This window comes from Melanaphis sacchari, unplaced genomic scaffold (assembly GCF_002803265.2).
Source record: "Melanaphis sacchari strain LSU unplaced genomic scaffold, SCAv2.0 Contig20_pilon_pilon, whole genome shotgun sequence".
In the NCBI taxonomy this organism is placed as follows: domain Eukaryota; kingdom Metazoa; phylum Arthropoda; class Insecta; order Hemiptera; family Aphididae; genus Melanaphis; species Melanaphis sacchari.
In genome coordinates this window covers 5,385,177-5,517,541 of record NW_020271042.1, presented here as the reverse complement: position 1 = coordinate 5,517,541, position 132,365 = coordinate 5,385,177, and the positions used below count along the sequence as shown (strand labels likewise).

At 26.7% G+C, this 132,365-nt stretch overlaps 1 protein-coding gene across 2 annotated transcripts; it reads left to right on the top strand.

Moving 5' to 3' along the window:
* The first annotated feature begins 42,143 nt into the window (after window positions 1-42,143).
* On the top strand, window positions 42,144-128,898 carry LOC112593617 (motor neuron and pancreas homeobox protein 1-like). Of its 2 annotated transcripts, none has more exons than XM_025338102.1 (6): window positions 42,144-43,162; window positions 63,646-63,699; window positions 89,516-89,612; window positions 89,823-89,946; window positions 124,313-124,487; window positions 125,592-128,898. In XM_025338102.1, exons 1-6 carry the CDS (start codon window positions 42,691-42,693, stop codon window positions 126,356-126,358), a joined length of 1,689 nt encoding a protein of 562 aa, XP_025193887.1. In that variant the 5' UTR covers window positions 42,144-42,690; the 3' UTR covers window positions 126,359-128,898. The 2 variants fall into 2 exon arrangements, with proteins under 2 accessions (XP_025193887.1, XP_025193886.1); XM_025338101.1 differs by having other exon boundaries at window positions 89,516-89,618.
* Window positions 128,899-132,365: the final 3,467 nt, after the last annotated feature.

Here is a 132,365-nt window from a genome sequence, read left to right as displayed (position 1 = left end):
TATATTAAAATAAACTATATTATTTAGTACATTAAATATGATATATATTCTTTAGTAAAATATAAACAAGACATTATGTAATTTTTAGGCATATTATATTCATGTCATGATCAAATGGCTCAAATACCAATCAGAGATTAATTTATAGTTTTTTTTTTCTAATGTACACGAGAGGGTGTAATAGAATTTGATTTCCAATCTCTTAAACACCCTCGGGACCCTAGGACGAAAAAAACTAATACACAGTTATGGGTTTTGAAATTCAGATTTGGATTGGCAAAAAATCTCCCCTTACAAACCATGTTTTAATATTCAGATGCAAATTAAGGGACCCCAAAACCCGTTTATTCCCACTGATATTTTAAAATGTAATCTCTTCATTGGTTATACAGTTTTGTTGAAGTTTATGTCTGAATTATTTTTCAAATACATTTATTTATAAATGATGATGTCATTGGTATATATGTGTACGTATAATACATTTAAATATATTTTCGTAGTAACTATCATTTTTGATTAGAATTTTACGACTAACAAATGATCATATTGTTACGACTTAAATCTTATGTAAAATAGGTTATAAATTTAAAGTGATAATTTTTGGATTAAAGTTCCATAATTATATCTGATAAGCATATAGATTACCTTATAAATTGAAGTAAATTAATTTATCTGGTTATTAATTATTTAAGTTATAATTAAATATTTTAGTCCACTAACAAATATTATAAACTATATTTATTTTATCTGTTATGATAGATTTACCACTATAGTGGTACACTGGGACTCTTATTTTCATATTGTATCATTATTGTAAAATGTATTGATAAGATAGAGACATACAGTGACGTGTTAAAAGGGGAAGTCAAGAGGTTTGGAAATTTTCTATTTATATAATCTATTAATTGCTATTTTCTAATATCAGTATCTATATAAATATTATAAAAGAAATAAAAATTTTTTTTAGAAATGTCATGATTTAATAAATACAGCTGTATTTACAAATAAAATACTGGTTTTATTACATATTTTATGTATTTATTTGACTCACAAAACTTTTTAATAAATTTGACCTGTTATGACAGTTTAAAAAGGTTGGAAACCCTTGATATAGTTATTTTATTAATTTTCATACAAAAACAAATTGGATTTATATAACGTCATGATTTATAAGTAATTATTGTATATTATATTATTGTTGCTAATAATAGATGATAGTTCAAAGTTCTAAAATATAGTTATTTATATAAATCTTTATGAATATTGTCTTATTAAATTTAATGTACCAAAACTAAAGGTAAAAAAACTTTATTGTTTATGAAAAAATATTATATATAATGTTAAAATTAAAAACCTAATCCTCAAAAGATAACACTCTTTATGAACCTCAATATAAAAAAGGTAGGCAGGTGAGTATTTTACTACTATATATTAGGTGTCAATTGGGTCACTACTATGAGTACGTACAATTTGAATTCAATGATAACTACATATATCATTTTACATGAAAAATGATATTAAGTGAAAATAGTAAGTACATTTCATGATATATATATTTTTTTTTATATAATTGTTTTTAAAGTTACGTATTTTACTTTAATATTAAGGGAGGTTAATAAAAATTTTTCCAAAAATACTGTATTTATAATATTATTAGTATTTCATTATTATAATATTATAAATTTATACCATATTATATTAACTTAAAATGTAATAATATATATATAAATAGCTACATAGTCAAAATAAATAATATTTAAAATATCATTTTGTAAAATAATATAACAATATAATATAAATAAAATATGTAAGTTTCCAAGAATAATCTTTAATGTTAGTACAAAAAAATAATTATCTATATGTATATTTTGGATTTTATGATTCCAGAATGAACTGCTTATGAAACATCTTGAATTCAATTTTTAAAACTTTTAGTTATAAAATTTGTAACTAAAAAATTCGTAATTTTTTGTGGTTTTAACAAATTCTTAATTCAAATGTGTATAGAAATGTAAAAAAAACTTATGTGGAATTTTGTATCAAACTTTCAAAAATTTTAATACGGGGAATAATTTGTTATCAACATTTATAAAAAAAAAAATTTGAAAATTTGACCTAATTTTTTAAAAATATTATCATATATTTAAATAATATATAATAATATGAACATTTTGTAAAAATTTAGTATGTATAAAGTTATTTGTTTTTGAATTAAAACAAAAACAACAATCATTTGGGAAGAAATAGTTATTTTTTGGGTGAATATTCGTTGTAAAAATTGTAATTAAATTACCATAACAATTTTTTTACAGATAGAAACTTTTTTTTTATATTAGTTAAAAAAGTTTTTACGAACCTTGTATTAAATTTTCAAATTTTAGATCTAACAAGAAAATTTTTCAAAAATTTCTAACAACAAAATAATTTGTAATTTTTAAGATTTTGATAAATTTTATCAAATTCTAAATTTAAATGTCAATTTAAAATATTGTAATGACATTTTTTTAATATTTTTCAATTGAGAAATGAACCACTTATTATTAATTTTTTAGCTTTTTTACCAATTCACAATTTTTTTTATCGACATTAATAAAAATACAAATAAATTTTTTTTACTGTTTATAAACAGCTTAAATTAAGTTAAAATATTTTAAATTTTTTACCACGCAGAGAAAATAATGACATAAATACTTAGTGAAAATTTTAAATTTCTGACGTTGTTAATTTTTTCTGATTATAAAGCAATAAAAATGTATAATTTTGATCTTTTTAAAGTACAAACTAAATCCAATTCACTATCAACAAATTATCTTGTACTCATACACAAATAAAATTACACCATTGTAAAATCAATAGATTTGTTGTTTCACTCAGAATCTAAAATGATTATTTAACAAAATTTTCAAATCAATTATTTACGCGTGTTTAAAATAAAAATAAATGATATTTGAGTTTTTGATTCTTTTTTTTCTTATTTTTGACATTTTCAATAAAATGTAAGGATAATTTTAAAGTTTATTATTTTTTGGGTATGATTTATAGAAAATATCAACTTATTAAATTAATTTATATGGCTTTTAAATTATTTGAAATAATAATATATTTACTTAATTCTCAATTTTGTATTTTCAGTTTATTCAGACCTAATTCAAAAATGAATAGAAAAATACCGCTTTAAATTATTTTCATAACGATAATTAATAACTAAAAATTTTAAAAAAATTTAGAAATATTTATCATTTTTAATTAAAATATACCTGTTAATTATAATATCACATTGACTTTTGTTCTTTTTTATGAAAAAGTGGTGATATTTTGTACGCCAAACTTGAGAAAAAGATTTAACTTTTATATTTTTCTAAATATTTTGTGTTTTTCTTCTTATGACATATTTTACCATATAAAGTTATTTAAAAATATTTTAATTAAATAATTAAAAACTTATAAATTATAACTATTAACATTATTAAAATTGTTGTAACTTTATACTAAAATAATAAAATACGAACAAATATTTAAATAAATAATTGAAATTCTAATGTAAAAATCAAAGGTTAAAACTTAAAATAGATGAATTTTTGAAAGCTAATTGATTTTATTATTCAATACATGTTTTGTTATTTATTTTTTATTTATTGCTACATATAATATTTAGATACAAATTGTTTTAATATAATTATATACTATTATATACTATATTATATACTATTTAGTTAATGTTGAGTAGTATTTAATATTAGGTTTAGTAACTATACTTAATTACTGGGCCTTTCAGATTTCAATATACTTGTATTTATTTTTTCGAATGTCGTAGACGATACATTTTCAAGCTACTAACGTATTTCAAGTACACTGTGTTCTAACCACAAGATTTTTTTGAGCCATTTTTTCACCCTTTAAATGCATTTTTTAAGTTTTTAGGATACTGTTGACCTATTTCTCAAATTATGACTAAAAAGTTGAATTTATTGAAACTTAAGTACTATACATAGTGCTACGCAATATAAATTATTTTCAAATTGAAATTACATAAGGTAATCCCGTTTTAAATTAGACAAGGCATTTTCAATTTATAAACATTTTTTGGCAGACCACTGTTGATCATTTAAGTTTCAAGATATTAAAGAAACTCTTGTTGTACAGTCCAGTGCGAATGTAGTTTATTTTTTACTCATTTAAAATTTTTTTTTCATAATAGTTTGAATTTATATATTAAAATAAATAACATATTTTTTAAAAGAACATATTATTGGTATTTTTAGGACATATTTTAAAGTTTTAGGTCATAAATACATTTTTTTTTATGAAATTTATATCAAAGCACTATTAATTACCATATTAGTTTTATTATCAATAATAAATAAATGTTAGAATAATCAAATTGTTTCTAAACTTTATTTTTAGATATTGTGTCAGTGAAATAAATGTTCTTATAAATAAATATCTTTATTTTTAATTATCTACAAATAATTATTTCCACGAGCATTATGAAAATACATATTATTGACTTTAAAATAACGATTGCTCATAATAATATTGATGATTAGACGTTGTTATTAAAATAACTTAGTTTTAACATTGACTTATTATTGTTATAATAGACTATGTATATTTTTTAAATTTTTGAAGCAAACGGCTTTATAAATAATTTTATAGTATGTGAAATATTCAATTTAAGTTTATGATTAAAAATTCTATCATTTACTTCTGACAATTTGTAATTACTAGGCAGTAGCCGTCTATAAGTTTACAATGTCTAATTAAAATTTCCCTAGTTAATGTAATTCAGTAAACTTTGAATTCCCAAGTTCTGAACTCGTTAAGAACACTGAGCAATAAATTAATGCATAAACGACGGGATCTCGGAGCGACTCATATTTTCTGCACAATTACTCATCCACTTGGTCCATGAATACCGACACAATCCAATTATGACCACATTATAAAATACCCTTACTGGATTTTTACAGCATGTTTAAACCTTAGAGTTTAAGTTTTTTTGCCCATCCCACATTTTGTGAATATAAAACGTCGTCAAGATTCGCTTATAATATTATTATAAAAAGAGGGCCCTACACCAATGGTAGCTCGTCGTCATTATGTATTCTACCTTTTTTTCAATGCAGCTTCAGTTAGACTATAGAGGAAGCAAAAACGATTATAATATATTCATTATTCGTATTTAAAGGGTTTTTTTATTCTGTCAGCCCAGAAATAGGGTGGGGAAACCGCTTTGTTGTGTAAAATAATAATAAACAAGCTGAGGAGGAAATGGAGGCGTTTTTCCATTTTTTTTTTTTTTTTTGTTTTTTTGCATGCTTAGGCAAATGGCGGTACGGGAATAAATAATTATATATACCTACGTATATTTTATAATAGTGTATTGCGGGTTTTTATGTAAAGTATATACTGTTCCGAGTGCTTTTGTACATAGCCGACGGTCTAGAAATTATATGAAAAAAAAAAAAATTATACTAAACATATAATAATAAATAAACGGAGCCACGGAAGAATCATTAAAAAAAAAGGAAAGCAGATGAATGATGATTATTGTACTCTACCTTCACAGGATGGATTGTACTATGCAAATGTGAAAATATGTCCTTTCATATTTGCCTCGGATTAAATGAGAACCAGCACACTGGATATTTCATTAATAAATAAAGAATACATCAAATAATTAAAAAGAATCTCGTATAAACCATTAAAATAAGTATTATTTTGTACTGCGTATGAAAAAAGAGCTATTTCATATTTTTACAAAATATTTATGAAAAGCAAAATTATTTTTTTTCGTATTAATATTTATATAAGATACAGTTTGAAATAATTTGTTAAATGCATATATTTTTTGTTATAATATATTATACAATTAATTAAATAGATTAATTATATTATCATAAAAGCTGTAAAAAATGTTAATAATTATTTTTAGTTTACATTAAATAAAATGTATTGTAACAATTTTCGGTGATTATTTATATAATTATTCTTTTTTTTAAAATTAGTTATAGTTAGTTATGTATGTTTAATTAACTTTGTAAATGCAAATTTAATTTAAGTTTATTATGCATATTTTTGATAAAATTCCTGGTATTATTTGAAATATTTAACAAAACTAAGTATTATATTTATATTTTTAAATGCTTATATTTTTTTTTTTATAGTAAAACAATGACCAAGCTAGTCCTGAAATATAAAAAAAAAGATTTTTAACTGTTAACATGTTATTATCTCAAAAAATATAAATTATTTACAATATATAAAGTCAGAATGAAGTAAAATATTTAAAAATATTTATATTCCATGAATTATATTGATATTATTTTTTAACTTTTAACTTTTTTTTAATGACTTAATACATTTTCAATGTACCTACTAATCCAAAACTGAATATTTTCCTAGTAACTTCTACGGATAATTTAATTTTGAACAAATAATTAGTTAAGAATTATTTGAAAATTGAATGAACAAAATAGTGAATCAATGTTTCAAACCACTGACTTATTCTTATTTATTTTTAATTTTAGGACATAAGTACAATTCAGTTATATACGAGTAGTTTAATATACAATAATTTAGATATCGCACTATGCACATGATTAGATTTTTAAGTATTACATAAAGACAGAAGAATTAATAGTATTTGAAATTTCCAATACAAAATAGCTCTTAATTGAGTTTAAAGAGTAAAATATTTACTGAAATATGATACGTATTAAATAATATTTTAAATTTATCTTTTACTAAAACTATTATAGATTGTTTATATAATAACATATTTCCATAATAGAACTCAATAAATAATAATCATGACAGATTTAAATTATTGACTGGACAACATAGTATGAATTATTATTGCATATTAGTATGCATATTTTATACCAATGCTATAGTGGATAAATAATACTTTAGGTTCTTAGAATTTGGTAATGCAACCTATTGAAATAAAGTATAAAATATACCTGTGACATATTACAAGTTACTTAAAATTTAAAATAAATAATTAAAATAATGTGAATTAATTATTTTTCAGTTGAAAACTTATTAGTATTATTTCTGTATAATTTTTATTAATAATAAAACATAAATATTTCACCTTAATACATTTAAAAAATTATTTTCTTGGTATTTATTTTCCGAAATTATAAGAACTTTTATATTCTAAAAATATTAGTTTAATTATAATGTGTTTTTTTTTGCGTGTTTGACTTCAATTATAATATACGAGTATATCAACAACTATCAGTAAAAAGTATCAATCCTTAAATTTGATGGTAGTTTCTAATATAAAATTAGATGCAGTTGAACTTTAAAGATAAAAATAAGAAATTTAATTTGAGAAAGTACTTAAAGGAAAAACTGGAAATAAATGGATAATATGCAGAAAAGCAGAAAATAAATTTTTGAAATAATTATTTTGTTTTATTTCAAAAATTAATAACCATAGATACTTGACTTCTTTTAATTTTTAACTATTGCGTATATAATTATAAATGTTTATACTAACATTTTATAAACATCAATATATAATTATCAAAAATATTTAAATATTTTATACTATTTATAAGCAGTTTTTTTTTTTTTTTTTTAATTTCTACTAAAAATATTTACAAACGTACTATACAAACATTTTCTTTGTTTTTTTCAAGTGTTTTGAGTTTTAAAAATTGTTAAAATTAAAAAAATTTCAAAAGTATTTTGTAGTTGAAAATTTATAAAAATTTAAATTTTTATACCTAATATTATATTTAACTCGAGATTACTCATCATTTTTTTTTTTTTTTTTTTACTAGGCTTAAAAAAATTAACTTTAAGTCATTTACATTTTTTATGAGCATTTTAATTTGATGTTTTGATATAATTCACATAAAATAACGATATCTTCTTATCCTTAACAATTTTCAATTAAACAATTCTAGTTATTTTATTGCAATTCAAAACACATTTATCGTAGAAACTCAAAATCCACTTCTTAATTGAATTACTTTAAATTATCATTTTTTATACTAAATAAGATATTTCAAATGTTTCTACTATTTTTAAGCTATTTAATAATAATATGCAATTTTCCTATTTATTGTTATTTTTATCTTTAATTTATGTATATAAATTTCTTGAAAATGTTTAAATTGTGTCAAAAATCTAAAAATTTATTGCAAGATTTCTTTTAAATTAAACCTTAGATTAATCCATACATTTATTTCATTATTTGTATCAGAACGTTTTAAGTTCATATTCATATAATTTTTAATTTTAATATCTTAAACTTTTAAATTTTAGTAAATGGTTTTTCATAAATTGATATACAGCATTGTATAATATCAATAATTAACAGGTCCAATTTGATATAATTCAAAGTTCTAATATTAATAAAATCAGATAATCGAACGAAAAATAACAATTTCTATTGTATTATGTAGTTTACTATAAGGTTTTATTTAACAAAATATGATGAAACTTGAAACTTTTCACATTTTAAAAATATTGAACTAATTGTAATCTATTTTATACAACAAACCTATTTACACCATTTTATGGAAATTTTGTAAATTTATTAGTTGATAATAAAACTAATTTATTTTTATAATAAGTATTAATAAAATATATCTATGTGATGTTTTTGGTAAAATATTTAGTTCAATACAAATCGTGTCAATAATATAAAATTCAGTCACTAATAGAATTGGGTATACATTTTACAAAAAATACTCAATGATAATACATATTAGTAGTATACCTACTTGACTAACTATTCAATTAAAATGCATCACAACCATCACATTCACTTACTCAATGATGAGGTACACTCAAAACGAAATGTGCTGTACAGCAGAACAACTTCCCCAAGTTTTTTCTTATTTGAATAATGTTTTCTTCAATTTTATTATATTTTTGTAGGCAGATTTGTTGTACACACTGCCGATTGATTAAAACATTAAACTCTCGTTTCATTCTCATGGCAGAGGATGTTGTTGTGTACCAAAAGTATTCATGAACGTAGAAAATGACACGGTAGATGTATTTTAGTTTGTTTTGACAGGTCGTACACGGTGTGAACATGGGATTTGGGATATCCTATCGTTCTTTGAACGGGGCCCATACAACGAAAATAATTCATTTTATTTATTATACAACCCCCTGCACGACAAAACACACTCGCACAAAACCGCGTAGATATATATTATTTCAAGTGACTGCCTAAAAACACCTTTGTTCGTTTTCTTAACATAAAAATAACACACGCTAACGATAACATAAATTCGCCCTGCCCCTGGCAATGTGTATTGAATCACCTCAATATCTGCTACACGTATCAGTCGGCATTTATATTTATGAGGGTGACAGAAATCATCGTATCTGAGAAAATATGTTCATAGGTATTGTCAAACTTACTTATTTGAAAAATAAATTATCATCGATCAATTTATGCTGTTGTGTTTTGTACGCACACAGATTCGTGTAACATCTTATCCTACAAAGGAATGAAAATAAATAGTGTAACTCAATATTATGACAATATTCCGATGTATATATAATAAATAGGAACGTCTTGTTTATCGGCATAATTGGTTTGATACCTAAAATCTAAATGTACGTTATTTAACATGATATAATTATTTACGAGTATACATACAATAAAATATAATTAAATCAATAACCCTTTAAAAAAATTGAATATATAAAATAAAATTTTCAGTAAGTACGTTATTAAATTATTTTAATCATTTAATAATAATACCTAGTAAGAATTTTCCAAAAAAAAGTTTTAATAAAAACCGTCATTAAGTACAAACTTCTACTTAAATTCACTTTTCAATATATTTAAAATTTAATGAAGCTTCTATAAATTTAAATATTTAAATTAAGAAATGTTCCTGTGAATTGATAATCAATTTAAATCAATTTAGTTCATATTTGAATGCATTGTAGTGTTTATATATTTTACATAGGTTCGTATGTAAATCTTAATTATTGCTCTTATTTAAGTTATTTTCATAAATTAATAATATTGCTTTATTGAAAGTACAGAATTATCGATGTTCTTATATTTTATACATTCGTTACTCAATCAGTGGCCCTTTAATTAGACAGTTCATTTAAACTTTCACGAATATCCAGTTGTTGTAACTATTCAAAATAATTATGTCAGACGTATAATTATTTAGTTATGGAAATTACACCTAGTTTTTCAGCGATCTTTAAACAACATATATACTGTGTTAGATGTATACGACTACACATATTTTCAAACTAATAGTATGTAACTTATTGTATTATTAAATTATACATACGTCATACACAGTGGTGTAACACTCATCTATGACGATAATATGAGTGGTAGACCGCAGTAGTGTGGCTATGCAAGCGAAGAATAGACATATATTATACTTCCATGCTGTATAAATCTTTTTAGTGAAATAATTGTACCATTATAGAATAATTATAACCACGCACAGTTATTATAAAACATTATTTAATGACGATACGTCGTACATACAATTACATATGTAAAACATAATTTGAAATCATCATAAATTAAAAACAAATTTGGAATTAATATAATTCAATTGTTATTTATAAATATATACAGTTCCAGTATGATAATAGTCTCAATCCTAGTCCTTATTATACACTCATTATTGAACATTTTCCACCTAAATGTATTTATATGAAGTCCAAAAACGCGTATTATACAATCAATGTTGTTTATTAGTACGTTATTATTTACAGTTCATAAATTATGCACATTGTAATGACTTACACATCAAGAAATTAACCTATAAAATACCAGAACCATCATTCTAAATAGGTATATCATGAGTGCCATAGTTATTGAAACATTGTTATTGAATTCTGTACGTTATGCTATTCAAAGAACAATTATCGAGGCCCTCAAATTATATTTTATAAAGAAATACGTCAAGATTATGAAAATAATGGCTGGTTTCTTAGAATAAATAACTTAGTTTATTGTTATATACAAGAATAATCTTTTTTTTTTATCTATAGTTATTATAACTTTTAACATTTGAATTATATATTTTATTTATACAAAATTCAGAAGTCATCTTAAGTTCACCTCAAGCATTTAGTATTTTATTTTAAAACTCATAGGAGATTTATAAATTCCAATAATCAATAAGTATAAAAAGAAATTCTGATAATTGTATTACCCAATAGTGAGTGGTTAATTAAACTGTATTCTATTTAATTTGTATTTTTTTAAATTAACACAATTGTTCTTTTTGCTTACACGTTTTAACTTAAAGCTAAAATATAGATACACAGTAAAAAATTACAATTTTTTTATTATTTAGTTATTATATTATTATAAAGATTCTCTCGCTAAATGTATTAAAATAATAACTATTAACTGATAATTAAATTATTAAATTATTAGTTTAGTGTAAATTAAAATCAAATATTATACAGCTGTTGAATCGTATAAACTAAATTTATTTTAGTTTTCAAAAGCTTTTTTACATAAAAATACGATTCATTTTTATTAATAATAAATATACATCATTATTGAAAAATTGTATTAGATACTAGATAAAAAATATTATTTAAAATTATTATCAATAAGTACCTATTAACATGGTTAAATTATTATTATAAATAATGTTCCACTTAAGACGACAATTAAAATTATTATAAACGGATACACAAACAAAAAACGTATTAATTCATTCATGTTTGAAATCAAAAATATTAGAATAGATTAAGTCTTATTTATAAATTTAAATATTGTATATTATATATTCATATTTATGAATTTTTATTGTATAGTTGAATTTTTTTTACTGAATATTTATTATTTAGGTGGATATTTTAATGTTCTTAGAAGTATAGTTGTAAACATATACAAGCGTTTTATAATGTATAATCTTACAAGTTTTAAAAATGAGTTATAATAATTATAGCTTAATGGACAATATTTAAAATTTAAATAATAAATGCTGAATTCTTAATTTTTCAAGTTATTAATTTTTAAAGAATATTCTATTAGCATTATAAGTATTATATATTTTTATATATTCTATTCAATTTAAAATTATTACCTTCAGCTAATTTGTTTACAATTTATTCACCATGTTAGGTAGGTACATTTTAAATAGCTATTTAATTAATAATCTTAATATAGTTACTAGTCTTAATATTTAATCATAATTTACAGTAAAGTCTCGGTAATTTCTGGGATATGATATTCCTAAACTCCAGTAACCCGACTATATCTCATACTTATTTTTACTTTTAATATTTTTGGTTAAGTAACCACAAGGAAAAGTTTTAAAAGCATAATTTAAAAATAAAAAAAAATGTTTTTAGGCCAATTCCATCCAAAAGTTAATTTAACGAAATAATAAATTAATGTGTATGTACTCATATTAATTATATATTTTAATAAGATTTATTTAGTCGTATCAATAAGTAGTAATATGTTTTTATATGAACTTCCATTAACCTGCTGTTTTCGTTAACCCGGCAGATCTCTAGTCTGATATCGGTCGCATTACCGAGTCTACTGTACTAAAAGTTATACCTACAAGTTGATTCGTATAAATTTTGAGAATAATAATTGACCTTATTAATGAATTATTCTATTAACCAATTATAATTGTTTTTCACAAAAACAAATATTGACATGACAAATGATTATACCATGGTTAAAGTCTGAAGAGGTTAGATCTAAGAAATTCCACCAGATTTTATTTTTTATGATGATCCACGTAAAATTAGTAACTAAGTTACTTTACATGTATATTATGTAAGATATTATACCAAAATGTGTTTCAATACATTGTCATAATACATATAATATTTAGTAGTAACCTATGGGTGAGTAAACTATCGTACACAATATCTATGTACCCATTTATATTGTATACTGTATAAGTGGACATGACAATAATGTCAGTGTTTAATTATTATAATTTATTAAATAAGTGTCCCTGCAATGAACTCACTCATTGTACATCAAACAGGCTGTCATTAGCAAAACGTTTTGTTAGGGTGCTACTATATAAATTGCCAATGTTGCTATTGTCGGACCTGTCTTTCCAATTACTTTTCAACAACGTTCAATTATATAGTTTTTGAAAAGGGTTGCAACACAATTTCTCATCCTTCGCTCATCACAAAAGTATTTACCACTTATCCATTAAGTTTTATAACATCAGTTTTTAACATTTCCAATGTAATTATAATTTAACAATGTACTATAACTGTCACTCACGATTATTTTTAAGTAAAAACAACACAATTTTTTATTTTATTTTTTTATTATTAGTTTTATTTCTAAATTATAAATTTGTTTGATTTCATAAATTAATTATTATTTAAATGCAAATTTTAGTAAATCATAAATCTTATTATACGAATACAGTAAGTATAAGTACTCGTTTAGTTGAAAACATAAACATATAATTTGATTATATTAGATATTTAGATTTGAGTTTTATTGAAAATAATACAGATACAATAACCACATGATACTAATGAGCTAGGATTTTTCAAATGATGAATAATTAACTGCATAACTGCACACCTTAAGATTAAATTTATTCGTTAACTTTCATCATTTACTTTCTATATAAAACTATTTTAATTCATAATTTTTTCAATATTATGTTTATTTATTTTATAATTAGGCCTGACTTGCTTATAAATCTAGATTATGTTTTACACAAATGAATGTTTAAGTAATAAAGTATATAGTTTTATTTTTAACTAGGTAGAGACTTAAAATCTTTGTTATTCAACTACAGTCAAAGACAATTATGTAAATTGAATAATATAAGTTGTAGATACCAAAATTTAACAATAATATTTAATGTGTAAAAAATGTTTGATTGTTTTTTATAAATTATTAAAATTTGAATTGCTTTTAATATTTCTTAATAATAATAAAAAAAAAATACTGCAAATTTTAGGTGATAAAGGAGGCAAATCATATGCTGCACTTATGATTGACTGCGGGAAATCACATATTTTACAAAAATGCAGTGATGAGTGTATAACTTGCGACATCGCGCTTAATAATATTGCAATAATATAATAATAATTAATAACATTGTACGTAATAATATGAACGCCCGTCGTGTGTATAGGAAAACGGTGGCATGACCGATAATTGGATTGGAAAATGGCCCCGTCCGCGTCAGTTCGTGACAAAACCCGTATAACCCTGTCCCGGTTATAATAATAATAATTGGTGTCCTGCCCCCTAAGCGTGCCGCGTCGCCACCAGCAAATCCTCCTACTCTTCCTTCCCGCCAACGAACACGGCGGTTCGCCAGACATCCAGCCGCCGAACATAAGTCTTCCTACAGCACACACACACGGAAGGCGCTGAGCTGTGTATAAATGCTTCGGGCGCCGTAATTTCGAGTGCAGTTTAACGAGCCAACTGAAACCGTGTTGCCGCCGTTGTACTATACATAATGTACGATTCAATAATAATGACAATAATACGATAATTAATTTTATTTATAGTATATTATTCCTTGTATCCAGTTTTCATGCGTATGTCCCAAAATGTCACGATATCATTATCATCTGCACTGTTAAGTACAGTGTCCAAATTAAACATCGCCGCTAACTTGTACATAATATAACTAGCATCTACATCTCAATTTCCTTACCAAGAAACTTGAATTGGAAATGCCGTGAAATAATTTTAACTATAAAGTAATATTACACATTTTTTACAGCTTAAAAAAAAAAAAAACAATATGTGTATTGTTTGTTTGTTTGTTTACAACTTACTAATGAAAACTAAAATTCTAAAATAGGAATATAATATACCAACATGATATTATGCTACTATAAAATGCCTATGGGTTTTTAGAAATTTCCTTGGGGTGTCATAGGTCAAACAAGGTTGGAAACTTCTGATCTAAGATGTAGTAAATAACTGGCATACGCGTAATATTTAAGTTTCAATGACCAAGTAGACGAGAGCTGTGTAATGTGTATACGTATTAAAATAATGTACCGTTTGCTTATCTACGCAAAAATTGACTCAAGTGACTTAAGTAAAAAAAAATCAACCATACCATTCCCATTCATGGATTTTTTTTTTGTTATTCATCTTCAGTCCCTGATCAAAATCGAACAGCAAAAATAATATGTTGAAAGTTACAAATTTAATTTCCTACAATGACCAGATGGTTTGAGACCCAAAATAGTTAGTAAAATATAAAACAATAAGATATATACATAAATACATCTGGTGAATAACTGTTGGATAAACTAAGGCACAAAATGGGTATTATAATTTATTATATTTTACTCGTATTTATTATTTTAAACAATTATTTTTCAACTAAACCACGAGAGAAAGATATATAATATAGGATATAACAACATTAAATTTATGACCTCGTTATTCTGTGTGAATTTTGACAGCTACCCTACTGTAATGCGTACACTCGTTAATCTTTACCGTGTACGACAATATATATAATAATACGATTATTCCGGTGATATTGAATTGAGTCCGCAAGCTACTTTTATGTGTTTGAATTGAGTCCAGCTTATTATCTTAATATCTTTAGAGAGTTAGTATAGATAAAATAGCATAACTACCTATATAGCCGATGACACACAATTAGTTAATACTTACTTAGTTATTAAATTATTACAAGTGAAAAATGGAGTGTATGTTTAGATATTTATCCGTATAACAATTATTTCTCTTCAAACAATATTTAATATCTTGCTATATTTCCAAAAATAATAAGATAAATATGTACTTGAAATTTCCAAATTATTATTTTCAATACTTTTATCATGACAAATTTTCAATTTTTTTTAGTAATTTTCTATAACTGTCAATAAAAAATTATCCTCTAGGTAAATATTACCATTATTGGCATTATTTATTATTATTTTTAATATTTTTTAACTAATTGGCTCTTTATATTTATTATTATAATTAAAGAAAGGGACTTAACTCAAATCACCTAAGAATAATAGTCGGACTCAACTCCGATAACCCAAAAGTATTTACGAGACTCAAATCAATGTTATACGATTATTCTATTTACACTTGAAATAGTAATATTCTGGTTATCTATAAGCTTTAACTAGATTTGATTACCAAGCATGTTCATTAAATTATTACAATATTACAATGAGGTATTCCTTTATTTTAAATAATTTCATTGTTACTTTTTGGAATTATTCTTAAACATATAGACACAATAAATGTATGATTCTCATTTATCCTTATTTATTACTAACTTACGATAACCGATTAAATAAAAGAATTAAGAAAACAATTTAATATTTCGGGAAATAACTAAGCAAAAGTCCAAAACAGGTAAAAATCTGTGTCCCGATAAGTTATTGTCCAGGACGCCGAGACATTGGTTCCTAAATCTTTAACTTTTCGGGAAATCCGAGATGATTGACCAACCTATACTAACCTAAATCATAGATTAAATATACTATAGTATATTTAATCTATGCTTAAATTAACTTTATCAGAGACTATTCATACACAAATAAAAAATAAATACCTTCTACAATAAAAGATAATCTATCATTCTACTAAACTTAACAAAATATCAAATTGGACGTCACATTTTTAAATACCATCTTTAAAATAGAATGAATATTTGAGACTATTCTCATTCATTTTAGATCAGGCACATAAAACCCTCTTACAGTTATTTAAAGGCTAGAAAAAAACTCGGGGATATGTGCCATAAAAGGAGTGTGTACACCATCAAACATATTTTAATCGAATACTAAAACTAAATTAAAATATTAGAACTAATTTAAATCATCTAGACTCATCTGCTGAAATACTGAACCACCATTTTAATTAAATTTCAATATTTTTAGAAAATTCATAATCACCGACCAACTGCAAAACCAAATTTAAAAACTGTTTTGTTTTCAACGGGTCCTTTTTTTTTTTGTTTTTAATTAAATATACAAAAAATAATTGTAGTATGATAATAACTAATAGGTATTAACCTTACCCATTGGCCCATACAACCGATAGTTATAAACAATAAAATAAATATTAATAAATGTGTATACATGTCAAACTATATTTCTTATTTATTATATTATACTATACCAATATCATACACTATAATAATAGATAAATTGATTTGTTATTTTTTATTTATTCATACTAATGCACAACCAACAAAATAATACGTCATAATAGTGTTTATATTATATCACCCGTTAAATCACAGTTGAACGCGATCTACCGGTCCATTGCAAATTGCTTAAAAGTCGATATACATAATTGTTACTATATAATTTATTTTTTTAATATAATAAATTGTAAGAATATATTTTTTAACCTATATTAGATAACATTAATTTTTACTTCAATACCATGCTAATTTATTTTAAAATTGTGTAGAAAATATATCTTTAATACAGGTACCTCCTACATTATGAGGAGCTCATTCTCAAATGTCTATAATTATCAATTTTATCAATACTAAATATTACTCAAGTTAAATTTTTTTTATTTTTGTAGATCTTGCAAAGCAAACGAATTCTCAGACAATATTTATTCTTTACCAAATATTTTTTTTTATTATTGATGTTAATTATATTATTACATATTATCTACATGTACCATCGAATAATAAAACATATTCAAGAAAATTGATATTATTCAGGCATTTATATTACATATTATACATCGTTGGTTTCTCTATATTACATCGTCTAATGGCGTATATCTATCATCTAATTAACTACGTGGTTTCATTATTGTCTGTTTTACAAGTAATATTTAAAAATAATTAGATTATAATGATATAATGTGAAAAATATATTTCATAAATTTAAAAATGAATTAATATAATAATAAATTTCGTTTATACAAATAAATTACCTCCACACGTAAGATGTATTAATAAAATTATGTAATGTTTTATATTGAAATACAACGTCTACAATATATATAATTATATAAATATATGTATTTATGGTGTGTTGTTTTTGAGCAGTCATAGATGGCGCTAATGAATATGCAAGTTACTAAATAATAAGGAAACTGATCGTGGTTAAGCCGCCCTTTCTTTGCTTCTCTAACATGCACAGTGCGATAATACGTAAGACTGCTTTATTATTATTGTATAATTAAGTAAAATTAAATTGAAATTAATAATAAGTCATTTAATTTAAAAATCGTTTTGATTTGACCCCGGTTATTCACTATAGTTGAAATAATGTAGTTATAATAGCAATCTAGATATTTGATTTTCATCCTTTTGAGATAATTAGGTACTAGTTAATAATTATATTATATTGTTATTAAATAAAATGCGTTAAATCAACATCAAAAATTTAAAGCCTAAAAAGTAAAGATAAAGTAAGTAAATTTAACAACTTAATAGTTATGGTGTTTAAATTGTAATATACTTAATATCATGCAATTATAATAGGTACGTCCTATATTATTTTTAAAATGTTGATTTTCATGAAAAGTAAAAAAAAAAAGTATTCAAATAGGTTAATGCAATTGAGAATATTAGTAATATTGTTTATTAAAATTGTAATCTTATTTTTTTATAATTTTAAGACATATAATTTATAAAATGTTATATTATTTAAAACTAGTAAATTAGCTAAAAGAATATTTACATTAAATACATGACATATACAATACATAAAAAAAAGTTATTCAGCGATTAATATTTTATCTTTTAATAGTTATTTTATTTTGTACTAAGATAAAATGTATTTATACAATCTCAATTAACATATTTATTAATTAATCAAAGTTATATTGAAAGTATAAAAAAATAATAGAGTTAAATAACGTAATTACATAAAGTGTGAACAATGAACATGCCATATTAATAAATTCGCCAACAATAATTTTCGAAAAAAATTTAGTTTTCTACCAATATAAATTTTTGTATTATGCATTCATTATTTATTTATTTAGAACAGTAACAAAGAACAAATAGATACAATTACAAACAAGTACCCGATTGAAAATTCAAGCCATTTGGGTAAACAAAACTTTTTTTTTTTATCTAAATAGTCAAACGCGATATAGAGTGTACAAGTCCTACATTAATTATTATACATCTAAATAGCAATAGCGTAAATTTATAATTGTGTAATAACTATATATTTATTTTATGATGAATTATAACTGTGTACACAATTATAACATTAGGTTATATTTTTTATAACTGTTATAAAAATTACGTCAAATTGACTCTTGTAAGTCTTAAAATATACAGACATTAATTCCAATTCAAAACGTTAATTATTTTAATATTTTTGAATATTACAGCAAAAAGTTTAAAATTTTCTGAAAGGAAAAATTATTATTTTAACAAGAAAATGTTTTTGACTGGAATTCAACAAATAAAATGCAACACATTGATTAAATAGGTAACTAGATAACTGTTTCTATAGCACCAATAATAATAATAAACAATCTAATAATAGAAAATAGTATGTACAAATGTAATACATTTTACAAATTAAAAAACGTATTAAACATTTAGTATTTTGCTAAGCAATTTATATTATAAAGTATATTTTTTATTTAGTAAATATCGTTGTAATTTTTTAAAGTTGTAAAAATTACTAAAAAGTTTTGTAACTTTCACCTTGATAGTATATCATCATCTAAATTAAGTCTAATAGCTCCCATTTCTAGTTATTTTATTTGTTATTTCCACTTTTAACAGCACTACGTTTTTCTTCCCAAATTACGTCTCGACACTAAATTAGCTAATAAAGAATAAAATTAAAACAAGGTTTAATGAATTTTAAACTTAAATCAATAACTAGGCAATTAAAATGCGTTATACTTGTAATTCACTTCTAAAGAAATAAAGCTTAAAAACATTATGATTTACTACATTACTTACTTAAACACTACATTATAACATTTTTTACTTGAATATTAAACTTTGTCAAAATTTAAACGCTTATAAAACGATTGTGATATTATGTGCTTATGTTATATACATATAAGTAAATGTTATTGCTACTTATAAAATAAATTTACAGAAAAATTATACCATATTTTTAAACTCATTATTTCGTTTAAAATAATACTTGTGATTTTTAAAAATGTATAATCAATACATTTTATCTAAAATGATTTAAACGTACTATTATGACTGTATATTTTTGGTATTTATTAATTGCTTTAAAATAAAAAAATAAAATAAAATAAAATAGAAAAGTCAAAAAAAAATAGTAAATATACCATAAAAGTATGTTACTTTTAATATTATAATATCGATGTATAACGTTATTTACTAATTATTTTTATTACAAATATGGAGATTATTTGGTTTTTTTAGTGAGTCATATTAATAATCGTATGAAATATTGATAATAAATAGACACGAACTATTTATGGATATTATGATCTTACCGTTTGTCTAAAACTGAAAAGGTACTTGAACCTAAGGTACTTAAGCCTATTAATTAAAATATATTACGAATAAACAACTAAAAAGTTATGATGATAAAGTATGTATAATTGACAGTCCATTAAATTAAAAATCATTTGTACATCGACTAATTGGACTTAATTTTCGTTGATATAACTTTTATAATTATGAACTTTACTTCAACGTTACAACTTTTTGGTAGCAAAATTTTTCTTGAGTAAAATTTTTTATCTCGATTATTATTTGACATTATTAAAACAATATCCAGTCTTGTTGGACAGTTGGACTTCATTTTTCTCAGTAGAGTTTTTTTACACGTTTGTACATCATTTCCACAATGCAACATAACTTTTAAATAAAATGATCTTTGAAAGGACTATTGGTCAAAATAAACGAATTTCTAGTTTTTATTGTTTTTAATAATAATTATTTTAATTAGCCATTTATTTGGACAACGACATTATTATATGTTTACAACGTAATTTACCACAATACGTACATGATAATAAATACACACACAAATTATTATTATTTAACCTAATATAAATCCATACATTTTTCACTTTATTATATTTCCAGATATTACAGATGTAAAATTATGATTTAAATAATAGATCATAAATTTTCATCTAAAATATTAAATTATGTGAATACAATTCTTATAATTCATAGTTCTATTTCGTCTTAAAGAATATTGTTCATAGTATAAAATATAGTATAATACGTCAAATTATTTTAAACGTCTTATTTTCGTTAATTCTATAATCAAGTACATTGAAGAAGACTAGTAAAACACGTTAATTCAATTATTCGTGTATTCGTCGCCATCTGATACGAGTGATATAATAATTTTACAATGAATTATAAAAAACTATAGTTGTATGCGATTTCATGTAAAATTCTATAGGTAACTACAATAGAATGGCAATTCGATGACTGCCAAAATTTTAAATCGAAGTTGAAAAAAGGGGAATTGTATTGAACTGATGAAAAAAAAACAATGAACGAAAACAATAGAGAAACCTTAGCTTGTGTTATGGCAACGCCCAAAAGGGATCGAAGTTGCCGATATATTGGTTTGCGATAATAAAGGGACAAACAGTAAAATAAACGGATATTGACTGTCTGGCGAATGAATTACCAGCAGTATTTCGGAGGCTGCCTTTTCGTAAAGGTAATATAACACCGTCTTAGTATTTTTTCCTCCTACATACCTACTTCAGTGTATTTTTACGATTTGTCAAGTATATTGTTGTTATTCAAATCACAAAGTGAGTTTTCGATTCATGTTTAATGTTTTCCATTCAAAGATAAAATCTCGATGTACAATGTTAACGAATAAAAGTGGGTACTTTTGCATTTACAAAAAAATCATCTACACATTTAATGTCATTCAAATTCACTTCAACCGAATGTCCGAATATCATTATTTGATGGAATAATAACAGCAAGTATAATTATATTTTATTAATATAATAATTTATTAATCATAGTTTTTCGTACAAAAACTTATAATCAATTAAAATACTACCATGATTGATAGGTATTTTAAAATCTATTAGAAAACCCCTTTAGTATTTATGATAAGATTATAATGTTATTAAAATATTAATTAATCAACAAAACTTAAATTAACAATTAATGTTAATTATATTTTATCATGCTATAAAAGATAAACGACTAAATTATAATTAACAATCATAGAAACGGAAAGTATAATTTATTCGGTCATAATATAGTATGCATTACAATTATTTTTTTATTTTTTTAAATTTGTCTATTTATTTTTATTCTTCCAACTACAACAACTTTATTGCAAATTAATAATTATAGTAATAATTCGAAAAATAAATCATTAACTCACAAGCATTTACTAAATTAATAAATTAGTAATTATTTAGTTAATTAGAATTTACTTACTTACAAGTACTTAATCATTAGTAAATAATAGCATTTATATAGTGTGTATTACAGTAGATAAACCTTTTAATATTTAATAGTGTGAAACAGTAACGCACCTAAGAGGGAGACCTTTGGGGTTTAAACACAAAAAAATAAATATTTTTTATATTAGATTATACATAAACATAATTAAAACATTGTTATCACGAATAAATTACAATAATGAATGATAGACCTCTTCCTTGGAAAAAAATATTTTATGTGTATCTGGTATAAATCATAAACTATTACAAGATGTATTGTAAATTTTGATATCTGGGGTGAGAAATAACCACAAGTTTTTAATAACATTTTTTAGCATAATTTATAAAAATAAATGGAATAAAATATTTTAGATTTTTTTTTTTTATTATTATACAGTACTGGACAATATTATTTATTACTTTTAAAATTACAACAAATATTAATATATATTACCTATAGTTGAAAATTTTAGAATAAACATTATGATATAATATTTAAGCTATTTTAATAAATAAAACAATTCCAATACTATTATGTAGTCATTGTAAACGTGATATATATGTATTTTATATAACTATTATATATTATATTAATAAGATAACAAAGATATTAAACTAAGCATTTAGTAAATTTTTTCTATTTATCACTTATTATATTAACTACATTATAAACATAAACTATGGTTTAAAGCAGTCAACATTTAAGTTTAATAGATGTGTATATTTTTTATATGACTAAATAATATGTATACAAACAAAAATATTATGAGTATTGCCTTAGTGTATTACTTCATTTGCATTTATTACTCAATTAAAAACATTCTTAATTTAAAATCAATCATGTATGGAGCACTTTTTTGTAATATTATATTCTTACAATGGCTGTTTATTATTGTCTATTGATTTTTTTAAAAGTAATTAATTGATACAATATTAGTAGTGTGGCTTATTTTAATTAATTTCCTCTTTATACTTTAGTGGTAGGTATCGAGATATCGTAGTTTTAGATGTATTAATATTGAAAAACCAATTAAAAACATTCAGCACTTGTATTGTAGTATTCCTGAAAATTATTTTACCATTTTAATTGGAATAGTACACCAGAGCGGCATACCTACTATATATTTGATTTGAAAATTGTAAAATATAAAGAGAAACGGAGAGCGTGAGTGTAGTCGTAGAGGAATAAATTTGTGAAGACATCGATTTGCGTACGGGGAGGTGCTAAAGAACCAGTAACAACACTCTCCATCCAATCATGAATATATATTATAACATGCATTAACATGCATATCAATATACATAAATACATACATAATATAAACATACTTAAAATAATATATATGTATATTTCTATATAGTATAAAATATAAATTGTATTTGTATAATCATAGCCAAGTAAAGACGAGAGAGTGTACGCTGAGAGTTTGCATGCAAATTATAATACTACTCAGAATACGTGCTTGCCACCCGATATTCTACGAGACCATGTAAAAAATAATAATAAACTACCCCACATATTTATTTCTCTCTCGTTTACTCTCGCTCACTCTATCTGTACCTTTCTGTCTCTGTTGCTGTCATATAGATGTATTACATTCTTATTATAATAATAATTCCGCTTTGACGCACTTCATCCAGACCTAAATAAACCGTCAAAAGAAAGAAATCCTTATTCCCTTTGACGTGAAATGAGACGATATCGCGAAAAAAAAATTAATATAATTCCGTGAACCGCTTATTCTAACTTCACTCAGCCCAACAATTGCGAAAGAAGTTGTATCTCAGTTTCTGACATGTATACAAGCAGAGGAGGGGGTGAGAGAGCGAGATAGAGAGAATCGGAAAACTTTGGGACCCTTTGATCAGATTAAATAATAATCTACGGGCGCGCTGACTAGTGCGTTTTGCCCGAACTTTCAAATTGCTCACTTTCAAGTCAAAAGGACGCGCTCCGCGAGTATACTTAACGTAATCTCGGCTACCGTCCAAGAAATCCAAAATTATTATGCAGTCCCGAGTATTAATATTCAAATTTAATACAAGTTATCCACAAGTTTCTTTTGAAGTCTCCACCAAGAAAATAAATTATGCTCATAATTACATTTCGTGCGATAGGGCGTAAACAGGATTTTAATAATGTAATCTCAGGAATAACTATTACGATTGCTTTAGTATGACCACACGGACATATGATAATTTAATCACGAACTGATGGTATTTAAACCATTTTAAATTCGTATTTCAATTCTTATTATACTCTTTTCTTAATCCAGTCTTGGTACATGAGCCGATTAAAAGAAGTACTAAAAAATAGAACCACGACGTCCGAATTTAATATTGCTGAATTGAAATGAAACAAGTCATTATTATTTAATAGATTATTTATATACTATATATTTTTTTTATTAATTAATTATACAAAAATATTCTTTAACATTATATTTTTGGATTTAAATAAAGCTATACATAAATTAAGAATAAGTATTTAAAACTTATCACTATACATTAACGTATTCAACTGACAAAATTAAAATTAATTTAAAATTTTTAGGTATAAATTGAAATAAATGTATACTTTATATAATGAATTCTTATAAATAATAATAAATTATAAATTAAGGTAACTTTCGAATATACAGTTAGATGAGTTTATTTCTAATAATTTGGTTCTCTACAAATTTTTCTCAATATTACATTATTCAAACAATAGTATATACCAGTAAATCAAAATATAATTTCATCATTTTATTTTTTTTCAAACAAATTGATAAATAAAAATAGTATTTATCAATAAATGCTTCGGGTTCTGATTTTTTTAGATAAAAGTTAGGTTAGGTTTCTACTAGCTTAAGATAATTTTAAGACTTGCGACTTTAATTAGTTGTAATCACAAAATACCTTGCTAACATCGGTTTAAATGTATTACAAGAAAGTAAATCAATACAATCTTATCTTTTTTAATGTGTAAGTTGTAAGTACAATTATAATGATAATGAAAATTATAATGCCTTATGTTTTGTAATTATACATTTCTTAAACTTGATAATAAATTACTTGACGATTAAGCTAATTTAAAAAACTTCAATTTATTTTTAACTATTTATTATATTAATATGATAATCAAAATAATTAATTTATATTTATGAAATACAAATTAATATTTTCTTTTATTGTTTTGTATTTTTATATTTTCATACATACATTCAAAATATATTTAATAAGAGCTTAATAATCTAAGCATAGCTATTATTTAAGCAATTATTTTATTTTAATCTTATGATCTTAATATGTAAAATCAATAAATAAAAAAAAAAAATTCATCAACTTACAAAAATGAAGAAGAATTTAAAAGACTAATCTCATAATAAATATTTTAAGGGTTTTTAATCTTGTTTTAATGTACATTTTTAATCAAATACTAACATAAGATTCAAATTGTTATAATTTTACTGTAACAGAATTGATTATGCATTTATACAAGAAATATTTTGTACTTGTATTCGTTACACCGATACACATAGATTTTTTAAGTCAAAAAATTGTAATATTAGTTGACTATAAAAATAAATCAAATTAGTTGATCTGGTTTTTAAGTTATTAGTATTTTTTTTAAATTGCATATGTATTTAACGAATATTAAAGTAAAAGTTCCTTAAAATTACCAGTTCTTCAAAATGTTTAATATTTTCAACAAATTATGAAAAAAATAATAATACAAAATGATTTTCTCTCTGATTAGAATGGTACCGCGATAATCCTCCACGTTTTAAAATAAAATTGGTTGTATTTATCTAATTTTCAAAAAAAAAAAATTCTCTTTTTAAATTTTAAAACTATTAACAGAGCAATATTTAAGTTTTGTAAAAATTTTCAGCAGAATAATAATGTTTATTCTAATTATATTATTTTTATTATTAAAAACACGATGAACTTAAATGTAACTATTAACATTAAATTAGTTTGTATTCATATAATCAGAAGTAATTTAATAAAATATGGTATTTAAGCTTACTAAGATATAATTTTAGTTATAAAATATTAAAATTATAGGTATATACTTATTGGCAGCTATTATAATATAGCTGTTCTTGAAAAAATTAGTACTAATAAACTATTATATCTCAAGCATTTCATCTGATGCATTAATTTGTATGCATTTGCATATTTTTTCTATTATATTACATTTTATGCTAGGTTAGCACAAAATCTATTTGATCCTATGGATAGGAAATCTTAAAACGAAAATCAATTTGCATAATTTTGTATATATTTCATAATTTTAAAAGTAATTTTCCAATCTAATTAAATCTTTTAAACCACAATTTTAAGTCATTTTTATGTTATTAAAAACGAAGGTGTTATTTTTTTCAAAATTTTAATAGGTATTTCAGAAAAAAAAATGTTATCGAAATGTTGACACCTTATCAAAATAATTGTTTTAATGGTGAAATCATTGTCTGGAATATTCAATTTGATGACTACTATTGCCCAACTTGTTAAAAACTTCCTACCAATTATTTATTTGTAAATCGCTATAATTCTAGTAAATAAAACCCCCATTAAAGTTTTGTCCCTAGCAACAATTTATTGTTTTTGTTTTTAATTCAAAACCATGGAATTATAATATAATGTTTTGTAAATATAGAACTAGAAATATTATTTCTTATTTCTATGATTGACAATATACCTACATCATTTCAAATGTTAATTTTTAATTAAATTATTCTGTTCAATATTATGTCCACGCATAATATGATTAAATTATTACATATTATTCAATGATATTAAAATATAATCAAATTAACCTATTTCATTAAAAACATTTAAAATTAAAAATTTATTAAAAAATGTTATGAGTGTTATGACACATGTTAAAAATGTTATTTTAAAGAAAAAATCTGCATCTACATCAATATTAGAACAATATTCAATGACTATTACACGACTAATAACTACTGCATTACTATAGGTCGGTAAAGTAAAAAACACATATATATGAAAAAAAATTTGGAAGTTATTTAGTTGACAAATTGATAACCCAAAATTATAGACGTTTTTAGTATTTAAGTATTATATTATATTATATTATGATATATTATATTATATTATATTATATTATATTATATTATTTATTTTATATTATATTGTATTCATACTATTCCATACTACATAGTATGAAACTATGTAAATACGTAGTTTGTATGATCGCATGTCAGTGTATGTAGTGGTACCTATCAATATTAATATTATACATATTATTATTTTTATTGCTATTGTCAATATATAGTGTAAAGAAGATATATTTTAATATCGATGTACAGACGGGATATACATGCAGGTGTATAAGTATGCATCTCTGTAGTCTGTATTATGTAGATATAAAGACAGACTATATCACTTAAATTAGTTCTAAACATGGTAACAATGACGGCTGATATTTATTGTTATATCACATTATTTCGAATCAATTATGTTATTATTGTTATTATTATTATCATTATATTGAAAAAAAAATAGATAAATATCTATAGTCGTTGTGATACGTAAATATTGCAGTAATACGACTAAATTACGCTGGGCAGTGTGATAAAACCACTGGCGATTTGCATTAGAAATTTTTTAGCGGACAAGTGTCTTCTTAACTTATAAAGTTACACCTCCGCTGGAATACTGAACAATGCAATGAAGTCAAAGAGAACTTCCGGTTTCTGAGAGAAAGGGACCCCTCTGATATTATATTCTGTATGTATATTGAATGTTAATTATTTCCAACATTCCAAGATGTACGATAGATAGATACACTGTAACTGTATTTAATATACGAGTAGATAACATCACAATTCGGCGTATTATATTATTGTCCGCATTGCACACGTACCTACATAATAATAATATTCCTATACAATTTGGATTGTTGATTATGATTATGATTAGGATTTATGAAAAAATAAAAACTTTTGAAGTATTTCTGACCTTATTACCTAATTATCCTCGGTACCTATAAAACATATAATTTGAAGTCTATTATTATAATAATAAAAGTATAATATCTATATGGACTTAGCTGTGTGCTTTTTTCGTCAATTAAAACCGGTGATTTTTCGTAAACAATAACAATACAATGTTATTACGAACGTTAGCGTAAACCACCAGTCTCACCACCCCAACAGAGTCTATCTACTGCACCATCCCAAAAGTGTCTACTACACCACCCGCGTTGAAAAACGAGTGCGGTCTGTCCCGCCAGGAATCCTAAGACCTTCAGTGGATGTCCATTGCGTCCGATGAACATCCCGCGCGTATTGTTCAGTGTGTGAGTATGTATATATTTGTTTAATATTGTATATATCATTATGTACTCCAAAGTACGATTATGACGATGGGTTCGAGTGGGCGACGGCAAACAGTTACTCGCGATTTGGCAGTTGACGTCGATGTGTTTTCGACAATAGGAAAAAACGACCCATGTTAACTACACCGATCTGAGTGCGGTAGGTACCTATATATATATTATATATAATGTGTATGTGTGTGTGTAGATTATTACATTACTATAATAAAAATATTATATTCATTTTTAACAGCAGCGCGTGTGGTGCCAAAGACACTGTGAGAATCGCTGACAGACCAGCGATCGTCGTGACTCGTCAAATTTAAATTGTGTGCATGTGACTGCACTACATTGTTCCTTGGCGTTATGTTTCTACGTATATATAAATGGCGTCAAAATTCCTCTAACAATGTTTGAACAAGAAGTAGAATAATAATAATAAGATGGTAAAAACTAAGGTCCCAGACGGACTGGCACTGAACGGCGGCGATTTAGGGAGCGTCGCCGACACTGATGTAATATATAGACATGTCGTGTGAAAAATTACAATATAATAATATGTGTATAGATAACCGAAGATTTTTGGAATAATATCACGTACATTTACATTTAACTAATAAATTCTTGTTTGATAAACCGATGATTGCGCAGCGTACATTTAGTACCATACATGTAATATTATACGATGTATGTAAAGCGGATACCTATAAAATATTAGTTATAAAAAAATTTATAATATTAATAAATTGTTGAAGGAATGCTGCAAAACGTGTGCCTACAATTAAATACCTTGTATAATATAACACATATTATTTAAATATCGGTGTAAAGATCATTTTTTTTCTCACTCGATCGTACAATGTCTCATTATAAATTGTAATAATAATTATAGAACAGTTATAAATTAATCTTAGAGCAATATTATATTACTATACTATATTAGACAAATTAATTAATTAATTTTTTTTTTTTTTTAATTAATACGATTTAATTTATTCAAAAGGTTAATGATTCATTTTTATTTTTAAAACACTTTATCATAGATAACGGCCAACGTTTTTAACGTTGAAAATTAGCGACTAAATTACTTTTACACAATCCATTTACTTCTACTTCAACGGAATTTATATTAATTGCAATTGTATATTTTGCATTTTAGTACGCATTAAGTTATCACGTTGATCGAAAATTTTGATATGTAAATTAAACTAGAATAATTGTCTAAATCATTTGTTTTATGGTTCACAATCTAATTTCCTTTTACTGTCAAATAACATGTTGAATTAATGTTCATGTTAGATTACGGAAAGTTATAAAAAGCTATAGGTACGTAATGAAATTATCTCACAGCTAGCAAACAGGACTTCACAGTATATATTTTAATCGAATCAATCGGCATTAAAATTGAGGTATGGTAATGAGAATGAGATTTCCAAGTCTAAAATATAATTATCAGTGTTGTATATATTATATATTTCAACTATTTAATATGCCATCGCTATGATATGTATACAGAGTACACCATCATGAATATGTAACAACTAACAGGGCAAACAAATTATGTAATTTAATTGTTTTATATGCGTGAATATATTAATTCGATTATGGGTGTCAAATAAAAATCCCGAGGGTAGATAATTATAATAAATGCACAATAAACGTAAAATGCAAAAAGGGTTATTAAAAATAATTACGCGGGCAATAGAATGGCTGGCACGTATATTACAATATAAAGATAAAAAAGGTATTATAATTTGTAGGTGGTATAAAATATAATATTATGCAGCATATATCAATACACTACGCACAGCATTTATTAATGCTCAAATTCTAATTTTATTTAACTGCTGCAGCCTACGAACAAAATTTATAATATACATACCATATGCACGTCCAACAATATAAAGTATACCTATACCTATATAATATACCTGCTGTGAAATCACAAATCAGAGTTTTAGCTTAACTTCAAACACACATCTTATATACCTATACATATATTAACAAATATAATATACAATACATAATCTATAATCTATATAATTATATTTATAAATATACATAATATTTATAGTATAATGTGTAAGAATTTAATTTTCATAGCTGCAGTTTACCGCCTATACATTAATTTTATGAATACGCGTCTTGGCTAATGGCCTTTAAACGAATGCAATATTTTCAAGTGTATGTTGCCAAGGAATAGGGTATGTATATACATGTTCTGAGTGCTCCACGGGACGCGCGTATTCGCTGCATTCAAACCATTGGTTTGCAGAACATGAGGGAGGGGCATTAAGACTTAGAATTTTTTTCTTTTTCACTGATATCAAAATGTCCATTACATTATTTCTATCCCCCACCGAGCCTATTCCATTGTTCTATAATTCACTAGCTGTTATGCTAATTTCCACGAAACGTTCCCCCTACTTCGTAGACACGCACAACAACAATCACATTGTCGCCATTGCATTTTACGTGTGTTTCCCGAACAATACAAATCGGTCTGAATGCGTTTGTATTTTTAGATTTTATTATTCAAATAAAAGGTAATCCGATATTATTTTATTATGTGCATACACCTACGTATTCACATTAGAAGTGGCCTAAAATATTGGACGAAATAATATTCCATTAGAAACAGCGGGGGGAATGTTTGATTGTGATAAATATTCATCGTATTCCAAATAAAGTTAAAATTTTATTTAGATTTTGAAAAATATAATATATGACATTAGGAAATTTAAATTTCCAATTGAGTATTAATAATTTATTTAGTTTAAAAACTAACATGATTATTTTATCCCTGTAGTGATTTGAGATATCATAATATACTGATAGAATTTCGGCATTTTTACTGTATTTTAAATTAAAATGAAGGTATAACAATTTAAACGTATAATAATATCGTCAAACATTTATATTTGTTAATTATTTTATACATTATGTAGGTATATCAAAATTTGTAACAATTATCCATGTGTATTTAGGTATTTAAATGTATATATTCGGATATATGCATATAGGCACTCATTAAACAATATAATTAATGTCATCATAATATTTAGTTATATTTTTATATATTTTACGTTTTAAAAATCATATCACCATGCTAATTGTAGATTTCATAATTTTTATTTTTATTTTAGTGTTATAATTTAATAATTATTATTTCATAAGTTATAATTAATTGTTAAAAATTATTAGAATTAAAATGGCTAATATATAATTGTATATTTGTTTTGGAATTTATTAAGTTTTAAAAATATAAATGATATAAATGCATTTAACTTAGTTTAGATTTAAAATAAATAAACTTAATTTTGTTCAATTGTGTTATGTTACTACCTTACATGTTCATTTTAATAATGGTCAATATACTAATTAATTGTTAAAAAAAAAACATGATTTAAATGTTAAACTGATTAAAACACATTTTTAACGAGATGTTATATTATTATTGAAATTAGTTATATTGTATAGTGTAAATATTTTAATATACCTATTAAAAATCTTCTAGAAGAATTTTGATGTTATAGAAGGTAAAACATTGAATAATAGGTGTTTTTTAAAGTGCTTATTAATTTTCATATTATACAAATAAATAAAAAAATACAATTTTGAATAGAAATGTTTGAATTATTATCAACAAATTTATTAGTACGCATCTCTAATGTATCTATGCTATTTTTAAAGTTCAAATTAATAATTAATAATTATTATTGTGTTGGACAATATAATATGTTGTATAGATGTGATGATAATAATAAAAAGGTATTGACAAATTATAAATTTTTACTTTTTATGAAAACTTGGCTAATTAATAAGAAAAAAATAGGCAAAGCTCTTTTTGATCATTTATAAAAATCAGTCTACAAAATTGAAACCCGTTTGGACAAACTATTTCCATTATATTACTATAGGTAATTGAAAATTTTTATAAAATTGTTAACTTCTAACGAAGTAATGTATTTACTATCTTAGTTTATATTGTTATCGATAATTATTATTGAACAGTTTGTTTATTTGAAATTAAACATACTAATATAGTAATACAGAATTATATAGGTGAGATATATACGCACCGTAATCTAAAGAATAAATAATCTTATTTTCTGGGTGATTTAACCTTTCATCTAGTTGAAATTCACCCCTATACCCATTTATATTATTTTTGGCTACAGTAATAATGCTTTAAATCTACAAACAATACAAAGCAACGATATAAAATATAATAATTATGAAAATATATATAATGTAAGACTATAATTTACCAACATTTTACATGGGTTTTCAAAAAAATAAATAATAATAACAATAATAATAATAAATAAAACAAATACGTTAAAAGTAATTATAAATGTCATAGTGACATATGACTTTATCGCAATTTCTTTTTAAAAAGCATGTGAATAATACATATATATGTATAAAATATTTATGAGTAACTCATAAATGTTCATTTTATTTTTACAAGTCACCCAATCCGTAATCCAGAAGAAAGAGGTAATGCGTAGGGCTAGGGTTAGATCTATATGAAAACTAAGTATATCGTTTTGGATAAGTTGTTTTACACATAACCAGAGTTTTGTAGCATTGCACAACACTACACTGTAATACCTTATACGTACTCGTACGATGAAATAAGCGAGAAGAAAACGAATAGCGTGGTCCGTTAAAATTTTTAAAAGACACGATGACTGACTTATTAAAAAAGTTGAGTGTATTGTACGTTTGTATACGACAGAGGTTTTCAAATTTTTTTCATCAAGCGGTTTTCATTTTTATACGAATTTTGGTGACTCCTAATTTGTTTAAAACATAAAAATATAATGTTTCAATATGTTTATTTCTTTATAATATCTTTATTATATCATAAAATATATCTACTTCAATGTCTTCAATTAATAGAAAATAAATGTAATAATTATGTGTAAAAATCAAATTGAATTATGTTCTACGCATTAAGAATAAAATATATATATATTAGTATATTTATTATTTTTTCTTTTTTTTGCGCAGTGGCCCCCCTTTGACCAACACTTGTAAATTACAATGACGTCTCTTGAAGTCATCACGCAAATTTTGCATATTATATACTATATCATGATATGGACGTCTTCCGAACTTAGCCTACGGTCACCAGTGTACAGAAAACTATGGATTTAAAGAAAGTCATTATGCAATTTATAGACAGACGTTGACACTGAAACATTTTTTTATAAATTCCACTGAGGTTTTAAATTCACGCTGCCTGACTACAATATAATATCGACCACTAGTCAACTGAACTCGCAGTGAGTGACTAATAGAGATAGAAATAGAGATTTTCAGTTTTATTAAGAAACAGTAATAATGATTTATGGTTATTATTGGGCAAAAATAACCATCGTATAGGCAGATCGCCTCAAATAATAAACAACTTCACATAACGCACTGCGTAAAATAGACGATTTGTCAAAAATTGATAAAAAATACATTTTTATTTTACTAAATTATTCGTGTGTATAAATATACAACAAACTGTAGCTATAGCTACATAATAATAAAGTATATTGAATCATAATATTATACATACATAACTAGTAATTAATTATTTTTTGTTATTGTTTTATGTAAAATATAAAACATGATTTACAAGATATAATATAGTATATGATTTATACATAATATAATAAGAAAAAAAATAAGTCGTTATGAAATAATATTTTTGTGCTCATGAATTCGATCTCAATAATAGACACCATACAGTATATACCCATTATTTAAGGGATTTAAAATAGGCAATTTTAGTAAATGTTGAGAAGAACTAAAATGTTGAATTTTAAATATATTTAAATATTAATTTAACATGTCAGTAAAAACAATGTAATAGTGAGAGTATAATATAAAAAGATAGTTTAGTATGCGACAAACATAATATAAGAAAAAATAATTCACGGAAATATCAAATGTTTACACTATACATAGAAAAAGAGTTATTTATGTCATAATTAGGATTATATTTTATTTTTATTCATTTATTTATCTATTTGACATTTATACTCAATATTTTTTTATAAACCAAGAATAAATAAAAAAAAATTGAATTATTTGTATTATTTTTAAAATAAATAAATTAAAACGCTACGACTTACCGACATACGTAAATTTTCTACTACATAAAGTTTGGAAAAAAATTCTATAAGATTGCTATGAATATTGTCTCCGTTAATTTTTTGTACACGAAAGCATTTTCATGAATAAATTACAGATAGTGTAGTGTCCTCATAACGAGAAAAAATTGTGGTTATATTATTTTGTAACATAAAAAATGATAGGAAAGAATCATATGACCCAACCAGTTATTGAATAACAGAAAGATATTATATTAAATGGTGAATACTTTCAAAACTCTAAATAAAAATAACTCTATATGAAAAATAAATAAGTTTATTAAGTTTCATTAGAGACGGTAAACATTTAATAGTGATCATTTCTTATATATAAAAAAATCTAATACCAAAATGGACAAATGATTTCTAAAATTTACTTTTAAAAGAATGTACGAGTGTCTAAAATCTACACGAACATATAATATTTGTAATAAATATACATCATGAATTGTAAGTACACGCACGGATGTCCTACAAAAAAGTTTAACCCCATTAGCTATCTTTATATTTACGAACAGGAACAAATGGACGCGGACGTTTAGACACGGCCGTTTGGACGCTGCCGTTTGGACGCTAATATAATATTTGGACGCGAGGATCAATGACAATAAAATATAAATATACGTATATTATAGTAGAATTATCATAAAACATAGTTTATAAACATACATTTTATTTAAATATTTATAATAATAAAACAAATTAATCAATACTGGTCTAAACGATAACGTCGATATCGATAACGTAGGATAAATCCTAACATCGTAATAAAACTATAATATTAATGATAATTATTAATTTTGTCCTCGTGTCCAAATGTATTGGCGCTCAAACGGCTGCGTCTAAATGACTTCGCGTTTAAACTGCCGCGTCCATTTGTCCTAAATCGTTTATTACTTTAATAGTATTCAAATTATTATTTTTCTATCAAAATATCAACTACAAAGATTGCTATTATTTAGTAAAATGTGAATACTTATGACGAAATTGTTATTATCATAGAATAATATAATAATAGTTTACAAATTATACAAACATATTATTTATACACTGATAATGGATCCAGGTAAAGTAAAACGGATATGCGTGTGTATGTGTATGTGTGTAGGGTGAGTATGGTGTCGAAAGTTTGTAGCTGGCCAATAAATTATAATAATAATAATAAAATCCACTATACACCAACGGCTGCCGTATGTAAAACCGAATAATAATTGACAGGACGCCTCTCCATTGTCGCAGTGCCACGTCAACGCGCTATATAGCATCAATTTTTGTCGTTATTTGATTTACCGTTCGCACACTAATGATTGATAAATGACTGGGCAAACATTCAGTTGTTTACACTCGCCCGTAAACTGTAATGAAATATTATTATGTCGTTACGGTGTGTTTCGACCAATATGCCAAGTATTTTTTTTTTTTTTTTAAATAAATAACAAATGAACGTAATAGGTTTGTATTAGGTTTATGAAGCGTGTCATCTGTGTTTATACTTACCACCCTGTCCAAAGTCTTTGAGGCCATGGGCTCGCAAGTGGTTTTTTTAAACGTTATACCTAAATACGTATTACGTATATTATTTTTGTTTTACATTTTTGTTTCTCAGACAACAATATTTATTGCGAGTAGCAATAATTAAAATATTATTCAAATACACTATTACAAGTATACTTATAGATAACATTATAATATATAACAGATATTTATATTATAATTTGTAGAAGTATTTTAATATTATTTAAAAATCTACAACTATTGGGACCCACGTGGTATCTAGGTACATAACATATTTAATATTATATTAGGTATATCTGATATGGTGATATGTCTAACTACCACAGACTTAGCATTCTTTGTAATGATTTGTTTGTGAGGGCTTTATATTCACCGTGTATATAATATATATACAAGAATAAACGTATTACATCAAATCTAAAAAAAAAAAAATGTCTACTTGCTTGTTTATTGCTATTATTCTTAGTGGTTTTACAAAAAAAATTAATAAATGGATTGTAAATTACGATGGTTTCTTATTCCGAGATGCATTTGTTTTAAATGCATACGAGTACAAAACGTATTATGTATATAAATTTTCTTAATTCATACAAACACATTGTATAGTATACATATTGTACATATTATATGTGTATGTAATATTCTTTTATTCTATTATAAACTGTATATAATAAATGTATCAAAATAAAAAAAATTATAAATTCATTCACTAAATTTATAAAAGCTACCGTATAATGAAAAGAGTATGATAAAAAATGATATTATACTATATCTAAAATAAATTATAATATGTCATATTATTTTATCTATATGACCATATAAAATACATCATAATATTAATAATGCACTTATGTGCATTATATTAAAAACTATATTATGCGATACGAAACTTGAATACTATAAAGCGTTGGAGCTCTTTTGGAACTTAGTAATTATATTATTATATAGCGTAGTGATTATATCATACGAGTATGAATAAATAAGTATATTAAACTTTAAAATATACCACATTTGCAAAATAACAATAAAAACATTATTTATTTATTTATTTAGTTATTTATTTGCATAATAATTTATTACTTCATTACTGCGAACTATTTCTTCTAGATATTATTACAATTTATTATAAATAAACTGTATGGAATAAATATATCATATTATAGCGTTCATACAGGTAACTATACTAACTACACAAATTATTGTTTTAGAACATAAATTTATGACTAGAAATCATTACATAATTTTTCAATATAATACAAAGATAACGGTATTTAATTACCTAATTATATTCCACAAATTAATATTCATAAAATAACGTGAAAATAGGTAAAGAAAAAATAAAGGTACAATTTAACTAAACTTTATTTTAATATACACTTTATGTTTACAATATTATTAAAGTTATATATTATATATTACTCAATTTCGAAATATATGTTGGGAAGCCTTTGCATATTTGGTGGTTATGACTATATGTAATTTAATAGACGTTCTATATCATCTATTTACACAATAAACTTTTAGTAAAGAATGTAACTATAAGTCATATTAAAATAAAACAAAACGTAATAATTGTATATACACTCGTTGCAAATCTGTAATATTATAATATAACTTCCAATCAAGAGATTTTATTCATTGTCACATAATAATATTATGCAATATGCGATACACGTATATTTATCATATATAACTTATTAGTAATTATTATTTTAGTATTTTTTTATATGTTTTAAATTTCAGTATTCTAATTTTTTATTTTTCTTTTTAATAATTAAATTCTTGGCATCTTAGGTCATTTGGAGAGATTATAACATATTATGTATATTTAATTAAATACAAACTACATATTATAATTGGATATATAGTTAACAAAGACTTATTAGTTATTACAATATAAACAGTTTAGATAGTTCAATGATATTAAACTGTGTTGAGTAAATTGACAATAATGATGAATTAGATAATGACAGTGATAAAGTTGCAGCACGGGATCCCAATTTCAAGAAATTCAATTAACATTTGTTGGGTACCTACTTTTATTAATTAATTAACGATAAAACACTATTTTTTTCCATTATTAAAAGTTTTAATAATAATAAACAAATTAAATAAGAGACCAATACCTGACTCTTCAGTATTATTATTATAATAAATTATTGAGCCATTAAAGAACACATTACATTATTATGTGATCTTTTATTATATTATAATAGAAAAAAATAATAACTAAATCTAAAAGCGAAAAAGAAAATAGCTTACAGCTTCTATTATTCCTATAACTGGTTAGGTTAGGTTATAGGTTAGGTAGGTTTGGTTCGGATAGAATCGTTCAAAGTGTTTAAATGAAAACACATGCCGAATGTACTTAAATGTATATATATATTAAAAATTACAATATCGCTGGAATAAAACAAATCACAAATTACAAAAAAAAAAAAATGATATAAACAATTACATAACTAACTTTACAATTTAAGTATAGATTATTTAAAACAAATAAGTATACCTATGTATTTTGGTCTTTGGAGAAAAATATTTAAAAAAAAACATTAAAGACTAAACTATGAATATTAAATTTTAACATTTTATTTAGAATCTAAACATGATTTTTTCGACTAAATATATCTTTATAGTTATGAATTTAATGTTTATATAATTAATTTAAGTAAGTATTAATTATAAGAACATTTTTTAAGAATTTTAAAAATTATATATGACAATTAGTACCAATGTAACATTAAAAACAACCAATCTATATTAAATAAAAATATATTTTTTTGTATATTATGTTATGCATTTATAAGTATTATAGTTATAAATCTGAATGAATGATTATATTATATTCATTGTATAGTTTAATTTATTGATACCTAACGTAAAAAACATGGGTCTTTATAGTAAATTTGGAAATGTATAAATACTATTTATGTAAAAACTAGTATTTGAAAATATTACTATTCGTTAATACTTTTTAATTTTCTAATTTATTACAGGCATACATATAACTATAAAATATAATTATATTAGTTCGTAGAGTATTTTACTATACATATTTCTCTGTCTAATTGTTACAAGCAGTTTATTACAATTATAGGTTAAATTAAATAGTATTATGTTACATTATTATATTTTCTATTTGACTTAATTGTTTGCATAATTTACTATTGGTAGGTATATAAGTAGTTTTTTTTTTAAATAAATCAACAATTACTGGTTTTAGATATATTTTAATTTTTATTGAAAGTTACATATTAAACAGAACGGTATTATAATTATCGTAACACCAATAATATATTATAATAATGGTATTGAAAACTATAATTGTAGTAATAGGTAGGTATTATGTACATTTATTATACAGTCAAATCATTTATTAATATTTTCCTAAATGCATTTTCATTGTTGACATTACAACAAATAAGTAAATATTCAATATAGATATTGTAAATTAACTGGCATATACTATACATTGACAGCTGGTGTGAGTATAATGCAGGCTATGGTTAAGGCATATATCATGATAAATGACTCAATAAAAAAGCAATATAGGTATATGTCAAGTATAAAAAATTATTGGAAATTAAATGCATACAATAATATGAAGCTATATAAGCTATTCAACAAGAAATAAGTAACTTCAATATACCTACTCAATCAACTCAATCATTTGGATAAAAAAATACAGATGTTGCATATAATATATTAACTATACTTACTAGAAAGATATTTTTTAAGTTTATTCAGTCATAAACGTATATATGTTTTGTGAAATGAAGATGGATCCGATCAATTAGTATAGTATTCGTATAACTATTACCTATAGTTATTTTTGCTAAAATTATAAAAATATATGAGTAAATAACTTATAACACCAATATAAGACATCCATTAATATGGAATATTTTTTTACCTGGACATAAAAGCGTATAGCCATATATGTTAACTATATTTTCTTATACTATCAAGTTAAGGAATTCAAGATTTATTCTCATTATATTATAAGTTTAATTATGTAGTACATAATATACATAATAGGTATATAATTTTTAGGAGGCGATAAAATTATTATTATTAATCATCATAAATTTTAATATTATATGCAATAGTGTCTATAGAGATATAAAGCTCTACATGACGTACTTGCAACAGCCGCATGTAATTTCTTCAAGTACTCATGGCTCAGTACTGCAGCATAATTAATATATTATATATTGCCCTGCTGCAATCTTTCGTAGGATTTGCACTAGTACTAACGCACACCAATATAGATATATCATATTTATTAATTGCATATATTTTAGATATAATATAATATATATCAGTGATTCCCAATTAATATTATATATTATATATAAAAATATAGACCATACAGTATTTAAGTCTTGAAGATTGAAACTGAATAGATAGAAGACTTTGTATTGGAATAAGAACGTTTTTAAAATTATACACACAACTAATAATTTTAGGTTTTATTAACAGGTTTTTTCTAATTTTTGGTTTTAATAAATCATATTATTTTTATCTCTACTTGTAAAATATTTACGGTGTAAAATTAATGTTAAATAACAGTTATGATAATAAATATGATTTCAATCTAAATTGACAATAAAATATAGTCATCATATTATAATATTATACGTCATAATAATTGATGCCGTACTCAATATATTACAACCAAAATAAAAACTAACAATGTCTGGGATATAAAATAGACTGAAAATCTTAACTATAATTAAAATATACCACCACAAAAATCGTAACTTTAGTTTTGTATTTTGATGAACCTGCAGTTAAGCGGTAAACCTATAAAATTATTATGATTTTAATACCGCGAGTTATGTGCAGTCAATAGTGCAGTCTATCCAATAAAATATATGGTATATTTATGAATTTATGATATATGGAGAAGATCATTATACTTATATTATTTCCAGCATTACAGGCGTGCTGCAATGGATGTTTTTTTATAGACTTAGATGCGTATGGCTGCAAGATTCATATAGCAGTATAGTGACCATTGCGGTATAACTATAATAATATTATAGGTATATGTGTGTACTGTGTATACAAGAACGAAATAATTAAAATGCGCTTACAATACTGCATCAAACATCGGCCGATGATACCTACCTATATCAAGACCATTGCATACCACGGTATTAAATTATTATCGTTGCACTATTATTCTTGTACATATGATATATAGTCGCATATATACTCCGCGATGGAAATGTTAATCATTTAATTACCTATTCATATTTTCGTAATAACAATATTATATATTGTACACGATAATAATAATTTATATACATTAATTCACGACGTTAGATGCATCTAATTTATTATAACGTATTATTATTTTATCGTGAGCCAGTATGTTCGTGTGATGTGATAAATATAACCTGTTCATAGATCACACACGCGTGTGTACACGTCGAGTCTCCACGGCGGTAAGGAAATCGAGAAGAGAGGACGAAAAGCGGTAGGAGGAAGACGGTGACGACGACGACGCACAGTCTTTTGACGGAGCGAGGGAGGGGAAAAGACCGTCGCACCAATGCGCCGAGAAAGAGAAGAACGGAGCCTTGTAAAAACGGGCGGCGCGGAAGGAGCAAGTGAGAGGGTATATTATTCGGGCGCGTGTACCGTGTTTTTTTTCCCCCCTCCTTTCGGAAAAATCCTAAGTGGGTGTTACGCGGCAGCCGGTGCGGTACGGCGCGCGCGGTCCCCATCGCTGCGGCGCTCCGTTCGGGCACGCCCGGCCGGCCAATAGCGGGACGGCCGCGGACACGCCCGCCTCGCCGCCGCCGCCGGGACGCCGCCGGTCCGACCGCGCGTCCGATGCGACGCGCACACCGGCACTGGATCCCTGTGGACGCGGTGCGTTTCGCCGGGGCACACTTACACTCACACACACACACACGCAGCACACGCATAATCGCGATCGCGCGCACGCCGTCCGCCGCGCTGCAGTTTTCGTCCGACCAGCGATACACCGTCCGCAAACGCTTACCGGAGCGCACGTGCCCGGCACGATACGACCAAATCATAATATTATACTCATTACTCATTAGTAACATTATCTAATAATGATAAAGTGATATTAAAACGGCCGCCACGCCACGCGTATTACAATAATAATAAATAATAATATTATTTTTTATCGTTATAGTGCGTTGTATATTGTACACGCGAAAGTTATTACATCGTATTATAGCGACAGTGAAATACCTACGAGATTAGCCGCGCGTTGTGAATCGTAACGTTAATTCGCGTATACACGCACAGCTACGACGACCACGACGACCACGACGACGGCCGCGACGGGCGCAGATGTGCAGCGCGCGATGAGCGTGGCCGCCAAAGACAAGACGATGCCGCAGCGGTCGCCGTTCGCCATACAAGAGCTGTTGGGCCTGACCGACAGCAACAGGAGCCCCGCGGCCGCCGTGTCGGCTGTTACGCCTCAGTACCCGCAACCGCCGGCGCCGCCGTCGGCGCCCGGGCCGGCCGGACCGTCGTCCTGCTTTACCGCTGACCGGGACGCCGGTCGGATGCACCACCACGGCCACCATCACGGCCATCACCACGGCCATCACCACCACAGCCACCACAGCCAGATGGTGGCCAGTCGGTTCGCGTACTTCAACGCCCAGGCCGCCGTGGCCGCCGCGTTCCTGCCGCACAACATGAACTCACTGGCCGCCGCCGTGGGCATGACCGCCGCCGCAGCCGCCAACAACAACGGCGGAACGCCGCTATCACTCACCTCCAACCACTCGGCGGCCGCCGCCGCCGCTGCAGCCGCCGCCGCTGCCGGTAAGTCGTCTGGAAATTATAATTAGATCCGCCTCCAAACGTCATACTTATATCCATTATAAACTTGTAGGCTGTAATATTATATTGAACAAATGTTATAGCTTAACATTACAAAAGAGTATTTTTATTTTATTTATTTGTTTATTTTTTACTTTTTTTTATATATAATATATTTACGCCTATCGGCATATTTGCAATGGTATCAAACGATTAGTATAAATTTCATGATAACAAGTAATTATAACGTTAAAAAATAAATAAAACAGATTAATATAACAAATAGAATAAAGAATTTATTCGAAATAGATATATCCTGAAAGATTAATATTAAGATCCACCACTTCTCTCCGACACGTTCAAATTGACAGACTCAGTACATTTAATTATGATATCATTAAAAAAAACACCCGTAAAATTGTCTTTAATAACCAAAGAAAGCTTAAATGTTATTTTTTAAGCATACAATGTATCAATAGTATTGTTTTAAATACACTTATTAAAGAACTAAAACTTACACAGTAAATTATTATTAACTTCTAGTAATAAACTCTTTTAGTATTACTATTTAATTATTTGATAGCTGTCTTTAAAGGAGCTAGCCTCCGCTTCACAATTAACCTTAGGAACACCAAGTTTCACGCTATGTTACTGATGATTTCACTAACCATTGCCTATAGAGTGTATGCGCATATGTTTTACCTACATATGCGTCTATCAATTTATTTGATAGGTTATAATTTATTTTATCTATGAAACATACGATTTGGTTCACAATAAATTTGAATATTAGGAGTCAGTTATAATAATTATTCTATTATTAAAAGAGTATAAGTATAACTATAATTAAACGCACTATGCGAGGTTATGGCATACATTAAATTAAAATATTCAGCCATATATTTTTGATTACATGTAAATAAATTTATATATACACACTGAACAATATAATTATTATTCAAATTGACTCCGCATCGACGCTCTAATTCCCCATAAATGTTTAACTATAAAATTGAAGAAATAATTATTCATAAGATTTTTTTATAAATTAAAATAAGTATGTATATTAATTTAGGGTTAGGCTTATAATATAAGTTACAACACAATTTTATTCATCGAACTATATAGTTAACTAATTAATTGAAAAAGTGTCCATGAACAGTAATATAATTTTTAAGAGCATTTTAACTAGAATTTTTTAATATATATAAATTTAAATTAATATTTTAAAGTATTTTATTTTAACCTTAAAAATATTTGTAATGAACTACAATTAAAATTAAGAACTATAAAAACAAAACATGTGTAGAATAAAACATTATTAATATACAAATAAAATAATGTTTATTCAATAATTAATTAAAATATAATAGCATGCACTTAATTTTCACACTGATAGTTAATTATTTTAAAAATTTTAATAGTTAAACTAAAATATATTAAATAAATAATCATATAATTGTATAAACTCTATATATTTGACCATAATATATTAAAATAAATACAATATATCTATAGGTTTCTTATAATATTTATAATCTAAATAAGTTAAATAAAATAAATATTATTTTATACTCTAATAGTTTTATACATTTATCCATGTACATTTTAATACAACTTAATGTATTATTTTTATTATAAATTCACAATTTGTATTATATAAATATTAATCGATTGACCGTAAGATTAATTATTATCAGTTTTAGTAATTTAACACAATGTTATTATGTTTATATTAATTTAATTCTGGTCTTCCAGCCGAAAACAGTCTACTGATGGTTTTAATGTAGCTTGTAGCAAATCCTAAATACCTACTTCCGAATTGGAATTACCAACCAATTTTGTAGGAAGGCTTTCTCGATTTTTCCCACCTAGCAACCAATCGGTAAAAATTGAATTTATATTAAAGTATAAGGATGGGCTCCCTTTTCATGCATATAATTTTTATGTGAAATCAAAATGTTTCCAAATGCAATTTCCCAGCCCGGTAGACCCGTCATAAATCATAAATTGACTTAATTAAATAATCCATGCGTAGCAAGGAAATTTAAAAAAAAAAGTAAAAAAAAAAAACTAAAAATACGCTTGTCACTTAATGCGTATTATTTGATTGCGATCAATTAAAATCGTTTAATCAGTATTACAAGTTATAAACGATTAATATACGTATTGAAACACAATCCTTAAACTATAGTAGTTCAAGCAATCTATTAAAAAATATTCGATGAGTCGGACCTTTTGTAACATGTGTAAACGAGTGAAAAAAAATTCTTGCAGTTTTAAACCACATATAAATAATAAATGATGAGGATTTATTCTTGACAAGTTTTGTAATTTCAATCTAGCCCTGATTACGTGTATCCGGTTGATTTTATGCAAAATAATATATTAACTGATTTATTAAATTATTAAGTTTATTTTTTAAACAATATGATGGTAAACTTGTAGAATATACAAATTTTTATACTACACTAACTTTATATTACATGATACATATTATTATAATACATTTAATATATATATATATATATATATATATAAACTATACATACACTTAGATATTTATAATTTTGGATCATAATTCATAAATATTAAGGAAAATAGCTATTTAGTATAAAATGATCATGAGAATACTATAAATATTACCGCCTAGGTATAAATTACATTTAATTTTATTAGACCTAACCTAACATAATGACAAAATATAAATGCTGACCTATTATCTATCTCCACTATCAATGATTCTCAAACATATTTTCTTCGTGGTACACTATTATTATCAAGAATTAAAACTTGCAGCACACTTTCACATAACAGTTTGTGTAACTTAACCTAGGTATTTTTTCACGGCAATAAGTACTTACCTACTTTTAAATCCTAAAACAACAATTATTGCTGACTCGACAAATATTTAACTATATATTGTGAAATATTATAATACAAATTCATATATATATTTTTTTTTTATAATTTTATACTTTTCTATAATATTATTTTTACAAGCTTGAATAAAAAATTCCACATTTTCACAACTTACTCTTTAGGAACACAGTTGAACAACACGAAAAAATATTTAAAAATGCATTTGTCTTGAATTTAAAACATTTTTATTATTTAAATATATATATATGTAGAGTCTATAATATAAGCTATAGAGGATAAAATTTCAAATATTTTTGTTAATGTTTTTATGGTGGTTAGATAGTAAAATAATTATAGTATAGTTGATATTTTTAAAAGTCGTAAATTAATCTGCAGGTACACAGTACGTGTTGAAACTACATAATATTATAAGTATAGCTTTAATACATCCAAATTTCTATTATAAAACTTAAAATATTGCTCATCTTGTAAGTTGTTCATTTTATTATATTTTATCTTAATTAGAACATTGAATAAATACCTATACATTACTAATAGATACATTTTTTTAGTTTAAATAAACTATCTTGTTAACTAAATTGAAATGAAAAACAAATAAATATACTGTACTTACTAAATATCCCAAAAACCTAATGTTTAATTTTTAAAGTTACATAATTACTATTCAGTAATCTATATGTATAAGTAAAATTAAATATTAAGTATATTCATTATTTATAACATAAGTACAATTTTATAAATTGAAAACAATGGTGTATAGTATTGTATAATATTGATTAAGTCCAGGCTACTTTTAGGTGTTATTATTGAGTCTATTGAACCTCTCATACCGTTTAATATGCAACGATGATATAGGTACATATAGCTGGTATTCGTCGACGGCTTGGTGGTGTATATTCGTTTAGTAACGTACCAATTGTTTACGAAAATAACGTGGTAATTATAATAGTATATAGAGTGTTAAAATAAGTAAAATGTATAAAAATTAAAGTAGTAAAATAAATCTATGTATAAAAATGGTTAAAACACATAATATGTTAAAACTAAATTAACTATAAAAAATAATTTTGTCAATAGTTATTAGTTATACGTGTTTAATAAATTAGTCTTAAACGGACCGTAAACGAGAGACGCCTTTATCATACTGTCGTTTTTGTAGACTATTATTGGTTATCAATTTAGATGTAAGTAAGTATATTATTATCTATGTATAAAAACAAATTAATTTGTGCTTGATTATGGAAATTAAAAATATTAATTAATCATCGAATATATTATATCAAAATAGCTTAATAAATAATTATAGATGCAACAGTTGTATATGGTCAATTTTGTCTTTTGTGTATTTTAAACATAAATACAAATACATGTAAGCCAACTTTACTATGGATATAATATGAAGCGAACGCAACGAAATAACTCTTTTAAGATAACAAGTTTTTCTAAGTAGGTACATAATATAATATGTATTCAGTCTTTAAATACAATAAATAGAAATACTAGTTATAACCACATTCGTTTTTTTTTTTTTTACTTTTAAAAATTACTTAATACAAAATACATTTAAATAATAATCGTAGGTTTAACAATTTTGTTCAGATTAGGCTCTATTAATTGAAAATAAAAAACAAATACAACACCGAGCTTAAAATAAATTTATCGTTAATAATTTGTAAAATATTTTGGAAACCACTTAAGTACGTGCATGTAATAAATTATATCTTTATAGAAAAACACCATCTTGCTAAAATAACTCAATTTAAAAACTCAAAAGTCTGTTTAAAACTTTAATATTTACACAGGTAGTTCGGCTATAGACATTAGGCGCATGCGTACAATGCGTATTATAACACTTATACATTTATTTCTTTCATAAGAATAACTCAAGCATACATACTTTTAAATATGTTATGTTACTGAATTCATTTGTCCAATAAATATAGATATATCTGAACCCATATTGGAATAAAAATTAAATTATGTTCTTATTAAATTAAATAATTGCTGGTTACATTGGTAACAACGTTTAAATAATTAATATGTATACTAAACAATATGCATATTTATTCACACAATCACATACACATACAGTATCCCTTGATTAAAATACGCGAATCTATATAACGAGTCCTTACTATAGGTTTATTGCTTGTCTTCTATTATTTTATATGCATACGGCTCTGGTGGTATACAGTGAGAGGAGCGTAAACGTTTTTAAGAAAGAATGAGGGACCGAACGAGAACAAGGCAAATATTTCACATTATTATAACCATAGCTCCATTGTTATTCCCTCCGGCCAACATATAAAGTAATAAGTGCCCGGTGTCGAGATTTCAAATTTTATAAACTGTTCAAATAATAACGAGAACGAAATAATATAAAATAGGTACCTATACAAAAAGGTTTTTGAAATCAATTATATACATAATATTATCTACTTGCCTACATTTATGATAATTATGATAATATAATAACGTAGGCAATTTGATCAGCTAATCTACACCATAATGTTATATATATATTGGTGGTATCAATATAAGAATGTAATACTAATCAATTGCGTGTAGCTCAAACTAGAGGGTTAAAATTGTCGGAGTAGTGAATATAATTTTGATTTTTGTTTATAAATTAAATATTATAACTTGTTTAAAAATAAAATTTGGTAAATTATCAAAACATGAGCACATTTATTATTGTTATTATTACTATTATTTATATATTATTTTTTTAGTTTATACTCCAGATAATAATTTTGACATAATTATGTTAAACTCGATTAATTATTTTAACTACGTTTATAAAATAGCCAAGTTTTTTGTTTTTTATCAACTTAGGATTTTTAAATTTGATCTCCAATCCTCTCAACGTCTCAGCCACCAATGTATATACTATATACACATACCTTATGTATGTATATATAGTTATACCTAACCTATAGCTTAACATCTGACAGTTCAAGATCATGCAAGTGTTGGAACACGTCTATTGTCTTGCATAACCCGTATTGCATTTCAGATTTCTTTTAAATGTGAAACAAAAAAAAAATATATATAAGAAAACAAAAACAAAAGTAGAAAAAACATATTTCCCCTAATTTGTTAAAGACCAGTTGCCTGGTGTAAACAACAAACACGTCCACGGCTAATTTCGCAATTGAGTTTAACACGATTTTTTTTTTTAGCTCCTTCATTCCATTCCTTTTCATACTAAACACGCACACACACATACTTGCACACGGATTTAAAAACAAAACACCACACATTTTTTACACCCGATCCCGTATTTTCAAAACCAACGTAGGTAAAATATTATTAGATTTATGCTGTAGGTAGGTAGACCATATTATTTTTATAACGTATACCTAGTGTTTATATAAATACGTGCAATTAACTTAAATGTATTATAAATGTATAATATCAAGCCTCTCTATTTACGTACAAATCATATTAATGCATAAATGTTTTGAGCTTGGATTGATGGTGTTTCTAAAGATTATACTATTTAAAATATAAAATTCCTTGAGTATTGATAAAATTTAAAAATTACGAACACAATTTTTTTTTTTAAATTTTATAATAGTGTACTTAACCTAAGATACATAAAAATAAAAATGTTCTAATTACTATAACAATATTAAGTACCTCTTGTGTTGGGTGAATATACACTTCACAACAAACGCCTGTAAATTATTTCACCTGCATTTCATGTTGCAACCGTAATTTTGTGTAACATTAAATCTGTGTTTACTTAAAAGTTATGAACAAAAAGTATGTCATGTTATTGAAAATTAACTTTACACGAGTAATTAATAATTATTATAAAATTTAAAATGTGTAAGTACTTAATTCATTTTAAAATTATTTAATTATTCTTGTTGATATTTAACGTATGCTAGAGTAAATCAATTTCAGATATTATACAACTATTGCATCAATAAGTAAAAAGTTTGTTTAAACAAAGTTAAATGTTAATACTATAGACAGTTAGCAAAATCAATAATCCATGGAATCATCACGTAAAACAAAAATTTATATTATTTTCAATAAATATCAGCATAGCTGATGGCCTTCATTCTTATTAATTTTTTTTTTATATTCACTTCGTATTATCATAAAACGATTGTACAACATTGAAAAAAATTCAACTGATTTTATTAGCATCTTTGTATAATATAATATAATATTTTCTATGATCTATTGATATATACTGTAGTATACCTACTTAAAATTTGTAGTTGCATACACAAAATTAATATTGTATAAAAGTTTCAATATGCACCTATATATTTTTTTTTCGAATCCGAAGTATTCATTAACATAATAATATATTATGTAAAACTTAATTTACATTTAACATTGTTTCACTGAATAAGTAATTGTATTTCTTAAATATAGAAAAGCATTTGCATTTTAAATGTGTCTATAGAATACAGTAATACACAATCATATTAATTGTATTTTATTATTACAATGAAGATTTTAGTTGATGTATTGTTAAATAAATTAAAAATTAAAGTTTGTAACTTTGAATAAACAGTTTTCTTTACCAATATCATAGTTACTACTTGCTACATATTATGTATAATATATACGAGTTTACTGAAACTGATAGCTATTCATTTGTATCTATAGTGTCTATTACTTATTTGCATGCATTCTGCGATTAATGAAATTAGAGCAATCAAAACTATTTGTAAAAACAATAATAACAATAATAACTAATAATCGATAAAATCTGTACAGTAGTGATATAAACATTGTTATATTTAATTCAATTGTTTATTTTACACCTACCCTTTAATGAATCAATGACAAAATTTAAAATAATTTCATCTTAAGTCAATTAGTATATAGAATATGGATGTACTGTTTTCATTTTATACCGTCCGGTATTAGTGTGAATGTTTTTAACAAATAATATCCATAATATTAAGTCTACATGCGTTGGCTGTAAAATTGTATTACTGAATATCCGTAAACAGCAGCTAATGAACAGTGACAAATTTACATATCACCATATCATTATTATTATAGTTGATGTTTATAATTGGCGTTATTGAATAACAGAGTATTTAGATACATTTTAACGACACACACATAATATTATTATGATGTTAGAAACGTTAACTGACTGACTCATAAATAATGCAAACATATTATTTAAAAAAAATTCAGTGGTGCATTAATATTGTACACATAAACGTTTTACCATTGTGTTTCCCTTTATACGTGGCAATACAAAGTTTCTCCTATTCTAAAATCTATCATAATATGAATGGTAGGTACATCACTATATTAGTTGTGTGCATATACAATCAAAAGTATGTGGTTGATAACACTATAGGTCCAGTAAAAGATATATTGAAAAAGCGTCATAATATTATCATTAATATTTAATATGTTCGTCATGTGCGCAAGAAAAGGTCAAAAGGGTCGATGTCAGAAATTCTTTAAGTCGTGATTGGTGTTTTTTTACCCTAAAAAAACTATTTATAATAATATGTGTAGTAGGTATATTGTAAGACGAGTAATGGTATAAGAATAGACTCAATTTTTTTTTTTATAATCCCCAACGATTATTCAGCATTCTACAACCATACCTATATAAATATTAAATATATATTCTTAACAAGAATGTTTTAAAACAACAAAACATTATTATTATTATTTTATTTATTTTTTATGTTCGTACGTTAAAATTTTGTCCATTTCACCGTTGATTTAAACCGCATAATCGTTAACCAAAACTTAAAAGACAATCCACTGCTGCTACTACTACGCGCGTGAATTATCACAACACATCTATGTGTTTTATTTGTATGCACACATTGAATAGTATAAAATTTATTTTTGAGCTTGGTGCCTTTTATCTGGAATAAGAATATTACAATTTTCTGCTCAACTAAACCCCATTAACTTCGATGAGGATCATAAAAACTTTACCGACAATAGTTTAAGTTTTAACTTGTACTCATCGTCGTCGTAAATACTATGTATTATATCACATTATATAATATTATGTACGTTTTCAATTTATACATATAGATACCATATAATTATGCAAAATAACACCACGCGCTTAAATGAGACAAAACCTGAAATTGTGAATAACACTTGGAAAAAAAAAACCTTGTTTTTATATACGTATCTCGGATATTTGTATACACGGTAATTTTAAGAAGATTTTAATAAAGTCAAAATAATATATTATAAGGGGTTTTTCGTTAGCTTTTTACTCTCCCCCCTTCCCTCTAGTCGTAATTAAATCCCGGTGTTAATTATCGGAATTCCGATTTACACGAACGGGTGTAATTTAATTACAAGAATTCTCGCCCTTGAGTAATGTTATTTGTTTTTTTTTTATTTTTGTAGCCAAGACCGCAATCAAATCTCGGTCGCTATTCATTCCTCTTTTTTGTGTACGTAAAAATTCACCATAGCTTTAGAATGAATTACATTTAAAAATATGTTTTAACGTGCAATTAAAGAAAACATTTCTGCGTTAGTGAGTGAAGGAATATTATTAAAAAAAAAACTATTCTGTTCTCGTCCATTAAATTTGTATCGCAAAAACACATTGTAAGACTACAAAAAAATCATCGCAATAGAATAAACGATGTCTCAAACAGCATTTAATTTTAGCTACCTATGTCACTATTATACAATATAATAGGCTGTTGAATAAACTATCACGTAATCTTTTAGTTGTGTTGCGTTCATCGTGAAAAATTAACAAAATAAATAATTTACAATTATAGCGTATTATGTAACATTGTCGAAAAGTATAAAAGCATTATTATTCGTGTACTTATTTATTTTCACCATCTTCATCATCGGTTCGAATAAATTTGATCCCAATTAAAATAATTTTTCCCGTCAAGAAAATGGCTTAATTTTTGTTTATTTTTCTTTCACCCTTCGTGCATTTCTTTTGTTTTAATACCTACTAGTAGTCACTCTAGATAGGGTGAAGAGTTTCAGGAACGTTTTAGCGCAGTGGTTTTGCCGTTGACAAGTAATTACGTTGCCTGGAGAAAGCGCCGCCGTCTTCCAACAATTTCATTAATTATATAACTTATTTTCGCCACTCCGGGAGCTATTGTGAACGCGTAATTTTCTTTGTCGTTCCCCCTGCCACCCCACAACTCAATTCCTTAATCCTCGGCACCTCTGGGCTGTGTCTAACGAATTGATTAATTTTGTTAACTCCAGAACAACCTTAATTATTACTCAGCAGGTAGGATACAATTTAATTTCATCTATATACTTTTAACAATAAAGCGTGACGCTTAAGCAATTAAAATATCTAAAAACCTAATGAAGTATAAAATTATAATTTTAAATTAGTAAAAAATAATCATATGATCTAACCATTTCGCTGAAAGCTCATTAAATTAATAACAAAATAGTTTGATTAAAAAATTGTGTATAAATGTACCCATAAATTGGAGTATATAGGTACTTACTTATTATGCTAGTAAAGCAATAAGAAACTAAAATTCCACCCGTCGACGGTTCAAACTGGGAAAAAAATAAGGTTTTTTCTATACTGTGTATATAAAAACAGTATCAATCACAATTATCTTAATCTCCATGAATTATAAATTAGTTTTTTTTTTTGAAAAATTATTAAAATTGATGAATTTTTCGTCAAATATAAAACAATTGAGAAATTCTGACTATTTAATGAACACTTTATAAATACTATACGTGAGAGATTAATTATTTGACATTAGACATTTATATTAATGTATGTATCTATATATTATTATTTTAACCGAAATATTCGCAAGAAATAAAATAAATAATGATAATAAGTCATATATGTGTTTTGAGCAATTTTTACAAATTGATCGGTGTCGCGTCATCACGGTTTTTGACTAAGGACACGCGGAAGTAGAATTCATGTCGACCTAATTACGTGTCAGGCGAGGTGTTTGCTTTGCTTTATGAGTGGATTGGAGGGGGTAAATGGAAAAAGGGTGTAGTTATAAGTGTAATATAACTATATATACCCGCTCGTTGTACATGTATATATATTACACGTGTGAAAGCGTATTCGGGGTAGGCGGGTTTTGTGATAGGATGGCTGTTGGGGGGGGAGGTTTCCGGGACTACTTTGCATCCGCAAATTATTGATTCTTCCTGGCCGTCGCCTCGACAGAATAAACCACGCTTCACAAAAAGTCTGGCCTTTTATTTTAAAACACACCACCACCCCGACCGAACCCCACGTCATCGGTCCCAGGCACTCTAGTAATAATCCGTTGTTGTGTTGTTTTGCACTTCAAAAACCTCCACTACGCGTACATGCGCGTGTGTGTGTACGTGTGTTTCTGTGTGTGTGTGCGGGTGTGTATGAATCTAGATATATTATATATACATAGAAACTCACCGGTGTAGCGTACTAATTATTAAGGTCGTACATGAAAGGGAATCTGGCGGGAATACAGCGCGGGGTGTGACACAAAAATGTGTTATGTACGTATATTGTATTGTACTTGATACGAAAATGCTAATTAAATGGGGAAAAGACAAACTTCATTCGGTTTTTCGAGAGCAACGAACATGCAAATTAGCCTCATATAAGTCGTTCTTTTGCGTCCTCAAAACGATTATTACCTATTTTTAAAATATTCAACCTTCAGTGAGTATATATATTAAATAATATATTCCTTCATTGCGTTTTCAGTATTAACTTTTGTTCAAAAAAAATTCAACACAAAATTTTCCAAAATATCTACTAAAACTGCGTATAGTATATAATATATAATGTATAATATAATTTAGTTTTATTGCTTTAAAAAATTATTATTATTAGTATGTCACCATTTAATTTCTGTTTATATGATTAAATTCAGCTAAAATCTTCTAAAAGGTTAAAATATAGTATAAAAAAGTAAAAACATAAAGTTTACCCATAATAGTGTTTCATATATATAGGTAATTTTTCGTTCGAGACATTTTTATTATAATAGAAGATACTTACCTACATAATATATACCATTTAAGTGTTTAGTACAGGGAGAACAGGGAACTCACACTTGTATAGTGACTGCGCGTATATGTAAGTTTTTTTTTTGTTATTTTTGCTATTTACATTTTTAAACAGCCATCTCGAGTTCCAATTAGTCGGAATCCATTTTAGATTCGGCCGTTGTTGTTAACATAACGCCACTTAAAAAACATACACATATTATGCACGTACATTATTTACGAGCCTCTCGGGCTATTTGTTCTATAGGTGCATTTTTGTGGGTGAAGTGTAGTATGTACGGTTTGCTTACAGATCGTTTATATATATATTTATGTAAAACGTGTAGTTGTGCGTTCATCGTACAACATTTTTAGGCACATTTTATTTTATTTTTTTATGATAATTATCACTTCAATTAAAAACGTATAAAACGACGAAATAGTTTTCCATCCGATATAATAATAATATCGTATTATTTCAATAATAGTGTACGAAAATAACAATGCATATTATATTATGTACCTACCAACATTTATATCGAACATTCATACTTACACGTGTTTCTCGCGTTGAAAAGGTCGATCAATATACCTATACGACGTGGCTCTATTCACAGTAACAATAATGTGTATAAGTAGAGGGCGTTTTATTAGAAACGAAAATGCTGCTGAAATATCGGTACGATAACAATCAAAATAATAATATAATCGCGTTACGAATAAATCGGATTACGAGCAGGACGTTTTAAGTGGCCGTGTGTCGACCATTGTCCGAACTGCGGTGAACTCAAATAATAATAATAGTAATAATAATATTATATTATATACAGGTATGTTATATTATATGTAACCCCCCCCCCATGACTACAACACACGTAGTGTCATATAATGGCGTGCGCACCCGTAACAGTAACATACCAACAGCACTTGGCGTTTAATATAATACAGCGACGGCGGTATCGTACACGCACACACACACACACACACACATTAATATACCTAATGCATAGGTGTATGTAATATAATAGGTATAGTGAAGGCGTCGGATTTTCGGCACAACACAACTAATAATATAATATAAAAGCGCGTAAAAATCGAAGACGGTAATTTCTGCAGCGCGAGCAGACACGCCTAAGCCCCATTCACTTTCGATTATATTGTAATATCGTCGTACCTCTGCTTCTATATACACATACATTAAAATATTTAGGTACACTGAAAGTTTTGCATGTATAAATATATATATATATATGTATACATCATGACGTTGATGCCGCCCGCCTATCGATTATTTCGTTATGTTTTTTTTTTTTTTTTTTTAATAGAGTATTAAAGTATGTGTGTGTGTGTGTGTGTGTGCGTGTGTCGGACGTCGGTCGACTGCGGCGGCGCTTGCTACTGGGCATAGACTATCATAATAATAATTACTATTATTATTCATTAAATTCATTATGAACGCCGTACTTTAAGACGAAATTATTATCATTATTATTATTAACCGGGACGAACGCGAGGGGTGTGTTTTTTTAGGCGTACCCGCCACCCGCGTACCTACTTACATTTTCCGTCCTATCGAATTTCCATCCTTGGCACGACTGTTGTATTGTCGGCCCGCCACGCGTCGCTAGCCGCCGTACATATCGATTTGACCAAAATTGGTTAACCGACGACGGAGTCGTTTATTAGTGTGCAACGGCCCCCCTTTTATGTATCATTATTAACATTAATATTATATTGTGTGTGTATATAATAAAGCTATTATACTGACGACAGTGGCAGAGCTAATGGTCAAAATGAACGAAAACAATTGTATGTTTATCGGTTAATCCAAACTTTGGAAATAATATAAATATATATATTATCTCTTAAATAATTCAATCGTGTTCATTTGTTGATAATAATCGGTATTACTATATGACCTTTTATATTTTCTTCTCTTTTTAGTTTTACTTATATTTTATATATTCATTATACCTATACGTAATTTCATTGTATATAATTTATTTTAGTATATTCTATATTATACATACCTATAAACGATTTGTTTTCATATTAATTTCTAATGATGATTGATGATTCACAACAACCGTATTCAGGATATTGAAAAAATACTTTTTATAGTAACCTAATATTATATATTTTTTCCTATGAAACAAAAATTTTGTTATTTATAGTTTAATAATAGTATTTAAACATTTTTTTCAATCTATCAAATTATAATAAAGATTATATCATTGTAATTTATTTATTTAAATTCTTCATTTAATAATAAATAATTTAAATTTGGAGACTAGAAAAATTCAAGTATTCAAGTATAGCCATATATTTATATACTTAGATTTACTATACAACTAAATAGAATTTACTGTAATAATACCATTTTTTTTTTTTTTTTTTAATATAAATCTTTTTCTAATTAATCGTTAATCAGAAGTATAAAAAACTAGATTCATAATTACATATATTTTATATAGGTAATAAAAACTATTTTTAAGAACTATTATCCTTAATCAGATACTTATAAACTTGAATGACTCAGAAACTACATATTCAAATTTTGATAAAGATACATCAAAGTTTTGAAAAAAAAAAATACTTGAATCTTCAAAGAATTTTTAAATTGTAAAAAATCTTAATAATTTAAGACATGATCCCTTATTATAATTCGAAATTCCGAAAATTGGTATTCAAATAAATTCATTAATAAATGATATGGTGACATTCTTAATAAGCCCCTCTATATATTATATATAGACTGAGTTAAACAAAAAGATGTTACGCATTTATAGTTATTAACATTTATTAAATATTTTTGTTAAATTCTTTATATACTATAATGAATGGTAAACAACTTTTAACGTTAACGATTAACTAATAAAAAAAAAAATACAGAATAAATAAAATTAAATGTTTCAGTTAACAAAATATCAAATGCTGCAATAATAGTTGTAATTAGGTATCATATTATATACAGTCCATGATATGATTATTGGGTGTTGGCGTACTATTATAATTATTATAATAACGCGTGCCTACCTATATTATAATATAATAATACAGTGTGGGCGTATACCCGGTAAAGTTTAGGATTATTCGTTCTCGTTCAATATTATTATTAGTCCTTCACGGAGTTTGTCACTAACAGGTCGTCGTTGTTGTCGTCGTCGTCAGAAACGAATTAGGGTGGTCTGGAACCAGTTATTTACTGATTATAACGAGAGGCGAAGAAGAATAGTGTGAGGCTGTCACACGCAATCCTGAAAATGTATGGAGACACGTGACGTTGCTAATTGTTGGGCGTGGCTGTCGCCGCCGTCATTTAGTAATTTTGTCGTCTCGCATTAGTGCCTGAATGGGGTATAGGTACAGCGGGTAGAACGGCAATATTGAGCGGGTAAATTCGCTAAAATATAAAAAAAAAAAAAATGAATCAAAATACTTTATACAAAGTCAATGAATTTACTAAATATTATAAGAATTCGTTCAAGTTGTATGACACTAAAACATAAAATATAGAGTATTTATTTATTATATGTGCATTCCAATCATATTTAAAAAAAATATGTAAGGTACATTATTTTAATTATACATTAAAATAATAAGTAAATGCTATAATTAAGTACCTGTATATAAACTGTATACATTATATACAAACATATTCCAGTACCTATATAGTATATATATATAGTTAATTAATTTGTGTCACAGTAATCAACTTGATAGTTTGTATTCGCTATATTTATTTATTCATAATAAGATGATTTATTAGTATATTTTATTTTTATTCGCATACTGGTTAATTTAAATTTTTTTTATTTTTTCCTCAAGCAAATTAAACATCAACTAATAACTAAAATAGAATAATCTTAAATTTTATGTCGAAAAATAATTGATAATATTTTTTTCTTAAACTGTTTTGGTTGTTTTATTTTTGTTGATTTTTCTGGCTCATTATTATTGATCCATAATTAAAGATCTAGCAGACTTTCATTCATTTGACAGTTTAATTTAATTGTGTTTAAAATTTAAATATAATATCCTCTACTATTTTATTTTTACATCCACCACTGTGAATGAGTTTGTATGAAAATAGAAATTATTGGGATGGAATATAGATTCGCAGCCAAGTTTTACACGAAAGCTTCGTTTGTCTAAACAGCAGGAATTTAATTTTCAAAATTCTTTCTAAAACATTTTTTTTTCTTTTATAACTGTACTATTGTTACACGATTAGTCCTGAAAGTTAATACCATATACATTTTTCAGTGATCAACGTTCGGTAATTAAGTAGTCCTGATTTTTTTTCGTTCGGTGCACATAAAATTGTATGTTTTTATTCAGTGGGAGGGTTACTGACTTTAACTCTCTCGTTCATACTCAAAATGTGTTTGTTATTAATGTTGCATTAATATTTAAGTTACAACATCCATGCACAATGTTTTTAGTGGTCATAAAATATCTCCAAATAAAAGTCCTACCACAATAGAGTATTAAAAATAAAAATAAAAATAGATACGAGTCAAAATTGAGAATTCTTAAAAATATTTAATATATTCAGGAAAAACAAAAAAAAAAAATAATAATAAAAATTTATATTTTTACAAAATGTTAATAATATCATCACTAAAATACTTCTTTAATAACAGGTAGCTTGAGTGGGGTTATCTATACTTTTCCCATTTCTCATATGAATATTATACTTTAAGGTTATAAAAAATTCAAAGTTTAACATTTTATTCGCTATGTAAATAATTATAATGTACTAACTATTTGTTAAAATTTACAAATTATAATTATAATATAAATAAAAAGAAAAAGGTATAAATATACTATACGTCATCTAGTTGATTAAGTAATCATTTTGATATTATATTTACCTACCTGTAGATAATACTTTTAAAAACCTACTAAATGTTTACCCGTGAAGTTGAGTCCAACATTATATTTATTTTATATGAATATATAGAAAAAAGGTTAAATTAACTAATAATATGATAAATGTTTTTTTATTTGTTGAAAAACTTGTAAAAATATAATGAATAATATATTTGTAATTTATATTATTCACTTCTACTATGTTTATAAAAATGATATAAAAGGTGTGTATTTATTTAGGCCTATATGTATCTACAGTTATTTTATAATTGTCTGTAAGTAACGGTTTTTATGACGGCCTCGTTAGATATAGCCTGATTGGCAAACAATAGTATACAAAAGGATAATTCCTTAAATATAATGTAATATAATATAGATACTTTTAATTTTAAAAACTTTAAGGATATATACAACATTTTTATATAAACCTTAAGCAATAAATAGTGCACAGTGCACACATATAATATTATATATATTATATACTACATTATTTATTTATTTAATTTCTTCTCACTATTTAACTAAAGATATATATTTATATAACTAAAACATACAATTAAAAATATTATTCCATGTCTAGTACGTAAACACATTTGACAGTTCTCTAAAATATTTATTCATCATGGTATAAACATAACTAATTTTATTTTCGTGACTTAACATAGTTATACGTTATAGGTTTCGACAGTTTAGCTTTTTAAAATTTATTGTGCGCATAATATATACTCTTGGTTTATTTTGCTATAGCAAAATCTTAATTAAAATAATAGAAAAATAAATAAACAATTTAATTTGTCATGATTATGTAACATATTCATTATTCATTTATTATAAAAAATAAGTTTAATAATATTAGAGAGTCATCATTTTTATACGTGTCCATTTATAAAAGATATTAAATTAAAAAAGAATACAAGCAGATACATGTATACTAAATATGAATTAAATTTACTTATATATTCCATATATAAATTCCGCTTTCAGCACGTTTTAACCTATGTTTAGATTTTTAAATACTTATATAATAATCAAAATAAATAAAATATGTCTTTATTGTCTAAGACAATACTCATAAGTCATAAGTAATCTACCCATAAACGATAGTTTAATTGTTTTAATTTGGTTAAATGTATTAGTTTATTACTTATACTGTTATTTTAAATATTGTTTGTGTAGGTTAACTAATAATAATTATTAGCCTGTAATTAATATAAATTCAACCACAATCTGTAATACTATACCCAATAGAAAATATAAACATTTGGAAACCATTCAAAATACAGTATATACCTCCATCAGAATCGTTTTGATTTGTATGACGTATACAAATAATAACAATGTGTTACATAACAATTTTCAAGTGACATTTTTGTTTCTGAATAAACACGTATTACTTCATATAAAATACTTTATTTTATATTTACTAAGATAAATTTATAAAATAGTTTTTTTTTTGTTTTTATTATAATATTATAATCAATATTATATTTAACTTATGTAATATTATTATAGTCGGTGTAATTTTTTAATCGCTTATTAATTAATATTGAACCAGCGACAATATACTACTTTATACTATTGACACGTGTATTTTTATTTGTGTTTTACTCCTTCGCATCGACGACCCACCAACCGCATTAATTATTTTTACATATAAATAGGTATTCATGGTTGGCCACCTTGACACCTTATAAATAGGGTGAAATGGCCACGATGAATTCTAATTCCATATTTAAAGCTTATTCAATTTATTCACATGTTCGTTAATTTTACATTATGTGTTCCGACACTGCATCGAACCATACTATATAATATGTAAGAACCTACCTAGTTCAACTATTTAAAAAAAAAATTGCACGAAATTCCGTTGTATACATAAAGTAAAAAAAAAACTTATTACAAAGCGTAGATATTTAATTTAATTTTTTTTTTTTTTTTGCTACTTTTGCTTACATATAAATCTGAAAAGGCATAATATAATTTAAGCTTGTATATTTTTATTTAATTTATATCTTTCAAGGAAATATGTTTTATATTATTACTTACAAAAACAGTGTTTGGACTGAGGTATTTACTGTATGCGTTATAAAATTTAACTTTGATTTTTAATAGAAATTATATTTTTAACTTTTATTTTTTAAATATAAAATCTGTAAATATTGTTTTATACAATAAATATATGTAATTATATAGTGAATAATATTTATGACATATATATGAATAGGCGTAATATGTACAAAGATGCATATCATAGGTATTTTTTTTTTTTTTTTTTTTTTTTTTTTTAATTTTAAAAGTAAATAATACAGTTAATAGGTAATTTTTAGTAGGTACTTTTAAGTTTTAATTATATTTATTATATTATTCTATGTTTAAATTTTATTAGAAATATTAATATAATAATATTAGGTACAAATTAATAATTTAAATTATTGAAACACTTATTGTACCTAATAATGATAGGTAGGTACTTCTCATAAATAGTTAATTATGTATAATTTGAAAAAAAAATAATAATAAATTTAATGAAATATAAAATAGATATTTTTGCACCTAAATAACGTAAATTAGATGTATTTAATTATAATTACGCATGTAACAGCTTTCAACTTTTTACTACAAGTACAAGTTAGAATGAAATAAGTAATAATTTTTAACGCTAAATGTTAATTATCAATTAAATCTACCTAGTAAACAGTAAAAAACTGTAATAACTTTTTTTAAATCTGGCGAACATTATCGATCAAAATAATGTATATATAATTTCAATGATGTATAAATGAAACCCAAACAATTTAATATCTCGTATCACACAAACTATACGAATCATTTTTTTTTTCCAATTTATTATTTCAAAAGAAATAAGAAATATAAGCGGCTGGTTTCAAATAATTCGTTGCACTTCTAAAATTAATGTTTAACCACCGTGTATTGAATATTTTGTTCTCTTCAATAATGTTATCGTATAAGTCTTTGAAAACAAAACGCCTATTTTTCCCCTAAAAAAAAACGAATCTTTTATTGATCGTTTTATAATACCTCCGGATATAGGATATTGAGTGTATCGTGGAAAACGATTTAAGTTTAATAATAGACAGTATATATATATATATATATATATATATATAATTATACATGAACCAAAGAAATACGATAACTGTCAGGTCGGATTACCGCGGAGACCTTTGCGAATCAAAACACATATAGGTACCTTCTGTCGTAATCTGATACGGGTGCGTGCAGTTTGCACATAAATTCATTAGATTTATGAATATAAAAGAAATAATATAAAGACGATTTTTTTTACGCGATTGATTGAGTAAAGATACCATGGGAAATTTAAAGATAATAAGTCAAAAAGATTTTTATACCAACATATATATTATCTATATTCTATACCTACCTATATTACAGTGCAATACTATTATATACATACTCTTCGCCATTTGATCAATAAAATAATATATATGGTATACATAGGTAGTATTATAGGATTTCGTATTGAAGTTGATAAGTTGTGATCAATCATTATTATTCACTACTATAAAAATACATTGAAATAAAAAATATGCTTAATTTAATTACCTGTAAATAATAACAGTAAAATAGTGATCTTAATTGTTTAACATACAAATGTACATTTGTGTTAATCTATGATATACAAAATTAGACATCATTAAAGATATTAAACATGATATAAAATAATTAAGCTACACGATATTTATTACATAATTTTTTATTAACTTTTTTAGGATTTTCGCAACTACAAAAGAATCCTGCATTCAGTCCCAATAGCTGCATGTCAGGTAACGTAAATATAACTCTGATTTTCCTTTTATTTATGTTTATATATAAATATATGTGTGTATTTAATTTAATTTTAGGCTAATTTATTACATTTTTTGTAAAAAAATTTGAAATGATTATTATGTTGGTACGTCATATATTGGTATATATATTAGTTTTCAATTGTTTTTGTTTTTATTTTTTACATAAAAATACTCCAGAAAATATTTTTATATCATCGACTACGTAATATAATAAAATACAATTAAAACTAGTTGGTAAACAGGGAATGTAAGAATTAAAACTAGGTTATGTTAGAAATTGAATAGAAACAAAATATTGTCAGTATACACATATAATTAAATTAGAATAATCTATTTTACTCCAAAACACACGTCCGAATGTTCGAAGAATACGTTATAGGTATTATACGAATATTCTGCAGCGTGTGATGAAATAACACGATTGTGGTGTTAACCTCTTGTTACCAGCAATAGGGAACGTTCATTGAAAAATACCGGTTTGTCTTCAATAGCTCTTCAACCGCGCTTGTCGTCTATTGAGATAGCATTTCAATAGCATGTCGCTCTTTAGATTAAGATATACATATACATTATACACCTATATTTCTATAATATATTATTAAAATTATTTAATTCAATTGTAGAACTCTGCTGTGTACTGACAAGCACATTAATAGATTAATTCAAATAAAATGATAATATGAATGTGTGCTCTTGAAAAAATATATCTAATAAAATAAAATGCGTGTATGTATACTTACTGCAACATGACGGATAACCCAAAACGTGTCGTTGTTGGCGCCACCGAACTAGGTCTGATTAATAATAATAACAATTTATTCTTCTAGATTTTAATATTAAAGTAACTAAAGTGCGTTTTTGTCCTTGTCCATACACATACCTCACCATGATATTTCTATTTTATTTTAAAGAAACTGTATTTCCTAACAGCTTTTAGAAAATCTTATTATTTATTAATTTTATTACATTTATCATTTATCAAATGATTTTGATATTTCAATTATTTATAATGTTTTACGGGAAAGTAATCGTACTTAAGGGAAGTATACTTATAAAATAATTAGGAATCTCTTATATTGCAAAAATTAATTTTGAAGTTAATAAGACTTGATAGACGTGAATAATTTATTCAAATATTTAATAAATTTTTAATATAATAAGAATATATTAGTACCATACAAATGTATTCTTCGAGCTGTTAAGGATTTAAGATTTAAAAAGTTACCATTGCTATTATAATCAATATGATAAAGCCTTTTAATATTAAATGTAAAAATAATAAAATAAAAATATTTTTTTGAATAATTATAACTTTAATATGATTGAAAATACCAATAGTATTGGAGCCCCTAATCATTGTAGCATATTATATAAATGAGACTTGACTATAGAAGTAAATAGACATTTAAAAGTGAAAAGATCATTGAAGGAAGAATAATTATCCATAGTTAGAGTAAACATAGAAAATTCTTTGTTTTTAATAAAAATAATACGAGAAAAGAATAATAGCTTAGTGTTGAAAAAAATACCAAGATCTTTAATATATGAGTTTATCTATAATTTTTATTTACTTGAAAATAGCAACATATTTATGAATTACGACATGTTCCTGCGCCAAATTTTCTTACTTTTTGATAATTTTCTTCTAAATTAGATTAAATATTATAGTTGAATATTTAGATAAATGTTCATATTTTAGGTATTAGATTAAGATACTTTATTTTAGACAAATATACGACGCATATCCAAGTATTACATTACCATTATTTTATTTTTAAGAAGAAAAATATTTTTGAATTATTACACAGCATTAATTTAAAATCTTTAATTGTTTTAAAAAACTAATATTATATCATAAAGATCACTTTTAAAATATTAAAGTAATGATTTTATTGTTTTTAATTTATACTTGAGTATCTACATGTGTGGAAATTATATTTAAAAAAAAGTATTAATAATACAATCAACAACTGCAAACTTTGTACTAAAATGGTGACTCTGTAAAATGTATTCTTGATTGGGCCATTATAGGGATATTATATTATAAAGTGATGTAGTAAACAGAAGACTCGGATTTTAGTAGATGGTTTTTAACATAGTTAAATAAAGCAATCTTAACTCTCAAGTATAATAAAACTATGGAGCTACCTGTACATGCAATAATGGGATAACACAGTTCTCTTTATTTCTCAGTTATACGATTTGAATAAAAATTTGATTATAATTTCATCTTGAAATGATAACAAAAACGTCGAAATACGTTTTCAATTACCATAAAATTACATACTCGTACATCGAAACGATAATACAAATTACTCAAACATCACTCCGGAGTAATAATAATAAACGTTATTATTATTGTAACGTAATACGATATAATCATGTATTCACGTGGCTTAGATTAGGATATAAGATGAAAAAAAGGTCGAAGAGGAAGTATGTAAAATCGTGAAGACGTTCCGGAACTGAACCTGGAGGTATACGTAACATGTTTCGAAGGTCGTTTTGGCAGTGTTCAGTAGCAGCAGGAGTGGTAACAGTAGCATGTTGTCACCGTGACGATATTGTTATTATTATTATTCGTCGTCGTCTTCGTCGTCATTTACTTGGTCGCAGCAGCTATTGAAGTAGATACAGAGAATTCAGACAGCGGCGACGACGAAAGGAAAACAAAAACAAAACCGAAGGGCAACACAACATGATAATAATAATAATAATAATAATAATAATAATAATAATAAACATAACGAAATCACTCAAACAGCAGCCATATGTCACGGACGAGACGTGTCGACGTATAATATGTGCGTGTGTACGTGTGTGTGAATGCGTGTACATATGCGTGTAGACAGAAGGAGAAAAAGACCGTACCAAAGACTGAAATCGTGGGCGGCATTCGTCGTATGGCGCCACCGTCACCTGTTGACCTCAACATCGCATACGTATATTATAGTATATATATATTATATTATACCAGTGGTGTAGTGCCGGTGCATCTCCTTTTTCTACATTGCGTATATAGGTACTCGTCCTCTCCACTCCTCACATCGCCTTTCCTCTTCGGCTACTTCACGTTTTTCCGTCATCTCTATACAACAGTACAACACACACGCGTCACGTAGTGTTGTAATATTCAGATAGTACGTAGGAAAACACACACACAGTCAAACATTGGAATCGGCAGGTTTACACGATATTATATTATGCTGTTCGGACGAAGGAGAACGGCTCTCACGCGGTGATCACAGGATGTTCTCATGTCGGCGCTCGCGTCTCCGTCGCGGCGGAGCGTCGGTGGCTGTACAACAATAACGTTCGTGTCGCGTCTGCAACATGTCAATCCCGCAACGCTAACCTAACCGAATCACGTCGTCTATTATCGTTGTTATTATTATCGCACTCGTCTTATACACACACACGCACACACATTTATATCATTACGGTCATTATTGTTATATTATTACGACGATTATTATTATTGTAATAATTTATTACCCATATTATAATATATATTATTGTATAATGCGACCGTAACGATGATATTATGTGTGTATAATATGTATCTATGACCCGACCTTCGTTCGGCCGGGGGATGATTATCATCGTTTCGTGCGTATAAACAATAATTATGTACTTATATTACGTATTAAATTTACGTCGTAATTACTATACATTATTAATATATTATCATTGTAATAATTGTTGGGCATTATTATCATCTTAATCACCACTTCTTTTGAACGAATGGTTGTGCAAACGTTTATAGTCATATGAAATAATACATATTGTGTAAATAATGTATATCGAATAGTATATTATATATTATTACACTACTTAATAAATTAAATACACGAAAACAGGCACGTCGATTGCTAACCTATATATGCTTTAAATCGCAGGTGCAATATACGACGTAGGTAATACTAAATCGTATAATATGTAGATAAACACCAATTACATAAAACCACCTGACGAATCTCTATGGTGAAATTAAGGTATTATGTTATAACGTTTTACCACTATACCAAAAAATCAAAATTTTTATTAAGATTCCAAAAACATCATGATACATATTTTCAATAAACAATATCTGAATCAAACTAAAACAAACTGTATTAGATGCAATATCAATATAAATCATATTAAGATAATAGACAATATTGTATTAATAGTAAATACAATAAATTCGTAATAATTTATTGTTCTGCATTTTTATATCTAAATATTAATTATTAAAACTGTCTGTAAATAAAACAACTCGCGATTCTAGAGTAAAACAATAAGTTTATAGTTAAATTGGACAATGAGTTGTTTAAATAATAATGATTTAATGTTCGACAGTAAAATTTCTTTATGACATAAAATATAGTCGCCATAATAAACAAAATAAAAATTTAAGTTTAATATTGTAATAGAATAATAAGTGTAAACAAGAAAACATAATGTTCATAATTTATACATATATAAGGTTTTCATTCTCAATTATTTTTAAAAGTTATATTTATATAAATTTTTTAATTGTAAACAAACTACCTACAAAGTAATTCTTTTGAAGCTTATTATCCCAAAAAATATTAGGATTGTTAAAAATATTGCTTTAAATTATTTAATCATAAAAAAATAACACATTTAAAAAATAATTTTTATTTTTACTATCTTTATTGTTATTATTATTCAAGTGTTAAACTTTTTTTAATAACAACATACATTTTTAGTTATATTTTCTGAAGAATAGGCGGAATGAAGTGTACTAGATAAGGTACCTCGTACAATTCTGATCTATTATATACCTATTATATACTCCGTTAATCTAAATAAATAATATTCTTAAGCCATATAACTATAATTAACTACTCGTTTGAAAATATTCTGCTTTAAAACATAAAATTAAAGAAATATTTAATAAAATCATAACAAAAATGTATAAAAGAATGCTGTTTAACAATAACTAATAAAGGATTTATTATTTTTTTTCAAAAATGTAAATACTTTTTGAGATAATAAGTGTTTTCTTTTAGAAAAAGTATACTGTTAAAAAAATTACTTAATCAGTATATACATTTACATATTCTATTCAAATCATTCACTTTATTTTACATAAAATAACAAATTAATTCCATTCAATATGTTTATATTATTTTTTTATCCAGCTGTATAAAAAATGAGGCAAACTAATGATTAAAAAAATTATTATTTTTTAGTGAACAATTAGTGTAGAAATATTATACTAGTTGTATAATCTTATAATATTATGATTTGTTACTTTTTTCATTTTTACTTTTCAACACTATTAACTCTCATCGTAAAGCTCATTAGTGAACGTCTTATATCTACTCTCGACATAAAGTATCTTTGTGGGCTTGATAAAATGAGGTCCCTTTTCTTTATATCTATCCCAAACTACCATACTTGAGGTACTGACTTGAATTAACATTAAAACTATTTTGAAAACAAGGATAGTATTTTGTTTTCGTTTTATACGACTTGAGAGTTCTCGAGTACTTTCATACTTTGCCTCTGGCAAGAAATAATAACACATGTTTTATTTATATTTTTAGAAATATATTTTCAAAATTCAAGGAAAGTATAAATAAAATTAATAAAAGTTATAACTTATAATGACAAATTATTCAACAATACATGTGATGATTTTTTTTTTCAAACAGACACAGATGTTTTATTAACACTATATTAACCATAGTTAATTACGCATACGTTATAATAAAAATATTTATGTAGGTTACTTTACTGCATAAATTATGTTTATAAAATGTTCATAAATTAAAAATAATTCACGTATACGGGTAAAACGACAACGCATTTTAATTAATATGAACTCTGATCAAGTAATCCAATTAAACAATCAATCCTTTAGAGAAAAAAATGATAAAAATAAGAATTTCCTCAGTTTTCTTATTAAATTGTAGTTATCTATACAACTGTAAGCTTTTACATTTCATAATTATAAATATTGTCTTAATTTTTTATGTAATTGTGCAAATAAATTAACACATTATTCAAATAATAAATTTTTTTAGTATTGAGTAATTTATTTTAATATTATATTTTATATAGTCAAACAGACGTTTAATATTTATCCTACATTTATATACTATGCTATTGTGTTTTTATTATTTTGCCACGCTGCAGTCTTATTCATAATAACTAACTACCTCGTGTATATTTTTGGAGGTATCTATATAATTCATTGTTTTAGAGTCTTAAAAAGTCATTTTGTATACTTAAACATTTTCAAGGAACAATAAATCTTTTCAGACAATCATTTAAGTGCTCCATAGGCAAATTTAAACTTTTAATTTCTGTTGTAACGTTTTTTGAACATAAACTGAATATTATTACATAATATATAAGTAGTATTGTAAAAAGGTGTTCGAGAAGTTGAGTTATATGATTGTCAGGTATATCCCATGTAAACATAAATAATATATACATACGTATTCGTGTACTTGTGTGCGAATGTGCATGGAGTTGAAAAGGTAGGCCATATTGGGGTGGGGGGCTGGTTTCACGAGTGGTTCCTTTGAAGCGGTTTAATTGGCAGCCATTACTGCAGTTGTGCACACTGTTCGCGAACCTCGTAGTTCGTCGTTCATTTGGTAATAAGCATTCGTTAAAAAACTACCTACGTAACTATTATTATACATACGTGATGAAAAGGTATACGGTAACGTCGAATAGGTAAAGCTTACATTCCAACGTCCGCCGTTTAGCGAGTTTTTAATTTACTTCGAACGTGAACATCGACATTTTCGCAATAAAAATGGTTTGTTACTCCAGTGATTAGAAAAACATAATAATATATACAACTTTCGCAAAATATCTTTTTCTTTTGAAGGTGCAAAATATTATGAATTATAATTTATAAGTGCGTGATAAAAATCGAAATTCTTTAGACCAAAATGTTAAAATCTGACAATACATTGTTTAACTTCTCACTGGATATATCATAATTATTTACAATTTTATTGTACTCCGGTAATCATAATATCGTCAATAAAAAAATGATTTATTATATACTGTTGAATATTAGTACCTATTGTTAAATACATCATATATAATATATATTATGATAATAAGTATACATATATACATATCATTATATATTTTATTGTAAGTACCCCTCAGAAGCAAAGCCTATTCAAATTTATGAAAAGTAATTAAAATATAAAAATATACAAAAAAGAGAATATAAAACAAACGTTTCCAGTGAATTTGGCCTAAGTTATTGTGTATTTTGCTTTATTTCATGGAGTTTGGTAGATAAGAGGTTCCAATCTTGGTACTTGACTCATCAAGTATGATAACATTTGTTTTTAATCAATAATTAACTATAGTTTTTAGATACTATAGTTAATTATTGATTAACTGCAGTTTTTAGATACTATTAGAGCACAAGTAATATGTGAAAGGGTCGTTGCTTTTTTTTACTCCTAGGTCTGCTTTTTAGTTTTCCTCAAAATTACAGTGCTCTGGAATCTAGAAAATCTGTATTTTGAATTCTCCTATTGTTTGTATTTTCGAGAATGAAGTTTAAAACTTGTCTGATGATATCTGATGGATCGCTAAGGGTTTTATAATATTTATGGTGTTAAGTGAGTGTGAATATTGTTCAGTGTAAGACTGTTGGTGTATAACTATTACACAGCTATACATTAAACATACGGGATAAGTTTGTATCGCAGATACAATAACCAAAAAATTAAAATTACCTAACTAATAAATATGTAGTGCAGTTTTATCTCAATTATCGTTTTACGATGTACCTACATATTCATATCAACGTAACATAACGCGTGTCATATTTCCGACTTGTGTAAGGTTTTTATTTGCATTGAACCTACAAATCCGTTCCGTTTCCGTGTTAGAAAGGTTCCGTTTTATTGGGATTCAACGTCTATATAAAACTATAGGAATATTCTGGGACCATAGAAAAATTCCGTATTAGATAGTTTTTCGTTTTATTCAGGTTTCGCATTACAGTTTTAACTGTATATATATTTATTATCATTATTTTATTTTTTTATTCATAAATTTGATCATTATTTAAATTATTAAGAAACATATTAATATTTAATTAATTATTTAACCAATAAATGCAATACATTTTAATTATCTTATCATCTCAATTTTTTCAGTATTGAGATAAAATAACTTTTGGTCTAAAAATAAAATAGTTAAATAGATTTGTTTACAATTCCACTGACTAAAGTATGTAGTTTAAAATGTTTTGAAATGCATTTAAGTATTCAACATTTTAAATTATAAAACATTATATATAAATGTATCGTTTAATATATATATATATATATATTCTAAATAAATATGAACACCAATAAATTAATAATTAAACTATAGCATGCAATTTGTTTTTATCAATGAAAGTAGAAATTAAAAAACTGTATTTAATAATATTATGGATATATGTAGTGAGAGTTTAAGAGTAGATAACTTACGTGCATGTACAATAGCTGATTTTTAAGAATATTAAATTCAATAAATAGTTTAAAATATGGATATACCTACAAAATATTTAAAATATATTATCATTACGTGACATAAACTTAAATTACGTTTATTTACCCATTAGCGAAGTACTATAATATAATAACAAAGCATTATTTTACTTTTTAATCTTAGGCGATAATTGAATTTTTATTTTTTTGTTTGAACACAATGAGAAATATTGGACAACTTCTTGTTAAATCAAATTTATAATATACGTATATTATATATATATATATATATATATATATAGGTAAGTGCTGTATGGTATTAGTTGCCTTTGCTGTATAATACTGCTGAATTGGATTTCATGTCCTTTATATTATGTGTCCAATATATAATGTGTATGCTGTCATTGGTCGACTTAACAAAACCATTTATTACGGCAGAACAGGTAGCGTTTTGAAGAAGGAAAAAAATTTTCTGCATTCTATATATTCATACGCAACTTGCAGCGTAATCAATCCGATTATGTTATTATGTTAACTGAGACCGGAAAATTGCGTCTTTCCGGACGGTTCAAGAGACCCAGATTCCGGAAACTGAGTAGAGGATTATTTAGCTTTTAAATGCATCATAACCGGCTTACATTAACGGGTAGCCAATAAAACGACGCGCTTTAGTAGCTATAAATATCATCATTCGCCACCAGAGTATCTGCTGAAATAAATCTAATTCACTCCAGTGAAGCGTTTTGATCAACGTCGAATACGTATATAATATAACAAATATATTTTATATAATTGCTCTTACCTACGTATAATAATAAAACGAAACAATTATCAATTTTACCACCATGTGAAAACACTATAGGTACACCGTTTATATCTATATTAGTATATTAAAATGTTTTTATTAGTACATCCATACCAGAATATTCGTATTTATTCCAGGTATTCAGGTTTAAAATGTTTAAATCATTGTCATCAATTGTTTTTTGACGATAATTATAATATGTATAATATATTCATTTTATGTTTATATATTCTTCAATTCGTCATTTTGATAAAAATATCAATGCATGTTACAAAATAAAACTAATTTATAAAAACAAAAAAAAATCTTACCTAGTAAATGTTTATAATATCCCCTTCTGTTCTTCCTGTAATAATTTGAATTCAGAATTTGTATACAACACAAATATGTAGAACCTAATTATATATGTTTAACGAGTTAGATACAATTTGAAATAAACGATTTAATTACAAAAATATTTTAGAATCAATACATTTTTTTCCATCATTTCCATTAAGCCGCTGAAATCCTATAAATAATAATATGTTAATACTCTTTAAAAATGATATAGATATTTCGAAGAAAATACAATTTTTCTCTACGAATATAGTCTTATTTTCAGCAATAAAATACTGAACATGGTCAATGGACTTACGGTTTGAACATTAAATGTATTTTAAAAGTCTGACTCCAGCTTTTGACAAACGAAGTATATATTTATTCTTATATTGCTCAGTTATTTTCTTATTGATGAGTTACATCAAACAGCATTGTATAAAATGAGAATAATAGTTTTTATATTTAAAAGTTCACGGAAACAAATTGTTAAAAAGATATCGCAAATATGACAGATCAATAAGAAACAACCATATACGGACGTAATGACATTTTTTAAATTGTTTTCAATAAATTATATTAATCAAAAAAATAATAAAATATATATCTGAATTAATTCGTATACTTTTTGAAGCGATATTATTAATATTATTTGTTAAAAAATAAACAAAATAAAATAAAAATAAAACATTTATAAAATATACAAACAAGTAATTTTTATTTATATAATACGTCTTATACTTTTAGGCTGTATGCTTTGATAAATTTGATTTAAAAATCGACTGTAACACGTTCAATGTATATTTAAACTATAGGTACATTTTTATATTACATAGGGTTTTCAATTTTAATATTTTATTTAAAATTTTTCAATTGAAAATGTCACTTTTCTTAATACATTAAATTATAAAAAATATATATTTTTTATTATAGGTTCAAATCCTAATATAGATGCGATAAGTACCTTTTAAGCGGTGATTACATTTAAACAAACATTAAAGAAAAATAATTTATTAACATTAATAGCCGTAGTTCAGAAATTACTTAATTATTAGTGAAAACTTTATCACATACATCGTTATACTGTTTGGAACCAAATAATAGTGTTGATATTTATTATCAATAATAACTAACACAATTATACTATAAGTTGAAATAACTATAATATAATATTTACTAGCGAATAACAAGTAAAAATTAATTAATATTTAATTTAATTTTTCATATAAATATGATATTTCAAGAAGATTTGTGAAATTGTTTAACCTTAAAATTATTATTACTTATCTTTTTTCTCACGTAGGTAGTTGATATTTTATTATTATATAATATTTGGCATATAATTAAGTATATTATGTATTTTATATTCCTACTTCGGTAATTGATTCCATATGCCAAATGGTATAATACAATGTTGTACCATAGAACGATAGGTACATTATGATTACATATATTTACACCTTTTAGGTATACATAATTTATACACGTTTGTCGGAAGTTGTTGCACGTGCGATCGCAGAGGTTAGATTATCTGTACTCTCAATACTGTATTATAGAGGAATACTTTGCGTCCGGTCGGTCGACACACACAGCGCACATGTTTAAAAAAAAATACACATACATATAAGGGACTTACATTAAGTTGATGAACTCAATCCGGCCGATTGCGCCGCGCCGTCAGAGAACTTGTAGCCTCGTCGAACCTTGCATTACATTATATACATATGTGTGTATGTGTGTGTGTGTGTGTGTATGTATATCAGGTACCGTATACAGTAGCTCCATTTAGAGATTTCACGGTGTTTTGCCCGTCCGATCGTCCGACCGGAAAGTCGCCGCGCGCACATGCATTATCCCGACGCCGACGCAACCCGCCTAGCCCGACCACGCGGTCGCGCGTATCGAGTTTAGTTCGCCGCGCCGTCCGTATTTTATTCCCCGCGGAATCGGCCCGTACGCGTTTCACGTCATCAATGTACATGCACAATACAAGCACACACACACCCACACACATATTACATAAAGTGGCGCACATGACGTATAATACTTGTTTGTACGCGTCTGTGTATTGTAATATACGAGCGTGCAGTCGTACGGTCGATTAGGTGCAGCGTCCCCACAGCGTGCGCGTCGAGTGGTCACCGCGGAATTAATTTCTCCGCGGGGCTATATTATTTACGATTATCACATTACACCGCCGGTGCAGTATAGTACGCAATATTATAACCTATGTCGTAATGTTAGACGACTGGTGTTTTGTGCAGTGCGGTCGGTGCATTTATGCGACAGCGTGGTTTATTGTTGCACTATCACGTAGGTATATCACGCGTATATTGATGCTGCAAAACCTGTAAATAACAGGCAGTCACGCGGCACCGTCAAAAGAGTCGTTCGTCGTAATACGCGTGTTAAACGTAGGTACATACGTGTGTGCATAGTTAATTATATATACCTACGTATACATACACGATACATATTTTAAATCAGGGGTCGGCAACCTTTTTAACCACACGGGCCATTTTTTTTTTTTCAATTGTTCATCAAGGGCCACATTAAAAATATATATTATGACTTTGATATAATACTTATAATTGTATTACATGAAACGGTTAGATTAGATTATAGGAAAAGAATTATATAATATTGAAAATTATATGAAAAATGTTATTGAACAAAGTAAACATAAAATAACCACCTTTGTGCGGGCCATCAAAATTGTCTGTCTGCGGCCGGGGCCGCGGGTTGCCGACCCCTGTTTTAAATTATAACACAGTGTTTTTCAACCTGAGAGTAACGGCTCCCAAAAGCCGTTAGTCGTCGCCCGTAGGTTATTATCAGGGGAGCCGCGTATTCGTAGTAGAAAATATTAATAAAACCGTAATATTACCATTAAATATTAAAATTATTATTATTGTATTAATATTTTATTTGTAAAAAAAAATAAATCTCAAAAAAAAAAAAAAAACATTTCCTATTATTAATAACTACATGTTTATTTAATCATTTAGTAAAGTTAGATTAAATAATGTAAATTTGTTTATTTTAAATGTTCGTGTGGGAGCTGTATATTTTATTTCAAAACTAAGAGGAGCTGTGAACCCAAAAAGGTGGAAACCCACTGTAATAATAATTTAAACATACACGATTAATGTTGTCGTTAATGACGATATTAAGAAGCATTCCGTAATACCATGTAATCGGTCACAACCCTTGTCTCGAACTGAGATAGTTGCCTGCTTCGAAGGTATCGATGAAAAATCGTTTACTGTTCGTCATATACAGATGTCTGTAATAAATTCGAATTTCACTATATTTAGTTGTTTTACTTGCCGTGCATGCGTCCTTTTCAACGACGACATAATTATTAATACATTACACCTACATTTATCATTGTACGAGTATGTTATATACATAGTTCTGCAGCTCATGACATGTTGTGCGTGTTGTGTAGAGCGAGCACAGTCATTTTGATGAAAATATTTTTATAACTGAGGAACGCAGTAGTTTAATTATCAATAATTTGTTAAGATAATACGACATAATGTCAATCCACGCGTAGTCCTCGTCATAGAATTCGTATAATTTAATAATAACGGGATTGATAAATTATCGTTATCGTGGTTTTATGTTAGAGGGTCTATTACACAATTTTATGGTCTGAAGTTATTAGTTGTCAAATCTTCATAATATTTTTTGGTGATTGACCTTTAAGAACATACTGGCAAACACAAACTACTTATTATTATTCACTGACAGGGTGGCAGAGTCCACCAATATGAAAGTGTTTTCGCTTACTCTGCTAATGATTAGGACCTAATCAATTTTAACCATGAATATAACTTATAGTTTCTTAACCTACCAGATTATTGTATTATACTAAGTATATAAATTTACATTCGGATTATTACGAAGTATTACGAACCTACAGTGTTTAGTGCAAGGATATATATATATCACACGTGATTGCATGAGCTTAACTTGGTGCCAATTATTATTCTGATACGTGGTATAATAACCCAATGACTACATAACTGGTATATTACTTAATCGAACAGCCACATAAAAAATATAATTTATCATATGTATTTATAAGTATTTTGTACTACGTGATGGTTAAAAAAGAAATCACCGGGTTACCGTTCACGAGACAAATTAATCGGAGAATCTAAACGGATGGTGATGATGCCGCCGGGATTCCGGTTGATTGGATCGAAAAGCTCGCGATTGTCAGCCCGAGGACAACGTGAGGATTAGGCCGTCGACCGCTGTCGCCATGTTGGATCGCAGAAGCTATTTAAAGTATTTCCGTTTATTGCGCTCCTCGCACGTCGTGTCTTGCAGCGGACACATCCCCTACAGGCTGCGCGTAAGCCGAATTCTCGCATTTCAAATGATCGTACCGGCAAAAAAAATACCCATCCGTTATTAGCAATCATATAACCACCACTTCATCGCCACCTCCGGTTACTTTGGTATCCTCCGGCGACGGGCATGCAACAGCGGGGGTGAGATAAAAGCGTGCGTCGTCGTCGGCCCCGAGAGTAAATTACGAGGCATTTCGATAAGCCATCCGTAATGGGTTATTGGTGGGCAAATATTTTTCAATTTAACACCCAAACACCCTTTTATATACTTACAGCTTGCTTCGTTGCTGTATATATCCATATCTATAGTTATCTATCTATACATATTAGGCGGTCTATCGTTCGTCCCTGCCGAGTTTTCCCACTAGGAAATCAATATGGCAATAAATATTATTATTATGTTATCATCGTCATTGTAAACTGTTTGTTTCCATAGTATTTGTATGCATTATTCCCCCTATCATCCCTTATCGTTGTAATTAATAGTCTTATTATTACCTTAGTTATATAAAAATGTGCAAGGCATTAACTATGATTAAAAACACCAAAAATATAATTATTTTTTTACGTAATAATACGTAAGTAATTTAAATGGTAATTTAATAACTCAGCTTTTTCTATCAATTAGAAAAATAATATTTTGTTTATATTCGTTGATGTTCATCCATAGGCATTTAATGGAAAAAAACAATTTTTTTTATGATTTCTAGAATTAATAATCATAATTAGTTATTATTAAATTAAATATTAATTTATATCACATGTTATAATGACATGTTATTTCAAATTTTAAAATATGAACGACTGATGATTGGAATGAAGAATTGATTTGTATTAACTGAAACTCATTTTTGCGTTACATGAAATTATTTGGAAAAAATGTAACTAACGTGATTTGTCCCAGAATTAAAGTAATATCAAGAAGTACCACCAAAGGATGGCCTCTTTACTTCAGACATCTTCAACGACCATAAAATAGAAAATAAAAATTACATCACTTATGCTTATTTTAAACTGTTTTATAGATAGAATAAAAAAAAATATTTTATAAAATAATAATAATAATAAAATAAAATAAATATTCACTATTTCTAATGCTACAAATTTTTAAAAATAATTTTAATCCTCTATTTTTCTTTAGTGCTATTTACATTTTAGTTTTGGGTTTTTACCAATCCTCCTAATCTCGCGTTTAATTTAGGCAGTTTATCTTTAACATCTAAAATAACTTTTGAGCTCTCATTTAGGAAGCGTACACCTTTTTTTTAAATAATGTGTGGATAATTCTATCGATCATCCAACTAAGATATAAGAATAGATAGGTAGTATAAGTATTTACGAAAATTCAACTAATAACCCAATATTTATAGACGTTCATTAAATAAATACCAATTAAAATTCAAAAATCTATATTTATACAATTGTAAGAATCATGTTTAAAATAGGCGAAAAAAAATGGTTTTATCAAATCGAGAAGAATCAAAATCATAGACATACCGAATAACCAATCAATTCGGATTAAAGGAAAAAAACATGAAAATGATGAGAAATCCTTACCTAATTTATAACCATAGTTATAAAATTAAAAATTTGTTTTATCATACTATGTTCAATATATATCGCTTAAATACATTGTACTTTCATTTTAAATTTCAAATAAAAGTAAAATATTTCTCTATTTAATATATTAATAGACACAAATAAGAAATCACTAAACCATTAAGGTATGCATTATAATAGGAATAATATTTAAAAAATAAAAAAAACAATAACCAACTTCTTTTTTTACTGACTTAATTTAATAGTATTTTTTATTGTACTTATATTATGCACATATATAATCTCGGAAAATATTAATCTCACCATACTAGTATATTACTGGTGTACAGATAGTGAAAATATATAATATGTCCATAGCATTATAGAAAAAATGATATACTTTCAAATGAATCGTATTTACGCGCGTAAGTTACATTGTTATTTGTAAATTATTTTTTACATTAATAATACTAGCTATCGAAAGGCATAAGTACAGTATCTAAAATAAAATATGTATATACAATTTATTTTTTTTAAATAATTAAAACTTCTTAAATAATACCATATTCTTCTTAAACTCTATTAATTCATTAACAGTATATTTTTAAATTATTCTTATTTTAATTTGTCATTAAAATTGTATTAATTATGCTTTTAAAAATGTTAATGAAATATTTATTAAATTATTTACATTTTTTTCTCATTCTAGATTCTGAGTGGATCACGGAAGCCATTGGTTTTACAATGATGGGTATTTTTTATTATGATCATAATAATATATCATCACTTATATTCATATTATTTTATAATTTTTAAAGATTTATTTACTATATTGTGTGGTTTGGATTGAAAAATAAATCACAGAGATTTTAATTTTGATTGTACACTTTTTCATATCTTAATTCATTTTTTAGAATATTTCTAAAAAAAAATATATGGCTTCAAGCTTGGTGTGTTTATTTAAAAAAAAATTTTTAATCTAATTAAAACTGTAATTATTTCATTTAAATTTATTTAAGTATTTATCTTTTTTAATGGAGTATGCAAAGATACTCCAAAATGTGTATAAATAATTGGAGTATTTTACGAATGCTTACATATTATAGGTTTAAATTAGGTACCTACATACTGCATAATATATAAATACACAATGTATCAAAATAAAATATTTTATAATTCTTTTAACCTCTAGGGATTCTTTATTATGATTTATGAACGTATTTTTTATAATTAGGTACACAAATGTATTTGTTTATTCAATGCATATCATGAAAAACAAATTCTAAATCACTATAATTTATTACATTTCTACCTACATCAAACATTGTTGATATTTTTATTACTATAATAATATTTAAGTATTGAATATTATTCTGCTGTGATGTTATAAATATACTTGTATATCGCTAGTCACTGTATCTCTTAGTCTAATAATAATACTACAATGAAATTCGATATGTTAAACTATCATACTAAGTAATAAAAAACACTAATTATCTATTGTTTTTGAAGGGTATGTATAAAAAAATTTAAAAAATATAGTTGCAATTACCAGAACGGTCACTTATATTTTTAACGTACATAAACTCTTGGGGTCTTACAATTACCTAAATGACAAGACATGCATATTACACGTATATTATATAATATTTTTTCATCATATTATTGTGTATGCATAAGGTGTTTATTAACTAAGTATAACTCTAAACTTGCAGCTGGATGGGATTTCATCATAAATGATACGAGAGACAACATACATGGATATGAAGAGAGGGAGAGATAGTTGAGACCTTTTTACAAACCACCCATTTACACCGCATCTGTTGTGTTCAGCGCGGCATTCACACGGCCAATCTATTTCCCTCGCCACATGCGTTGCTCGCGTATAATATTATATGTACTGCCGTCGCTGTTGTACTCGTATCAATTCCCGATGGACCAGACGTTTAACACTCCATCGGATTCCGCCGTATATCGAAACATTATACACATACACTATTCTCTATATTATGTGTATTTGTGTGTGTTTATATGTATGTGTGTTCGGCTCATCGACATAAGTGGTGGACGACAACGGACTTGTAATTGAATTTCCAAAATTTCCTCTCCTATACATCCCTTTGATTACTCTCTCTCTCTCTCTCGCTCTCTCCCAACTTTTGGCACACATTTCAACACCACTACTACTAGTCCACTGACTATAACACGGCGGTGCAATATACTAAGAATCGGTTCAGACTTGCCCTCTTATATAGTAGTTTTCATCCCCGGAGACTGCAGCTATGTGTTTTGCGTTCGTTACAATATGTCATATATTTTGTCAACAATTCATCATACATATTGTATGATACAATATGAATACTTAAACACGTAGTACTAATATGAGTGTTTTTGCCTAACATTGCAATTTTTGATTTATTTTATTCTAGTCTCGCTTCATAAATATACTATTGTCATTATCATCCCAGTGAGTAATAATTCACCATCTATATACCACGTATATATTTACTAATACTTCATATGTTTTATTTTTTTTATTAACGTTGACACGAAAAATAATGTAAACGTGCTAAGATAATAGTTATCATTATTACTAATACTTTTTTAGAAAATCACGTCACACAATCATATTTTTATGAATTGTAGGTTTAAGGGAAACAATAAAGCAAGGGTTTAGGTGTGAAGTAGAGAAAACATGTTGTCAACGTTCCTATTGTACGTAAACCTTATCGAATTTACTGAGACCTTAATTGTCTCTCTGTCTCTCACTTTTTCTTTTTTACAAAACATAATAAACGCTTTCAAATTATAGCATGTGCAATACGTAGGAAGAGTTTGAGTGTTCAACTATGTATTGTCGTTGTTTTTTTTACATGTATTCACTTAAACCTATTCATGAGAAAAGTGAAAAAAAACGATAAAGTATAGTGTGGGCATAATTTTTATGGTGCTTATTTTAGAGTTATTAAATTGGATAACAATCTAAATTATGACATACGCGTTAATGAATCTTTAAATATATTACGTAGAAAAATAAGTTGTTTAAGCTTAGATCAAAAATTCTGTAGACAGTCTAAAGATTATTTTATTATTATTAATTAATTAACTATATTACCTAAACATAATGATTTCGGTATAATAATTTTCTTAACTTAAATAATTTTTATTATCTATAGTAATTTTAAAACTGCGTCTATCAAGTAACTGTAGAACATACAGAACAACATCGGCACATTGCCAACGAATAATTTTGATTTTGTTGAAAATTTGACGTTATACCCTACGGATATGTTTTATCCGTTTTCCTTATTTTTTGTTTTTTGTTTTTTTTTTCTTGAATATGAAAATTGTACTCGGAATTTTTAATTTTTATCTCTTTAAAGTACAACTTAGGTTCAATTTTCTATCCAAATCTGCTCTCAAAATTTGATGCATGTTATCGAATATTTATCGTATACATAATACATATACTCAAAAAATCACACCATTGTAAAATCGATGCATTCATCGTTCCGCTTAGAACCTAAAGTAACGGAGTAAAATGGATTTCTCTGAACGATTAATGTTTGGTTATGTTATGTGTTAGTAAGACGGATACCATGGGGTATAACGTCCTCTTATGTGAGATGGATTTTTGAGAGTATTGTAAACGACGGCTTGTGGCTGTATCTATTTAATAATATGGTTATTATAGGCGGGAAATGAGGGGCACATATTTATTAAGCATTAATAAATTTGAATATATATTGGTACATCGATTAAGTGATTTTTATCACATTGAATACAGTAACACATCGTATTTTGGCCAACAATAACGGAAATAATGTTTGAACTATGGAACATCTGCAACGAGTGTATGAGTGTGCCTTAAGTGAAGGGTTAGGTGTATAAGGCGAGGAAGAATAAAGAAATATGACAGGGAACTGACAAAATGTTGGCAACAATGAATCGCCGGTTGCACACGACGCCCACCGTTTTTATTATTATTATTTTGTGAAAAATAAAAGCGCTGCTTTGGTAACATAATAACGTTTATTTTATTTATTATTATACGTGTACCGCGGTGAGTGTACCAGGTATACATACCGTTTGAGGGACAAAAACCTCTTTTATTGGTCCCAACACTGGTGGGCGGAATATTTTGATTAGCGACCTGTCAACGGCAGGCGGACAATGCTATGACTATATACTGCCAAAAATTGAAAAGGGGTTAGCTAAAGTTACACCTTTTCCGTAGGATTATTCACCGGCCAGCACATAATAATGGGCGCGCGCGTATTATGTTATTATGTACCTTCATATTATAATACACTCGAAAATCGGTATTTAACACCCCCACCCCAACACAAACACACACACACACACATACCCTCCTCTCACTACTTATCGCATTCTTAAGCCGTGACGGCGGATGTGCACCTATATGTAGGTAAAACGCGTATTATTATTATTATATAAACGTCGGCTATTGATTTCTAGCGGATTTTTACAAAGACACCAATTATTTGTGTCACGCTGCGCGATATCCGTTTATGAACCATAATAATAATGCACCGCTCTTCACGTCGAAGGACGATCGTTTGAAGAATAAACCCGCGCGTTCGTCCATCACTAAATAGTATCCGACGTTTTAACGATTTTACTCACGTTCAACCGATGCGCTTTAATATTACACTAGCGCCTATTATAAATACATGGTCGAGGAAGGACGATAATATTATAATAAGTCTTTAAATAACGAACTTGTATTCTTGCGTAGCTATGGCGGTGGCTTAAAGATTCACCGGAAGTCCCGACAACTCCCACAAACAATACAACTCAATACCGTGGCCAAAGTAATTATTCGTCTAAAATGTATTCAAATATAATGTCTATGTTTTAGAATACATGAAGTGTGTTTATTGTTTGTTTCTAGAAAACGAGGCCGTGGTAGCATATCACATTATTTTTCGATATTTTTTACAAATGTTTAAAATTACAGAAAAGACCCCATTAACGTATTATAATACTTGATCAATATTCATTTTTGTGCTTTGTCATTGTTTTTCACAAAATAGTTTATCATACGAAAAAGACTTAATTTAAGATATTATATGTATATGTATACATAAAAACAGAATAAATATAAAATTTGACATGCACCTAGGCTCCCAAATTCCTAGTTGCAATACTACATACTTTTTTTTTTTAATAAAATCATTCTCGATATTCATTTAAACTCACATTTTAAATTTAAAAAATTTAATTTCACTTATATTTTTTTATACTAAATATTTAAACGCAAACAGGATATGGAATCAGTGATGTTAGACACTTGTATCTCATTCTATAATTTGATTCAAGATAATAATGTATTGTAAGTTGAAACATCACTATTAGGTGTGCTTGAAAGTTAAAATCAATAATCAATCTTCAACTTCAAAAAATGTCTTATATTAAGTGTATTGAATGAGCCATATTCTGTAAATATTCAACAGCGTAATTATTTTTATTTTTTTTATTTTTTGTTCATCTTTAACCAATTTAAAATTGATTAATATTTTACATTTTTAACACTTAATGCATAAAAATATGATTCCGTTACTGAAGTACGTTTATAGATATAAATAAAAAATAATATACAATTTTGCTGAACAAACAAAATACGCCATCATTTCGCATATAGTTAAATTTTAATTCTATAAATTAAAATTATTTAATTTTAATAATTATATACTGTTTAAGTTTATAATATATTGCTTATATTTTATTCAATTTCAATACATTACTAACTAATATATAATATTATAAGCTGCATAAAGTATTAGCTGCAGTATTAGGCTGCATTAGTTCTATTGAGTTATATAATATACAATTTATCAGTTACAAAGTTAAAAGTTAAAATTAATATATAAATTATTATCTTACCCTGTATCAAATATTATAAACATTGACATAGCTCCCAATATAACTCATTCATATACACTAAAATCTAAGGGTATTAAAGAGAAGATTTAAATTTTTTTTCTTTACTCTCTGATGTTAACTGGTTTTTAATATATCTTTATCTGTGGTATTAATTTATTATTTTTTTAATTAATTTCATGAATTGTAAGCAATTTATTCAATTTACATACATGCTGAATAATCATTTATACCATTTATGTATCCATTGTATAACACTATAAGCAAATAATTGGTGCAGTTTTACTTGTAACTTGTTTTACTTTGTACAATATCACTTTATATTTTCTGACAAAAGTATCTTACCTTGTATTCCATTTCTATATAAGACTCTATTATAATTTTTAGGCCGACTGAATGGCATAGTTAATTTATAATACTAAATACAATAAGACATATAATACGAATCTATCAGAAATTTTAATGCGTATAAACTAATTTGTGAACAAGGGTATTTTAACTAAATTTGTGAATTTGATTCGTTCTATAGTTCAATAATATATTTAATACAATATTATATTAATTTAAAAAAATGTTGAGTTCAAATCAATTACTAAATAGAATAAATATGTTATTTTTAGAAGCTTAAAACAAATAGTTTTTTTTTTTTTTTTTTTGTAGGGAAAATAGCTTTTTATTAAACAAATTATTCAATAGAATTTAAACTTATTTGAAATATTTATTTTTATTTTGTTAACCGTTAAGTATTAACACAATATTTTTTTTTCATTTTATCTAAATTTCATTTACTTTAAAAGCATATCAAAATTATCTACAGAAAAACAAATAGATACATAGGTACATTAACTTATAATGATATGTTTAACCTACTTAGTTAAAATAAATACGTAGTATTAGAATTCGTCATCTTACCCAATATGGACTTGTGTAGTTATATGTTTATAGTATACCTATTATAGTACTATACTTACTTACTGTATGTTTTTGTGATATCAATGTTATTTATTTAAATGTTAAAATTGAACAGAAAATAATAATATTAGAAGTTAGATCTAAAACGTTCTGAAAACCATAAAACCAAAATCTCTACTGAATGTATTTTAAAATAAAAACTGTTATCGATTTTCTAATAGGCAGAGCTTTTTAAGCTTTTTTAGTTTTGATAAATATCGTGATTACAGAGCTATAGTTAAATTGTAGTTTTTATTAAACTATTTTTAAATAATCATTACATGATTTAAATCTAAACAACTTACTTTAAAATACATAATACATAAGCATATAATATTGATTTTATAATCAATAAATATATGCTATTATAAATTTATAAATTATTCTATTTAATATGTATACATATGCATTATGCATTTTATACTTTACTATATTATTACATTACATTATGGACGGCAAAAGTGTGCTCCGGTAACGGTGCGACAGTTTCAGGAATCTTCATTAGACCGATTGTTGAATACCACTGTTTGAAGACTGTTACACACATATTATATATTATATTTCGATAATGTAATATTATCATTATAAGTATACACAAAATGCTAAACCGAGAAAGCGCACGACTCGATGTAACACTGTGCAGAGTGTTGAGTATATATATAATATATATAATATAAAGGTACGCGAAGGATATAATAATTTATACGACTTGGTTGCAGTGGTGGAGTATATATTTACTGTTGCGGCAGCAGCGACGACGCACACCAATTAGTGTCCCTTAAATCAAATAATAGATATATACATACATATTTTACACCGTTTGTGGTGTCTATTCTGGTTCCGTAATCGTAAGTTTGGCAGTTTGCACACAAAAGTTAGCAAAGCAACCAGCGGTGGCGGCGCCGCCCTTTATACGGAAAAGACGCAATCGCATATAATCTTTCCCCGTGCCCTGTCTCTTATTCTCACCCTCTCACCCCACTACCACACTATTTACCCGGTTCGATCAATCTCTCTCGCTCACTCTTTCAATCCTTGCCATCCTGCTATTACCCTCTCTCGCTCTCGTTATTTCGTCTCTCATCCGACAAACGTTCTCCTCCCTTTTACAAACACACGTACGAACGCACGCATACATACTCACGCGCACACATACACCACCATGGCCTTTATAAATGCGAGTACGACATAATAAAACCAGCAGGTCGCACTGCTGTCACCATGGTTACCAGAAACGAACCATAGCTTTTTGCCATCGAGTGCGTGTGCGTATATGTGTATGTACACACCGCGACCGTGTCATGCAGTAAACACACACCCGCTCGCGAACATGTACACACCATTTTTTTACTATTATTATTATTACTTTTTTTATTATTATTTTTCTTTTTTTTATTGCTCTTCTCCAATGGAGAAAAGGGAAAAAGTTGTTTTTATTATTTATTTTTTAAACATCCACTATAATACACCTTATCCGTCAGTACTTGAGTGGCGTAAAAACAGTAAAGCTATACAAAATGCATTAAACAATTTAATTATACTCGTTGCAAAATATTTGTTTTACTGATATTATATAATTACGATAATCGTATTTGGTTCTTGTTACCTGTCTATTCTACTCTCTCTTTAACTATTTTCTCTACACATACTTCTATATGACTAGGTATAGCAATTATTAGCAGATGATCTCAAACTTTTTTTTGCACACCACATGTGTATATGTGTATTATAGACCAGCAATGTGCTAGTGACTATAGTGTACTATTAATGCATTTTTTAAACATAATTATTAAAAATTATTAATTCGTAAAATATTATTATAATTTTTAGTTCATCTGTGTTTTACATTATTTGCCATAGGTATTCCAACAAAAATATATAACTCTTGTTTAATATTAACATACTATAATATAGTATATCGAAACTTAATAAATATATGCAATATTTATACTGTATATATATATACGATTTGGAACGTAAGTCTATTTTTCATTAAAAAGTCTACTTAAATAGTGCAATTTTATTCAGTTATTAATAGTAACGATATTTTAATACTTTGAAGTTATTTAATTATAATTATAATTTACCATAGGTACCTATAATACTATTTGCTATCGTCTTTTGGTTTTTGATCGAGTGTTTTACTCGTGAACCTTTAATTATTAAATCGTTTTAATATAATTCAATCATTTTTTATATTTAAACTTAAATAACTTATAAAATAAAATTTGCTTGACTAGATATATTTTTTTAAATATATATTATATAATATATTAAACGTTAAATTTGCTTCTTTAAAATGTCATGGATTTTCTTGGAGAAAATTTAATTTTTAAAACTATGCAAACAGTTCTAAATTTATGTAACTCAAATTGTATTTATTTTCTATAGTGGTTTAATTAAAATAAAAAATAATGATCTAGGTATAGATAGTTTAAATTATTAAGCTCTTAAATTTGAAAAAAAACATCAAAATACTTTTATAATATATATTATATTTTGACTTTTGAACTATCATTATACTCTCTTATAAAATTAAGTATATTATGATATAGTATTCAGTTTAATTGCTTACAGTTTTTTCACACAATTACTTTATCATATATTTAATATATTTAGGTATTTAAGTGTATGAATTTGATATAAATCTTACTTTTACATATTATCTACATAAGAATTTTCATTAGTAAATATATACATTGTATAATGTATATATGTTCATAGAAGTAGTGGTATGAAAAAAAATACAAGACGTTTATTGTGTAAACCATAGGATGTCAAGAATATAATTTGTTTAAGTAAACAATAAAACGCATATTATGAAGTGGCACTTGAAAAAACAGTGCTCAATTAGTATGAAAGTACGTGTAAGATTGTGTAATATTGTTTATTTTTTGCGAAACAAGTAACAATAAATATATATTATACAAATGTAAATTAGAGGGTTATTTGGACGACAAATGTCGTTGATGAAAGATTTTTTACTAACCGTTTTCACCTCTATTTTACTTTTATTTGCATAAGAAATATTAAAACTTTCTTATCCTGGTTATTTAAAAAAATGTTGCTGTAATTAATACAATGTAGCGTACCTACCTATGTATGAAAATCATACAATAATACTTATAAGAACACTTTTATTGAATTCAAATATTTATAAGTAAAATAATTATTTTAAAATATCAAAAAAAAAACATGTCAGCAATTCATATCTATTACATAGTAGTAATATATTATTTACCTTTTTAATTGTATACTTGTATAATATGTGTACACTGTACAAACTAATATATTGCACATTTTCATTTAAAATGTAACCAATATGATATGTTTTTAAATACAAACTCGCTAATATTATTTACAATTTCCATATAAACATAATTTAATTAATCGTGAAAAGATTTTTAATTTTGTTTTGAATAATTGTATCATTTTTTCAGGGTTAAGTCATTTAAACCATCAGGAATCAGGCAAAGACTACAGTAATGAAGCAATGACAACATCATTTGGTTCTAACAAGAAGAAGAAAAAAAGAAGGCACAGGCAAGCATTTAAATAAAAATCCCCCACACTTTAAAAAAACCATGATTTATCTTAAATGAGAAATTTGATATTATTGTACTTGAAAATAATAATTCAGGGTATTTCTTCAATTAAAAATTAAAAATAATAGATTATTTTTATTTAGGTTCCAAATTTATCTGTATTTATTCAAAACATTTATAATTTTAAAAAATATTTATACAGGACAATATTCACCAGTTACCAATTAGAAGAATTAGAAAAGGCTTTCAAAGACGCTCATTATCCAGATGTCTATGCAAGAGAAATGTTATCTTTAAAAACAGATTTACCCGAAGATCGAATACAGGTAAGACTTATAATTATTATTTCTCATAATTTTATCAACATATCAGTTCTACATGCGATACATTTATCTTAGCTTATATATTAATATAAACACGTATTTTAAATTCCCAAAATATTTTATAGTTCGAGTAATTTACAACATAAGTTGTGTTTATGTAAAGGTATAAGTGATATCTATGTTAATATATATGTACATGTATAATGATGAATTATGGTTTTAAAAAGTTTAAATATTGTTATTGTTTACCTGTATATAGAAAATATTATACATATATATTCAAAGTTGTATTCACTTATTAGTTATTAATAATATATTATAGGTTTGATATTACATTTGGGACATTATTATATTGATATTATAATGTCCTATTTCATAAGACTTTATTTACTTTGATTATTTAATAAATATATTATAGGTATAACATATACAGACAATTATAAATATGCATTTATAAAATTGAAACTAACAATACTTACACTCAGTTTGCAATATTTATATCAGTGGTTGTTACGTACAAATAGGCGAATTATACGTAATATTATGTACCTATACTTTATAGTGTATATTATTATTTTTTGAAAAAATACCGTTATATATTTATGTAATTTGAATCAACAAATAATTTCTAGAACTTCATTTAAACAATGAATTAGCAATAAAGAAAACTATACAATTTATTATAAGTATGTCTAAAATATACATCTAATGTATATATTATATACCATATAGTAATAATTTTATATGATTTTTTTATTGATTAATTCAATTACAAAAATATTTTATATAAATAAAATTGAATTCCCTTCTATGACTATATATGTAAGTAGATTTATTTATGAGTTAATTTCCCAACGGAATACTTTACACTGAGTATAAACTTAATTTATTTTCTTATCGGCTTAAGAGATCTATTACATTTCCATCTGATTAATTGTAATTGTTTCATATGTAGTATCGTTAACGATACGTATTACTTTATTCCACCCAGAACTTCTAAACACCCACTAAATAAGTAACAAAAATTAAATGTAACTAAAATTTTCTAATTTCTAATAACTTTACAAATAGTATAATACTGCAATGACTTTTTGTAAGATAATATGGTTGGAAAGTTAACTTTAGCTAATAATAAAAGCTTAGAATCATCACTTTGTATACTTATAACTTTAAAAAAAAAAAGTTTGTTAATGTATAGTTTTTTTATTGTAAATTGTAATAAATATAGACTATCGGTTAATAATAAATTCATACTTAGTTAACTCAAGTCCGCTATAACCGCGATTTATAGTGTATATCTACATCATAAAAGGTACAATAAATTACAAATACATTAATGCATAATTCAGGTTAATTATATTTATTTTTCTGTTTTTAAAACATACAATTATTTTGACGTAGATTTAAATCATAACTAGGGCTGCGAATTCGCAGTAAAGTGCATTTTTTTTTTTTTTTGTGATTGTGAAACGTAGCTTTGTAAGTACATATTTTAAATTATGTAATAAAAAATTCATTCAAGAAAATTTTATTTTGCATTTTTTGATGCTTAATTTTTTAGATCATTTTTTTTTTTTGCATTTTTAGGTCATATTTTTCTTTTTTAGATCATTTTTCGTTATTTTTAATTAAACTTCTTCAAACCTAATTATTAACTAATTCAGTACATAAGAAAAAATTTAAAGTGTTTCAGCTGAATAACATCATACAAATTTCAAATTTAATCAACATTTTAATATATTTATTTATTTTTATTAAATTAATACATTTTTATGCATATTAAATGTAATGCACTAAATGTATAATATCCTACAATATCAATATAAATTTAAAACTTAAATTAAAAACCATTTTAAGTGTATTTTATACTATAATTTTTGGCATTTTATATTGCATTTTTTGATTTTAAGTGCATATTTTATTGCATTTTTTTGACATTTTTAAGGCTTTTTAGTGCATTAAATTCACAGCCTTACTCATAACCAATTAGGCAAATACATATTACATACATACATACACACACATACATATATATTAGATATATAATATATAATTATATATTATTATGTGTATCGTATAATAATATATTATATCATACCTTTAAATAATATTATAATAAATATGTATAAAAAATTAGTGATTATATTTATATACGTATGTATGAAATGTAATCGCGGCAACTTGAGTGCATCGAATATACTTCCGTTTGAGGTGTATATTATACTGAATACAGCTAGGTATATGTGTGCACTTAATAATAATTATATAATGGTATACATGCACTGTGCGAGGACGGGGTGTGAAAGAAATTGAAAATATTTATTTAACTGAGGGAATGGTTTTGGAGCACAGCCATTGGACAAGTGGCCAATTAACGTACAGGGCGGCCGAGGCGGAGTCTACGCTGCGGTGGCCGACCGGGCGGCGCGAACCATTAAACGGGAAACACGAAACAACTGGCGAACGAAGCGTAAATTTAGAAACGAGCATCTAACAATTATATACTACTATTATATACCACTATTACCACTATTACCGCTACTGTATTCTGTAATATTTCAGTATATTCCCTAAACTTGCACCACCGTCTGCAGTTTATTTTAAAAGGGGAGGTTTTTGTATAAAAACTAGTGTTGTAGCTGTATATAGTTATATTTAGTCACATACAACTATTGAATTATGCATATATATGTGTAAGTTTAAATTAATAAAAATCTATTGACTTTATTGGATAAGTCACCCCTTCAATGGCTGTAACTTTATGTATAACATTACATATTTATAATATACATTTTATTGATACATCAGGTACCCGTTAGTTTGATACGACTAGCTGGAAGTCTACAAAAAATGTTTTCCATTACTCATGTTGTAAGTAATATTACTAATTAAAAAATAATATATCAAGTTATTTTACATGTGAAAAACTTATATAGTATATTTGCATAATTCTAAATGAATTAAAAAGTGTATAAGGTTATTCATCAAGTATGTTCGACTCTATTTTTGCCCTTTAATTTATTAAAATTCAAAAATTCAGAACTTTAAATCCATTTTTACAATTTAAAGAGCATAATGAGCATAATAAAATATAAAATGACGAATTTTTAGTGAATATAAATTATTTAAGAAACAAAATTTTAATTAAAAAAAAATTGTATTGCATATATTTTGTTCTGATTCTTTTTTATATTCACTTAAATCGTAGTTACTATCTCTTTTGATAGTATCTTAAAACGAGTAGATAAAGATTTGACTAGATTAGAAAATGTTTATATAATTTTATTCAATCAACGGAAATACGAGCAAAATATGAATAATATCTTCCATAGTAAATCGTAATTAAGCTATTGGCAAGTAAAAACAATACAAATATCAGTTCTACTGTTAAAAAAATTGTAAGTTGTTTTATTCATCAAAATTTTTAAAATTATTTATGGTAACCTAAATATTATTCTATACTATCGTGCAGTAGCATCGTTTTTTTTTTTTACACTATTTCATGAAATGAAAATGTACATGTAATCAATAGGTACATCAAAACTGATTGCACTTATCGCATAAATATAACAGTATCTATGTATCTTTGTTTTTTTTTTCATTATATTGGTAATGGATATTAAAAAAGTAATAAACAAATCATAGACGACTTTCTCACAATACACAAAAGATATAACTGCAGCGCTGGTATATTAATTTAGATTATACAATATATATAATCATTGAAACGTAATTCTATTTATGATCTACACACTGTTCAGCTTTAAATATATTTCTCGTTGTACTCATTTGAATATTTTATCATATCTACACAACTGTATAGTATTTTATTAATTATTTTATTATAAAAATGTCTAATAATATAATTCATAATATATTACATGATATGCAAGTAAGCTGCAAAGAATTTACCTATTGTACAAAAAATAAAATAAACATAACAAAGGAAATAGTGTTTATACAAATAAAATTGTTTAACCGTGCTAATATAATATTATACATATAAATTATCACCGTCTACGTATTTATATAAATTTATATCTTGTGAATACAAAAGACTACACTAAGAATGAGTTATAAGAAACTGATGACAGCGCTCATTTGAAAATTTGCAAAAAAAAAAGCATGGCGGTCATTATGATTATGATGTCACATAAAAGGTAAATTATTATATTATCATTGCATTCATACGATCTGGTCGTGTAATTAATCAAAACCGTATAAACGTAATTTGTACAATACGTCTAGCGTATTGTGTATAATACACTTTTAATTAAGTCAGTTCTTTGATTTGTGTGACATAAGCCGGGGTTACCTTTAATTTGTTTTATGAGCCAAAGCGCATTCACTAATTTAATCTGCAAGCTGCAAGAATCACAATGAACGATGTGGCGTATATTCATATTTGTTTTTTATTTAAAAAAATGTAATGCTTTTTATACTTTGAGTCATTATAAATGTTACCAAATACTAAAAAAAAAGATATATTTAAACTATATACATGTATGATTTATATAAAATTGAACTTGAAGTTGAAAATATATGAAAATCCCTTTAAGTTAATCTTCTTTTAATCGATGTACAATATTATTGTATCGTGTTCAAAAATTATGTTTGATATTCGTATTACGTATATTTTAACAAGTTGACTTGTGAATCATAAATCATGTATTATAAGTACACAATATTCTAAATAATCCCTCATTTCTTAATTCATTCATAGTATATATAACCTATGCATTTTCAAAGAAGTATAACTATTAGGTACTTACTAGTATAACATTTTATACTTGAAAATGTGTGTATTCTTTCAATTTAAAACATTTAATATATAAACATTCAGTTAAGTTTGTAATAATTTAAAATAAGTTAACAGGAATAAAATTCCAATAGTTTAATGTTTATATTATTAAATTATTATTTTATGGGATACATCAGATTTTCAATATTTTTAAGCTTTAAATATCTATGTAGAAATAGGTATAAGGTATTAGAACAAAACAGTATTACATAATATACCATTTCCACTTTTGACACTTATAATTTATGAATTTGGTACATAGTAATAAATTAAATAATGTACTTAGGGTATTATATTTTATTTTACAAATAAAATGTTTTGTACTAGTGTTAAAAGGGATTTAAGTTCCATTCAAATTTTATTGCGTTCGTACGTATAATATATATATATATTGTGTTTAAATTTATATTCCGTTATGTGAATTTCAAAATGATACGCCCAAGTGTCAGGCTGACCCTTGTAATTTTTTTTTGTCATCAAGTCCGTTTGGTTTCATTATCGACGTTTTTGCAGAGATTTCCACCATTTAGGGGCGCTATGACTAGCCGTGCCGTGGCGCCCCGCCGTGATGTTGATTTGAAAATAACTTCCCCCCCTTTCTTCATCCGTTTAAATATCCCTCTGTCTCACCCTCTATCATTCCCTTTCGCTTTCTAGGACTCCCGTCCAGTAGCGGTGAAAATAACATAGTGTCCTCGAGTTCTCTCCCATCACACGCCCCCAAAATCGAATGATTGACTGTTTACGACACATAGTATACATCCGAAACGGAATAAACTACATAATACGTTCGCTGTACAGAAATATATGTATATACGAGGCACACACAAATTGTACACATACACATACACGTGTACACTTTTATTTTAAACATTATAATTGAATATGTGTCTTGATTAAAAATAAAATAATTTAATATAAAAACATTACTCGTGAATACGTTAATTTATTATTATAAGAAGACAAATATAAATGGAATCGCAGTATTATCGTGTATTAATTATACATCTTATGTAAATATCATGAATAAACAAAATCGTAATGATAATTTATAATACATATTAATATCATCTATACAGGGTAATTCAATTAAATATTTTATCCGATTAGCAATGGTTGTATATTTTAAGCTTAAAGTGATAATTTATACATAAATTAAAACAATACTATTAAAAATGTAGTTTTTGATACTATCATATGAGTTTTTCGTGTGAGTTCCAAAAGTCATTATCAACTCTGTGGATTTTTCAACTCCACTAATACTTTAAGATATTAATAGTGTAGATAAACTGCAATATATTCTTATAATACTTCTCCAAAACAAATATCTAGTTATATAGCGTAAGATTCTGTGACCTAAATCATCATAGATTATTAAGAATTTTAAATAACCCTGTAAAATCATTCCAAGTATTTAAATATTAAATATACGTAGATGGCAATAGTTAAAATTATTATAAATTGTCTACTTAATAATTAGCATGTAGAACAGTAATATTATTACCTAATAACATAATACACAATTAGATTTTAATATTATACTGTATCTTAGAGATAATTTCAATGTAGACAATTCAAGGCATTTATGTCTGAAGGTGAGATACAAAAAAAAAAAAAATGTTACATGTGCAAGGACCGGAGTTAAAAAAAAAATAAAATAAATATATATAAAAATATCCCAGTCATTATTGCCAGGACCATTGTTGTGTGTGGGCTGATTACTACAGGAGACAAGTCAACCCAGAAATTATAAAATGCTGAATCACAATTATATTTTATATATGTGTATTTACATTATTATACACGCGTGCATAATAGCCGTGTGCGCGCGTACGATTATTATTATTATTATTATTATCATCGTAACTGTCAGTGTACGGGTATTCGGTGTTTGATAGAGAGGTCGTTATACCCACGTACGGCCCGGATGCCGTCTCGTTACAACTGGATCCCAATAATTGGCAATCATCTATTATAATGATTTTACAAAAAACGCATTACGGTCCAAGGCCCACTTGATGGAATAATAATAATAATAAAAATACACATCTCTCTAAATATATACCTCTTTCTCTCACACCTTTTCTCCGCGCACGATAACGTTTTGTAATTGTTGACGGTTCTCTCAATTATTATCATTATTATTATTATTATCGTAGTAAATAGTTATAATGACTGCGTGAAAAAAATAAAACACATAATTAAATGCTAGTTTTTTATAATTTAATATGATAATATGTTATTACCGTTTTTATTAGTTAAAATATAATTACTATCTTCATAGTTTTTGGTCCACTACCTCCCGCGAAAATCGTTGCCATTGAGTTTATTACAGTAATTGTTATTGTTACATTATTATTGGTTCCACGAAGCCGCGTGTGTGTGCGTGGATGTGAAAAAATAATATTTGGGTATAGGTTTATTATGCGAAACGTCCGACTGTATTTTCCTAACAGCGTTTCAGATGAAAACTTCATTTGGTTATAGTAAAATACGATTTAAAAATAACATAGTTTTGTATTGTACAATTCATCTGTATTATAATAATAATAATATACTTTGTAGTTGGTAGACGCATAATATTATTATCATAAAAATAACGAATTAAATATTATAATAGTTTATTCACGCGTACCTATATGGATTGCCATCATAATATTATTACTGTAGTTACAAATAACAATATCGCATTATATGTATGTATGTGGCCGCAAAATAATGCAAGTATTATGCCTTGTCGTAAAAAAACACTTTTCGTGTTGAATCATGTCCCTAGACGGGAGTGTGGTATAATAATATTATGTTGTATGCTTTGAATAATAACCGTCGTAACCTGTCAACGCATCCAACAACACATTATTATTTTTCTTCTTTTTTTTCCCCACTAGTTGTTCCCGCGGTTTTACCTTTAAATTCCGACGGATAATGTTGTGCCCGCCCTCAATCGCACTGTTTTTCTTACGTTTTATTTATACATATTCTTATATACATTTATTATTATTATTATCATCATCATCATTAAATCCATACAAAAAAAAAAAACACTATAATAAGTATAGTATGATATATTTATATATTTGTATAAAAATTGAAATCATTATTTACTATTGTTCGTATTTAAAAGTATAATATTAATTTTTTCTTCCTTTCATAATTTATTACATACATTTTCATGTAATTAATAAATAATAAACTTTTCAATAACAGCCTAACCTTTGTTAACGAATATCTTCAGTTCATACAAATGTTTTAAATATTTTTAAACGGAAAACTTTATTTTATTACACTTGAAATTATCTTTAAACAAAATAGATAAGCAATTACTACTAATAACCTATTTAAAAGTATAATATCAAAAAATAAGTGTTCACACAACTTTCAAGATTATAGTCATTAATTATATTGTCACTAATATTATACATTTATATTACTATTTATTTTTTTTTTTTTTTTTTTATTGAAAAAAAGTTTTATATTTACAATCTGTATTTACACGTTATACAATAAGTAAACTAGATAATATTTGAATTACGAGAAGGGGAAGTCGCTCATTGGCGGCACCCCGTTTCCAATAATTATTACTTAAAATTTTAATTTAAAAAACTAGACATCACAAAGAACAATGTATACAGGTAATGGTACAAAAATAATTTCTAGGTTCTGTAACGGATAATTAATAATAGCTTGTTAACAAGTACTTAAAAATATTTTTAGAAACCGAAAATAGATATTTTTTCTCGAAAGAAATAATTGTCATACAAAAGAATAAAATATATATAATTTTATTATTATACTATATACTCCTATGAGTTATGAATTCAAGTGCTTCTACTTAATACCTTAAGATAATATATTATTACAATATGTCATGTTGAGTGGAATAAATAATAAAAAAACCAAAAGTTAAATAATGAAGCGTCAATAAATGTATAATAACTCGTATTGAGAGTTATTTATGAATTATGACTACGATATTAAACAAATGTTTTTTTTTATTTATTTTTAAACAATAACAACAATAACTATAGGTGTAAAAATATCATGATTCATAACATTATTTTAACTAAATGAGGTGATAGACAATAGTCATCACTATAATATGGTCTGGTAGCGGTTATAAAAATGGGTTCAATCGTTTGCATAGTTACATCATGTCATATTCACATACAAAAACGAAATAACGTAAACAAATTAATTTATTAGTCGACCACCGTTGTCAGCTTTGTATAGGTAATGCGAGTAGATATATTATTTATTACTATAATCTACTTCCCTACATTTCTATACAAATATTAATAATAAATAATAACCGAGTATGATATTATACGGTGATTTATTTTCATTGGTAAATCTTTAATAATTGATGAATACATCTTAGAAATTGTAATTGTAGTACTATATAATAATATATAGTTTGCAGCTGCTAATTATTTCAAATAGATAATACATTTATATATTAGATATATCAAAGAGAACGTCACATACGCACTATTTAAGGGGTTTAATTTTTTTTTTATTATTATTTTTAATTAAATAATATATAATCTATACCCAAAGGTATAATAAGAATATGTGCTACATTATATTAAAAAATATAAATAGGGTGAGGGAAGAAACCATCCAGTGATCGCACTTCCTTTTGTTTAAATATATATGTGTAACTACATATTTTTTTAAAATTATTATTGTCAATTTTTTTTTCGTTATTCATTAGAAGATCTCTGCACCAATTTCTTTTTAAACGCCGTGGAGGGTTTCCAGGAATTGTGTGAGTGGCTAGACCGGATATCAGAGGATTTGAGTGACCAGACAGTTTGTTGAAAAAACGTTTGTAATACGCTTTATCTTCTTCGTGTATTGTTTTCATTTTTAAATCTGAGTGGAGAATAAAATTAGAGATATAAAGGAGGCATTGGTGATGGAGTGTAGGATTTTATTTTGAATGGTTTGTATTTTGTTGAGATTGGATTTTTTGGCATTACCCCATAGTTGGAGACCACATGTCCACATGGGCTTAATTAAGGATTTGTAAGTAAGCAATTTGATATTTAATTTAGTATGTTAAAAGGGTTTAATAAACTCAATTTTAATGGCATTATAAAAAAAAAAATAACAATTTTCAATCAAATATAAATTTTAAATACTAATTTAAAGTAACATAGTATTCCCTATGCCAGTACCAGCAAATATTGTTACGTAATGATGAGATTACGTAGAAAAACGGTTGCGTACGGGACAAACTTACGAATAGATATATACTCTTATATTATTAACACTAAATTTACCAAACTTTTACGTTACATAGAAAAAAAATTATCAATATTCAGTGGTTTTTGGCATTAATAATTAATATTTTTTAATGAATAAAAGAAAAAATAATTAAAAATGAATCGCTATGAATGAATAATTTGAATTGTATTTAAGTAAATAAAAAAAATAAAAACGATGCGACATAGATAAATGTCATATATTATATATGGTAAAAATTTGGTAAGGCTAATAAACTGTCTCTGTAAATTTGTCTCATGTAAAACCTTGTTCATGAATAAATTATAAATAATGTAGTAGATACTGAACAACATTATTTCAAATTTAAACCACGCGTGAAACATGACTGAATCTAGAATTTTGAGAACTTGAAACAAAAACATATTATTATGGTATTATTATCTATGTATCGAGATTTAACAACGATTATGAACAAAGGGAATTCCTATAGTCAGAAGTCAAAATTATTTTTAATCTTTAAACTCATACTAGTCATATATTAAGTATGTAACATTTATAGAATTACATTGAACAATAAATTACGATACCGCGTTATAAAATTGAGTATAATTTTATTTATTTTTAAGGTTAGGTTATAGAATGTAATGGTTATAAGAATTTTAATTTCAGTATTCAGTATAATTTTTACTAAAATGCTGTTTTGTTTTCTTCTATAAACATAAAACCTAATTAGCTGTTTGTAAATTGTGGGTCTTCTAAAGACTCCTGATCAACGCGAGTCTTGAAAAAAAAACTTTTCAAATCCGGTTCCGAAACAAAGTGTTATAATAATGTTTGCGATATAATTTAATTTACAGCAGCATTAGTGTATTATATGGAAAATAGGTAAATACGAGTAATATTTATATATATATATAAATACTATATAGTTACAGCAGTGTTGTACAATCATTTTCATGTCGATACACGTATACACACATTTATAAATTATCTATCGATCGGTCGGCGGTGGCGGTGGCTGACTGCAGTAGTGGTAGTCGGCCTTTTGTGGGTTCGGACAAATTGAATAATACACGAATAAATGTAATTCGATGTAACAGTCCGTGTTATATACATACGTACATATTCACACAGGAGTGGCTCTCGCGCTTTAACAAGGATTAATGCGTTTGGTAAATAAACTTAACAACACGTAGTTATATCTATGTACAAAATACGTGTTTATATATATATAGCAGTACCGGAAGCTCGGCCTTTGGCGGTTTTAACAGTTTTCTGCGCGCTTGGGTTTTCAATGGAAAATGGCTCTTTCACGATAGCCTTTTGAAATCATCGTTGACTCTTAACGTAATGAATTTTCTGCTGGTTCAATTTTCGATGTCAGTTAATATTATACCAATACTGTACGTCATCTATACGTCCAATGGAAATCGGAAACATGAAACGACGGAACATATATGTATAATCTTCTATACGAATACAATATAAGACTGACAAGATACCTTCATTAAACCGATGGCGTAGTAACATGTTGTACAAATATAATAAATGTGTTGGGTGAGGAGGAGGGTAATATAACGAATAACGATAGCAAGGTTAAAAAAAAAGAGTGGCAGATAATAGGGTGAAGATGGAGAGTTAGAAAAGAAAAAATAGCAGACGGAATATAGAAGAAATGGCCGCATTGTCGACAAAATAAGTGTAACGGTCTGCATATTATTGTCTGTAAGGATAAACAAACGAGAAACCTTTAACTAGATATTATATACCAGCATTAAAACAACTGTTATGTACAACATCAGATATGATGTAAGTGTTGTATATAATAATATAATGACTATTAATATTTAGTTATGATTAAACTGATAATAATAGTAAAATATGTAATAGATAAATAATAATACTCAATCTATACATCATAATAAAGGCGTTTTAAGGATATAAATATCAAATAAATATTTAGGTTCCTTAATGTTCACACAAGAATAAATTAAATTTTTTTTATACGTATATTACACCTCCTTCCCAATGTTTTGTTTAAATTAAATTATGCATAATGATAGATGGTTGTTATATTATAATATATTGTACATACATAACTAGGATTTTATATAAATTATTACATGAAGAAGAATGTATTATTTTTTCATTGATTAACAATAAAAAAATTGTATTTTTTCTTAGTAAAAGATGCAATTAATATCGTATTACGTTATTTCATTATATCTATTATATTTTACATATAGCAATTTGTATTCAAAATTAAATAAAAATATAAGCATAACTATAAAGTATTAAAATTAGACTTTAAGTACCTACAACAAGGTTATGAGATACAATGAGAAAAATATAATTTTTTATCATAGTACTATACCATCTAAAGTCATTAAAAAAATATATAATCTTTATGTTTTATTAATTTAAAATAAAATATACCAGCGGGGTGCATGATAGTAAAACACTTGTGCCTTTTAAAAATGTTTGATTCAAAAAACATTTCGTAAGCATTGGTTTTTTCCTAGTAGGTGTATTAATGTCATTTAATTATATTTAATTTTAATTACTCAATTTCAAGTACTGTTTTCTTGAAAATTAAAAAAAAAAATTCCTTCATTATTCACTCTCTTTTACATTTCTCTTTTTGTAAACTGTCTACCATATTTATGATGAGCATACAACAATAATTGTTTATAATATAATGTTACTGTATAATCTCATAGATTATCACTTCCCTAATTATACACGATGACACACCCCAACGTGAAACACTGTATTCTATATATTAAACATGATTACATGAAAATAAAATTGATAAAGACAATGATTTTCATTTCAAAACTGTATTTGTTTTGAACGTTTCTATTCCTTTTATAATATATACATAAATGAATAATATGCAATTTATTATACGAATATACGACTACTACATAGCCTCTTATCGTTTCGTATATTTTTCCAGTTGTATAACAAATGGTGTATTCGATTTTTACTCTCCTCTATCCCGTATGCTCGTTTCTCACGTATGCGGGACAAGGCATTTTTAGGAAACATCGGGCGACAGTAATCCAATTATTATTCAAAATAGGCGCCCGCTCGGCCGAAACCATTATACGCTGTTGTTAGAGATGGTAAAGGGGTGTTGACTTGAGTGGTCCAAGAGGTGGGGAGGTTGTGCGGGAGGGGTGGTAGAATTCGTGAAATTAAGCGTTTTGATAAACATTTATATATATTATACACAATACACAGTATATACACCAAGCTATCCCTTCCCTTTTCCATCCACAGCCAGTCACCCAAAAGGCGCACAATTAATCATTTTATAATTGTTATTAATGATCTTGGCGTCGCCGGATGCTTCCACACCATAAAACTCGAACAACGTCTCAACTCTTATACACTTGGCTGTTTACGACCCTTTTAAACTCTTATACTGGCCCAGCTCTGTTTCTCTCGTCCTACTTGTCTCCTTTTTCTTATTCTTCTTCTTCGTCGTCATTATATCTATTTATTACTGTTTTATATGTATACACTATATACATAGCCTCATTGTTTTTTAAGCGCTAATGTAATTTTATTTATATTTTACTTTATTATCTCTTTTTACTCCGATGCCACTGGATAAACGATCTAAGTACGATAATCGAATGGCAAACGGTTGGGTAACTACGCGAGAGACGGGAGTAATGTACTGAAATGTTATTATTGCTTCAAGATGCGGTGCCTGAGGGGCGTTTCTGAGCCGACCGTTTCCATAACAATATAATAATACATTAGTACGTATTATACATATTATTTATTATTATATATATGTAACGTACCTTTAAAATTATAAATATTTTAGTTTATTAAAAATACGACAATTTACCATTGCAATTATAAAAAATCATTGTGCTTAATATATGTTTTAATTAACAAATTATCTGCTACAAATCAATAAATTAGAACATTAAAGTACTTAAATACATTATAAAAGAATAAATCATAGATGTATGATATTTATATAATCTTTAAATCTTAAGAATTACAAACCTTGTAAAATAAATATGTATGGAATTACATATATTTATAATAAGAACTATAACATTTAGAATTAATTAGTTTAATATTATTTTATTAATCAGAATACAAATTATTTTATCACACAAAATGTTTCTATTATTCATTATAATCAAAATAGAATAGGTATTAAAATTAATAATCGTTGAGTATAGTTACTACAAAATTAACGTTTTGTTATAATTAATTAATTGGCATTACCTACATGTTTCTAAATAATGAAGATTTAGAATTTAGTATTTCATTAAGTTTTATAAGTTTACAACTATTGTATGTATAATATACACCTATAATTTACTTTAATACAATTTGAAAAAAATATTTTCTATTAAATTGGATAAATTTTTTTTTGGTTTACTCCAAATTGATTGTAATATATCATATATTTTGTTATATTATATAAAATACATCATCTTTAAAAATTATTCTGTATGCTTTAATTAAAAATGTGTGATCTAATGTAATCTCCGGTTAATAACCACGCAGTTGATAAGTAGGAAACTTAAATAAATAAAACACAGTGGTAAAAATGATTAAGTATTTCATGTATTTAAGTTTAAAAATTATAGTCTTAAAATAATAAATAGTTTCAATAATTTTTTTAATTGTCCTTATCTCGTGTTTCTCATATTTTTAATTCTATACAAACTACACAATAGTTATAATTTACATTTTAAATTTTACATGTAGGTACCTTTTATACTATATATGTTATTTTAATACTAGAAATTATAGAAATGTTATTATAATTTATAGGTACCAACCTGTACTCGTATAAGGTGTTTAACACAAATGATACAAATTCGCTTTAATAAATATATATATATATATTAATATATTATATTATTATACCTAAAGAACATTCGAGCTTTCATTAAGTTTAAGTACTATAAGAGCCGCAGAATAGCTAACCAAGTATACAAACTATATGTATATATAACATAACTATAGACTCGTTAGCAGCTTAATACGTACCTTAATATACGTTTTAATTTAACGGCTAGGAGATTGTTTGCGATTTTGAATAAATCCATATTCCTGCAGTAGCTTTATTGTCGTTAAAATGCTTACAATAAATATTAAATAAATAATGATAAAACTATAAAAAAAAATCAATAACAAAGCAATAATAGATCAAAAGTTATATTTTTATTATCTTATTACAACTGGATTTTTATATAATGATTCTGCATCTAACATTCTAACACTACAATTATTAAGGTATAGTGGTAATTTATGCGTTTTATTATAACATTAAGTTTCAAACTAGTGTAGGAAATAATATCTTAGTAATTATTAGTTAACGTTTTAACCGTTAAAGTATAGAAATAATACATTACAAAACATGTATATATATTTATTGTATAAATGTTTGTTGTACATAATGTGTATATATTATAAACAATATACATACGTATAATACGAATTTGCAACTTGTTAAACTCTAATATATTGTGTTAATGATTACTGATAATTGATTGATGACTATTGCACGCGTGTAAAATAAAATATGTATCGACTCATAGTTAAAAATTATAATAACATTATCACATCGCGATAATGGTTGTAGTGGTGTAGTATAACTCAGCATAATGGCGTATGGACATAAATGTTTTTAACAAAATTCAAGAAAGGAGGGGGTGTGATTAGTATATTACCTATAAAGCACAACTAATTATATAAAATAAATTGTTATCTTTATCTTGTCAAACTAGTATTACTAACTTTATCCAAGTCCCAAGGTAGAAGGACCATCTATTCTCTCAAAACCCCCTTTGTATACATCACACATAAACACGCGTACACTGTTGTAGCAGGTAGATAGTACCTAAATGTTTTACGAACTATTAGTACGCATAGGTCTAAGGTTATATAAAGTATAAAAATTATACTTGTATAATATATTAGTCAATAGCTCGTATTATAATAATACTAATAATTCATCGTATGATGATTTTGTACCATTTGGTTGTAAATACACACGAATACCCAGGCGCTTGCACACAACTGTATAACAACTGTGTAACAATTATAAAGACGATAACGTATCATTTCAGCAACGTCTTACAAGCGAGTCGTCTTTATTTCCATTACGATGAATATTGTACAGTAGGCAAGTACAGCATACACCATCGTATCATCATTATTATATTGTATCGTCATCGTATATAGAAATATCGCAACTACATGGTGATATGAAATTATTTTTCGTGCGCAATGCAAAAAATATATTATTATAAAAATATAATGTTATTGGTGCACGTGCTGCAGTTCGCGACAATGTTCGCGCATCTGGTCGTCGGACTTCTTTTTTTCAGCTCGTTAATTTCGGAACACAACGAACATCATATAATAATATGTATGTATTATATAATAATAACATGGTTAGAGGAAAAAAAAAACAGTATCGTTATTACATGTTATTATTATTATTATCATCATCATTGCTGTTGCTTCGTGTTATAACAACGCCGAAACAACGGTTTTCTCACGGCGCCGCTGACGACACGCACGCGCCCCGACGACGGCGGCACGCCGGGGGTCCGATATAATTGCGAATAAAATACCGCACGCGGGTTTGTTACAAATTATTACGCGCGAACCATCGTACCGTGTAACGACGACGACTCGATCGGTCGGCCCGTCCGTCTGTCTGTCGGTCGGTCAGCCGATGGGCTTATACGGATAGCACGCGCACACGACGCTCGAAATTCTCGACGGGTGGGCATCGCCGCGGCTCTCGTTACGTTGCCGAACACGGCCTCGGGACTTTCGTCGTCGTCGTCGTCGTCATCGTAATCGGTAGACAAAAAAAAATTATAAAAAATATTTCACATAATTTGTCGTGTGCGCGGTACGGATAATAATAACAAAACGTTTCATAATCGTATGCCACGCCGTAGCGTGTTTCTCCCGAGTACGTGCTGTAGTATAATAATAATATACGCTGTTGTTACAATAATAATAATAATATCATATTATAATATTTTCCGTACACGCGTCGTGATGCTCTTTTTGCCGTCATCGTCTCCACCACTAACGATGCCAAACGCCACCGGTTTACAGATATAATATTATATTGTGCGTTTGAGCGAAATACGGTATCCTATTATTATACGAGACACGAGTAATAAGGCGACCGCGGTGTGAGCGTGCGATCCGCTTTCCGCCGTTGGCAATCGGAGGTTGGAGGTCGTGAGTATTTTTCGTGCGGGTTTCGCGAAACCCACCGCTGTCACCTCGAAAATGTCGACAACCACCCAGGAAGGGAAACGAAACAATGTGGTGTGTAACCGTCATTTAATAAAGTAATGCATGAATGCATGATATTATCATGTACCTAATACTTATAGAGTATACATATTCGTATTATTATCGAATAATACTGTCGCGCTACTGCAGAGAGTGTAGTTTTTTGTCCTAGTTAAACAACGCGAATATATTATCTAAGAATAATGTATTTCTGAAACGGCAAAAATCCTGTACAAACTATGATCACTCAACTCCATTCAGATACTTAACCAGTTCGACAATCTTATGTGATGATCATAAAAAACGTATAATAATCTCTATAAAAAAATTTAAAAAATCTATGAAAATAAAACATATACACAAGCGCATTAGGTGTTACCGGTTGATAAATAGTAGGGTTTAACCTTTCTTTTCTTCGAAGTTCAATATATTTTTTATACATAAAATATTATATTATTTTTAGCACACTTAATGACAGATTAATATTTATAGATTACCGTTTGCACAGTAATCGTTTGTAGTGGACGATATTATGATATTATCATTGAGTAGAATTAAATACTAATATTATATTTATCTTATAAAATTATTTATTTTGTATATTTCACTCGTGCAATATACGTATATAATATTCAAAATGTTCTTTCAATTTTCATATTTTTTTCCATTTTTACATGATGTATTAATTACGTTGTCTATGTAAGCAGGTAATATAAATGAGTACATTTTTTATGCCTAACATTTACAGTTAATACATAGAAATAGAGTCTGATAGACATCAATCTATATTACTCAAAATATTTTATTATGTATAAATATTTATATTGCTAATAATAATTGGTCATTTGTTTTTCTAATTTTTTGTATGCGTAAGTTCAATTAGTTTTTAATGAAAAACAAATCGTGTATGATATATTATAACATAATAATAATTATACCTACTATGATTTAATATAATATATTACTAGCTAAATAAATTCATGATTTAAATAACTATAAAGACATTAACCTAAAATATATTTAAAAAATGTCATTATGTATAGTAAAAACAATAAACGTAGTACCAAAAAGTTTCAATTTCATTATTTGAATAAATAACTAGAAAAAACTTTTCTATTAAATACTCCTTTATAATTATATAGAAAATTCAAAATTGTATTACAAATGGTTATAAAAAAAATTATGCATTAGTATTTTTTTAAAGTTTTGATTATTTTAAGAACGAATTCTGTACCTTTTTGTATTAAAATCCTTTGTCTGAACTATTAAAATTCTAAAAAAATTTATCTACAAAATAATTTATACATTTTCAAAATTCTGAAAATTGTATAAAAAAATTATCTATAGCATGTTTAAAAAATTTAAATCTCTTTATTTGGAAAAAATCTTTATTCATTTTTATAATTTTGAATGAGCATATTATCAATCTAGATTAAAATGTATAGAAAAAAAAAATTAAAATATATTTATTCCAATAGATACATTTGAAATATATTTCTTAAAATATGTCTATGTATGAAAACTTCATAATGTATAGAGAAATATAGCTTAAGTATTAGTGGAATATTTCATATTTCTACAATTAATAATATAAAATAATAAACACTTGTTTTAAATAATTATTATTATTTATATTTGATTATCTAATGTCAACCTATAACTATAATATTAGTCATTTTTATCCTAAAAAAAAAGATTAATTAATTTATTAGTTATTACACTTCTTACAATAATGTATTTTTATATTTTTAAAATATGAATGGTTTTATAGATTTTAGTTCAACAAAATTAAAAATTAAAGTTTCAGTTAATCATTATTTATCAAGTGTTATGATAAAACTTATAATTAGCATTATAACGTTATAATTATCTATATCAGATTTTAATAAAATAAATTAGTAATAATTACTATTCAGTGACTATCATTGAGAGACACATCATATAGTTATTTATACAAATTTATAGTTCTTTTAATTGTAATTCTCATTAGCATGTATAAGATTCTTCAAAATTTATTTCCAGATATTTTAAAATTTAGTACTTGAAATAAATATTATATTTTGTTGTTTAGAGTTTTACTTGACCGACATGTAAACGCGAGCTAATGCAATTGTTGTTCGAAATACGAGTGAGCGCACACCCCAACAGCAATAGCATTACACTGATGCGTTTCCGATGTGTGTTTTTGTTCTAAAATTAATTCAACTGAGACAAATCGTTCGTAACAAATGAAAACGGTATACATGGGAGAGGAAAAGTTAATAAAATTAACAATTATTCAACCCTCTGGCGATCGTTAAAAAAATGTATAACTACTGATAGGGGCCATCGGTGTTGACCCGTCGGGATAACACACTATACTCAGTCAATTTATATATATATATATATATATATAATATACATATAATTGTATATATAAAAATGTATACATATAGAGAACGTTGTATAATATATATTATTACAAATACGGTTGATGGTGGCGAAGGGATGTTGTGAGTATATACTATAACAGTAACGTAATAATATCGTTTTCCATTATTGCGAATACGACTCAGGGGACCATTGAACAAAATAATATGGACTTTAATACGAATATTATTACTAAACGTATTTGCCATCGAGGCTACAACCATTGATTATAGAATTCTATTATCAATAACACAACTAAAATAAGTGCTAAAACTTAAAATATATATTTATGTGATTAGATAATAATTACTTATTTTATACGTGCTAAGTACGCGTGTTGCGCGTGATAATACTATTTCAAAGCGGTTTTGACCGTTTACACTTTATTTGCTTCCGACGCAATTTTATGATATTATTATAAATTTGTATCTCTTGCAACATGCTTATCTATTTATATATCATAATCATTTTTAATGGGTAACTAATTACTATTATGTATGTCTTATTTTATAAAAATATGTCTACAAAACTATTGTTACAACTGACGGCACCAAAGTTATATTATATTATAATGTGCAATTATACTATGTACGCTTGAAAACTGAATAATAGTAAGAATACGGTTTTACCGTTCACTGATGCTTTATTATCATTTGACGTGGCATTTTATAACCGTTGTCGTTTAGACTATATAAATTCACATCATAGCTATTGTAAAACGGTGACTGTTGGACCGACCTTAAGACCGAGAATGCGTTCAGGTATTTATATAGCAGAGTAGTGCGCCGTCTTAAAATATATGTCTTTTTGTTTAGACATATACATACATAATATATACCCTTGCCCGGAAACCTTATATCTCTCTGTTTTTATATATATATATAATATATATATACATATGGTACTCACTAGTAGCAAATACACACGCACATGGACGTCGTAACAAATTGCAAACACCCTCGTAGCAAACACATTTACACACATTAAACAGCTGGTGAAACGAAATTATTGCCCTCGCCAAAAGGGTTAATACTCACCCCAACAACGGAACCAGCAAAGACACGAGGCTCGTACTGTTACATTATATCGTGATGTGCTCTAATGTGTGTGTTTGTGTGTTTGAATGTTTGTACGTGCGGTGAACACAATGATATAGTATAGTTCCATTACCAAACTTTTTTGCATGAAGTATAATGGAGTATATTATAGAAGAACTGTTCGTCTTTGTTATAATTTTGAAAATAATACAACGAACATTGATCTAAAATTAAAATTACTTTAGTTAACCAGAAATACGGCTTGAGAATAAGTGCTAAAAACAAATCCTATTGTGGTTATATTTTTTTTTAATATTATTTTGTATATCTAGTACTTAAATTCGATCAAATATCATATTATAATAAATTACTAAAAAAAAAAAGTAAAGTCGCAATAGGATATATATTTATTTTTTTTTAACATTTATTCAGTTTTTATTGAAAAATTATAGTTATTGTGGTTCAGTTACAATACAAATAATATTGCTTAGCACATGTTTATCTCATTTTTATTTTTAATAATCTAATTTTACATAATGTCATTGGAAATCCATTATAAATATGATCATATGCGCTTGATTTAAATTAAAATATAGAAATAACGTGCTGAACTCTGAAATTAATTTAAATGACCCATCCAATTATTAATGTGAAATTATCATGTTACGTACTTGCGCTTGTCTTACACGATAAATAAATGAATTTTGGACGTTGTCCTAATTTCTTCAACTATTTTTAACACTTAACAGTGTATTTTTAATCTAAAAATTGAAAGGCTAGGAAATAAAATCTCAACCCACAATGCATCTGTTTTTATTTAAATTGTAAGTAATTTATTAATCGGACGTTTAAAAGATCAACAATAAAACATTAATCATTACTTCATACATAAAATACAAAGTATAAAAGAATAAAAACATTTGACTTGACAACTTCTCCGATGCTATTTTGATTTTTTATTGTTACGTTATATGATTGCTTATAAGGATGTTTTTGTTGGAATTTTTAACCATTTTTCGGCGAGTATAATAGATTAGTCTTTAAATGGGTTATAGATACAGAAAATTGTATGAATTAATAGATCATAAACATTTCAATAGCAGATAATTTTTTTTTTTTTTTTTTAATCTGCAGAATGTAATAAATAATAAATATATGATAAAAGAATTTTATAAATTAAACTTAATACGATAACAATTTAATTGATTACTTTATAAGACAAGAGATTTAAGTAATAGATATTTATCGAAGTCTGCAATGATTTGATCATCTAAACTCGTATCATTTAGTTAACATTTTAATTTTTACTTTGTTCAATGTTTTACAAAAACTAAACTTTTGGAAAATTTTATGATAAACCCTTATTTAATTTATTTTAAAAAACAAACCCAAAATTGGAATTCATATTTTATAATTTGTTGTATTGGTTTCTTGCAGATGGTCTTCTTTGGTTTTAACAATAATTACTATATTTTAAAGTAAAAATTTATTCAATCGATTATTCTAATGAAATAAATATTAAAAATAATTTACTCAATTTATTTTTGATATAAATTATATTCATTTACGTAATAGAATATAAAATACAGTTTTATAATAAGTATAAAATCATTTTACTTTATTACTTCACAAATAATCATTATATGAATTAAGTTTAATCATCAGAAAATGACTACGTATAAGTAAAGAAAAGTATTTAAATTTAACATACGTACTATAATATGGGTTTTTTATGCCTTAAAAAAAGCTAAGCTCGAATTAAAAGTTAGTACTGGTGGATTAATTAATTATTTTGATGAACTGAAACCTTTAAGTAAAGTCATAAAGGTTACGCCCACTGTTAAGACTTTCACGTGATAATTATTGAGTATAATATGGTATAATATTATCATATTTTCATGTTTAATACTGAATACTCCATTTTATTTAATAATATAATATAATACCTACCATATATTAAAATAGATATTGGGTTGCCCACGTCGCGGTAGAAATATCACAGCAGAATTTATACACGTATTATAAAATATTATGTATTATATACTAGCAAGTAGCAGTTTACATGTATATACTCGTAATGGAGTGAGGGGGGAAGAGAAGTTTATTCTATACGAGATTTAATTAAAGCCACGTCGTTGGCATGAGTGGAAATTACACACTGTATTGTAGTTGTACACGTATACGTAGAATAATTTAATAATATTATTATTATTATGTATATTATATTGCGAAATCAAAACCCGCACGGGCAATAAATTCACGTTTGTTTTTCGTTCTTTTTATACTCCTCTCTTTCTCTCTCACTATCTCTCAGTCTGTCTGCATGTATACGTTCAACCTTCGCCTCCACGCACACCCTCACCAACAGCCCGCACGACCGACGGTTCGCTATATTCTACGTTATATTATTATTATAACGACGTGCTTGTGGGTGTAACGCGGACGATAAATATCAATAATTTGTCGGCCCCAATGGTTGTGAGGCACACACATATCGACTTAACAAAGTTTCGGGCGACGACGGCGGCGGCGGCGGTGGTGGTGGACGGGACATGCGCCTCGACAACAGATAATTCGATTACAGACGCCAAACCACGGACCGCTGAGCATCTAAACTACCCGTTTATCATGTTTATACGTTTAATACCATAAACTTCCTCCCGTTTTTTCCTGCCTCTCTTCTCTTCGCCACTATTTATTTATTATTATTTTTTCTTCTTTTTATACGTAATATATATTATATGTATATATTACATAATTTTCTCTTTCGACTTGGGTTCACACCCCCTGCTCGAAAACAACCACTTTCCACTACCTCCACACCGATACTCTCATTTTTCTCCATTGTTCCACGTCCATCCGTGTTTTTTTTTTTTTTTTTTGTTCATTTTAGTGCTTTTTTTGTTTTTCTATCTTATTTGTTTCACATTGTGGATGGTAACTTTAATTTGACAACGTCCGCGTATACCTACAAGTCATCAATTTCCACGAAAGCATTCAACATCACGCCATATTGATAGGTAAACTCCATTGTCACTGCAATACATCAATCCATAAAATATAATGTATCACTTATAATTTATGTATTTATATTTATATCGATAATGTAATGTACAATAGATAACATATTTTAAAAATTCAGAAAATTTAAAAATATGTTATTTTGCAAACACATATTGCTGGATTTATTTTATTAATATGTATATGTTAACAATTTATTAGTATAAAAACATCTAATACATAATAAATAATAATAATATTATAACTAATAATCACAATGAACTGTCTGGATTATAAATAAATATATTTTTGGAAAAAATATAGAAATATTTTCTACTTCTATGTAGGTAGTTATGTTTTCAATTACATAAAAAAAATCACGTATTACTATAATATATTTATATGTAGTATTTAAAATCGCAATATTTTATTAATAATCGGTAGATAGTAAAAACTTATTCATTGAAATATTTATGTCTGATACAGGACCGATAATGTAACATTTTAAATTATACATTTGAAGATAGGTTAACAATGTTAAGATGTTTGGTTAGATTACAATTAGAACGTTTTTTAGGTATACAAAATATTTTTGTATTAAACACATAATATATGCTGGTAGAATGGTAAATATATGGGTTTAAGACTTGTTAAAATGTCCAACAATCATATACACTATTTAATTATACACTTTTTTTTATATTCACCATTTAATTAGTAAGCCATTTGTTCTATTTTTCTACAATATAGATCAGTTTAGTTTGTTTTTTTTTTATATCAAATAATATGCTTTATAGTATTTAAACACATTTTTTTCATACGTGTATATAAATCGTACGACGTGATTGGTCGGTGCTTATCAGCGTAGTAAGCATTTTACGTGCCTAGATATTTAATACTGACCAATGTAACTATGTTAATATAGAATAAAAAAAATCAGATATTTTCCGAATAAATTTCAACTATTGATGTATCCCACGTTCAATTGCAATAATAAAATTTGCTTTAATAATATTGACTGTAAATTTTATTACTATAATAGTGTTGTTAAAATATAATTATTATTAATACAGACAATTACTAATTTAATTCACTTGGTTTCGATTATTTGCACGACTAATATTATTAATCGTGATGGATTCTGCTTGGGTAATTCAATCAAAAAAAAAAAAAAAATTAACTTAGTCATTAAATAGATACCAGATTATCCTACCATGTTTATCATTGTTTCTTCCCATCCTTCCATGGGCTATGGAAATTTTTAATTATTATACTAATATAATATCTAAAACCAGAGCATATTTTAACATTTAAATTAAGTGGCATGAGTGCCAGATTAACAAAAAATTATTGTTTACCAAGCTTTTAAACATTTTACTTTAAAATTAGTATCTTAATACAGCAATGCATAAATACCTAATGTGTAAATTTTTCATTCTGTACGTCTAAACATCACACAAGAGGGATAGGCCAATCTTCGTATTTAATTGACATTATCTTGTATCGATGGTCCATATAACTCCCGCAATTACAGTTTGTGAAACCTGTAGGTACAATATGAGCTATTCAGTGCCCCGATCGATTCCAAATTAATCACACTAAGGGCTAATCCTCTAAAATACCTGCTAAAGATTGATTCGCAGACATATCCCATAGCCCCTGCTGAGTCGATTTCTCTGTTCAAAGCACATTGTTAACTAATCGGGTCAACTACAGCTCATCGTTATAGATACTTGGATTTCAGCCTGCTATAATATTGTACCTCGATTACTCAACACCGCGTTCTACGCTGATAAACTGATTGATTGCTGTCGCGTTAATAATAATGAAATACAAACGTGGTTAAAATTAAATAACAAGTTTAATAATTATAATACAATAATATATGCGTTATATATAAAATAGTATTGTATACATACTATTTTTACCACATAGACATAGGTAGTTTATTTTTTATTTCTTATTAAATATACAATTATACAGTATACTACTACTACAGTCACATACACACATTATAGACACCTATAAGAACATTTTAATATATTATTCAGTTGTATAAAAATAAGGTTCCATTGGTTCCAATATACAATTACATTATTGTTCTTAATTAGAACACCTAGTGCCTAAAAATGATACAGGAGCCCTATAAAAAAATTTGTTGAAAATAAAATTAATATAATATTTAATAAAATTATATCATATTGTATATTTTTCATATAAACTTGTTATTGTAAATGTAAGTTAAGCGATCGTTTGTTTCTGTAACAGGATCATAAGGTCAGTTATATAATATAACAATGACCAAATTCACTCTGTTTATTACATTACAATGTTGCCTACACATGTGTACGTCATGTACATCTAATAAGTATATTACTTATATTATTGGAAGACAATTCATTTTTCATACTTAGACAAGTGTTTTAGTTAAAGTGAAATATTACTTATTATTATTGTAACTATTTGTGTTGTTTATTTTATCTTTTATCGATCCATATTATAATCCTCATTCAACAATACTTGTTTAAGTGACCAGATTTTATGTGTTTACTGTATAGTATATACCTTTTATTCTCATTCAACTATTGTTTATAGTTATTGTTACGCAAAAATAAAAACCATTAATTCCATTCATATTATTAATCTTTTAAATTGCATTTGTTATTCACTTGTTAATAGACATCGAGAGCTATACCACAAATAAATGAAGGGTGTTAAGATAAAGACGTCGCTACTGGAATGTTAATGCATTGAAAGATATTTAAAAATTATACACGTACTTACATTTTAATTTGCTTTATCCAATGTTAACAGTCGGTTTTTTGTCAATATATTTGACTGTACAGCTGTTTACAAAATTATTGTGTATCTTATTCCACATTCAGTGGCATATACGTATTTTATTTGTGGAGAAGTGATGAAGGTTACTGCCACATCCCTGGATCTATAATTTATGTGATGTTATATTACATGAAATATATGATTTATCGATTTTTTATTATATCAAGGAAATTCCTTGATCATTTTAAAATGTTTGAAAAGATCACAAATCTGCGTTTTTTATGGCTCAAATATATTGACAAATGGTAGAAGGAAAAATCAAGTTTCCCCCTCCACTAGAAAAAAAATTAAACAGACCTCTGTTCACATTTTTCATTAAATAATTTTTTTTTTACCAAATATATATTTATGAGTTAACTGGACACCCGTAAAAAAAGTTAAAATGTGTATCATGATAATACGTTCCCTGCAACTGTACCTAATGCACATATATATAATATGTATATAACGTATATTGCGTAGGTACTATTCAACGACAACTCATATAAATTATTTAAGTAAGAAAATCGATCTCTGTCGGTCTGGTTTTAAATAAGGTAAAAGGGCACGTATTGGACAAAAGAAAAAAAAAACCTAGGCGACATTTACGGACGTGGAAAAAAAAGAAAACATATGCTGCCAACGACGACAAAAAGAATCTGTGGGCATGAAGTGAAAAAAGCTTACATATATTTATATATATATATGTATATATACAATATATATACGTGAAGCTGCTGGTTAGTCTGTGAACGGTTTTATTAAATCGGTCTTTGTCGTAGTTACCACCACCGAAAAGAACTATTTTTCTCTCTTTTTTCCTCGCGCACGCGCCTTCTTTCTCTCTCTCTCTTCTCTCCGTCTATTTTTCTCTATCTCACCTTCTATCTATCTTTCTGTTTCACTCCATTCCTACTATACTACACGTCGTTTTCGTCGTCATCGTCCTACCCCTCCTCGTTCTCCTTCTTTTTCTTTTGCGGGTGGATAGGCGAGCACCGACTGTACGCAGGCGGAACATAATATCGTCGGGGCGCGGCGACACGACGTGGGCAGTGGCGGGCGTCCCAAGAATGTGCGCGCGCGGTGTTCGGCGAGCGGATAATTGACTTTTCCCGGATGCCCATAAATTACGTTCGCGGACGCCCTTTTCCGTGCCGGCGCACATAATGCCACCCGCTAATTCGTTAATCCTCCACTTACCGAGTTCTCAAACAAAATTAATGACCCTTATAGAAACGGCCGGTCTGTCGGACGGTATGTGCGAGCCGCGGTATTGGCATTCCTCTTCTATATACATGAACGTTTACGTATCTATAAATATACATACATAGCGTTATGTGTATATAATATGCACTATATGAATGTTAGTGTGTGTGTAAGACCCCGTTTTCTACGTCATCGTCGTCATAGTTTTCTCCTAACCCCTACGGTCAACTCGACATTCGGCCACCACTACTATGATGTATATCCAATACCTACATTATCTCTAAAGGTAAGTTATCGCCAAAGTTTACGAAAAACTAATTATAAATGCCTTACGATGTACGTAGATTTTTTGAAGTGCAATTATCTCAAAGACCAGTTTGTTTTCTAAACAATTGCATATTATTAAATTCAGTACTAGGTATATAGTTCAAATATTTACGAGGATTGTAAGTCCAGCCAAACATTAGCTCGAGATTTAAAATAAAAATAACGATAAATAGCATTTTTAAATACATGCATAAGCCAGCTGTATTCGTGATATTCTATTAACATTTGAGTCACTTATCTGATAAGGGGAGAAAATAGAAGAGATAATCAAGATATTTAAAGCCCTTAAATAGGGGACGGCGATGCTATTTATTATAGGACTTAATTTTGCACTTTATAAACATGATTTCGGGTTATACCTAACACTAGATTGAACTACAATTATATATTATTATTGTTAGCCAAGTATTAATAAATAATAATTACAATGTAATACAGAATCTATTACGATTTTATTAAGTCAAGTTTTATAATTCTTATTAGGTATTGTAAGTTTAATAAATACATAATTCAATTATATATGCAAAAACTAAACTAAAAACAATGGAAACCATTCATTTTAAATACCCAAACTGAATTACTTTTTAGTATAATTTGTATAAGCTAATACCACATTGAAGATTTTAATAATAGCTAAAAACTTATTATAATTAAAATTTATTTGCTGTTATGGATTCAATAAAAAACCCTAATTATATTATTTATTTTTATAATATTAATAGTAAATAAAAATAATGAAGTACCTAACTTTAGGTATAAGTATTACACCATTACTTACTAGATCCCAATTCCCAGTACATGCATTTTTTCACATTTATTTATATATTATAAAAGCCAATGAATGTCATTCATCGTATTAATCATTATTTTATTGCTTAGGCATGTCCATTTATATTCTTCTATGCGTTTATCAAAGAATAGAGACAAAAATAAAATCTTTCGTTGGCATTTCTTAACCTTTTTTTTGAACAAAACAAAAAACCTTTCAAATAAATTCCTCGAGGGTGGAAACACGCGCTCACATTTTACCTTAAACAGAAATCACTTCATCAGACGATAGTCGTTGTCTACGTCAAGGGTTGAGAGTCCTTTTGTTTAATCACAGCAGAGATAAGCTCACTTGCGGTGAAATAAAAATAAAATGAATTGATAATCTCTTAAAAGGTTGTTTTTTTTTTAAATAAAATAATATTAAAAGCCAACAATATCTTTAAAATTAAATGTATTAAGAAAGTTTTAGAATACTTTAATTACTGGATACATATCTTTATACTTAAATAGAGTACTAATAGATAACACTTCTGCATATTTATTAGGTCTATAAAATATTTGATTGTTTTATTAATTATTTCGTATTATCAATTATCAATCCAAATAGTTAGTCTGATAACCGTTTTCAAACTTTTTAAACAATACCATAATATATATACGCATATGTATTCAAACGGTAACTAATATTTTTTATTTCATGCTTGGTAACACAGTGTTTTGAAAATTACTGTTTATGAATATCAAATAATTAGAAAATAGATGATTATTTATAAATATTTGAAAAATTTATAGATGTGTTCCATACCTTTTCACTCTATCCTGACGCAACCCATACCACTTATAATAATATATAGGTTTAAGATACTTATAAATATTAAATAGTTAATTACCTATTGCTTTATTACATTCAAAATATTTTATAATTACGTTTCTTTAAACAAATATATTTTTTGAATATTAAATTAAGAATATAACAATTGTTACATATTTATAAAAAAAAAAATAATTTATTTTGATAGAAATGATAATAAAATATAAATAGAAAATCAAAATTAAAATTTTGTTTAATAATAGCAAAAATCACTGATAATTTAACAAATGTATTTGTTTTTTTTTTTAGTTTGATAATAAATAATAAATTAATCATTTAAATTGTATACACTATTATGGGTAGGTATTTTAAATTCGTTTTATTATAAAATATGTAAGTTTTTCTATATACGCAGTAAAAGTCAAGACGTATAGAAAATAATATGCATATAACGCAATATGATGCATGATGCATTAAGTATATTAAACTTTATACTAGTTTATACTTTATACGCCGATATGGTAAACAATACAATATTGTAGGAGAGTTAGTAACAAAAAAGTTTTGGTCACTGTAGGACTTTTTTACCATATAATATATTTTATGATTGTTCGGTTCTACCAGTCGGATTACATTTGCTATATCATCAGTTTCAAATGGGCCGAGTTGTACTTGTACAACTCGTATTGCCGTATTGGTAAACACAACACGAAAGTAGACTGTAGACAAATATTATTTTACCCCTTATTCGCTTTTTTAGCTACATTAAAAGACAAAAAAGTAAATAATTTTAATAAGTAACATACATTTATAAATACAAAAAGCTATTGTAAATTATCTCTTTCATGTCTAAAACGTTCATAAAATTGATTCATTTCATTGTATAAATTTAACATAAATCTAAACGAATTAATAGGTAATAATATATATTAAGTATTAAATATATTATAAACATTGCACAATGTTGGAAGAAACACGTTATCCAATACAGATTCCTTCCAAATTATATGTTTAATATGATTTTTTACAACTATACGCTCATTTATTTTATTTTCATACAGAGGTTCTATATAAAACGATTAAACGAGTATAATATAATATTATATAGATACATATTGTCTTTTCACAACATATTATACAGTCCCGAAATTATTAATGACAAAAAATATAATTTTTATATTATGAGTTTGTATTAATATATTTATTGATCGTTTTCATTATTGTTACACTATCATAATAGGCAATGGTCATAATCATCATCGTCATCATTATATTTTTTTCGCCTCTATAGTTCTATGCTGTGATTTCCTTGACCAACACTCGTTACGCCCCTTGTATAGTCACGCGCACAGTTTGTACACCTTTATAATGCACGGTTTATAATTTCAATTATGGTCTCTACTATATTTTATTTCTGTTTCGATAATATCACACCTATTATTATGACAAAACGACAATATTGTTACGCATTTTTCATTTATTCTTTGCAGCCATATTATAAACTATCAAATATTAATCAAATCCCACCTGTATGGTACTTAAAGATTGTATATGTTACTGACAAAGACGTAGATTAAAGAATTATTGTTAATGACTAATCAATAACAATATACCTGATTACATTAAACTTTATACGATATTGACTACAAAATAACGTTAATTTCCATTATTTTCAGGCAATGATGCATTTAGTAACATTTCCAAGCTTCCAATTCATGTTCACAATTTATGATTTCTAACTTATAAATGATGTCCATAAAAAAGTATATACTCAACGTTTGCAAAAAACTCAAATATATATTTATTATTATTTATATTAGTACCCTTGCCGAGATGTTTCACGACATAAAAAAAAATAGTGGCAATAGTAACCAAACGTATAATGATTTTATGTCTAAAAATGTAGCATTTCATCATATAGAATTCCGATTTTGTACCTTATCGGATGCATGATACATCTATATTCTACATTTTAAGTACAGAATATACAATTTATATAATAGAGAACAATTTATTTGTATTACACATTCGCAAAAATTATATAACATATTATAGTAGATACGTATATATGATAGCCGGCATTTGTACAGCATCATTTTAAGTTTCTAATAAACTTTAAATATTTTGTTAAATAAAATAATCAACATTTTCAGTTAGTAAGCATTAAGTACAATTAATTTATTAAATCATTGATAGCAACATACATAAATATATATTTTATCTATATTTTAATCGACGTTCAAACCACTCGTAACCGATAAAACTATTGTACGACTTTCTGTAGACAATAACATTATTGACGCTCTATGTAATCTACATACGTATAATAATAAGTTAAACATTGTCCAGAAATAATATATTATACTTTGAACCCGTCACCGTTTCGCAGTTTGCCAGTGGAGTGAAAGTTTCGGGGAGAGAGAAAAGAATGCGCGTTGACGACGAAAAATTATAATTAGTTTTCTGAAATATTTCCATTTGCACTTTATTATTAACCCCCTTCTACTCACCGCTCAAGACATCGCTAAAGTCCATTCATTCACGGCTATATACATCCCCACCAATACTGCGTGTACGTTTCACGCCGATTCAATTAACTCGACGACGAAACGTCATAATCGGATTACCCCCGGCGCATTATCGTATACCCCATCTAGACACACATACACATAATAGATATTTTATATTAAATACGTAAAAATTTGTGTGTGTGTATGTGTGTGTGTGCGTTATAAGTTAAGGATGACGGGGAGGTTTTGCTGAAAAACACACGACGATGATAGTATAAAATCGAATTCCGCAGGGTGTGCTTCGATTAGCAGCAGTTCTCCGGCATCCTTCCACCCCCTTTCCACAGCCCCAACCATCAAAACCATCGCTCTGCCGCCGCCAATGAATTTCTAATAACTTGCCACTGGTGGTTATAGTGGATCAGTGGTGGAAGGGTAGATATTCGTGGAAATTATTGCCGTTTCACGCAGTGACGTTTATTATATATAACGACCGGCTGATTTAATCCGCGACACGGCTAACTGAGCTATACGTGACGTCGACAGTGGCAGTGACTGTCGTCGTATTATATTATTAATATCAATAAAATAAGCGAGCGCATATATTATAATATTATATGATACTATGATCCGTTTCGGTTTTTAAGTGCAACGGGACGAACAATAATCCCGACTATCGTAGCATCTAGCTACGACGATACGTCGGTGTTATGTGCACGTGTACACAAGTTCCATTTATTTATATGTTTCCGCCAATTATTTTGGAAGAAGTTCGATTTTTGTCAACTCGTTTTAGTAGGTATATCAATCGGGCTTAACATATTTAAGTTGCACGAAATGATAATATATTGTTAAAATTACCGTTAGTATCTATACTCAAGCAAATAAAATTCAATAGGTAATTATTTCGTTATTTCTGTAATTTTTATTTAATTTACCTTATATAGAATGAAGTATTTTTTTGTATTGCAATTTCATCATGATTCGTGATATTATATAAGTTTTTAACCGTTTATAGTTAAATTATAGTATAAATCCAGACAATCCAGTACTTTCCTAGTTTTACCACGTGTATTGGTGTATGACAACCATGCAGTTCACATTTCCAGTCTATTATAATTTATAAAATAAAAAAAAAAAGTTAATAGCAAGAACTTAAATAATTATTATCGTTGCAAGCGATAATAATGTTTACATTGTCAGTTATAAGTAGTTATTCCAAGTAAAATAATTTTTAATCAACCAATACATTATATACAATGGTAACTCATGATAGTGGGGTAAAATATTAATTTTAGATAAAACGATAGAAAAAAGGAATCAAAAACGTTTTTTAAATTAAACGATGCATGTTTATCAATACGTCATTGTTCATTGAAAGCTAAATAAAAAACCCTTCAACACTCCTCGAGTAGATATATGTTATATTATGCAGGGTGTTTACAATTTTGAACAATATTATACTTTAATAATGCCGTATAATAAATAATTAATAATAATCTATAGTTACTCATTTACAAGTGATTTAAGTAATAGCTAATAGGTAGTCTAAAGGTAAATTATGGAATTAAATGTGAAGTCAAATCAAATGGATATGTTTAATATATTCACTAAAACAATATGATAAACATATTGTTATATAATTAATTAATTACAAATAATAATCAATGTTTGTACTTATTTCCGTTTATCGCTAGACGTACATAAATTTAAATATAAATATTAAATCGGTTTTATTTTTATAATGAATTAAACGGTTTCCAATAGTTTTAGACATATAGGCACTTAATTTTATGCCATAGTCTTGTATAATATTATAACGTGGTTATTTTAAATTTGAATATAATAAAATCACATTTTATTTATACGAATACAATATGTACATGTATATTTTTATTGACTAAAATATTTGTCAGTACACTTTATATTTATAGTAATAATAATAAAATGAGAGTTTCTCTGGTTCCCCGAAGAAATACACTATACGTTATTCATATTGTGCAGAGTCAAAATATTCCTGTACCCATCACATTGTAATTCCATTATTTTTATCAAGTACCCCATTGTTAACTTGTGGGATGACAACACTCAACCTATGTATACATACAATAAACCACAATGTTTTTGTTTCGCGCAGGTCTGGTTCCAGAACCGACGAGCCAAGTGGCGAAAGACCGAAAAGTGTTGGGGAAGAAGCACAATTATGGCTGAATATGGACTTTATGGTGCTATGGTCAGACATTCTTTACCACTGCCGGAGACTATTCTGAAAAGTGCAAAGGAGAATGAATGTGTCGCGCCCTGGTTGCTCGGTAAGTACCTATTACCGTAATAACGTCTCCGTCACTCTTTTTCTCCCACTCTTTTATATTATTCTCATTATAACGTTCGGGAAATTGGTTGCTACGGAAACACTGAAATGAGCTTCATGAATTAGCACAATGTCCATTGTTAAGGATTCATTTCCCATCACAGTGCCATTGTTTTACCAACGTAATGGCCGATGAATTCTACTTCATGGCATGTACTTTACTTTCACGCCTTTAAATTCAAGTGCGATTATATTATTGTATTAATTCATCAACATATCACCACTCCATTAAACATGCAAATTCTATTATATCTCTACCAATGTTCAAATTTAAAAAACAAAAACCTCTAAATACCAAAATATAATGTATACTTGTACACAGAGAATACGTATTTATAATGCATTGATATCTTTTTCCCCTTTTAAAATGGTTGGTCTCGTTGTAACATAAAACTCGACGACGTATCAATAAAAGTTGTTAATAAATAGAAAATAACAAATTGCTTATTCTTTGATAGTTAAATATTTAATGTTTTTTTTTTTTTGATACTTCATAAAAATTGTTTAAACATATTCTAATCTAAGCCAATTACTATTTATACATATATGTTTGTTTAACAATTAAATTTTATTAAATTCAATTTAAATGTTTAAATTTCATTAATCTGTTACACCTATAAATAATACTTATTATGACATAAATAGTGAATTTTAACAGTTTTATAATAAGTATTTATGAATGTATTTAAAATTAGGAAATTACTTTTATTAAAAACGGAAAATTTCTTTTTTTTTTATCTAATTCAACTATGAACTAATCCAATATCAGTTTTAGTACACAACAAAACGGTTTGACTTTTAGGTAACGTTAGATTTATTATAAGAAAAACAAAAGAAATTCGCGCTCCAATGAAGTTACTGTAAATAATATACACAGACACGTGACGAACCTGCACGCGTCATAGAGAACGCAATACATTTTTAAGTTAAATTTTCAAATATTTATTTCTGACATCATAATAATAGAATAAATAGCCTTCTCCCACTCACATCTCTCCCACCATTTACAAATTTAAAAATAAATTTATTATCTTGAATGTTTTAGGCATGCACCGCAAGTCGATCGAGGCAGCAGACCAGTTGAAAGACGACAACACCGTGTGTAGCGGTGCCAGTCAAAAAAGCGACAAGGAGGAAGACGAGGAGGACGACGAGGACGACGAAGATGACGACGAGGAAAACCACCCCTGCAAGAGGCCGGCCAGGACCAGTCCGGAGATGGCGACCGACATGTCGCCGCAGCGGCACCAACAGCAGCAGCAACAACAACAAGACGCTGCAGTCGCGCAGGACCGACAGCAACAACAACAACAACAGCAACAACAGCAGCAGCAGCAGCAGCAACAACAGCAGCAACAACAGCAGCAGCAACAGTGCGCGGCCAACGCCGAAGCTCACCGGCGGATCCAGCAAGAGATACAGTCGCAAATGGAGCAGCATCACGCGGCCGTCATGCAGCTGGCCGCCAACCGGGCGCAAGACTCGGAAGAGTTCCGGAACAACAGTATCGCGTGCCTCAGGGCCAAGGCGCAGGAACACAGCGCCAAGATACTCAGCCTGTCGGCGGACGCGCTCATGTTGGTCAACAACAACGGCGGCGGGTTCCGGAGCCGGAACGCAGCCACCGCGGTGGCCGTGGCCGCGGCGGCTGCGGCGGCCGCCGACGTGGCCATGGTGTCCGGCGGCGGCCAGGTGCTGGCCGACTGCGATGCCAACGCCAACAACGTGAGAGGCGTGAACCACCATCAGCAACAGGCGGTCGGCTCCGACATAATGGTCACGTCTTCCGACACGTCGTCGTCGCTGTTCTAGCCGCCGTCGTGTTCACCGCAAAACCTATTATAATATTAATTATACATTATTGTATCATACATTATTATTATCGTGTACGTTATTATTAAATAAACATTAAAATTTAGAGTAGTCGCGTTTAATGCGGATAATAATAATAATAATAATAATAATATGCCGAAGCGCAATAACAGTTCGTAGGTCGCAGGGCATTCGATTAGCGGTTGACCTAACCGCGGTGTGTACCGGACGTCCGGTACTGGCTGGTATCACGACGACGGTGACCTACAAAGTTTTCACGGTGTACACTTACACGTGCCTAATTGCGCGTGAAAAAAAGTAAAAAACAAAATATTAATGGTTTTTTTTTTTTTTTTCATGCGATCAAATGTGTTATCCGCTCGTTTTAGTTTATTTTATATGAAAATACACAACGCAAACTCGTGTTTGATGATTTACGATTGGTCGTGTTGTATTCTCGTGGATAATAAATCGTATAAGAGGGGAATCCCTAAAATAGAAAGGTTAAACTGTTCTGACGTCTGATAAAAAAAAAAAAAAATTATGAAAAAACAAATAAATAGTCGTTCTGTTTTGTTAGTGATCAGCCGCTATACTATACTTGCGCGCGCATTCTTCGCGACGTTTTCATTTTTAGCACACTACTAATCACACGACGCGCCCGGAACGAGAATAGTTGCTGTAAACTCTGAGACATGATAATATTATTACGACATCTTTGTGTATATTTGACCAGTTCACTTTTCCGTTATTGGCAGATGATGAGTATTGATGCATATTATACTAATATACTGCTGAAAAACGACTATTCGGTACTTTTATTAGTTATCCGTGTGTTTACCTAAATTTAAACTAAACCCGGTAGATCACATACTATTGAATCAAAGAAAACCTGGTCGGTAAACTATTAATCCTTAAAGAGTATCGGTAGATCAACTGCTAAATGAATGCCCAATAGGTTGTAAGTTCGAAATAAATTTAAAAATCAATTCGGTATACTAGCTCGTATAATAAAAATTATTTATGATCAATGTGATATCGTCACGAACGCGCAATCAGACATTGGCCGTTTTTGTTTATGTTTTTAAATAATTCCAAAGTCGTTCGGCGGTTGGACGATACAATAATATTTCGATTGATCGTCGGCGACGAAGTAATTGCTGCGAATTCACAACGAACCGGTGGCGCACACATACGAAAATGATATAATCTGAGGGTATAACCGCTTACCGCCCGCGCAGTTTTCAGCATACATTTCTTACCCCCGTCAAACCCTTACAAACCAACAGCCACCGAAAGCCCATAATATCGTTGGCGCCATTGCAGTGAACAAAATATTGCCGTATCATGCGTCTTCGGGAACTTCTTGTCCAATTTTCACTTCGTTTCTCGGCATACAATATCGACAATAGCGTAGTAATAATTTTAAAACTTTTGTTTGATTGATTTTTTTTTTTTATCTCAAAACAACGAAACGAGTATAAAACGCTAAATTGTACATTATTTTACGATTAATCTGTTTCGCCAGGAGACGAAAGTAAAATCAAATGCCTTCACAATATCCGTTCTCTAAATTAATATTGTTGCGTAATCGTTTACATCACTGTCACCGTCGTCGTTCCCGAGTGTCCCTTACAGAATCGACACACACGTCAATAAAATTATTATCCTCTGCCGCCCGCTTATCATGCTCTCCTATAACAGTTGTCATATTACGATGTAAGCCCCTTTTATTATAATACGTTTAGTAAGAAGGAATAATTTTGTACATATATCGTGCACATATATTTGCGTACACGTAATCTGATGATTATTTTTTGTTATTTATTTTTTTCCTATCCTTCGACATTTCAGTAACGCTCTCGTTGCCCAGAGCGTGTTTATACATTCAATGACATACGATTGATGGGGTTCGGGAACGATGACGGGCTTAATCTTGACTTTTTTTTTATATTACTCTACCTGTTTTAAGCTTTTGGAAATTTCTGGTACGATTGAAGTATCGCAACAGAATATTTATTTACAAGTGGTAATTAAAAACGAATACTCTCTCCAAATCAATTGCAATACGCTATCATTTAATATTTTACATAATAAGACGACTGATATGCCGATTATGGATAATAAACTATGACATATAAAATGTAAATAACTACCTATTTGTTTTAAACCAATAATTCAGATTCAAAAAGTAAATTTAATACGCGAGACTTGAACCATTGTATTACTAACAATGGACGATGTGTGCATGTGTGCGTTGTAAGGAGTGGTATCTAATATCTATATCATATTATGGCTATCTCATATTCTCCAAAAAAAGAATCCCAAAATACGCCTTTGTCTGATCGCATTACGGATTCTCAAATATTACAATGATTGTTTATAACGGTTGCCAGATTTATTTCAGATTTCGGAATTATAATATTATTTTTTTTTATAAATATCCGATAATCGGTTTATAATAAGTGAAAACCATGTAAATATAATAATAAAATAGTATTTATCGACGTGTTTGTTCGCTATTATTGTCATTATTATTTAAAAATATTGGATAATACGATTATTTTTGTTTATATCTATCATATTATTAGGTATATTTTAATTATTATTAGCGATAATTTATGTACATACGCGCCGTCTATAATATTTGTATACATTTGTAAAGATAATTTATCGTGTGTTGTTATTTAAAATTTATATTTATTATACCCATACGTACGTGCAATAATTCGTAATTTTTTGTTTCTTTTTTTTACATTTTCTTGTATAAATCAATTTTTCTTAGCTTGAAAAACTACATTTTATTGCGCATTTTAGACAGTAAGAATATTATCTTAACTATGATTGTTACAATAAATTACCCATCCCGTACATCCTTTTTTTCATATACCCATAGTAAATAGATACTGACTATAGCATATTATTGTAATTTTCTACTTCGTTTTGATTTTTGTCCTTTTTTTTTTTTTTGATCTCATGTGTACTTTCATATTCATTTTTAGTACCGTTTATTATAGGAGAATGTTTTACGGTGAAAAAAATTGTAATATGTTTAATATATTCTGAATAGGACATTTTATATTTAAAGCTATAATACTACATTTTAGATTTATATTGTATTGATGCTAAACTACTGACATAAAAATTACGGATACTAATGTTTTAATCACTCATAATCATTTGAAATATAATTTGTTTGGTGAAAACGAGTATACTAATTATACATATTTTATGCATAAATAAACTATTGTACACTCATACAACTTACACGTCAATACGTCGTATGCGACTTGAACGAGTACGTTGTAAATCCTATCTATACCTATTAAAATATGTATTAAGCACTACTGTTGCAATACATTCCTATACACCACACTGATAATATTATATCGGATTAACAATAGTTTTTTGATTTTTTATACTTGCACGAAATGGAACCGCGGTTTCTACTTATCGCGTGATTATACGATGTGGATTGAATTTTACGAAATGGATACCTAAACAGTATATTTTATTTAGTGTCATCTACTTATCATAATGTTTTATACTTCGAAATATTAAGTAATGATACAATTTAGAAAATAAAGACGAATTTCGTTTTCCATAATTTAATTTATTTGATAGTTTTATTATTATTGCCAACTAAAAAATATATAATTTTTTTTTTTAATTTTTACTTTTTTAGATTAAAATCAGTTGTTTTAATAGTAAGTATATTATTAATATTATTATTATTTATTTAAACAAATTTATAAATTAATTTTTCGATAATAACATTTTAAACTAGTCTTAAAACATATTAAAAGACTGAATAGTCTGGAAAGTATTATATTTGCTACCTATTTGCTTGATATTTATTACAATATCAATTATCAATTAATAGTCTATACGTTGTGCATGAACGAGTTGTCAACAGTGCTGGATTTAGAACAAGTGCCGCTCTAGGTCCTTTTAAATATGCCGCCCCAACCCCAAGAAAAAAAAAGTAGTATTTATTTCTCAAATTCATGGATTTACTTCTATGTTTTTAAATATGTATATTGAAAATTATGCAGTTACATAAATGCGTAAAATATGTATATGATTTTTTTTTTTTCATTTCTTATAAAATTTACCGCTCCCAAAAATTTGGCGTAAATCCGGCCCTGGTTGTAAAGTTGAAGATAAGTTAGTTCCTGTTATGTATATATATAGTTTGAAGATACATACATTTTGCGAAATGTCATCCATATTCTATATTTTTTAGCTACGTTATGAGAAATAATTGCAATTCTATTTTGTATGATAAATACAAACATTATTCATTTCACAATCAGATAAAAACGCGATATTAATGGATTATATAATTCAAATGGCTAATGCATTATATAATCAATGTTATCATATAAACAATAAACATATTTTATAAAATAATAATAATGTCTGTATCTATAATTTCCAATTAAACATTGCTTGAAATAGACAATAAATTTCTTATCATATTGTAAGCTAAAATTATAGAGTTTTAGAAGCATACACGAATATCCGTCTATTTCTACAATGAGCATGTGAATAATATTTATGTGTTTTTACCAAGGCCCTTACTTAATATTTTCATTATGGGTGACACGCATTTTGGTGGACTTGTACCTAATGTACATCGATGAAGTCTTAAATAGCCAGTTCACATGAATAACATAGCACATACATAAAAATAAAGTAGTCGATCAACTCCAAACCACGTTAATAAATATTTATTTGTTAAATAAACTGCATAATCTAATTATATCAACCATAAAAAAATAGTTGGCTAGTGGGCAACGGTGTTAAGATATTAAATTACCTATATTTTATTCATTACCATATAGTACCGGTAGTTGAATTGACAACATAGAGTAAATTGTTTTAACACTTTGTGTTCTATTAGTTTAAGATTAATTTTATTATTGCTTATACTCCAAAATAATGCTGAAAATGTACAATGTAATCCATTCTTATCTTTAAATTAAGGTTATACTAGTAAATTGCATTTCAAGTTGAAATATTCAATACATATTTCTTTTAGTGGATTTTAAACTGGTTTTTAATAATATTTCAAATACTTTTTTATTTTTTTATGAATTAACCTAACCTTTAAGTAGTATTGCAAAATATTATATTATAACATTAAAAATATTTACTTAGCACACACATTTTGTGCGTTCTGAATAGTTGCATAAATGCATAATATACATAGATATAAAAATCGTTCCGCTAGAATCCATACTTCAATTAGTAAAATATATTAAATGTACAACTTAAAATTTTAATTTTTATAATTATTCATTTAAATTGCCTAGTTCAAACCCCTTAAAAGCGTATGTGTGATGTGTGAATGTCCAAAGAAAAATAGTGACCACCGAAATACGCTGTTCCCGATACGACAAATGACAATACCTGATAAAATACAATCATTAGAAATATTCTTATACAATTAATATTACAATATTTCTATGTAAAAAATAAAATAAAATATTTATAGTCTTATAGACGTATAATAATTCCAGTAAATGAGAATAATCTTTTAGTATCTTACAAGTACCTACCTATGTATTTTTTATCGTGTAATAATAAATAAGTTTGGTTGGAAATAATGATTGAAACAAAAAGTTTGTAAAACTTTAATTGATAGAAAAAAATTCTATTAAGGTCATTATGTTTTTACTTTTATATTCTGCCCTACTCAACTCCAAAAATATAATTTTATAATTGAAGATAATTTGAAGTAAGGGTTTATGATATACTTATTTAGCCTAATCATACTATGTGTTATAAATTACACAATTACTATTTTTATTTTAACATAATATTAAACATTAGTAGTTTTATTTATAATTGCTCATAATTATGATAGTAGTAATGTGGTATCGTGGGAATTTGAAAATCAATGTCAAGTCAATCATATTTCTATTAAAAAAAAAATGTTAACGTCATATTAATACTAAGTAAATTATATCAAAAACACAAAGTAAAGAATAATTATTAATAG

Bases quoted from the DNA above. Each gene is read 5' to 3' on its own strand.
- LOC112593617 (XM_025338101.1), top strand. From the start codon at position 42,691: ATGAGCGTGGCCGCCAAAGACAAGACGATGCCGCAGCGGTCGCCGTTC. The intron at 43,163-63,645 runs GTAAGTCGTCTG...TAACTTTTTTAG, and splicing joins TGCAGCCGCCGCCGCTGCCG to GATTTTCGCAACTACAAAAG. The intron at 89,619-89,822 runs GCAAGCATTTAA...ATATTTATACAG, and splicing joins AAGAAAAAAAGAAGGCACAG to GACAATATTCACCAGTTACC.